The sequence below is a fragment of the Chenopodium quinoa genome, unplaced genomic scaffold, assembly GCF_001683475.1.
Source record: "Chenopodium quinoa cultivar QQ74 unplaced genomic scaffold, ASM168347v1, whole genome shotgun sequence".
In the NCBI taxonomy this organism is placed as follows: domain Eukaryota; kingdom Viridiplantae; phylum Streptophyta; class Magnoliopsida; order Caryophyllales; family Amaranthaceae; genus Chenopodium; species Chenopodium quinoa.
The window spans coordinates 323191-467369 of record NW_018745403.1 but is presented as its reverse complement, the minus strand read 5'-3'; the positions used below and the strand labels follow the sequence as shown (position 1 = coordinate 467369).

The following is a 144179-nucleotide window of genomic DNA, read 5'->3' as shown; positions in this document are numbered from 1 at the left end:
GCGCCTCTTGGTGGAGCGCCCGCGCCACCCTGTTTTGCGGTTTTTCCTGACGGTTAAGTCTTTTATTAAAACACTGATTTTTCGTGAAGAAAAAGGATATGACATTATTCTTCTTCTCCCAAGCAGTATTCTCCACACTTTTCTCTCAAATTTCTTGCAAACTTTTGTGAGGAAACTCTTTCAATTAATCCAATTTTTGTGAATTTGTCATCTGTATTTCGATTCTAGTACTAAGAACGAAATTGTTGTCAATTGTATCTCAAAGAGGATTTCCGGTTAAACCCAAGTACCGCGCGGGGGAAATAAACCTCTTTAGGAAAGTGTTTACACGCCTTTGACAGTGTATCAAGGTTTGAAACTTACGTGGTCACCGTTATTCTCATGTTCATGGTTGGTTTTGTCGTCTTGGAAGAAAGACAAGTTTGATTCTTCACACTAGTGTAGTCTTTGTATATGTTCAATAAATTCATTGACAATTCAAATACTTGATTGTAATACTTTGTTCAGTATTTGTTATTTACAATTTAGAATTGTAATCATATATTTTAGGGTTTGTTCCCACACATTATTTAAGTGTTTTCTTGATTCAAATCCCTGTAAATCCTAACATGTAGTCACCCACAAGGACAAGGAGAAGATGAGATACATGAGGTAGTTTCAATTTTATTAGTTTTGGCATATTGAGTTACGTGGGATCTAAGGTGGCATTATTAATTTACTATTGCAAATTTGTACTCCTACACATGCGGACTCGAGGGAGCTTGATAATCCAACACCTCATGAATTTCCAGATTTACAGGTGATTTTTTTTAGTTCTAGCGTAGTGAATTTCGTTACATTATCAATTGTGTAGGAAAAGACCCCTTGTGATATGTTTGGTTCTTATAAGTGATCTTCGAAATTGGTGTAGGAAGAGACCCGTTGTGCACTTCTACGCCCGGGGCTATCAAACAGTGGAGCTTTGCATTTGGTTGTGTATGCTAGTGCACAACCGACCTGTGGTACGGTCCATTTGCGACCACTTAGGCCACAACATTACTCGGTCGGGATCAATTATGTGATTGCGAGGTTCGAGGACATCCTAGTACCGGCACCCGTAGATGAGGGTGGCCTTTCTACACTTTGGGAAGCATGAGGTAGCTTTGTGCAATGGCCATGTGCTTGGGTAAGGTTGATCAACGAGGTAAGATTTTGGGTTCACTCTTTACTCTATGCCCGGTTGTCTTCCCAAGAGTTGGATGGATTTCTTTTCTAACCAATTGCGTGATTTGTTTTATCAGATTTCAAATAAAAGCCAAACTTCAAAGAGAAGGAGGGTGGAGCAGCCTAAAAGCATTGATCAACCTATAAAGAAGATGAGTGAACAACGGTCGGAGAGTGAAAAAGTGTCGAAGAAGAACTCTTCAAGAGGTTCAGCCATGCAAGCTACTCCACTTGTTGGAGACACGGTCCTTCAATCGCTCTCTAAGGATTTAACTTTTCTACACAATGTTGTTAGTATATATGTTGCCTAGTGACACTCCCATTGAAGTTGCACTACCTAAGGCATTGTTCCACTATGATGAGGATGCAATTGCATGGATTACTAAAGAAGATGTGAAGGAATTTCTAAGTGGTTCAATGCTTAACATTTCCTTCATTCAAACATTCATGAGGTAATTCAATGCCGCTTAAATTATGTTATCCAGATTAGTGGTGATTGTCGTTTATTTTTCCATTAATATTCTATTATCATGCATGTAGAGCACTACAGGAGCACTTAAGTGACATTGATTCTCCTTGTCAAGTTGGGTGGTTATGCCCCGAGCAGACCTCCACTACTAGAATCTTAGGTAACCACCCTGACGTGTTGTATTATGTTGAAAGGAGTATCAAGGAATCAGTGCATGCGGGAGACAAGTTCATATTCGCCCCATGTTATGAGGAGTATGTCTAACCATGTCAAATTTAATTGTTTCCCCTGATTATATGTTGACTCCTAATTATTTATTTGTTTGTCTATTGTGAATTTATGTAGTTTACATTGGACCCTGCTGGTGATTTGTGTTTCCAATAACACAATCTTCTTATTTGATTCAGCTCGATTGCCTCATCCAAAAAAGCTCCCGTGAAATCCATATTGCAAAAGTACATATAGCTACCTAGTGTTGATTATAATTCCTAACTCATTTATTAGTCATAGTAACCAAATTTGAACTTACTTTTCTACAGTGTTATGAAGAAGATAAATTGTCGAGCTCGTGACAGTCCTACATGGAAATCACCAATGGTAATGCCACATGCTATTGTGATTTTTGTAATAAACAATGCGTACGATGTTACTAATTTGCTATTAATGTTTGATTCATGTACTTTGTTCCTATGCTAGTGCGCACAACAAGATAACGGAGTTGATTATGGCCTATACGTGATGAGATTCATGATTGACATAGTGAGTCGTTGTACGGACACACTACAGCTTGATGAGGTATGCCATTGACTTAGTTAATTTTCTCTTTTTATGTGATTTGATAAGAAATGTAGGAAATAGGCATCCTAGTAGTCATATAGGCCTTATTTGGGCCATTTATCCTAAAACCGTTTAAATGCTTATTTCATGTGATTTCAAGCCTTAACCACCTATAACTAAGTAATATTGACATGTAATGAGAAAGAATGAGTAGATTTGATAAGAAATGTAGAAAATAGGCGAAGTAGTAGTCATATATGCCTAAGTTATAAAATTTTTGCCTAAGTGAACTTGTAAATGTATTTTTACATGCATAACCTAAGTAATTAATTCTAACATATTTTTTATTTTTTCCAAGTTTTGCAAGGTACAAAAGGGAGGTCCGTTGACAAGCAAGGAACTTAATGAAGTTCGAGACATGTTGGCATCTTTCATCACCTTTAATTTGTAAATGTCATTTTTATTGGAATTTGTATTTTGTTAACTTTTTAACTACATTATTAATTAGTATTGTTTGTAAATATGACACTTTTTTTTTTGAGGAATTGTAAATATGACCCTTCATTGTATTGCATTCGGGATTATTAATTAATATCTATGTATTGTTGTTATTATTTCAATTTAGAAATTATTATTATTATTATTATTATTATTATTATCATTATTAATTATAATTATAATTATTATTGTTATTATAATATATTATAATAAGGAAAAATCATGGGAATAAGCCCACCTTTGGCCGTTCGTTTTTCATAATCCCACCTTTGGATTATTTTTTAATAATCCCACCTTTACCCCCCGATCTTTTTTAACGGTCCCATTTTACCAGAAATCGTTGTAGATAATTTTTTTAAAAAAGATTAATTTACACGTGTCACAATTTGATTTGTCCAAAATTAAAAAAAAAGAAATTTAAAAAAAAATAAACCCCCCACCCTGAACCCACCCACCGGATCTTCCCCTACCACCCTTGCAGCTCCTCCTCCTCCCATCACCCCACCCCTGTCAATCCTCCCCTCCCCTCTCCCTTGTCACCGCCGCTCCTCCTCCCCTGCCTCACCCTTGTCGCCGCCACTTCTCCTCCCCTCACCCCTCACCTTAGCGGCCTATACCCTTGCAACAACCACCCCCAAACTTGCCTCGAGTTCCCTGAAACCCATTTCAATTCCTAAACATCCGCATAACAATAACAATGTGGTGGGTGTTGGGTTTTGAGATGGGTATTGTTGGGTTTCGAGGTGGGTATTTGGTAGTTTGGGTGGGGATTCAAGGTGTGTGGTGGTTTTCGGGAGGGAATCTGTAGATTAGAGTTTCAAGGTGAGATGGTTCAGGTGGGTTTTAAGACTTTTGCGCGGATTAGGGTTGGTCGTGGTCGGTGTTTAGGGAGGGGAAGAGAGTTCAGTCTCTGGCGCTCAGGGAGGGGAATAAAGGGGTCAATGACGAAGGGAGAGGAAGGTGTTTTGTGCGGTGGCTGTCAGGGGATGGGGTGGTTTTCGGGAGTGAATCTTCCCCTTTTTTTGTTATTTTTTATTTTTTATTTTTCTGGACCAATCACAGGCCGCCACGCGTCATAACAGGTTACATGACCGGTTGGGACCATTAAAAAAGATCGGGGGGTAAAGGTGGGATTATTAAAAAATAATCCAAAGGTGGGATTATTAAAAACGAACGGCCCACAGGTGGGATTATTCCCATGAATTTTCCTTATAATAATGGTAGAATTAATGCAGGATGTACAAGTTTTTTTTTTATTATTATTAGTATTTGATTAGGGGATTTTTCTCCTACCAATCGGAATGCGCCACGTGGGCCAATCAGGTCCTGCCAAGTGTCCCCCAGATGGAACTGTCAGGGCATGCCACGTGGCACACGCTTATTCGTCCACCTTGGACCTGTTATGTCATGACACGTGGCATACTCCATGCCTAATGGAGAAACCGGCCACCCAGGCCCAACTTCCGAGGGAAGCCCAATCAGCCCTAGGTTAACCTAAACCTAGGATGGGCACGTTTCCCAAGGTTATAAATACCTCCCTTAATCCTCATTAAGGGGGATTACAGAAAAAACACATTGATTACACACAGAGATAATAGGCTGATCACGCTAACGAAGCAGATTACGCTAAAAACTCACATTAAACACTCTCACCTAGAGAGACTCAATCACTTTAATTTCCGCATTAATTACTCCTTAATCAAGTACTAACTTGACCGTTGGAGGCGGAGCTCCCACCACCAGGAGTCTCCGTTGTTTTGCAGGTACATGCGCCCGGTTCCAGTCTCGGAATTGTAACTCTCCCGCAGGACATCAGAAAACCCCGAAACATTTGGCGCCGTCTGTGGGGAGAGTACTTCTGAGATGGCATCCACAAAGAAAAAAGAATTCAAACCATACTCCCCAAAGTATGTGTTTAACAAGGATAACCAGTTTATCCTAAAAGAAATCAAGGGACGGATCTCAATTGAGAAGCCGGTCCCCATGAAGGGTTCTGCAAACAACCGGAACCAAGATAAATTCTGTGCTTATCATGAAGATGTTGGTCATCACACCAATGACTGCTTCAGTCTCATGCGGTATCTGGACCGCCTAGCTGAGCAAGGTGATCTTGACACTTATATCAAGAAATCTACGGGGAACACTTCCTCAAAAAAGCACTCGGCAAAAAAGAAACAACAGGCCGACAGCTCCGATACAGATGATGCAGTCGTCTACACCATTGCAGGCGGCTTCTCAGGAGGCGGCCCCACTATTCGGGGCAACAAAGACAGCATCAGACGGTTAGATGTAAATTCCGTTCACCAAGAACGGCCCTCCAAATATTCATTTCCTGAGATTGTCATCACTGAAGAAGATTTAGGAGGGGTAAGAGGGCCGCATGACGACCCTATCGTCATTGAATGTAAAGTGGCCAACCAGAGAGTTGGCCGAATCCTCATAGATACCGGAAGCTCCTCAGATCTCATCAGTAGCAAATGTCTGTCGAAACTAAAATATCAGACTGATTGCATACATCCGGCCTCCCACCCTTTAGTAGGGTTTGGAGGAGGAGTCGTCCACCCACTGGGACGAGTGGATTTACCCATCCGCCTGGGCGAAAAAGGGGAAGGACGACACATGGTAGTCCGGTTCCTGGTAGTAGAAGAACTCTCGGCCTACAACATGATTCTAGGACGACCAACCCTGAATAATTCCAAGGCTGTTATAATCCCATCTCTTATGTTGCTCAAGTTTGAGAGGGATAATGGAACAGTCGGCTCCCTAAGGGGAGATTAGAGGATGGCCCGAGAGTGCTATCTCTCAGATGTCAAGCCCACTGTTATGGCCACTGGGTCAAGTGGTGAAAAAACAGACCTTGACAATGTCAAGAAGAGTGCGCATGTTCAAGAAGCAGGCGTCAAGAAGAGAAAGGCATCCCAGACAGGGGCCGCAAGAAAAGAAAGAAAATAGCAATCATTGGCAGAGGAGCGGTCGGATGAGTTCCGCCCTCAGCCGGCTGGTGAGCATACGGACCTGATCTTAGACGACTCACGTCCTGATCGAACAGTCAAAGTTGGGACGACTGCTCTGAGAGACCTTGGTGACGACTTTCACAAACTATTGAAAGAATACAAGGACATCTTTGCATTCGAAGTCCATGAAATGCCAGGCATTAGTCCTGATCTGGCGGTACATAAACTGGCCGTGGATCCAAAAAAGAAGTCGGTACGGCAGAAGAAACGGAACCATGGCGAAGAAAGAAGTCAGGCGGCAGCCGCCGAAGTGAGAAAATTACTTGATGCAGGGTTCATTCGGCAATGTTACTTCCCAGACTGGGTTGCAAATGTGGTGCTTGTTAAAAAGCCGAATGGCACCTGGCGAATGTGTGTAGACTACACAGACTTAAACAAGGCGTGCCCCAAAGACAGTTACCCTCTGCCTAAAATTGATAATCTGGTCGACTCAACAGCCGGCCATGCTTTGATGAGCTTTATGGACGCCTACTCTGGTTTCCATCAAATTCCTTTATGGAAGAAAGATCAGGAGAAGACGGCCTTCGTCACTGATCAGGGGTTATACTGTTACACGGTCATGCCGTTTGGTCTTAAGAATGCTCCGGCTACCTTCCAGCGAATGATAAACACTGTGTTCTTTGATCAGATTGGGAGAAATGTCGAGGCATACATTGATGATATGATTGTCAAGACTAAACTTCAGAAAGATCATCTGTCGGACCTCCGAGAAACTTTCGCCACACTCAGGCGGCACCATGTCATGCTCAATCCCAAGAAATGTGTATTTGGGGTTGAGTCTGGGAAATTTCTCGGATTCCTTATCAATCAGAGAGGAATAGAGGCGAACCCTGAGAAGGTGCAGGCGGTCATTGACATTCAGTTGCCTCGTACCATCCGAGAGGTTCAGAAGTTAACAGGTTGTCTGGCGGCCTTGGGAAGATTTCTAAGCCGATCAGGCGACAAATGCCTATACTTTTTCCAGGCAATTAAGAAGAAGGCAAGGTTTGAATGGGGGCTGGATGCTGAGGCCGCCTTCCAGAAATTGAAAGTTCACTTGCATTCCTTGCCGAGGCTGGTCAGCCCTTTGCCCAAAGAAGTACTCTACATGTACCTGGTCGTCTCTGATCATGCGTTAAGCGCTGTTCTCCTTGCTGAAAGAGACGGCTGTCAGCTCCCGGTCTACTTTGTCAGTCATGTACTGAAAAATGCCGAGTTGAGGTATCCCCTAGTGGAGAAATTTGGTCTTGCACTCTTCATGGCTGTTAAAAAATTGAAGCCCTACTTTTTGGCACATGCAGTCGTCGTGTATACAGACCAACCTATCAAGCGGCCACTGACCATCATGGAGTCGTCAGGCCGAATGATCAAATGGGCCATAGAAATACAGAGCCTCGAAGTTACTTTCGAGCCTAGAAAAGCAGTGAAGGGGCAAGCCTTTGCTGACTTTATTGTTGAGATGACTCGTCCTCCTGACTCTCAAGTTCCAGACCAGGTCTGGAAGGTTTATGTGGACGGAAGCTCTACTTCAAATGGTTGTGGAGCAGGCGTCATATGTCAGTCTCCAGAGGGCGACAGGTACGAGTATGCTCTACGCTTCAGTTTTCAGGCCTCAAACAATGAGGCAGAGTATGAAGCTTTACTAGCCGGAATCCGCATGTGCAAGGCGGCAGGGGCAAGAAAAATAGACGCCTGTTCTGATTCACAATTGATAGTGAGTCAGTACAATGGCGAATACGAAGCAACCCATCTGGCCATGATCAAGTATTTACAGGCGGTCCGACAAGCAGTCGGCTCCCTTGAGGATTTCCATCTGATCCAAGTGCCGAGAACAGAAAACAGCCAGGCGGATGCACTGTCAAAATTAGCATCATCCGCCTCCTCTGATACTTCTCGGACTGTTTTTTGGGAAGTAATGGAGAAGAGAAGCATCGAGGAAGAACCTATTGCAATCCTAGACAGAAGCTCAACCTGGATGGATCCAATCAGGGCATATCTGACAAACGGTACCCTGTCGGATGATCATCAACAGGCGGCAGCACTGAAAAAACGAGCTACCAGTTTTGAAATAATAAAGGGAGAACTTCACAAAAAGGGGTACCTTCAACCCTTCTTAAAGTGTGTTACTCCAGAAAAGGGACGAGAGATACTAGACGATCTTCACTCTGGTTACTGTGCTTCTCATATAGGCGGTAGGACGCTTGCTCAACGGGCAAGGCGGCAGGGCTACTTTTGGCCTACTTTAGAAGCAGATGCAATGGAGATGGTGAAAAAATGTGACAAGTGCCAAAGGTTTGGCAAGCTAATTCACCGTCCGGCTACTGACCTCACTACCATTCATAGCCCACTACCGTTTGCTAAGTGGGGCATGGACATTCTGGGTCCATATACGCCTGCTACAGGCGGAAGGAGGTACATACTTGTTGCCGTCGACTACTTCACTAAATGGGTAGAGGCGGAGGCTGTAAAGGGAATCAAGACGAAGGATGTAATTTCATTCATTTGGAAAAATGTCATCACTTGGTTCGGGGTTCCCATGTCAATGATTTTTGATAATGGTCCCCAATTTGAGACGCTTGTTCTCAAAAGCTGGTTGGGTGACCAAGGAATTGCACACTACTTTGCATCTGTCGGCCGACCACAAGCAAACGGCCAGGTAGAAGCCTTTAATAAAATCATCTCAGACGACCTCAAGAAAAAGATTGAACGAGCAGGTGGCCTATGGGCGGATGAATTACCACATGTTCTCTGGGCCATTAGGACGACTAAAAAAGGGGCGACTGGAGAAACTCCATTCCTCCTAACTTATGGTGCGGAAGCTGTTCTTCCAATAGCACACTACGAGTCGACTCTTCGAGTAATGCTATATGACGAAGAGGCAAACTGGGAAGCCATGCGCCTGGCATTAGACTCACTTCCTGAAAGGAGGGGCAATGCTGCCTTGCGCCATGAAATCTACCGCCTGAGAATGACTAGATCATACAACAAAAAAGTACACAGGCGTCCACTCAAAGTGGGGGACTTTGTACTTAGAAAAATGGAAGCAGTTGGTAGGGCTAATGAGTCTGGAAAACTAACTCCCAACTGGGAAGGACCCTACCAAATCTGTGAAGAGGTCAGGGACGGTACCTACCGTCTGGAAACACCAGACGGTCGACCGTTGCCTTGAACTTGGAATGTAGACAATCTTAAGAAATATTTCTTTTGAATGATGTAAATAGTCAAGAGCTACTTAATAAAAGTTTGCATACTTACTATTCAATTTTGTACTAAGAGGGGCACGCCTACTAACAAATATTCGGCTACTCTCCATTTTTAATTTTTATTCTTACTTAAGAGGGGCATGCCGTCTGTACCTTTACAGTCGGCTACTCTCCATTGAGTATTTTACTCTATCTTCAGAGGGGCATGTCGTCTGTACCTTTACAGTCGGCTACTCTCCATTGAGTATTTTACTCTATCTTCAGAGGGGCATGTCGTCTGTACCTTTACAGTCGGCTACTCTCCATTGAGTATTTTTACTCTCTTCAGAGGGGCATGCCGTCTGTACCTTTACAGTCGGCTACTCTCCATTGAGTTTTTCACTCTATCTTCAGAGGGGCATGCCGTCTGTACCTTTACAGACGGCTACTCTCCATTTTCTCACCATATGGGCATGCCGTCTGGACATATAGTCGGCTACTCTCCATAGAAGAGGGCCAACTGGTTCCAAACACACAGCCACCCCCCTTATACTTAGCTAAAAAGATTAGGGCCTGGCCGACCCTGTGCCTAACAGGCGGCTACCCTCCTTTTACTTAGCACCTACGTTCACCAAGAACTTACCAAGGCCACAGGCCGAATGATCAGACCAGGCGCCAAGCCAACTGATCCAATCTTCAAAACTAATACGACCTGTCCCAACATCATAGCAGGCGTCCGACGGCATCCCTCCGGATGAAATTCGTCGCAGAGAGCAGCTCCCTTTTGGGTGGAACATTGCTCTATAAACTAATTACACGGAACCTATACGACTGTCCCCAAGGGCAACCACGTAGCCGTTTTTGAGACAAGGATAACTCTATCACTAACCAAACCAGTGGTAGCAGTTGACATCTGAGTCAGATGACCGCCTGTATTACTTGGGATAAATGCAGGGGGTACCTCTTGAGTTAATAGCCAACAAACATTGGCGAATCAAGGGGTCTAGCCGGCCTCCGCCGCCTGGTACCTCTACTACTCAAGCAAGAGTGACGGCGACTGAGTAACACCAACGTTAACTCATAGTCACTCCCTCAAACTTGGTATGGAACTTAAAAGGTTTGAGTAGACTGCCTGTTTTTTGGCAGACAGTGGCACTCAAACCCCTATCCCTACTAGGTAACCTCATAGCCAACAAACATTAGCGAATCAAAAGGTTTGAGTAGACCGCCTGGTACCTTTACTACTCAAGCAGGAGTGACGGCGATTGAGTAACTCCAAAGTTAACTCATAGTCACTCCCTCAAACTTAGTATGGAGCCTAAAAGGTATGAGTCGTCCGCCTGTTTTTTTTTTCAAACAGGGGCTCTCAACCACTACTCCTGCTAGGTTAACAACTTATGAGTTAAAAGCCAACAAACATTGGCGAATAAAGGGGAACAACCGGTACCTACCGCTTGATACCTCTACTAAGTTCCTTGGCAACTAACAATCATGTTCACTTGGTCAGACCACTTTCCTACTTGGTTAAATTTACAAATGACAGGACCGCCTGCCTAAAAAGGATCGTCTTTAAAATAGTTCGAATACCGATTGGATAAATGGCCGACTGATCGTCTATCCTGGAAACAGACAACCAGTCGTCCAGGGGCATAGGCGGTGTGACTAACTATCCGTACCTGTCTGCAACTATCGGCCATGTAAAACAGTCGGTCTAGTGAACAATTGGATATTAGAATATTCAATACTTAGAAAAATTTGAAGCAAAACAAAAATTCATTAAAAAGAAGCCGGTCATTAAAGACCGGCAAAATATTCAAAGCCCCGGCCCCCTGGCCGGGTAAATACAAAACAAACGGCACGTAGGCCGTGGAAATAATACATAAAGCTTAAGAAGGGGGCAAATCTTCAATATTAGCAGCTGCCGCCTGGTCAGCACTCTTCTTGCTGGACTCGGCTTCAGCTGCATCCTTTTTTGATGCATTACCCCCAAGCGGCACAAGCGCCACTACCGGCTCCTCCTCCTCCAACGCTTCCTCCAACGCCTCTTCCTCAGCAGCCGCCAAGATCTCTTGATTATATGTATCAGAACACTGGCGGTACGTTTTTTCCCATGAGGCAAAGTCGGCATTGGGGAAGAGGCGACCCCAAGTCATGCGCTGGATTTGAGCGGAGTCTTCCATCATCTCCCGGACCAGCTCTTTCTTCTCTTGCTCGGCCTTTTTCGAGAGCTCCTGAGTAAGACTCTTCTCCTGGGTCACCAGGCGTTCCTTTACGTTGGCCAAGGATTTCTCCAAGGCTTCGTATGAGTACATCTTTAGGCGAAGAGGTTTCAGCTCGGCCTTGAGATTGGTGATGGTCGCCTCCAGCTCGCCATTCCTCTTCTGGGCCGCCTCTAACTGAGCCCGAACAGCGGCGGTAGCCTGCGCCTGATAATAAAGAATATCAATGGTCAAAACTTCATTTTGGGCAATTTGAAACATTGTCTTATCACAGTCAGAGGCGACCATAGCTTTTGCAGCCTTTACCTCTTTGTTCCTCCGGTCAAGCGGCTTGCGAAGGCCGTTCACTCGGAGCAGGGCCTAAGTACAAAGGAACAGGCGTCAGTTTCCAAACAAAAAGAAAACAGGCGTCCTGGAATTCAAATACTCAAAAATATGCTAAGTATACCTCAGCAAGGACCCCTGCAATCCCGTCTAGGTCAAGGGTGCCGACACCCCTGACCGCCTCCCTTTCAGCTGGAGGAACTGCCCTGATCATAGACTTGGCCACCTCTACCAAGTCAGGCTCCTGAGGGCCGGCTGCATCAAGCATAAACAAACGGATTAGACCTAGTAAAAAGGGAGCAAGTCTAAAATTTACAAGGACAACTTCATACTTCTAGGCGGCCTTGTTGGAGTTTTAGAAGAAGTGGTCGGCTGTTTCTCAGCCGCCACATGTTTCCTGGCAGAACCAGGAGAGCTCGCAACAGTCGTCCTCCGGGCCTTGGGGTCCGGCTGTTGGGAAGATGAAGCTCTTGGAGCACCCGTCTAAAAAAGAAGAAAAAAGTCAGTATATGCATAAACACAACTCCAAAAAGAGGGTGAAAGGTTCGGAGCTCACCAAGGGTGCCCCCTTCTTGGGGGAGTCGGTTGAAGCTTGTTGCATGATGGAGGCCCGCAACATGGCCGCCGCAGTCTTGGAGGCGGTGATTTTGCTCATGGCGTCAGCTGCAAAAACAAACAGCAAAGTTAATAAAAGTCATAAAAAGAAATGTATGGAACAACAGAGTATTCGACAGGCCGACTACCTCTTGAGCACCGACTGCTTTGGCCACAGGCGGCCAAAAAGTACTCGTCGTAGAGCCATTTGAAGCTCGGGACGCAGTGCAGGGGTACTTGCTCTCGTACCCCTGAAGTAGAGTCGACCCTCGACTCTACTTTAAAGAGTCCTTTATCAAGGATCTCTTTCTTAGCCTTGGGGGGAACAGGCGGCATGCTACGGCCGCCTGCAAGAAAGGGCGGATTCCTGTTCCACCTATTGAAGCGCTTGTTCAGCTCAGTGTCTGAACTCTCAATGATGAGGAAGGTGCTCCGCCAGTCCTTCCACTTGTTTGCTTTACCTCTCGTCATGAGGTAGCCCCTGTGGCTTGTCAATTGATACCAGCCGGTACCGCCTGCCTTAGGGGTCCGGCTGAGATAGTTCATATGGGCGAAAGCCTCGAAGCTCGGCTCCACCCCGTGCAGTTCGCACCCGGCCACATAGCCGAGTACGTTGACCCAGGAGTTTGGGGCTAACTGCCATAACCCCAACTCATACCCATCCAAGATCCGCTGAACAGCCGGATTTAATGGGAAGCGCAGCCCAACCTTGATGGCCGCCTCGTAGCAGCCAAAGCAGGCGCTATCATAACTGGTACCAGCCGGCCAGACGACTGTGTCTTCTGGATCCGGCACAAACACTAAAAAGTCGGGGTCCATTGTGTGGTTTGCGATAAAGCTCTCCACTTTCTCTTGCATGACTGTGATCCGGCCCCAAGGTACCGTGCAGTAGTAGGGGGTATTTTGCTCTCGGTAAGAGGCGGATGGCTCCGCCCAATTGTCCCCCTTCTCAACTGCGTGAGAAAGCCTCGCCTCTTGCAGGCAGCTGTTTTTCTCTTCTGTGTCCAGAGAAGCATGGCCAGAAGAGCTAGACTCGGAATCGCCCTCTGACGAGTCCGAAGAGGACGACTCCTCCCCTCTCCCGGAGGGGCCCGCCTCCTCTCTTTGAAAAGGAGCAGAATTGTTAACTGTTAAATGGGAAGGGGTCACTATGACTCCTCCCTCAGAATTGCCGGTTTTCAGGCCGCCTTGTTTCACTTCCACATATGGCGCCTGGTCAGATGTTTCACTAATCGGCACCCTGTGGGAGGAGCCGTTTGAATTTGAGATCCTAGCAGTCTTTTTTGTTCTGGCCATCCTGCTCTGCATAGACACAGATACAGTCGGACTTTGTATAAAGGGCAAAGATGGGTCCGGAAAAGGGCAGGCGGCACTCCTAGTCCTAGATTTAGCCGTCCCCGGTGACCGGCTGATCACTAACCTAGGTCGTGTCGTGTGCTTCCGTGGTGCCATTTCAAAAAATAAAAAGAAAATTAAGAGTAAGAGAACCGACAGTTACCTGAACGAGTGACGATTGATGAAGTGCTGAAAATCCTGTGCAGTCGGCTTGTCAGAACAGGCGGTAGGCAGAAAAGGTCCAAAATGTCAGAGCAAGTTCAGGGGTCCGAATGTTCTCTCACAAAGTTCTCAAGTGAAAATGACTCAAGACAACTCTCCCTTATATAGGCGAAGTGAGAAGGCGAAGGGTCACTTTCAGAATTCAAAATTTGGGCGGGAAAATCTCTCGGCCTTTCGCCGACTGACACCTGTAGCAGGCCGTCGCCTGTTACAGTGCGGCACCTGTCACAGGTAACACGTGACCAGTCACGTGCCACCTGTGAGGGGCAAATGATTAGGGGATTTTTCTCCTACCAATCGGAATGCGCCACGTGGGCCAATCAGGTCCTGCCAAGTGTCCCCCAGATGGAACTGTCAGGGCATGCCACGTGGCACACGCTTATTCGTCCACCTTGGACCTGTTATGTCATGACACGTGGCATACTCCATGCCTAATGGAGAAACCGGCCACCCAGGCCCAACTTCCGAGGGAAGCCCAATCAGCCCTAGGTTAACCTAAACCTAGGATGGGCACGTTTCCCAAGGTTATAAATACCTCCCTTAATCCTCATTAAGGGGGATTACAGAAAAAACACATTGATTACACACAGAGATAATAGGCTGATCACGCTAACGAAGCAGATTACGCTAAAAACTCACATTAAACACTCTCACCTAGAGAGACTCAATCACTTTAATTTCCGCATTAATTACTCCTTAATCAAGTACTAACTTGACCGTTGGAGGCGGAGCTCCCACCACCAGGAGTCTCCGTTGTTTTGCAGGTACAGGCGCCTGGTTCCAGTCTCGGAATTGTAACTCTCCCGCAGGACATCAGAAAACCCCGAAACAGTATTAATATTATTATTTATTGCCGAAAAAAAAACAGTTAAAGGCACCGGTTAAGGCTTGAAACCGGTGCCAATTATATGTAAAAAAAAAAGGCGCGCCAAGTACTTTTAGCACCGGTTAACCGATGCCAAAGAGTGTAACTCGCACCGGTTAACTGGTGCTAAATCTTAGAATTGGCACCGGTTTTGAACCGGTGCGAAATCTTCAGGTTTTTGATCTGGACCGGTTCAAAACCGGTGCTAAATGGGGGGTTTGAACCAGTGCTCATTACCATTTTTCACCTAGTGCAATAATTGACAATATATATATTTATAAATAGCTATATAAGCATGTTTTAAACTTGTAAGGATTTCGCTAGTAAAGAGAAATATGTAAAATCAAATAGAATCGTAAATCGAATCGTGTGAGATGCATAAATCGTAAAATCGTAAGATTTTAAGATTTAAATCGGGATTTTAATAACAATGTATAGGATTCAAGCTTTTAGAGACCAAAATAATCTCGTTTTAAATGATCAAGGTGATTTTTAGAGATTCGTGGGGACTCATGAGTGACTCAATTGACATAACACACAAAACAACATGATAATTAACTCTCATTTGTCTTACTCGGAGGCGGATACAGCATACACCAAGGATATGCACTTGCATACCCTGAGTGTTTGCTTAAAAATTTCTACAGCCATTAAAATTCGTGTAAATTTTTGTAGTGTGTTGGTTATTGTTTCTCATTTGAGTGCTGTAGTCTAGTGTTTAAATCCTCATAGCTTGATTTCTCCTAGTTTTCCTTTTTAAAATTTCATCATTTATTTATTTTTATACTAATCAATCACATTTTGTCACTTACTATATTATAAGTCAATTAATTATTTTGTCTGATACAATTGCTTTAAAAAAACTGATACAATTGCAAAAGTTTTCTTACAATGATTTATCGTTAGTTTTCCTATAAATTTGAATAACATAATAACACCTTAAAACGATGATAGATGAGATATATAGTAAACTATAGTCAAGACAATATTTTAATTTTAATGCAAATTATTGTCTACATGAGTGTGTATACCCCATATGCAAATCCTGGATACGCCATTGGTCTTACTTTCATCCATTCTATAAAAGTAAAGACATTTGTTAGTAAAATTTGCCGGACATAGAAGTTTTAGTGATTTTTTTTTAAAAAAATATTCTTTTTTAATCAAGCCTTATAATTTTGAAGAAATGGAGGAAGTATGTAGCTATAATAAAACTGGCACTTTTCACATTCGATGAGGAAAAAAAACTAAAGCTGTCAGTTTCAGACCTGAACCGTTAATTCCGACTGTTTCGAACTGATCCGTAAAGGAACTGAACTGTTAAAAACCCGTTTTTTGGAAACCGAAAACCGACCCGACCCAATTTTTTCCAACCCGAAACTGAACTGAACCGAATTTGTGCGAACCATTACTAACCCGACCTGTTATCAAGCCAAACCGTTACAACCCGAAACTGAAAACAACCCAAACCGATTACGTCTGAACCCGATAGTAACCCAACCCATTTTAAACCGAAAACCGTTTAAACCAGGCAAAAATCCGATAAACTGCTGAACTATTCCAGCCCATAACCCGTTTTGACCGAACCATTTATAACTCGTAACCCATTGTGACCGAACCGTTTTCAACCCGTAACCCGTTGAGACCGAACCGTTTACGATCCATAACCCGTTATGACCATGTCATTTATAACCCGTAACCCAATATGTTTATGATGTGATCCGTTTTAACCCACTACTCGATAAACCCAACTTTATTTATGACTTGAATTGATTATAACATGACCCGTTCCTACCCATTATCTGACTAACTCAACTCGATAATGATCTGACTCGATTTTAACCCGATATGATTTGAATTGAAACCCGCTTCAAATTAGGTAAACTCGTTTTCAAACCAACCAAGTTCAATCCAAACCGATTATAATCAAAACCGATAATGACCGGACCCGATTTCACCCGATTTGTTTTGAATCGAAACCCATTTTCAAACCACCCAATTTAGCCCAAACTGATTATGACCCGAACCGATTACAATTCGACACGATTAAGATCCGAATTGTTTTGAACCGAAACCCACTTTGAACTGGCTAAACCCGTTTTCAAACCGACCCGTTTCAACCCAAACTGATTATGACCCGAACCGACTACAAACCGACCCGATTAGGACCCAATCTGAATAGAAACTGCAATAAAAAAAAAACCAAACCGAACTGACCTACTAATTTTCAAAATCGACCCAAACTGACCCACTAATTATTTCAACCCATTATAAACCGACCCGTTATAACCCGAAACTAATAAATCCAACCCAAACCTAAACTGTTTACCCAAATTGACAACCCTAGAAAAAACAATTCTTTTGATGTATTGATATTTTGTATGATTAATACGAAGCAGTAATTATTACAAATTTGATATTCATAATACGAATATAAAAATTAACAATATTTATCCCAACTTGTACAAGTTCACTAGTATTCTTACAACAATTCAACTTTTGATCAATTCAAACTAATGCTATAGATGGTTATCTTTTCAAATTAGGAGGTAGTAAAATTTCATATTTTCAAGCTCGAAACCTCATTACCTATAGGGGTTAGTTTGAGTGAAAGACAAAAAGAGCTATTGAGGACTAAGGAGTGGTAGGGGAATAGAGACGTTGATGAGATTATTTCAATTTAATCAAAAGTTGAGATATTTTAATTAAAAATAATTATTACGGAGTAAAAGTTGAATTATTCCTATTACTTTTTTTTTATACCTTATTATATCGGAGGTTATATACTTACATATAGGTCTCGTTTGGTTGACACGTAAAATAAATTCTTATAGGAAGTTGTATTTCATGAGAAGTTATATCCCAAATGAAATTTCTAGGAATTTCTGTAAATTGTTTGGTTGTGACAATGGGAAGTTAAAATTCCCATGAATTTTGATTGACCAAGAGGGGTCTAGGTAATTTACTTCCTATATTCTGTGGGAACTAGAAATTTCCATGAATTCCAACTTCTCCCATTTTTGCTTTTTTGTGTCAATCAAACAAGCCCTTACTTTTTTATGAGACATATGACTTTTTAGTTTTTATACTCAAAAATCAAAATGCAAATCATTTTTTTTTGGCAATAGCGTTTATTCCACATTAAAACAACATAAATCTACACCTATTTTAGTCAATAATTTGTGCGCAAAGATTGAACAGAACATAAAACATAAGCAATAATTACTACTACCACTAAGTTGGAAGCAACCTGTAAATTTTATCTAAAAAAAGGGTAAAAAACTAAAAACACCATCATATTCCAATTAAGGATCATGTGATAATGTGAAAAATACTCAATCAATAAAAATAAGAACTACAGTATATGAATTGAAAATCAAGTTTCCTTAGCCTAAAGATTGTGATTTCAATGCCCTACCTTTATTGCTTTGATTATGGCAATAATCAATCTCATCTCTCTTTCTCTCTCCTTTCTAACCATTGAAAGCTGTGAAAGACACTTTTAATCTAATTTTTAATCACATTTAATCTATCTTGTCTTAGGTGTACACTGCGCACCTTCCATTACATACTCGTTTACTCACATGGGATATTGGGATCCTAATTAAATAATTTTATGTTTAAGTAATTCTTAATATTAGGCTATTGATTCCACACTGATATACTTTGAGTTGCTAATTTAAGCAGTCATTTAGTTAGCATCGTATATTTAAATTGTGTAGGAAACACAACTTTGTAGGACATGAACTTGTGGAGTTGTTTGGTGAAATTGAACATTAGAAGAAGTTAATAAAGGCGAAGTTTAAGTTTTACTTTTGGATATTTTTCCCTACATTTAATATGAGGCGTGGATCATTAATTGTTGTCAATTGAGTCAATTCGATCATATTAAGATCATTTACGGGTGGGATCATATTTAGACAAAGAATCAATTGGTTTAATTTTGAATTGGTTGAGACTAAAATAAATTAACTTACTCCATATTCCTTTAATGTTTGTCCATTCAATTTTCACTTTACAATGACTTATGCTATGGATATATAGTAGGCTCAATTATCAAAACAGGAATAAACCAAATTTTATGAGACTAACTGAACCCCTGTTACTTCACCTTAAAAAAAATAATATTCAGTAAAGCATAATTGCAGTTCAGTAAAAATAAGTTCAGATCAGTAAAAATTAGTAATTTTAAGATGAAATATAATAGAAAATTAGAAAAAATAATTTCAATTCAGCAAAATTAATTTCAGTTTAGTAAAAATAATTTCAGTTCAATAAAAATGATTTCAGTTAAGCAAAAATAAGTTGAAGTTAAGCAAAAATAAGTTAAGCAAAAATAAGTTCAATAACAGGGCCTAAAATGACAAATAAGACAATCTTTAAATGACGAAGAAATGATGATTGAATACTAATACTCTGTACGTACCTCCAATCAATTTGACTAGGTCAATCTCGATTCGAGTTATAATCGAGCTCTATTAAACATACAAATTATTTAATAACTCATTCGAACTTGTTATAGTTATGCTAGGACTAGAACTAAGATCCACCACAATTTAAGTACACATGAATCAATTTTGTAAATTCGAGCAAAAATTGAGTCGCCATTTTAAAATTCTTAACAACTTGTGTATCCTACGACTGAGCAAAATTTTAGAGACAAAAACACAAAAGGCTCAAGTTCAATTTTTAAAAATTTGAATGAAAGCTCAGGTTCTTTATATGTACCATTAAAAAAATAAAAATTCGCCTAAATTTTATTCCGTACTAAAATTTTCTCTCTTCTTTCTCTTTCTCTTTCTCTTTCTAAGCTAAGCTCAAACTTTGTGACGCATATAAAAATTAGTCTCAATTAATCCCAAATTTCAATTTCCATAATTTCTCAACGAAATAAAGTGTCGAGAATCAAATTTTAATTTTAATTTTTCATTTTCAAAAATTATCATTCATGATTCTTATCTCACTGAATCTACTATGTTTGTTACTATAATTATGTCGAAGGGTAGACTTCTATTTCTGAATAAGAGTGTAGATTTCTAGGGTTTGTTTTTTTGGGGGTTTGTTGATTTCTTGTTGGAGGAGAGAGAATTTGGTCGATCGATTTCGAAAATGCCGGCAGCTCAGAAATCGAAGCCGGAAAGAGTAAATTCCGGGAAGAAGCAAGAACAACAACCGCAGCTCCGTCGTGATCCTTATGAAGTTCTCGGCGTTTCTCGAAACTCCACTGATCAAGAAATCAAATCCGCTTATCGCAAATTAGCTCTTAAGTATGTTCTTTACTAATATTTTTTAAATTTTTTGATTAGTTGTAATTTAATATAATGTCTTTTATTTATTTTTGAATTTATGGGTTTTGATTTGATTGGCATCTATGGTCTGTTTTTTTATTTTTATTTATTTATATTGCTGAGCTAAGATTCATTCATGTATTGTGAACTTTTATTTAATTTTGTTTTTTTTTGAAATTTAAATTTTGAAAATTGAATTTGAATTTTTTTTGGTTATTATGATTTGAGGAAATTTTTATAGTTTTAAAAATTAATTAGTGTAAATGTGTTTAAAGTGGTAATTGAATGAATGGTGGGAATGTGATAAAGATTAGGTTTTTGATGGAGAAATGGAGGGTGATTTGTTGTATATGCAAATATCAGAGTGTTTAGGTGAAATGGTAGTTAGTCGAATGGCATCGGGTGTGTGACTGCGTCTTGCATCGAGCCCTCTAGACAGGATTAAAGTAGCTGTAGTTCATATAAGGAGAAGGTATGATTTACTTTGTGAGTGTCCATCAATCACTCCCAGTTGGGGCTTCCAAGAGACCAAGACTATTGATAAATGGCCTGCCATTGGAATCAAAGGCTTGTGCAAGGTTTTTGTATAGACTCATGGAAGATTTGATTGTTTGAGTGCTGAACCTTTTGTGTCATTATTAATGACATTGTGGGTTCAAAAGCGTAATACTTTGTAACTAATAAGGGTTTGTTGTTTCTATTGGATATTTTTTATTGTACGTTTTATATTAACAAAACTCAGCCTAGGATTTTCCATCTTTTGTTTGCTTGTCATGGAATAAAAGCCAATCTTAAGGGATCGCTATACAAGAGATGGTGCTACGGTCATTACGAGTTTCAGCATGGGGAGTGCTTGAGATCTGTGTGAGGATTTGGAATGAGGATTTGTGTTGGCATTATTGTCAGAGTAGAATTATGCTGAAAATCTTGAAGTATTCTTTTACACTGATGAAGATGGCTTGAAAAAGCTTGAGAAGGGCAATGTATATGTATAGCTCTTTAAAGACATGAAAGTACTTAAACTTTCATTGTTGGTTGTAGGAATGGCAAGTTGAGATGGTTTAGGGATAAGACTGCGAGGGCAATTCAAGCTTGCACATTGCTATATCCTGCAACTAGATGCTATGAATGTGTCAATACCATGAGTTTGTGATGGTAGAGACCTTTTGTGTGCATAAATGTTGTGGAAAAGTCACACAGACTTTACAAAGCCCTGTTGGAAGGCTGGCGGAATCTTGATTAGGTCTGCTTGCGGCTGGAGCTTTGTGGTCAGAATTCAATAGTATTTCAGATAATTATTATTTGAGCAGAAAAAGAAGAGAATGTAAGGCTTCTTGTTGGATTTTGTGCTATGCATATTTGATTATGTTACTTGAATCATGCAGTCTTCCTTAGTTTCCACTATACTAGATAGAAGTGGGATACTGGGATGTAGTCTCCTTGTTGGTTGTTTCCTTCTGGAAAGAGGCATCTTCTTTCCCATCATCAGTCATTCAGTCCCCAGCTAAACCTTTTGTTCAGGCATAGACTCCTCCCCGACAAATCTTTTATTGGGACTTTTAGTGGGTTAAGGAAGATGAGGCTTCTTGGTAGGAAAGAGCAGGGGGAGGAAGGAGGAGCGAGCTTGGATGGAGGGTTCACTGGGTATTAGTGGGTCCAACGGCATTTGGTGGGTTCGTGATGTTAGAGGGAAGGAGGGCTATTTTTTCAAAAATGTTTTCTACTTTGAAAATTTAATTGTATTTGTATTTACTTTGAGGCAAACATTGTGTTGTGTACATTAGGTAATGTTGGTCCTTTTATTTCTTAGATAGATTAGATAGCTGAATGGAGCTTGCGATTTCCGATCCCGAATCGCAAGCTGTGTTATAAGCCTGTGATGGGATTGAGGGAGATGAGGCAAATTAAAGTCATATGAATGCTACATTATGAGTTGCTCATATATTCTACTTTTTGCAGCCTTGAAAGCATGCCCAGTAAACGTATGATGGATGACAACCATAACAAATTGTTATTATATATGATTGTAGTGATTACAATTACAATTGAATAAGACTATTGTTGTGACTTTTTTCAGGTATCATCCTGACAAGAATGCAAATGATCCTAAGGCTGCGGATATGTTCCAAGAGGTCATATTCTCATACAACATACTATCGGATCCTGAGAAAAGACGCCAGTATGACACAGCTGGTTTTGAGGTGAGCAACCACCTAGGAACTGCCTAGGCATGTAATGTTATTTGAATGGCCTTTGATTTTCCAATATATGTCTCTTCATATTGGGTGAATTTGTTTTATTTACAAACTAGGCTGTTGAATCTGAAAATCAAGAACTTGAGCTTGATCTTTCAAGTTTGGGAACTGTAAATACAATGTTCGCGGCACTATTTAGCAAACTTGGTGTGCCCATCAAGACCACAGTCTCTGCCACAGTGTTAGAAGAGGCATTAAATGGCCGGGTACCTGTCTCACCTCTTCCACTAGGCCAACCTTTATTTAGAAAGGTACGATTGAAGTGTCAATTGTCTATATTTTGATTTTTTTTTTCTTGGGCTTGTTGAATTCCAACTTGGTTTACATGTAGAAAAACAATCTGTCCATTTTTTTTTCCTTGGGCTTATTTAATTCCAACCTGGTTTACAGGTAGAAAAACAGTCTGCCCATTTTTATTCCGTCTCAATAACTGAAGAAGAGGCGCAAGGTGGACTTGTCTGCCGTGTGCAATCATCTGATAAAAGCAAATTTAAGGTTTGTGTTATGCTCCAGCACTATTTCCTTTCCGCTTCTAGTTCTCAGGTCAAGAGTTGGTTTAGCCTTCTGAGAGGGCTTGTTCTACTGATCTTGGAATCCTATACCCAGCCTAGTGTGTGTTAGGCCTTAAACCACTATGCTTCTGTAATATTTCTTTTGTTAGTGGTGCATATGATATTATGCATGCAAGTATGAATGCTCCAATGCAACTTGGCATTGATGTTATGGAGTCTAGACATAAGTAAATCAAATCAGAAAAAACGGTGGGGTGTTTAACTGCTGCACCAGCAAGACACTGCCTTTGCTAGTTTGCATATAGTAGTGGACTATGTAAATCAATGCAAAAGTCTGCGAAGCATTGAATTTGATACTTTCTTTGCTAGTGGTTTCTATATGGTAGTTGACATGAGTAAAAATAGTTGCATACCCTATGCAACCTGGCATGAATTTTCTAGATTCTAGACAGCAGTCAAATTTAAATAAAGGACTATTGATGCATCAACTGAGTCTGCCTTTAAGCAGAGCCAATAATGTGCATTCTAGTGCTTGATAAGTGATCTGTCTCTGCATCACAATTCTATGTGCAAGCTTGAGATATTTGAAGGCCTCTGTTCTTCCTTAATTTATGTTTTCTTTCTCACTCATTTTTGTTTTACTGCGCTCTTACAGTAAGTAATCACAATACAGGTAGAAAGCAATTTTGGAACTTTTGAAGTTAAGAGTGCTTTGTATTTTTGATGAGTAATGAGAAGTAATTATAAGCTGATATATGACCTCTAAGATATATATTGTTATACTATATTATTTAATGTAAGACAAATCAAGAAAGTAAGCTGGTTTGGTGGTCTCTACTGCACAAGTTTTTATAAGAAGTTTCTTCTAGAAGGAACCTTGGGTCTTGTGAAGTCTTAGGATTTTCACCTTGTTTCTGTTAGCATCTTTAGTTGCTTCACCCTTCTACAACCCATGCTAACCTTCTCATCATATACCTGTGGTTTCATAACTTATCAAAATCCAACACTTTATGGGCTTCACTGAAGAGTGTTTTTTTCTTTCTTTCTGCTACTTTCTCTACTTTGCCAGTCCAGGAAAAGGAACATGGAAACATATAAATGCTCTCTCAACTTTCAACCATGAAAGTAATTGTTGGTTGGAGTTCCAGATTTAATTTCCATTTATTTAATTATTGATGCTGATGTTGTTCTAAAGCATTTGGCTGCTGAATTTCTTTGCTAGTCGTATTCTAGTTGGAACCCACTGGCATTGTACTTCATCTCTGTTGGTTCTAATTTATTTATTTTTTTTTTTATTACCGTGGCAAAATCATTGTTGCGTACTGATGTATATCTTTTGTGCAGCTACTGTATTTTGAACAAGAAGAAAATGGAGGTTTAAGTCTTGCTCTACAGGTATTCCGCATTTCTTTCAACTATGATTGCATGATTCCACTAGAGGTTTAATAGCTATATTTCCTTTTGGTAGGCCTGCATAAATTGGTTTAAATTTAAAGAAAAATTGCAATCTTTTATGATTAAAAATATATATAACTGAGTGTTGACCTTCTTATTGTCTAAATATTTACTTCAACTACATATGTTGTCAATTGAAAGGAATCAAGGATGTGCTAATTTTGCTCATCTTTGTAAAGTGCTAACGTTTTGCTTCTTTCAACGTAGGAAGACAGCACCAAGAGTAGAAAGGTCACATCTGCTGGAATGTATTTTCTTGGTTTCCCTGTTTATCGATTAGATCGTGCTGCTAGTTCGGTGAGCTATCATTTATTGCAATTTCAATTATTTACTTCAAATTAAGGCATGCATTTGTTACACCCAGTATTGTGAATATTGTAGGTGGCAGCTGCAAAAGATCCAGATGCTGCCTTCTTTAAGAAGCTGGATGGATTTCAACCGTGTGAAGTGATTGAATTGAAAGCTGGAACACACGTATTTGCAGTTTATGGTCAGTGGATCTAATTATGGTCAAATATGCACCTGCTTCTTTGTTTTTGCATGAAAGCCTCTGTCTGAATTTCACACTTGTCACTTTGGAATGTTCGTTATATTGTCCCAACATCATCCACACTTTGATATCCCTCTGTTTTTGCATTCTATTTGAAGTACCAATTACCAATTACAAAGTAGCCCTTTACTATTGATTCAAAGTTTTTCTCCCCTCTTTGCTGATAGAAGTTGCTGGTTTTTTTAGCCTAAAATGTTTTAAAATAAACCAACACTATTGCCACTCTGGTTGTCTCTTATTCTTTCTCTCCTCTATTTTCCCAGCATCTGCTATCCTTATCTTCAGATTTATTTTATTATATATTGAGAGCAGCTGAAATTTGACCTGAGGAATTTTGAAGTTATATATGTCAGGTTTTGATGCTGTGAGGGTACTTGTTAAAATGTGGCTTTTCTATTCTCCCCCTTTTTTTTATTGCTTTTGCTAGAATTGATGAAATTTCGTGGAATAATTTATTGTCACTGATCTCTTTTAGCTATGATGATCAAGTGAATTTCTTGTCCATGATTTTTATATACTCCCTGCGTTCCAAAACAAGTGCACTCCCTGCGTTCCAAAATAACTGCATTACGTGGGAGTTGGGATTGCTCTAACTTTGCGGAGAGTTTATCTGCAGTAGTGGAGTATTATAGTGTGCAAGTGGGGCAAATGGTTGATTTTTTTTAATCTGATAACACTATAACAGAACAATGGAAACCATGAAGAGAGACTGAGAAATAATTTTTTTGTTTAAACTATACAAGTGGCCAGTGGGACCGTGAGAGAGAAACGAGAGTGGGATTATGGTGAGAGAGATAAATGATAGAATATGGCTACCAAGAATATAAGTGTTGCATGTACTTTGGAACAGAGTGTATTCGTTTTTTTTTAGCTGTGTTAACATTTGAATCAGAATCGATTTTTGGGTTTCATTGTTGATTTTGGGTTGTTTGGTTAAGTGGAGGGTGTATGATAGGGGAAGGAGAATGGGGTTCTAATGTTCTATTAATAATTCTGCTGAACCTTATGACATCATTTGTTTTTTCTTCCATTCTCAACTTTTTCGTTTCTCTATCAATCCACATTAGTTTGTTTACTCTATTTTACGAGTAAAAAACTATTTCTAGTCTGGTAAACCTAGATGTGAAGTTCATTATGGGCTGATTATTATAATATGTATCCGAAACCCTGACACTTAAATAAATTACTAGGAGAGACCTAAACATTTTTTTGTTGCATGCTTACAGGTGATAACTTTTTCAAAAGCATGAGCTACACAATTGAAGCTCTCTGTGCTTCACCTTTTATAAAAGAGAAGGGTGAGCTTAGAGAAGTGGAAGCTCACTTGTTAACTAAAAGGGCAGAACTCTCAAAGTTTGAGAGTGAATACAGAGAAGTATTTCCTAGCACTCTTCTTTCTTTCTTATTATTTATTAATGAATAATGCAAGGAACTAAACAGTAGAGCTTTCTATCTCAGGGAATAAATTACTGAAAAATCAACATACCCTGAAAAAAAAGAAAGAAAAGGAAAGATAGGGTAGGGTGTGAAGACTTTGAAATGTTTGCTGTTCTTGTCTTACATGTTTCTGCATGTGTACTTGTGTAGGTTCTTACTCAATTTACTGAGATGACAAATAGATACGCAAAAGAAATGCAAACGGTTAGTTTGAAGAGTATTTTAGAGCCTTTTCATTTTAAAGCTCAACCTCATTCATGCGTTTAACATGTTCTGCAGATTGATAACCTTCTAAAACAGCGAAATGAAATACATGCCTCATATACAGTTGCTCCTCCGATGAAGCGTAGTTCAAGTAAAACCAAAAGGAGTTCAGCTAAAGAGTCTAAAGAAGAGGGTTACTCAAGCTCAAGAGAAAGGAAGCCTGTTAGGGAAAGGCTGAAGAAGAAAAAATGGTTTAACATCCACCTAAAGGCCGATAAGAGGAAGTCATGCTGAGCGCTGTAAGATGATGTCATAATATATCTCATTTATCTCAGAGTTCGGGATTCTTATAATACGGATGGGGCGTGATGAGAATCTTTAATCCAGCTGCTTGGATTAAAATGGAGAAACCATGTTGATGACTGCAATTTTGTGCAAAATTTCAAAATATGGGGCAAGCATATCTTGGATTCAGATGCAGCAGACTATTCTCTTTCATGCAGTTGCCGATACGACTACATATTTGTTTGGTAACTCTCCTGTAAAGCATTAGTCATTCAATTTTAGTGTAATATTCATTCATGTAGTTTTCTTTTCCTTTTTTTTATACACTACTTTTTTCATGTATTCCGAGCATCAGCTTCTATAAAATGCATGATTTATTCATTACTTGTTTTGCTGATGTTGATGCAACTTTTTAGTGGTTAACAACAGTAATGTGGGGGTATATTGCTTGGACTTAATTAAAATTTTAGCGCGTTTCTGTTGGATTGTATTGACAATCTCATATTTCAAGTAAATTAATCCAAGTTTTGAAATATTGATTTCTTATTAATAACATTTAAATTAACTTTTATCATCATGCACATACGCAGACCTAGTTACATAATCATAAACAGCCAATACAGGAGACATTTTTTGACAAGTGAAGGAGAGGGTTTTTTTTTTTTTTTTTTTTTATTTTTTTTTATTTTATTATTATTATTATTATTTTTTTTTTAATCATTAAAATTTTAACAGGAAGTTCAGCATACGATAATAATTTCTATATAGTGATAGGACAGTACGACAAATGTATAATGAAATCTCTTTTGGTTACAATGGAAAGTTACGTTACATAAAAGAAATTAAATCAAACCATAAAAACATGTAAAAAAGAAAAGGAAAATGACAATAAAATCAAATTGATGTCACTACAATATGATTACATGAAATTTTTGGTTGTGTGTTTTTATCTTTTCTTTTAGGTCCAACATTCATGTCATTCCTAGGAAAATAAAGGACTTTCTTTCTCATTTCCTCTTAATTAGAATTCCTTTTCATCTCATAGTTAAGTTTCGATTTATTTGTTGAAGGAATCACATCTGTGCCTGACCTCTCCATCCTTGTCAGTTCTAACCTTGTAAATACTCACCTTTAACATTGCCTTAGCAAAGTCATTAAAGAAGGCTGTCTCATTAGCAGCATAGAGGTCCACTGTGGGCTTGGTCCGGGGGTCCTCGGCCATGGCTTGATCTGAGGCGAGGAGGCCTAGGCCTTGTTGGAGATTCTTGTAGTACATGTTGTCAAACTTTCCAGGGGTCATAACGTCGTTGAAGGCCGCCATGGTTGGGTCCTTGGTGTAGTTGGCACATAACTTCTTGAGACCTTCAGCGTATTTAGGGTTCAACTTTGGGTCTACGGGTTGGGTTTTGCTGTAGTGGAAGATACGGTTGCTGAACTCGCTGCAGTGAGAGAACCCAATTGTGTGAGCACCTACAAGAGCCACCATCTCTTGGACTGTGAACCCCTTGATCTTGAACATGTCTATGATATGAGTCATTGTCATGTTTGGAAGGGCTAAATTGCCAAGCACTCTTGAGGCCTAGTATCAAAGAGACAAAATCAATATGTTAGAATGTAATATGTTATCTTTAGAATGTAGCCAAATATTTAGTTGTAACATCTATTATTATTCAAAAAAAAAAAAAGTTGTAACATCTATTACGTAACAAAGTTTACATGATATATGTATGAAATAGGTCGTAATAGCTACATGTATATGTTTTAACCCATAACCAGAATTACCTATGTTGTAAATTCTTAGATTTATTTTTTTTAAAAAAATAATGATCAATGATGTGCATTGTCAGGGGCAAATGTCAAAATGTTGCTTGAATTAAGAAGCGGAATCAGATAGGTGGGGTCGGGATCAAACCTGGGAAACTAGACCATCCTTACGCCCAAGGGGAACCTCATAGAAAGGACCACCAGTCATCGTAATAAGGTTCCTAGCAGAGGTAGCCAAAATGTCCGTACAAGAAACAATGCCAGGGCACTCCAACTCAAGGGCTGTCTTAGCCCGAGTCACGAGATCAAAGGCATCTCCTGGGAGAGAAAGATTAATGTCAGCATCTCTTTCTGCCTTGCCATGGAGATGGTTCGATGCCACGAGGGTCGATCCATCACATCCATCCACCATGCAATCATGAAAGAAAACTCGAAGCACAGCAGCTGCTGTTGTGGGTGTCTCTGCCTGTTTGGTGGTTATAATGCCGTTTAAGACGTCATCGAAACGAGGACATGATTTCTTGTAGTAGTCCTTCGTAAGAGAAGGTGGCCTCTTTGATTGTACTACCAACAATGGGAGAAGGATGGTGACCAAAACAACCGAAAATTTGTTTATTTTCATCATATTATTTGATGATAATAACTCCGCCATTGTAAGAAATGGCGTTTATTTTTGGTACTTTGTTACTTTATATTTATGATAGTATTATTTTTTCACCCTAGTGTTTTTCTAAGGTGTTTGTTTTAGGAGGTAAATTTTTATTTTAGATTGGAAAAGAGAAGGGTTAATTGGTGGAGAAGAGTAATTATAGGAAGGAGGTTGGATATAATTGGAGTTTATTAATTCTTTCAAGAGAAATTAGAGTTGTAATAAAGTTTGGTTAGTTTATGTTTTGCTTGTATTTGAATGGATGATGGGATAAATTAACAAAATACACTAAAATTGGCTTCTCCAATTTCTTAGATTTGAACCATTTTGACATATTCTTCTACAATTCTTATATTTGATACATGGAAATTAAACACCATAGATTTGTTGTCGTTTATATGTTAAAATAGTAATGGGTGCATTTTTTCTAAACCATATTTTTAATCTTATTAAAGTATTGTTGAATCAATTAGCAACATATAGAGGATAGCTGTTAGAATATTAATATAAAAAATATAAGGTAGCTAAAATCGAGCCAACCCCAATTAATCTTTATGATTGACGAATTTCTAATGGCATAATTGTAATATTGGTGAACAGTACTCGATGCCACCTCATGAGTGAAATTAACGACCGATTTAACGGTTGTTTTGCCGTTACTCCACCTACACCACCATTAAAACTCCCTCCACTGAAAAGCTGCTTCTTGCTCCATTAACGCTTCCCGGACCTCAACCACCATTGAAGCATCTCCGACACCAACACCAATGAAGCTTCCCCGACACCAACACTGTTGAAACTTCCTCGATCTCCACCCACCTTCCCCGACCTTAAACGAAAACCCTATAAATAAAGGGTGAAATGAAGGGCATGGTCAACCCAAAGGGTAGGGGCTTTGGGTTGACCATGCCCTCCATTGAAGCTCCAAAGATTGAGCTTAATTTTCGAAATGACGAAAGAAGTGATGACGGTGGCGAAGGAGGAGGAGATAACAAATGACAATAATTGTGATGGTGAAGTGAGGTTGAAAATTATAGAGTTGAAGCGCCATTGTTGAGTTAGAGGTAGAGATGGCAATTGATCGGATTCGGATCGGGTGGAGCTTCACCCGCATCCATCCATTATTCTAATCACTCCATCCACATCCATCCATCACCTGCTTCACCCATCATCCATATTCGTCCGTCCATCATCCGAGGATGAAACGGGTGGAGCGGATGACAAATGGATGAGTATTAAAGTGAAAAAAAAAAACTCACATAAACTCTAATTATTGGTTATTTATACATTTTTTTTATTATTCTTATTAATAAAAACGGAAACAATAACAGCATATTGTTAGAAAAATTAATTTGCAACAAAAAAAACCAAGTAATTTTCTTGCACATTTCATATTTAATTATTAAAATTCTTAGATTAAAAATTTAATATATGTTAAAGGGTGGGTGGATGGATGGTTAGCGGGTGAAAAAAGTATCATCCACATCCGATCTGAGCCATCATCCATTTCATCCGTCACCCGCTTCTCATCCATTTAATTCGGATTTTCGTCCATTTATTTAAAACGGGTGGAGCGAGTTAGCGGATATCCACTTAATATTGCCATCCCTAGTTAGAGGAGTGAGGAGCTTGATGGAGAAAGCAGTAGGAAAGAGGAAGGAGAAAACCTAAAAGTAACGGTACATAATCCTAGTAAATTTACAAAATTATCCCAAATAATTCAAAGAACTGACGACTTTACCCTTGTGATTAACAAATTTTGTCAATCATAAATATTAACTTGTATTTCCGCAGCTAAGATCACATGTTATATTTTTTTTTATAATTTATTATTTTTTTATATATTTTTTTTAGAATATACGAATCTAAATGTCCTTACAACACAAAGTTAGACAAATAGAATATAAAAGTTCTCATGTCTTATGGATAAACTAATTCAAGTAGATTGTAAAAGTTCTCCTGTCTTCTGGATAAATTAATACAAGCAAATTGGAAGAAACAAAGGGAAAATAAAAATAACAAAGATAACTAAACTGAGCTAAACTAAACTAAACTTCAAAGCTTCTCAACACTAGTATATTAAAGTAAATGGGAAGCCTCGAATAGGGAGCGGTTATTGAATTCCGCTTCCAAAAACACCTAAAAAAAACCAAATCAAGCAAATGGGAAGCGGTTATGGATGAACCGCTCCCAAATAGTGTAATTGGTAGCGGTTTGTACAGTGAATCGCTCCTCATTTGCTAAAATACCCCATCTTCTTCTCTCTCCTCCTCTCATTTCTCACGCTCTTCTTCTCTCTCCTCTCATTTCTCACGCCATCTTCTGTCTCACGCCTCACTTCTTTCTCCTCTCTCCCCTCCATTCTCACGTCCTTTCCTCTCTCCCTTCCATTCTCACGTCCTCTCCTCTCTCCATCTCCTTCTCTTTCTGTTCTCTCTTCTCCTTTCTCAAGCTTCCCTTTCTTTTCTCTCTCCTCTTATCACCGGCCACAACAACCACCCACCAGGCAACCACCGAGTAGCCTACAACAACCCACCAAGCAGCCCAAATCGAGCAAATCCGAGCAAAAATCGAGTTAAATTCGACCATGGAATTCTAGTATTTTAGGTAAGAATTTAGATCTAATTTTATGTTTTTTCAAATTACATATTCTATATGAATTTCTGAACGGGATTTATGTTTTTATGTTTTTAAATCTGGTTTTTTTAATTTTTTCTGGGTTCAAATTTTTTATGGGTTTTTTTTTTTTTTAATTTTTTCTGGGTTTAAATTTTTTATGGGTTTTTTCAATTTTTTTCTGGGTTTAAATTTTTTATGGGTTTTTTCAATTTTTTTCTGGGTTCGTAATCTTCGTATTAATTTTTTCTGGGTTTTTTTTTTATTTTTTTTTTGTTGATTATAGATAAAGATGTTCATGTTTTCTGGGGTTGTGTGGCTTGTATCAATTAATGCGAATATGAATTTAGTTGTTAATGAAGTTTTTGATTAAATTTGTTTTCTGGGTATTTCAATTTAATTTTGATGTTTGAATGTTGGATGCGAGGTGGCGTCGGTTGCGGTGGTGGGATCCTGGCGTCGATTGCGGTGGTGGGCTGCTGGCTTCGGTTGCGGGGGTGGGCTGCTAGCTTCGGCTGGTGGCTACGATGGCGGTGGTGGCGGAATAGGGTGGTGGTGATTTTGGTTGTATTTTTCTTGGTGTTGAATTATAATGTAATATTACAATTAATTATTAATGGAAATATAAATTTTTATACTTACGTTTTATATTTGTGTATTAATTTCTGTTAAAAATCATTTTTTTTTTTTTTGAAGTCATAATTGGAAGCGGTTAAGCAATAAACCGCTTCCCATTCCCTTCAAATTGGAAGCGGTTTGAACTGCTTCTCATTTAAAGCGACAATGGGAATCCCCCTATGGCAAGCGGTTCAAAAACCGCTTCCAATTATGGTCTTGAACCGCTTCCCATTTACTATTTTCTACTAGTGCAAGGAACCCAACCAAAAGACGCGATAAAGGTGAACCAAGGCTACCAAGAGGTGAACTGAACAACCAACATGGTCGAACAAAGACGAAGGCAGCAGCGAACAGGGCAATCCAAAAGAAGAAACAAGCCTTGTTGGCCTTGGCTAATCCTATACATAAGCTGAGTACTTAAAAGATGAAAGTAAACTAAGCGCTCTACAAAGAAAACACCTAAAGTCACCGACGTTTTGTTCTTATATGAAGAAACAAGCCTTGTTGGCCTTGGCTAATCCTATACATAAGCTGAGTACTTAAAAGATGAAAGTAAACTAAGCGCTCTACAAAGAAAACACCTAAAGTCACCGACGTTTTGTTCTTATATGAAGTACTTAAGTAGCCTCAAATATATGATGATCTAGTTATATGAAACTAGTACTAAGAAATGCATCAAAGTCAGAGAAAATAGCGTAAGAAGAGGAGTTTAAGGTGATAGCTAGCTGGAGAAATCGTGAAAGATAAAGCAACTTTTACTACCAAACCTTGCTTATCATTTTCTCTTGAACACAAGTCCGTTTATGTAAGACTAAACCATGAATGGCTCCCTTTATGACATACTAGCCCAACACTACAAAACTATTTTGTGACTAGTTCAAAGCATGTACGACCCGCTTGAGCACGGAACACATGTGCACGACACATGGGCCAACACAGCACGACCCGTGCACTCCTATAAGTGAGGATGTCATGCAATTCTAGCAGGTTAGACATTTTTTTTATTGTAACTAGCTTTTGGACCCGTTCTACGCATGGGTTGTGGTTAAGTTCTCAGTTTTATTTAAAACTTTACAAATTACTTGAATGAATTCATTTCATCGTCTTTTGATAGTTTATAACATTTCATGAATTAGTAGTAATTGTAGAAAAAATGGCTTAAAATTATAAAATTAAATCTCTAGTTGCATGATAGTTAATCAACTATTTTTATAAAAAAAAAACTAAATACCAAACACTTTTATAATTTTACATTTTTACATCAAATATTAAGTTATGAAGTTCTTATTTGCAAATATATTTCTCTTATAGTGCGCTTAATATCTTGAAAATAAAGACCCTATGACATGCAAGCAGTGTCATCCTACGGAATTTCGGAATTTCCATAGTATTCTTGCACGAAATTCTTCATATTTCTTGTCAAATTCAAGTCTTCCTTCTTTGCCGCCTCAATATTTTCCTTTTCAATCATCATCTTCATTGTTGGAGAAATTTTACATAGAATTTTGAGAAATATTTCTCTATTTTTTTTTATTTTTATTTTTATTTTTTGGAACTTAAGTGATGTGAAAAAAGCTTTTATTGAAAATTTGTATTTATATTAGAAGAGAGGAAAGATAAGGGGTTAATGAATTGAATGACGAATGTGAATAAATTGAATTGAAAGATGGAGGGAGAAGAGGAGAAGGTTTTGGAAATTTAATTTGTTGAATTAAAATAGTGATTACAAAATATAAAGAGAATAACAAAGGGTGAGACGAAGAGAATTTCTTTGAAAACATAAGAAAAGGGCTTAAGGAAAGAGAATGATTATTAAGAAAGGTGAAAGAGAAGGAGGGCATGCGGCAACTTTGGTTTGTGTTTTTAAATACTAAGTATAGATTTTTTTATTAACAAAAATAATTCATCCTCCGTCCCCTTCGTTGAAACCCATTGTAAACCCACTTAATTATGAGTGTCTCGTATTGGAGAAAGAGGAGAGTTACTTCCAATTTATAAATTTGGTTTTAGTAAGGAAGCTCTTTGGCATTGTTTGTCAACCAAACTTTACTACTCCTCCTCGTTCGTGTTGCCTAGGCCCATTTTGTATTATCACAAAATTTAACATGGTACTATAGCCACGGGTTGCGTGTTTCTTTTAAACTGGGTATTTAATCTAGACTTGGCAAACGGGTCGTTCGGGTCGGGTCAATTTCGGGTTAGCAAACATTCGGGTCGGGTCAATTCAGGGTTCAGGTCAAATTCGGGTCAGCACTTCAGGTTAAGTTCAGGTCGGGTCAAGTTCGGGTTGAGTAACTTGCCATTTCACCCTATTCACTTTAGGAATTGGGTCACTTCGGATTTCAGGTCACTTCGGGTCGGGTTAAGTTCGGTTTCGGGTCAATTTTGGGTTGGGTCATTTGGCCCTCGGGTCACGTTCCGATCAACTCCATTTTGGGTCAGGTTAGTTCGGGTTCGGGTCATTTTCGGGTCAATGGTTTTGGGTCAACTTTCAGGTCATGGGTCGGGTCTTTCGGGTCGGGTCAAAATTGCCTGATCTAATTTAATCGCTACCGGACAAGGATTCACTTTGACAGGATGTCCAACCCCTAAGAGGATTATTACTTAGAATTTCTAAGGACACTCACAAGTGAGGGGAAGTATTGAAACCCATTGTAAACCTATTTATGAGTGTCCCACATTGGAGAAAGAGGAGAGTTAGTTCCACTTTATAAATTAGAGGAGTTACTTCTAGAGGTGTCAATTCGGATAAATGGATGGAGTTTGGGTCGGGTCTATTTAGTTCAGGTCTGTTCGGACCGATATATTCGGTTCAAAATTACCCTTTTAACCTGTTTCGGGTTGGATCGGGTCACTTTAGGGTCGGGTCAAATTCGGGTCAAGATCTGTCGAGTCTAGACTGGGTTTGGATCGGGTCAACTTCATATTGATTCATATTCGGCTCGGATAAAATTGGATTGGATTCAAAACAGCCGGTTTGACCGGGTTAATCTTGGGTCGGATGCTTTGGATCGAGTTGGTTTCAATTTGATTGATTTAGGTTCTGTTAAGTTTGGTTTGATTACTAAAGTTGATTTAGTATTCGGTCAATTTTGATTCAGATACTTTTCGTGTTTGGCTGAGTTTTGGTTGGGTTGATCAAATTTAATATTCAAATAAGTACATTTTAAAAATTAGAGTAATTATTGAGTTTTTTTTTAACCCTCCGTCACATAATACATGAGACGTTGGACTTTTTTTCACTATTCATGCATTAGGTTTGACTTCTTTTTTATTAACATAATAAAAATATATTTTATCATAAAATATGTTGTTAGATAGGTTTTAATATAAAGTTTCATAATATAATTTTTAAAATAATTTTCATTAATATTTAATTGTATTAAAATAAAGTCAAACTAGTGCATTGGCATGTGTGCAATATTTGACTGTATCATATCTTATAGGACAGAGGGAGTATCTTGTTATTGGGTCGATATCATGTTATTCATGTATCATTTTTCCATATCGTGTCATTAATATAGGTTTAATAAGTAAAAAAAAAAGGTAAATAATAGGTTAGGTTTAAAACTATGGTTAGTTTGAAATCATGTCGAGTCAAAATCAGGCTGGGTTAAAATCGAGTCAGGTTAATATCAGTTCGGATAAAAAACAGATCGGATTGAATCGGGTGTTTGTCGGGTCAATTCGGTTCGGATTGATTTCAGGTTGGGTCAAACTGGTTCGAATTGAGTTCAATTCGGGTCAAATCAGTTTCGGGTTGAGTTCAAGTCGGGTCAAATCGGTGCCGGGTTAAGTTCAAATTGGGTCAAATTCGGATTCGGATTGAGTTCAGTTCGGTTACAGATTAGGTTTGGGTGTTGAGTTTCTCGAATCAAATCGGATCGGTTACAATTCGAAACAGATGGTTTTGTTCTGTTTGGTTCGGTTTTGACACCTCTAGTTACTCCTACTATTACCAATTGGTTTTAGTAAAGAACCTCCTTAGCCTTGTTTGTGGTCCAAACTCTCCTCCTCCTCATTCTGATTGCTTAGACCTATTTCATATTATCTCAAAATTTAACACCCCTAATATTGCCTAGACCCTTGTAAAGAGAAGAGAGAATAGATGCAGATAAGGAAATGTTGCAATATTTGTGAAACGGAGTAAGTGTGAAATTTGGTGAAAAAATAAATTAGTTAATGGATTAGCTTACATATTGATACTCACTCCTTTTTAATTTAGAAAAACGTCCTAAATCTTAATTCCACTTTTTACAAGAAGCTAGTGTTAACTTGCAACATGAGTGTACACAATTTTTTGACAAGGGCAGAGATAGATAGAAGAAGCAAGTGGATGGAAAATTCTACCAATTAAGGTATGATCAATGTTTTAGGGACATCCGTTATTATTCTATCGGATAATCTTTTTTGATATTTAATGACAAAAGAATATAATTAGTTGTTATGTTAAGTTCATTCAAGTATAAGATAAGATAAAAGCCTCCTACTTTGACCTTCTACACGGTATGTTCTTGGGCGGTGTTGGCACTAATACCCGGTCTGAAGCAAACGATTGAACATATGATTATCTTTAATTTCATCAAAATTCAAAATTCAAAATTCAAAAAAAAAAAAAAAAAAAAAAAATTCAAAGTAAGGTAGATGTACCTATAAAATAAATTTGATCATTATTTCTTCGATTTAGAATCAAATAACAAATTAAATGTAAGGTAGAATCATACATATTTCTCAAACAAAACCCAAAATCACCTATGTAATAATATATATGCAATCAAGCATGCTTAAGGTATATACATATGCCCAAAAAAAAAATAAAAAAAAAAATTCCAAAAAAATGAACATCTAGTTACTACGTTTGATGTATAGAATATCTTCTATTACCAACTTATAGTAAAGAACATGAATGAAAAAATAAAAGAAATAAGTTTCAATGATGGTTGATAAATAGGGGAGCTTTGAGATGATCCGTGATGAGTTGCTCCTCCTGCTCCAATAACTGCCGGAGATCTTCTGCTAGTCGTCCTTCCACCACCGCCACGGCTTCCGCCGCCACCACCACGACCGCCACCTCCACCACGACCTTCAACCATATTTATAAGAATAATACTTAGAAAAATGCAAATAATAACCATGTATGTTGCTCCTTTTCTCTGAAATGAAGACATTTTTATGAAATAATTTAAGTTTTGTCTGTGTTAAATTGTGTAAGTCTATTATTTAGCTTTTCAGCTATAACGTGTGTATATATATATATATATATATATATATATATATATATATATATATATATATATATATATATATATATATATATATATATATATATATATATATATATATATATATATATATATATATATATATATATAAGGTATTAAATGTATATTGATTGTTTGGGATTACAAAATACTCGTTTTTGATTTGTTCATAGTTTGACCAACTTGTAATCATATTATAGTTAATACTAGTAGATTGATATTGCGTGAGCTGGTTTTTTGTAAGAAAGTTGAATATTCTTATAATATAATAATATAATAGATGAAGTATGAACGTTAGTTATTAGTTGGTCCGCATGTTGAAAGCGGAGATAAGGGATTTGATAGATTGCTAGGTCACTCATATATGCCAGGATATATATGCAATTATTATGATATTTAAATAATTAATACCACACTAGTAGGTTTATTTTTATTTTTATTTTTTTTATTTTTAATGCAATCGAGGGGCAAAGCCTTAGAAAACAGGAGAAAAAAAAATTAAGAGGGAACAAAACGTGGCAAAGCCACACCTATAACATCATTATGTAAAATACAACCTAAGGATAAAAGGGGTATTAAATCAACTCCGTTAGCTTTTTTTGATGGACTCCTTGATTGGCCAACCTATTTGCAGCGTGATTCCCTTCACGAAATGTTAACCTTGTGTGTTGTCCATGCTACTCAAAATGTTAGACGGTAGAGAGTAAGGGATAGCTTAGGTGGTTAGAGCTTCTTTCCCCGGTTCAGGTGATCTGGGATCGATTCTCATCACTCGCCCTAATGCCTCTCTAAACGCTAAAAAAATGTTAGACGACAAAAATATGTAAATTATTTATGTTTTTAAAGGGTTATATAGAGGCTTGACTTCGAATAAATTTAATTAAACTCTCTGACACCTTTAACATAGGCATATAAAAGCTTGTGGTTTAGATAAAAAATATACTTTGAAGAAGAGCTTTGAGGTTAGATTCTTACACACTTAATCTAAGACTTGCCACGGTCTGTTTTAATCTTGATTTAAAAAAAAAAAAAAAATCAAAATCATTGGAGAGAAGAAGCAATGCAAGTGGGTTGCTAAACCGTGGATCATACAAAAGTAATAAGTACGGATTATAAGATTTACTCTATGATGTAAGAAAGATTAAGAGGAAAAGATAGAGAGAATAAATAAAATACTTTGAGGTTCAATTCTCCCTCAATTTTGTAAAATAAATTATATGCACCCGGGTATAAGGTGCATAAAAAATATAAAATGATCAAACAATTACCATTAGATGCATCTATTTCGTGTACCCAAATATATATAAAGGGGGTTGTCAAATTTGTACTTATCAATCTACACAATTGTTCCTACTTTCAGCCATTTGAGTAATTGATCAGTAGTGAGAGTACAAATAATTCAAAGTTTGCTGTTAATAATCTTGTAGAAGTACTCCTTAAAAGCTTTCACATGAGAAGTGAAAAACTTGATCGTCACAAAAAAACTTCCCTCACCGATTGAACTTTTCTTTCTTTTTTTTATTTTTATTTTTATTTTATTTTATTTTTCGACAAAAGAGCTAACAAATAAAAGGAAAAACAAAACCAACAACTGTCAACAAACAGCTAAAATAGTAAATACAATAACTGGCGACGCCTAGCACAACTAGCCAACTAGTGAGCAGGAGTAACCCACAAACGAGGAACCTTTTAAACTTGGCAAACTAAATTTGAACCGAAACTCGCAACTTTTGAATGAGCCACCAAGCAGAAATTTCCATTATTGAACCAGAAAGAGGAAGATAAGCAACAAGGGCTGCACCAATTGAACTTGGTACAATGTAAGATTTCCCCTCTTATTTGGTTCCATTTGTGCCCGTAAATATGGGTCCACTAGATCCAAAGCCAGCTTCATGACAAGGCAATTTAGCCCAAGAATTTATGGACAAATATTAGCTTGTGGCCCATGAAAGATATCTATAAGTTCTAAGCGTGATTCCAAAAAATCAACGCAAATTTTAAGGTGCACCATGGTGCACTTATTTCTAGGTGCTTAACGTCTATAAATTGATCATGCAGTTAAAGTATATGAACAATCGCAAATTTTTAACTAAGTGAAACACCAAGTAAAAATATATTCTCTCTCTTCTCTTCTCCTCTCACACTTTCCTAATTTCTGATTTCTTTCTCCTCTATTTTCTCTCTCATCTATTTTCCTCTCTCTTGAATTTGTTCATCATTTTTTTTTTTATTGAAATCCTTCATCACCATTGTTGATCACCATAGATTAAATTCAACTTTCGTTTTCTTCAACCTTTGATTTGAAGCTTTAATTTGTTAATGGAGTTTCTGCAATTAAGTGAAGCTGAAAATGATTGCTTCGACGAGGAGAAGGTAGTTAAGACGACGGAGATGATTATTTTCCGATGCGATTCCATTATATAAATCACCATGGCTAGGTTTGAGTTTCGGAATTTGTAACTTACATATTCTTGTGAATTTTTTTTGTTAGTGATATTTGTGTATTTTGTTATGAACAGTTCCGTATTTGGTTATATTTTGATATTTTGAACATTTGAAGTTAAAAATATGGACGCATGATACGTTTTCAATAATTATTTATTTTTACCGACATTTTTGGAATTATGAACATCTTAATTATAATTCCGAACATGTGATACATTACTTATGAACTTTTTTTTGTTTGTTTTAGATCTATGTATTTTATATCATTTAAAAAAATTTGGCATTCTATACTTTATAATTTATATATCTGAACATTTGATTTTTTGCATAAGAAAATTTATTTTGTTTTCAATTTATGTATTTTTAAAACCTTATTAAGTTTTGTAATTATGAACATATTATTATTTGAAAATGAACACTGAAATTTATTATTTGAAAATAACACTATTTTATAATGAACATCAATTTTTTGAAAGAAGTTTAACTGGCTCGGAATAATTCAATAGTTTAGTAATATAATTGTACATTTATTGCATATAAAATGAACATTACGTTATAAAACATGAACATATAAAATTGGATGTTCAGGTTCATTTTTTGTGACGTGCTCATATTTTTTTACTAAATATTTATTTTTTGTAAAGTGTTAAGATTTATTTACTAAATGTTCATATTATAGTCGTAGTGTACCTATTTCTAGGTGCACCATGGTGCACATAATAACTATTGAAAAATCAATAGCTGATTTCAAATACTCAATATCATCCAATCTTTTAAATTTTTCATGAATCTCTTTCACAGCATACCACAATGGTTAGCAAGTAATATCTTCTGCCTTTTCCACACAAACTATGCATGAAAAAGGATGTTACCACAATACCCTTGTTGTAATTCCATATGCTTCAATCTTGATTGCCTGTTTACTAATATATATAGTTTGGCATCTTGATCATCTGGTAATCCACGTGCCATGCATAAGCTACGCCAAATGTGCCCAGCTTGAATCTCAAATGTACTTATCTTGTAACTTTTTACTGCTTCTAGAGATGTTAGATGGGCTTAAATGAAGAGTCGGCAATGGAAATGTGGTAAGAGTATGGACTGATTCATGGCTCCCTGACCTTTCCAATAATGCAGTAGCCCCTCCTCATGGTGTCAATTTTGATCCTGAATTGCGGGTTTCTTCACTAATTGATACTTGTTGCAGTGACTGGGACGCTAATACACTGAATACTCTATTTGATGTTGAGGTATGTTGTTGATCAACATTAAGTAGTTTTGATGATGTTGGAAAAGCAAATTTCAACTAATGTGATTTCTCTAAGTGTTGAACTAGTAGGTGAAGTAGACTTAGGGTGTGGAAGAGTAATCTGACTATGAACATCCAAAGAGAATTAAAGGAAATATAAAGAGAATAGAATAAGAGTTCATCATTGGAACTAGAAGTGATCCCTAACAGGAACATAGAAAGAAGCTTCCTAATAGGAGCAGGACATCAAGCTAAGAAGACTAGCTTGGATTGCGTTGAAGACAACAAGTTCTACAAGAACTTGGTCTGCGAGTTTCAGCAAGATGCTGGAGAAAAGATGACAACAGGAACTCAGTCTTGGTCTGCGAAGAACTCAATCCAAATATGTTACAAAGCTTGAGGAGGCAACTCAGTAATAAATTTAAAGTTTTTTATTAAGGGTTTTATTAAGTTTATTTTTGCCAGGATTGCTGTAAATATGTGTTGTAACACCCCAATAATTCTCCCTTTTCCAAACCACTTACTTTAAATAAAAATAGAGGAGAACTATTGACATGTTACCACCACGTGTTAAAACGTTAATGCTTTATTAGAATATCGCAGCGGAAAAACCAAACTTAAGTCTTTAAAATAATATAGTTTAGAAAACCAATAACTCAAAACTTACAAACTAGAAACCATATAAGGCCCTTATTCAAAACCAAACTAATATTCAAAATCCTAAAACATAAACAAAATAATAAACATAAATAAGTTCAACACAAGAATCGAGTACTCTCAATCACACCAATCCCTTGACAATGCGTAAAGCAAATCCCTGAACTTCACATCATCAAGCTAACCTGTGCAATACTGCTCCCCAATAATACAAGTTTAATAATTGGATCATCATAGAGTCATTGAAAGGAAAATGCCATGACCAAAAGAAAACACACACAAAAGCACGCAATCAGTAAAGTTGAGTACATACAAGCTACAACACACCAAACCTAGCATGCTTAACTAATAAAGTGAATAACTATACAACACAAATTCATCAATCAAGACTCCTCACTTAAATGGTTCAATCAACTCAACATACTTACTAACCAATTCCATTCACTTGACTCTTTATGTTTCATTTAATAAATTAAATTTGGAGTAAGCAATAAACGAGGTTGTCCAACCCACCAAATCATTTTGGTCCCAAATGACCATTTAAAATAAAATTAGTGCGATGCAAGAATGGGCGCGGCTCAATTCTCACAAAGTTAGTCTAGGATCCCATCTAACTCTCATTATAAAGTAAAAATGTAAATACCAAAAGAAAAGAGGACATGTTGATCAAACAAACCTCGAAAAGCCACGGGCTACCACTGTGTACCACAACCTGTAATTGTCAATACTCTAGAAGTGCACACATTCCAGAGTTTTATTGCTCATCCATGTTTCACTTTACGTGATTACAAGTTTATTTAATAGCCGACTCATTTAAGTAACCATGCACAACCATACATAAAAAATCACTTTTAATCTTACTTAGGACAATGATGATCACATCACAAATTGACCTTTAATTCCATTAATATTCCAAAATATTCAAAATTGTTGAACATAGTCAATCCACAGAGCCATTTCGGTTTAATCCACCTTTACTTAACATACTAACAAGTCATGCTTGAGAAATAAATAAAATAATAATAACCTCATGGAATAATTAATAAATTCATTCCACTTAAACCATTCAATTCCAATCCTTCAATAATCCAAATGTGGTTAACAAACAATTCCAATAAAAAAATATGCTTGTATCAACATTCCATACAAACAATTAACCCAATTCACCAAAACATGTCTCATAAACATAAGCACATGAATTAATTCAATATTTGACCAAACAATTTCCATCCAAGAGTTCTCTAAATATGAAACTAAATTTTTTTTCCTTTTGGTACCTAAACACGATACTACTTACAACGAAGTAGACATGTATGTACCTCGTGTAAACTATTCTTTGTGCCACTTTTAATCACTTAAAAGTCTCCTAAGGAATAATTAATCAACTAAGCATGATTAGGTGCCACTTTTAATCACCTAAACATGATACTACTTACAACGAAGTAGACATGTACGTACCTCGTGTAAACAATCCTTTGTGCCACTTTTAATCACTTAAAAGTCTCCTAGGGAATAATTATCTCCTAGAAAACAACCAATAATCATAAATTAATACCCAAACTAATTTCCAGCAATATAATTTGATTAAAAACTCTTTAAAACTTCCTTAAAACATGTTTTTATGCTTAATTAATCACTAGAAATACAATAGGAACAAAAACCCCAATTTAATTGCTCATTAGAACCCTAAAATCCCAATTTCAATAAATTAAAACCCTAGATTTTAAAATTAATAAAATTTGAAATTTATAACAACCAGAATAATCTGAAATCAATAGTTTTAAACAATCAAAACATATTTTTAATACTAATTAAATCAATTTCAAACAATTAAATTAAAACCAAAACAATTACATTGAAAATTACACAAAGAAAATAAGACAATGGAGAAAGAAGAAGGAAAAGGGGATGCCGACTGTGGGCAGCGTCGCCGGTGGTCAGGTGGTTGGTGGCCGGCGGTCAGGCGGCGTGGTGGCTGGCAGTGAACAGTAGCAGGGGCAACAGTATTGTGAGTTTTCTCACGTGAAGAGGAAAAAGAAAGAAAGGAAAAAAAAAGAAAAAGGAAAAGGAAAAGAAAAACAAAGGAAAATAAAATAAAACTAACCTTTTTGTGTGGGAAAAATTTGGGGATTAATAGGGTATTTATATGAGAGAGAATTGTAGGGTAAGTAAGGTAAGATTAAATTGGGCCTCATGAATAAAAATAAGGAAATTTTGCAAAATAACACTACAAAAAAGCCACGATTTTGATTATCACACCAAAAAAAAAAAAAAAAAAAAAAACCCTTTTATTTTAACACCACAAAAAAAAACCAAAAATTTGATTTTAACACCACATAACGAATTCTTGGATGGAATCCGTTAGTGGGGCCTAAAAGACACGTGTCAAGTGTCTATTGGTTTAAATGAATAAATTAATTAAAAAAAAACTTACCCTTAACCCAGCCAGCCACACCACCGACGCCACCTGACCCAGCCGCCGTCGTTGGAACCTCATGCCTCCACTAAAACCAGCGAACCAGTCCAACTTCCACCCTATAACCACCGACTCCAGTGCTTCTCCCTTTCCCCTTCCTCGAAAAACACCCCAAGCCCATCAAACCACCGCAAAACCAACCTGACCACCGCGCAAACCCCCCTTTCCTCCACCCTTGAAACGGCCAAATCGGCCATGGAAATCGACCATTATGGGTTTCCATGGTCGATTTCGGCCGTTTGAGGGTGAAGGGTTCCCATGGTCCATATTCTTGGTCGGTTTCCCAGATCGATTTCGGTGGTTTTCGATCGTTGTTTTCGGCTTCTATGGGTTTTAGCGTCGATTTTGCGATGGTGGTTGGGGCTGGGGTGTTTCAGGTTTGGCTCGGGTGTTGGAGATAGGCTAGAGATGCCGGTGGTGGCGATGGGATGTGGATCAGGGTCGCCGGCGGTGGGTGTTAGGATCGTCGGTTGTGGCGGTTGAATTGGGTTAGGGGTTAGGTTTTTTTGTCTTTTTTTTTAAATTTTTTTTTTCTTTTTTTATTATTATTCATTTAAACCAGTAGATAATTGACACTTGTCTTCAAGGGATCCCACTTAAGTGGTGGTGAAATCAATTTTTTTTTCCGGTGTTATTTTGCAAAATTTCCATAAAATAATGGGTCACTTAATTAATAAAATGGGTTGGACCTTGTTTTGATGGTCATGAATTATAGAATGTAGGTTCATAAAATTATTTGTACCAAAATAATTTGTCAACCCAAATTAATAATTTGAAACCTTTCAAAATAAAATTCCGAAAATACAAATAAATAATATAAATAAAATAAAATTTCATTTATAAAATATTTAAAAATACGGGGGATTACATGTGTTGGTTAATTATGCATAAGATCTATTAGAAACGTGATAAATCTTGGCAAGCAAGGTAAAAATGAAAGGTTTGAAAAAGATAAGTTTTAATTTATGGAAAATATCTCTGAGAAATTTTCATAAAAAGATTTGTTTCATATTGGGTTTTAATAAACGACAGTTTTTATGTTCGTCTTTTGTAAAAGCTTACTTAGCATATGAATGCTTCTTATAAATGAGAGGTAATCATATTCTGAAAAGGTGTGAGTTTATGCGTGTAAATCTCGAGAGTGCTTAAGAGTAAGTTTGCCAAGTTCAAAGCTTTATCATATTAGTTTCGGGTTTCATGTGTAGCTTTCCAATCTCATATTAGAGTCAAGTGTTTGTATTGTTTTGGGATTTGGGTGAGTGATTTAATATTGCATATAGTTTGTAGACTTCTATTGTGAAGCTAAGTTATGAGTGCTCTACGAAAACCGAGTGAACTTGAGTCTGGGACTTAAGTTGGGTAGAATAGGGTTCTATCGTGTAGCAAGTTCAGTCTGGAACTTGTGAGTAAAAATCCGTGAGTAATAGGTTGTAACTAGGTGTGTTGCCCTATTATAGTGGATTGGTTTGGTTTGAAATCCCTTGAGAAGATCGAGGTTTTACTTCTAGTTGGGCCCTAGAAGGTTTCCTCGTAAATATCGCTGTGTGCTTTGCAAGTTCCAATTTAGTTTGTTTTAATTTCCGCAAAAGTAGTCACTTAGGAAATCACTACAATTCACCCCCTCTCTTGTAGTAGTTCGTCTCAACTAACATATGTTCTCGAATTCGCAACTTACCTTTAGCTACTACACATACTTCTTATATGCGCTTCTAGTGGCCTACAAAAGATGGGGTTTTTAGCGTTAATTGGGTGATCCTCTGAAATTGAGCCACTTTTTATGGAGAGCTTGTAAGGGTAGCCTCGGTGTGAAAAAGGAGATGCATAGATGTCATATTACTGATGATTGTAAAATGTGCACGGACTGTGGGAATAAAGCGGAGTCAATCACACATGTTCAATTTGGTTGTGTTGCGATCAGGCATGTCTGGGATAATTATGAGCATGTGGCACTTATCTTTGATTCTCCTTCCCATATTTCTTTTGCTGAAAGAATGTTGCGGATAGTAAACAAGATCAGCAAAGAGGAACTCTGTATGCTGTTGGTAATTGCGTGGTTAATATGGTTTAGCAAGAATAAGAGCATCTTTGAAGGAGTTACTCTAAACATGAATGTAAAGGCATCAAGTTATTCGAAGTTGGTCCATGATTGTAAGATGTATGCCGCTAATGTCTTTCCCTCCAAGGCTCCAAGCGCTCCATGATGAATCAGAGTGCTGCTGCTTGGTCTGCTCCCCTACAAATAAAGTGAAAATTTATTTTGATGCCCATGTCAACTCGAATTTTGATGGTGGTATTGGTGTAGTGGCGAGGGAGCAGACAGCGAAGGTCATGTGCTATGAGTTGTAGTAAGACGAATTCCCATGGAATGGGATGTGGAAACAGTAGAGGTGGCTGCTGCTCGCTTTGCCTGTCAGGTTGCGAGCTATGTTGCACGGAAACGGATACGGGGACAAAACGGGTACAGATAAGGGGACGGGATATGGCAAAATCAAAATTTTAAAAAACGAGTATGGCATGGATACGGCAAAAATAAATCCAGAAAATATAAATCCATAAAACGTTTCAAAAAAATAAATATAAAAAATCCCTACAATACAAATTAAAAGAAAAACCACTTAATGTAATGTCTTAATCACATAATCACATGAAAATTATAACTAGCACTGTCAAATTTCAAACCGATACCGTTTAACTGCCCAAAATCGATCGACAGGCCAAATGAGAACGGAACCAATTAAAACCGATTATTTGAAACCTAAACCCAACCTGAACCACATTTTAGTTATCCCGAAACCGAACCGATCTGAATAATGTTAAACCTTACAAGAACCTGTTGAGTTAAATATTGCTCTTTACCAACAAGTTAAATACTCTATCTTATTCTAGAGTATTAGGGGGCTACCCCTCGAGTTACCGGTTTCAAAGATTGATAAGCTTGCTAACGTAAAACAACAAATAAGGAAGCTTTCCGAAAAGAAGTAAAACAAGCTATGGATTACTCAAAGAAACGAGTAGATGAACATATGACAAAAGATATAAATGCACTCAATTAATGAAGGGATAGAGTCAGGTCTACAATTATACAAGTTGAAGGAGAAGTTACCTCCATGGTCATACAATTGGAAAAGACAAACGATCTTCAATACATGCTAGATGATTGTAGGGAATTTTTCAAACTCATCTTTGAGCCCTACTGTGGTTCATGCTTTTAGGCATGGCAGCGTTCCAAGACAAAAAAGCTAGAAATAAAAGAGTCGTCAACAAGTTTTAGGAACTTGTAATAAACCATTCATGGGTGTGAAGGTTACACCCCATTCACGATCACGGAGATCGCTAACTCCAAAGTGGTCTGGAATCATGACTGGATGTTCGGGGATGATGGTACAAATGCAACCTAAAAGGGATTGAACCCGCCTTAAATAGGCCTTGTAGACGTCATTCGAAGCGCGCCAACCTAAGCATGTTGTGAATATGCTTGGCACTCATAGGAAGTTGGGGACAAGGATTAGGGACAAGGATTGGGGACAAGGAAAGTAGGGAGCCGCCAACAAGTTTTTAAGAAACTTGTAAACCGTTCACAGATCATTATAAGGCAACCATGATTAAGGGACAACGAAGGCAACACCGATTTGCCCCTTCATATGGTCCGGAACCACGAAAGGAGGAATGAGGATGATGGTACGAAGTGAGTCATGGAGTCACATTTGCCCATGCTGGCCTCTACTCGATTCTTATTGTGAAATGTATTTTCTGCAATCTCAAAGGCATACAAACAAAGATTCAATTTTCTCCAAACTAATATTAGGCTAAATTAGTTGAATGTTAATGCAACATATAATTCTAAAATATTGTGATCACTTTAATTAATAACAAGCTTAAAAAGGAACCTAAATCGGTCGTCCAAGTTATCTTATTAGGCGTTATATTCAATTACATATTCCCATTAACATGCAATACGGTGATCAACATTAAACATAATAGAATAACAATAACATTATTGGAAGCAATTCAGCCATAATAACGTTAGTCAAATCAAATCATAATAGTAACCCTAATCATGATACTAGCAATAAGAATAATAATAAAAGTAATTAGGTGAATTAATTACTCACGTTCCATGCTTTTTTAAATTGCTACATCATGAATAAAAACGTTAGTAACTTCAAAAAATAATAAAGAAATTGAAATTAAAATAAATAAAAGTAGAGTTGTTTTGGGGCCAAACCCTCAAACAGCTCTACCTTTCACGCCTTGGTTTAAGTATGGAATTTCGTGTGTAGTATGGACTCTGAGGAGTGCTTAAGGGATGTATTGTGAAGGAATAAGGAAGGCAAGTATTTAGGCTAGAGCATAACAGAGAGAGAAAGAGTTATTTGGTGCCCCGAAACTGTGAAATTAGCCTCGTATTTATAGAGGAAATGAGAGGTGTGAGGCATGGAAACCCTAGAAATGAGGCGCCAATGCAATAAACCCTAGAAATTTCCGTGTCACGGTGAAAATTGTCGTGACACAGTACAATTTGCTGTGGCACGACAGAGCCTGCCGTGGCACTACAAATTCATTTTTTAGAATTTCGTCTAAATTCTTATTTATCTTTTTATTTAACTTTAAGTACAGGATAATTAGGCGCCGTTTCAGTGTTCCAGTCTTAATTAGGTTTTAGGGTTTTAATATTTATTAATCGGGCCCAATTAATAAATAAAATTAAATGGATTAAAAGGGTTTGGGCTGAAATGAGGGTTGAACTATGCTTTGACTAAACACATGGACTGATCTGTTGACTGATTTGTAGAATGTGTTTGAATGAATATGGATTTTCAGCACTCTAGAGATTAAATACTCGACCCGACCAATAATGGCGGTGAAAGGTTGTTCATCATCGGGTTTTGTGTTTGGGAGACATTTTTATGTCTACAAAAGCCCCCACTTTAACTGAGTTTGTAGAAAAGTAAGTTTCGAAAATGATAGTCATAGTAGTCGATAGGGACGGAGAATAATTTAAGACGTTCTACGATCCTAAACCACTCTGTATACGCCGATACCTGTTGAAAATGTTAGTTCCACATGAAATAGAGTAAGGGACAGAATGCCTATATGACAATAGTGCATCGATAACAGATATGTTTGGCAGCTTTCTTCGCCTCGAGAAATCTACTGGATGATAGTCTTCCGCGCCTCGGGAATTCTATCGCAAACCACTGCGCCTCGAGTGATCCACTGAATGAAAGGTGACAAATTTCCGCGCCTCTGGAAACATGTCGTAGACTCCTACGCCTTGAGCAGCTTAGTGAATGATGATCTTCTGCGCCTCGAGAAGACTGATATGAGATAGTATCCACCCCTCGAAAATATTATCGTGAGCTCCTACGCCTTGAGTAACTCACAAGTGAAATTCCATACTCCGGGAATAACACTGAGTGTCCGCGCCTCGGGACACAATTGTAGACCTCAACGCGTTGAGAAGTATGCAGCAACTGACCATTTTCCGCACCTCGGGAAAACTTGTCTGATGATGAAAAATTACAAGCTGCTATGCCTCGAGAAACTTGTAACGTGAATCGTCTGCGCCTCAGGATGACCACTGAGTGTTTGATAAATGATAATGGTTCGATTGTCCCCGAACATGGGCTTTAGATGTTGATGGTTTGATCATCCCCGAACAGAGGCTGATAATATGATTGTTCGATTGTCCCCAAACAGATGTTGTAGATATGTTTTCTCAATTGTCCCCGAACAGAGGCTGATGAAATTGTTTGTTCGATTGTCCCCAAACATAGGCTGATGAAATAGTTGTTTGATTGTCCCCGAACATAGGCTGTACCTAAGACCTTCAAAATGTAATGTGCCAAAGGACTCATATAGACATTGATCTACTCAAGGCAGAACAACTGACTCGACTAAGCTTGACTTAACACGACATGACATGTGTATGACTTGCGACTCTGTGTGTATATGTATAGTTTGAGTGTGTGCGCAGACACAAGCAACTGAAAATGCAAAAAATTCCGTCATTTTTTGTCATGAGTGGAGAGTACCGACTTTCTTCCAAAAAAGAAAGACGTGAAAAATGAAGTAAAAGTTATTGAAGTTCCCTTGATAAAATTTTTGAAAAAGTTTTTGAACTTCCCCAAAAGAATTTTTTTAGAAAAGTGTTTGAACTTCCTCAAAAGAAAAAAAAAGGATTAAAAATGGGAAGAAGTTTTGAACTTCCTCGTTTGAGCAAAGCGAGGTGAATCGCATGGATTTTCTTCTTGTCAAATTGAATCACTCGTCTTGAAAAATAATGTATGCATGATGAATGTTCTTAGGCCATGAGGCTAAGGGCAACTACATCATGTGACACGATCAATTAATGCACTTAGGTCAAGAAGTTAAGCACAGTATAATCGTAGTTTATTGTCGATCTATGTTGCTTAGGTTAGGAAGCTAAGCATCATATATGGTGTACAATCTTGGACGTTGCTTAGGTCTGGAAGCTAAGCGCGAATACAATGGTGATTGCTGAGTATTGCTTAGGTTAGGGAGCTAAGCACCATATGTAATGTATGAATTTTATCGTGAAGCATGTGCGGTATGGGAATAAGATTTCATGATAAAGGGTTCCTAAGGAGGAAAAATAAAATGTATGTGAGTGTGAATGATGTGTGAAAGTGATACTAAGGTTATGGCTGTGGAAAATATGTAAGAAGAGTCAAAGATAGTGACTCTTTAGGCTAGGTAGGCTAAGTGATAGGTTCAAGCCCCTAAGTCTAGCTCTAGACGAGTAGGGATCGGATGAGCAATGGAAAATTTTTGACTCGATCATGCATGAATATGAATGTGAATATGGCCGCACCTCAATGTGAGGTTGCCTACATATCCGTTAGGAATAAGCCCGAACGTAGCTCTAGCCGAACTTTGCACAAGTGTATGTACACCTCAAAGAGGTCTTTCAATGGTTGTAACGTGGTTAGGCTGATGATTAAAGAATAAAGGGTAAAAGGCTTAAGACCCGATAGAAGCCCCACAAGATGTGTAATTATGTATTTGAATTTTGAATTTTGCAAGTTTTATTTTTCACATATTTTTTTTAGCTTTATTTTTGCTTTTGTCTTTTATTAATCAATGTGGGCAATCCCGAATCATGCGGTCCATCACTCACTTAGCATTCATGTTTCTCAGGTACGGTACCAAACACTCGATAAAAGACGCAATTCGAGACGTGTTCATATCAGAGATATTGGAACACTTGCCCTTAAACATCATTTTATTTTATTTTTATTTTTCTTCTTTAAACTTGCTTTTGAATATTACACAAATTGCACACCTTCCCATCCCAAGGTTAGGTAAATGTGGGTTGAATAAATGAAGGCTAAACGTTAGATAAGGCTCAAAGTGGTTAATGAAGAAGTAGAATATATGTTTGAATGGTAAAAGGGGGATAATGGGTTGCAAAGGTACCTTAAATCATTGGTATACTTTGTGTTTAGTTCGGCAATTGATGTTTTTTTTTTATTTTTTTATTTTTATAATTTTTTAACTTTAATGCGAAAATGACATGATCGAGATGTAAAAGAAATATGCTCATTTTATTAATCAAAAATGTGAATAAACAGATTACATAAACACACAATAGAGTGTGGGAATGAAAAAACCTATGCTAGACATAAGGAGGGGAAAAGTAAAATGAATGATAAAAAGAAAAAAAATATCATGAAATCTTGCACAAAGTGCTCATCTTGGCCTTATCTTCATCGTCGCTTGTCGCTTGTCACTTCTTTCCGCCCAGAGGGACAGGAAGTTTGTTAGCATCCACTAGGTCTTGAATAACGACCTTCAAATTCCAACTTCACTATTAAATTAATAATTAATCTAATTAGTCTCTCTTAATCAGGTTTCACTTGCCTAATTAATCTTAGGATTCTTATGTCTACTTCACTAGTTAAACACAAAAAACAAATTTGGAAAAAAAAATGAACGTTTCAAATCATTGCCACAAGCTTAGCTTAAAGCCAATTTTAATCATACAGCTTAAATTTTATTTCTTCATTAATGAATGACCATGCATTTCTTCATTAATGAGGACTCTAAAGCAGTAAAACCATGCATGCTTTACTGCTTTAGAGTCCTCATTAAGACATTAGAAGTACTAAAACAATGAACAATCAATAAGATAAATGACAAACACATTTTAAATACAACAAACACAAATTAATAAAAAAGAAATCTATATATGGGCTAATAATGCATAAAAACTTATATACAAGACCCTAATATTTGCCATTTTTTATTACTCCCTCCGTTTTAGAATGATGATCCTGGTTACGTAAATCGATACAAGTTTTTATCCATCTTTGACCTCAAATATCTTTGATCTTACTCTAGAAAAACTTATAAAAGTTAGATATTAATAATGTACTCACCAAGACGAATCAAACTAGATCGCACATGATTATATTTGTGCTTATAGATTGAGAGAAATTTAAAAGATTCTCTCTTATTTTTTAAAAGTCAAAGATTCCAAACAAATACATCATTGTAGAATGGAGGGAGTGACTTGTTTAAACTCCAGTCAAGGAAAATGTACGTAAAAGAAAGTCATGCAAGAACCTTCCAAGAATCGGGCAAGATTCACAATAACAATTAAAACTTGCCACCGTCTGTTTTAATTAATTCATGATTTTTTAAAAAATAAACAAAAAGAAAAGAAAAATAACAAATACATTGGGTGAGAAGAAGCAATGCAAGTGGGTTGCTTAACCGTGTGATTATACAAAATTAATAAGTACGGAGTATAAGAGTTATTCTATGATTTAAGAAATATTAGAAGAAAGAGATGTTAAGAAAAAGTAGAAGTACTTGATTCAATTGTGAGATTACGTACTGTACTACTTTCTCTATTTTTAAATACTTCTTGCATTTTATTATTTCGGCCGTTTTTAAATACTTACTTCATTTTTTTATTTGAAAAGTTTTACAATATTTAATTCATTTCTCTCAATTAATGGATCCAACATAAATCATATTTTATGATTTCATATTCTCTCTCCTCCAATTCTCTCAACTACTACTTTTGCTTTTTACAATTTTTTATTCTTTCATCTACCCTACTACCTTCATATTTTATTACTTTCTACAATTTCTCTTAAAACTCCGCGCATGAAAAAATAAAACCAGTATTTAAAAACGAAAGGAGTACGTACTATGCAATAAATAATTCAAAGTATACAAATACAAACACAAACTATGCAATAAATAAAATATGGGTCCACCCTTTCCAAAATCAGTTCCATGACATGGCAATTTAGACCGAGAATTTATTGAGAAATTTGGACAAATAGTAGCTTGTGGCCAATGAAAGATATTTGTTACCTCCGTTAAATGTTTTGTGCAACTTTTTCAAAAAAAATGGATGCTAAATATTATGTGCAACTTTCCCAAATCTTTCTATATGATTAGCAAACATGTTTAAACAAAATTACAAAAACACCTTTACTTAAAAATTTATAACCTCAATTATATTCTTTAAAATAAAATTAATTAAATACTAATCAAATCCAATTAATCTAATTATTCCTATCAAATTTATTTCATCTCCCCCAATAATTCATTGAAATCAACCAAATTACTTCATCTTTTATGCTAAAAATCATCAAATTTCTCCACATTCATACCCTAATTCTTCACCCCCTTCATCATCTTCACCATTAACTTTCTATCTCCTCCTTCAACCTCATTTTAGATTAATTGAGATTTTGGTACCACGAAGAAGAAGGAGAAGGTTGTTTGTTGGTAGGTTGGATGGGTTTTTCGTTGGGGTCGGGCGGTTTCAATTCGTATAGTAGGTGGTTCTAGGTTTTGGTGGGTAGGTGTTCGCGGGGGTGGAGGGTTTTCGTGGGTCTAGGTTCTAGGTTGTTGGTGTTTGTGGAGGTCGGTGGGTACGGCGTTCGTGAAGGTGGGTGGGTACGGTGTTCGTGGGTTTGCCGGTCTAGGTTCAAGTGGGTGGGTGGTAGGGAGGTGGGTGAGTACGGTGTTCGTGGCGGTGGGGGGTTCCGTCGGTGGGTCTGGGTTGATATTTGTTTTGTTTTGGTTTTTTTTTTTGTTTAAGTAAGGATTTGGATTTAATTAATTATTAATGACATACCCTTACTTTTTGTTAAGCACCATTAAGAGATTTTGCATTCAAGTCCATTCTTCCTCCCAAAGTTGCACAAAACATTTAACGGAGGTAGTATAAGATCTAAGCATGATTGCAATAAATCAACTGCTGATTTCAAATACTCAATATCATCCCATTTGATTATTGCCTCGTTGTAACACACCAGGTCAATATGAGCCCACTAGTAGATATTGTCCTCTTTGAGCCTTAATCCGCAAGGATTTGCTTTGGTGCAGGACATAAGTCATACCCAAAAACTCTACTAGGTTGAGGTATCAACCACTACAAGAAAACAGCTTGATTTCAACGGAAAAAATCCGTCGGAAACAACGGAAATTCCGTCGGAAACTAGCCTTCCGACGGAATTCCGTCGGAATTCCGTCGGAATCAGTCTGTCGTAAATACCTTTGTAGGAAATTCGACCTTTTCCGACGGAAATTCCGTCGGAAGGCTAGTTTCCGACAGATTTATTTCTGTCGGCGCTTTTTTTTTTTACTTTATTTGAAAATCCGTTGCAATGTTCCGACGGAAATTTCCATCGGAGTTGGAGAGGTTTCCGACGGAATTTTCCGTCGGAAGTGGTATATTCCAACGAATTTCCCGTCGAAAAAGGTATATTCCGACGGAAAAGTTAATAAAAAAAAAGCCCCACCTGCCAGAAAAACCCACACCCACCCCACCTGCCCAGAACAACCCCCACTCACACCCACCCAGACCACCCCACCCTACCCAGAACGACCCCCACCCACACCCACCCCACCCACACCTACCCACACCCACCCAGACCACCCCACCCACACCCACCCAGACCACCGTACTTTACCCACCCCACCTGCCCAGAAAAAACCACACCCACCCAGCCCACCTAACCAACCCCCTAACCCAACCACCGAGAAAAAAAGAAAAAAAAAATCGAAAAAACACAAAAAAATCCAGAACACCCAAATCGTACAAACCAAAAATCCGAATAAACCAAACCCAGATCCAAACCAAAAAATCAAAAAAAATAAACAAAACCAATTGAAATCAAACAAAATAAATAAAATATACAATTATCTTATGAAATTAATAAAAAAACAACATTACAATTATATCAAAAATTAATTATAATCAGAATTGTTTAAAAAAAAATAGATCTAAATGTTGTTGTTGTTATCGTTGCTACGTGCTGGTGTCGTTGTCGTTGCGGTGGTGTCGTTACTGCTAGTGTGGTTGTTGTTGTTGTTATCGTTGCTACGTGCTGGTGTCGTTGTCGTTGCGGTGGTGTCGTTACTGCTAGTGTGGTTGTTGTTGTTGTCGTTGCGCGGTGGTGTGGTTGTTGTCCTTGTGTCGCCATTAAAGTGGTCAAAAAAGGGGAAAGAAGAGGAGAGAAGGAGGAGATCGAAGAAGAGACAGAAGGAAAATGAGAAAAACAAAAGGGGAGAGAACGAGGAAAGGGGAAAGAACGGAGAAGAGAGGAGAGGAGAGAGAAAGAGAAGAAGAGAAGAGAGGAGAGAGAAAAGGGCTGGGGACCTTTTTTAGGTTAGTTTTTTTTTTAATTTTATTTTTTAAAAAAAATGCTAAAATTCCGTCGGAAAATGTGTAAAATCCGTCGAAAATTTATTATTTTTCAATGGATTTTTATCCCTCGGTATTTACAGCTTCCGACGGAATATTCCGTCGGAATAAATTTTCCGATGGAATATTCCGTCGGAAGCAGTAAATTCTCGAGGGATTTTCCGTCGCAACAAACCTTTTCCGGCGGAATTTTCTGACAGGCCCAAATTCCGTCGGAAAATTCAAAATTTTTGACGGAAATTTTGTCCGTCGGAACAATTTCGTCGGAATTTAGTCCGTTGGAACAATTCCGTCGAAAAACGGCCTATTTCTTATAGTGAACCCCCATATAAGGATAACAATCAATCAACCAAAGTCTTAATCTCATAAACAGGGTTAGCTACATGAAGCAAAAGTGGTTATTCCGTGTAGTCATTGACAAAAATCTTCATCCTCCATCCCTTACGATCTAATGCCTCATCCTCACTAGCCTCATGGCAGTCCTATAGAATTTTCCCTTCAACTGTAAGGGACAAATGCTTCGGTTACACCCGTAGCTGCTCTCGTCTATTTAAGCCATCCCGACTTAATCCCGCGCTTTGTCTAAATAGGCCCCCTCGGCTTTGATATCATCTGTAATACCCCATGTCAACAAGAGCTCACTATTAGATATTGTCCTCTTTGGGTCCTAGCCCTCAAGGATTTGTTTTGGTGCAGGAAATAAGCCCTACCCAAAAGGCCTCTACTAGGGTGAGGTATCAATCCCCGTATAAAGATAGCTTTGTTCTCCTTAACTCACGATGTGGGAGCGCCATAGGTGCCTAGAAATATGGTATAACCATTTGGGTTTTAAAATTTTTGGGCTTTCCGCCATAGGTATTCAAAATTATTTGGCGTTTTTCTAAAAAATTGAAGAATAACGTAACTCAGATTTAGACGTATGAGTAGTGAATTTTGAGTGAAAACAATGTTACAAATGGATCTCTACCTAGTATGTATTTAGAAATTAAAAGACTTGCCAGAGACCAAATTTTGCCCAAAAATAGGTTTATTCGAGCGGCTTTTTGTTTCTGACAAATTAAATTCGAACCTTAATTAATCATTGATTATTAAGTATTTGATGTGAATTATTTGTGTTAATCTACTCCACTTATTCCTAATTTTTCCATGTAAATTTGGATTAATTTAGAAAGCCCTAAATCTATATAAATCCTAATTTTACTTGAAATTGCAATTGAATAATTGGATTATTAACTGAATCATTAAGTAATAGGTTTAATAGACTATGATTACATATTAACAATCTTCACATATTCACATAATAATTAAAACATTAATTGGATTAGTTGTTTTAATTTGAACCACTATAACCCTAATTATAGAACAAATATTGATTTTTTTATAGTAAAGAAAATTGATTGAAAATTCATGATATTCTTGCAAGATTCAAAATAATAATGCATTAGAAAAGAAGACTTGTAAACCCTGATAATGCTTATTTATTACTTCCTCCGTTCCAAATTAGATGACACATTTTGACTTTTGACATTATTCATTATCTTGCTTTAACTAACATTTGTGATTTTTAATTATTAAAAAACATAGTCATGTGGGATCTTTTTAGATTCATTCAATTTTTACATTATTAAAATTCAATTTTTAGTATTTTTTACAATAATATAATTAAATATATTTTCGATTGAACTTTTACATTGACAAACGTGATAAAAGAAACGTGTCATCTAATTTGAAACGGGAAAAATATAACAAGAAAACCCTAAGTGAAAAGCAAAAACTTAGTAAGTAATATGCCCAAGAAAACAAGACTTGCCACTTTTTATTAGCTTGTTTGAACTTCAAGTGGAATGTAGGTAAAAGAAAGTCATGCAAGAACCTTCCAAAAATCGTGCAAGATTCACATTAATAATTATGTAATCAAAGTTTGCTGCTAATCTTGTAGAAATACTCCTTAAAAGCCTTCATATGAGATGTGAAAAGCTTGATTGTAACTGAAAAACTACCATCCCCAGTTGAGCTTGGTGTTATGCAAGTTTGTCCCTCAAATTTGAGCCCATTAATGCCTGTAAATAGGGGCTCACCTAGACCAAAGTCAGCTTCGTGACAAGGCAATCTAGCCCAAGAATTTATTGAGAAGTTTGGGCTGGTATAAGTTTGTGGCCCATGAATAATATCCGATAGATTTGGATGTGATTCCACAAAATCAATTGCTGATTTTAAATACTCAATATCATCCAATTTTTTAATTGCCTCATGAATTTTACTCGCAACATACCAAAGTGGTTTACATGTGACATCTCCTGCCTTTTCTATACAAGTTGCATGAAAGAGGATATTACCACAATAACCTTGTGGTATTGCCATATCCTTCAATCTTGGCCGTCCGTTTGCAGTGATGTAAAGTTTGACGTCTTGATTGTTTGCTAATCCACGCGCCTTGCACACACTGCGCCACACGTGCCCAGCTTGAATCTCAAATGTACTTAGCTTGTAATTTGTTACTTCTTGAGAAGTTGCTTGTAATTTTAAGCTGTTAACTTGATCTCTAGTGAGCTTGAAGATACACTCGGTTGTTGTAATCATTTCACCTAATCAAAAAGTGAATTTGGTGATAATTTATGAAAAATGTAATATGTTTTAAAAGGTACTTCCTCTGTCCCAAAATAATTGATACATTGAATTTTTTTAATTATTCACATATTAAAATTTGACCATTGCTTTTTAGTAACGTATTAAAAATAAATTGTATCATGAAATATGTTGTTAATAGGTATTAATATAAAGTTTCATACTTTTTAATATTTTAACTACTCGGATTTTTGAGTTTGCTCAATTTTGACCATCTTTTTATTTTTATTTTTTTAATATTATTTAAAACAATATTTTATTAAAACTTGATATTCCAATAATATATATTAAAATAAATCCAACAATAACTCATTTACTAACTTTTGATTTTATTTAATATCAAAGAAAAGATGGTCAAAGTTGAGAAAAAAAAAAGTCAAGCGTGTCAATTATCTTATGACGGAGGGATCAGACAAGTATTTAATCTTGTATATTTAAGATCAAACTAGTGCATTGGCGTGTGTGTCAAATATTCAAACATGGATGGATCGGAAAACACAATCACCTGATAAGCCCTTAGGGGCTAAAGTAGGAATGGATGGCTCATACTCCAAGTGTCGAAACTTAACTTGAGGCGGGTTGCGAGGAGCAAGGTAAGCAACTCTATCATGAACTGGGTAAACATCGAGGTCTAACCCCCTAACTAATCGAGCCCACGAGTTGACAAAGTCATAATGTGAAGATCCATCACATACACGGTGATGTGTAGCAAAGCCAAGGCATATACTACCGCATTTGAACCGAGTTAGTTGCACTAGTAGTATAGGGAACGAATTGACCCCTCCCGAGTAGTCGCACGTAGGAAACACCCCCTTCATGAGCTGAGGGTCGGGACTCAAGTAGTCCCCGAAATCGGCTAGAGCTTTTGTTGATTCCGCCTCGACAAACACGACTCCCTTTGCATTACAATCGATCTCGTACCTTCCGTTGTCATCGTTAAATTTTAGCCTCCCCGCCAACGGGTAGAATGGCACTAAGGCTCTACTAAGGGCCTCCTCGAAAACGTCGGTATCGAAAGCTTTTGTATAGAGGTGGAGTACATTAGTATGCGAGTATGGTTGGCGTATGATCATGTCTAACTTCGATAGCCAAAGACTACCTTTTGGTGTCTCCTCAGCTGGACGTACAATGGTTGATTTCTTCACTTTGATGCTACTACTCATTTTAGTATAATTTTGATGAGTAAAGGAAAAAGAAATTATTGTAAATGAGAGATGGATCAAAGTAATTTCCAATAATAATAATAATAATAATATGAAATTAGAATTGGGGTATATAAACTGGGTTTTTCTTGTGTTAGTATATTTGAAGATGAGTGTATCGTAGTAATTGCGTTGGGATTAAAATGTGGATAAGTGTAGTTCTACTTATAGCTGAAATCGAGGGTAAGAAAATGTGATTACGAGAAGCTTGGACTGGTCGAAAATGGAGGTGCAATATGTGGTGAGGAAGGTTGCATGGTTAATGGATGGTGTATGAATTGATCTGTTACACGTAGAAGAATGTAATTTGCATGCGGTAAAATCCGTAGTTGGAGGGAGTCAGGGAGGTAATTGTAAATGATGGCGTTGTTATTGATGGAGATGGGGATGAAAATGAAGTTTTTTATTTCCTTCGTTCTTTGTGGTTAATTTTCTGATTTGATTTGGGAATGCTAATTTACATGCTTGGACATAATTTGGTCCGTTTCTTCCTAGTATTTTAGAAAATATTAGTTAGTGACGAAGCTATGTTCGGATTTTAATATTAATACTTATTCATGTTCACTTTATCTTAGTTTTGCTGAACTAAAATTATTGAATTGAACTTAATTTATATAAAACTGAAAATTTTTAATGAACTGAACTTAATTTATATTAAACTGAAAATTTTTAACGAACTGAAATTAATTGTACAGAATATAAATTGAAATTAGTCAATATATATTGGTTAGCAATTGTTTAAATTACTTGTACAACATCCAGAGTAGTTTATTTTAAGTTTACGGAGTAGATTAAAATGTTGTCATATATGTTTTTGGAAATATATATAAACTAAATTTGTTACTCCGTATTTTCATAATAAAATGAAAATTTCTAAAAAAAAAAAAAAAGGTTTAGGAGAGAAAATTCCCTCCAAAAAGAACTCTACTTTAGTACAGGAAAAATTAGAAATAATAATCCCAACTTTCAACGATTTTGTTCCAATAATCCCAACTTTGGATTATTCTGGAATAATCCGAACTTTGGGGGTTATTCTTTTTCTTCAAAAAGGACAAAAATGGGAAGATAATCTCTTTTAAGGCTAGGTTGGTGGTACAAAATTTTACTCAGAAGGAAGGGGTGGATAATTTTAATACTTATGCACCCGTTGCTACAATTACATCCATTAGAGTTCTTATGGCTTTAGCTTCTATTTATGGCTTGCTTGTTCTTCAAATGAATGTAAATATAGCTTTTCTAAATGGGGATTTAGATGAGGAAGTGTACATGAGGCAGCCTAAGGGTTTTGTTCTTCCTGGTAATGAAAGTAAAGTTTGCAAGTTGGTTAAGTCCTTGTATGGATTAAAACAGGCTTCAAAACAGTGGCATGAAAAATTTGATTCTGCAATTTTGTCACATGGTTTTACTCATAATTCTGCTGATAGATGCATTTATTCTAAGTTTACAAAATATTATGGAGTCATTGTATGTTTATATGTTGATGATATGTTAATATTTGGTACGAATATAAAAGGCATTAATGAGACTAAGGAATATTTATCTTCTCCAAATGAATGATTTGGGTGAAGTGGATACAATATTAGGAATTCAAGCTATAAAACACAGTGGGGGTTATGCTTTGAGTCAGTCTCATTATGTTGATAAAATGCTTGATAAATTTAAGCATTTGAATATCAAAGAAGTCAATTTCCCTTATAATTCGTCATGTAAACTTGAAAAGAATAATGGTAGAAGAGTTGCTCAACTTGAGTATGCAAGTGCAATAGGTAGTTAAATGTATGCATCACTTTGTACTAGGCCCGATATTGCATTTGCAGTTTGCAAACTTTCTAGATTTACTAGCAATCCTAGTGTTGAACATTGGAAAGCTATTGGTAGAGTTTTTGGTTTCTTAAAGAGAACCAAAAATCTTGGTTTGCATTATAATAGATTTTCATATGTTCTTGAGGGTTATTCAGATGCTAGTTGGATTACTAGTACTGGTGATAATAAATCCACTATTAGATGGGTTTTTATACTTGGTGGAGGTGTTGTTTCTTAGGCTTCAAAGAAACATACTTGTATTACTCATTGCACCATGGAGGCTGAATTTCTAGCCTTGGCAGCAGCAGAGAAAGAAGCAGAATGGCTGAGGAACACGTTATTAAATATAGAGTTATGGTCACAACCGATGTCAGTCGTTTCTTTAAACTATGATAGTGAAGCTACTTTTTCTAGAGTGTATAATAAGATTTATAATGGAAAATCTAGACATATTAGTTTAGGACATGCATATATATGTACGTTAGTTAAAATCAAATGGGATAATAACTATTGTATATATACGGTCTTGCAATACTTTGCCGAATCCATTTACAAAAGGATTACCAAGGGACATAGTGCAAACACCGTCCAAGGAAATTTGTTTGAAACCAATTATTTGATCAGGAACAACGGAAACCCAACCTTTCCTATAGTACTACCCCCATTATAAAGGGTCAATGTGGTAAAAACAAATTGTTTGTTGATGATATATTGATCATTGTTGAGTATAATTGATATATATGTGTAAGGGTGAGTTTTAGACTCTTAATAAAGTTTCAAAGGTTATTTTTGTACTTCACCTATATGAACATAAAGGAATGGTGTCGTTCCTAACAAAATTATTTTGTACTTTTGTAGATATTCATGAATACAAGGATGAGCATGTGGCCATAATAAAGCTACCACAATTCTAAGAACATTTGGTTCAACAATATTGTGTGTGTAGAATTTCCGGTAATGATATTTAAGATTATGGTTCAAAGCTACATCCTACCATTAATTTTGTTGTTAGTTTGAAAGTTTACACTAGGTGGAGGTTCAAATCGATAAGATACCTTCATTGATGCATAATTTTGTTGGTTAAGAAGATACACCAATTTTGTAGACTAAGTGCGGGATTGTTAGAGTAGTCATCATAATAGGTGTTGTGAATGATGGGAAATTAGTCCCACATTGGTAGAACAGAAATTGGTTATATAGGTTAGTTTATATAGTTTAATGTTGGGATGGAAGTCCCACATTGGTAGAATAGAAGAAATTAGCTTGTTCAATTCTATTTAGCTAGTTGTTGGGAAGAAAGTCCCACATTAGTTGAATAGAGGAAATTAGCTTACTCTATTCTATTTAACTTGATGTTGGGAAGAAACACCCACATTGGTTAAATAGAAAAAAATTAGCTTGGAGCCGGTGTATAAGTTTAATATTTTGAGCATAACAAATTTTAATATGAGTAGTGCCTGATCGGGCGGGGTTTGCCCATTCGGGGGCGAACATATACTTAGAAAATTAATGTTTGCTCGCCCGATAGGGCTATGTTAGCCCGGTTGGGCGCAAAAGAAAACTTATTTTCTAATAATTAATCAATATTCGATTTGAGATATATGACTAAGCTAGTAGTAGTGAGTTCGTTTACCTTGCTAGCAGCGGAATCGAAAGCGACAACCCACATACGAGCAGTGAAGTGTTTACCACTAGCGTAGCTAAACCCCCACTTGACTCCTTAAGGAAGTGTGCCTTCCTGCTTAAAATAGTAAGTTGTGTAACTATTAGAATAAGGGAAGCGGTTGATCGAATAGCCAGACCAAAAATGGTATTCAAGATTTGTAAGAACGTTGTCGGTAGCGTTTGTGGTAGGGCTAGTGAATTGCAATTTTTACGACCGTGGAACCGCCTCGGCCCGACCCTTAGCCTCCAACTCCTTTTTCAGCTTCGTATAGTCAGCTTTTGGATTCTTCAAAAGCACCAATTTTGGCTCACTTGTCTCCGCCATGTTCCTGGCCTTAAAAAAACATTTAAGAAATGTTTTTTTTTTTTTTTTTTTTTTTGACAAGAGGAACTACAAAAACAAAAGCAACAATAAAAAGAAAACTAGAAAGACCTAAACATAAATCTACGACGACGAGCTTTTGCAGCCAACCAATGAGTAAGAGAGACCGAATTCCAAGGAACGTTCGTGATATGACAAGCTGAAAAAGGTAAAAGAGCAGTACGAATATCCCGCAAAAGCCAAGCGCACGAGATATCACCCGAGCAGGTGCGGTAGAGAAGGGAAACAAGAGTAGTGCGGTTTGTGTAAATAAGAAGACGGAGGTACCCCCGACGACTTGCAGCCTAAATAGCCCATAAACACGCCTGAAGTTTCGCTTGAAGAGCAGACGAAGACCGACAAGCTCTTGAACCACCCCCTAAAACCTTTGAGGACTGAATACCCCGGAAAATGCAGCCTGTCCCTACAGCGTTATCTTAAGAATCCCAAGCACCGTCGAAAATTAAGCAGAAATCCAGATAAACAGTAGTAGAACCACGCAAGCACCCAGAACCAGGAACCAAGGAAGAAAGGCAAGGTTGACGCGGAACAAAATGTCGATCAACAAATACCCCACATTTCTTGCAACGCATCACCCAATCCTCCGAAATGTGGAAAATCTAAGCTGGAGAGTGAAGAGTCTGAGTGAAAATGATTTGATTTCGAGCCTGCCAAATAGCCCAAAGAATGCAAACCAAAGAAGTTAAACCTTTCCAATCCTTAGACCTTCTAAAACCCAAAATCAACTCCATAAACTAAACCTCAAACGGCGGAAAACCCAAAGTACTACCAATCGAGCCTGAGGGTCGAGAAACCAAGAAGGTACTAGCGAAAGCACAGTCCCGAAAGAGATGAGACGACGTTTCTGGTTCCCTATGACAGAACACACACGTTGGATTGATAGGTAAACCACGCCGATAGAGACAATCCAAAAGCGGCAAAGCATTGCGAATCATCTTCCAACAAAAAACCTTCAGCTTCGGAAGAAGTGGTAAACCCCAGAAAATCTTCCACCATGAATTAGAAGCCTGCCCATTGATACTCGAAGCCGCTACTTGACGGGCTAACATAGCGTAGGCAGACTTGGTTGAAAATTGGCCATCCCGAGTAAACTTCCAATACAAAAAGTCATCCATCGGCTTTAAAAGGCGTTTTGCTGAAAGAATCCGGAATGCCATCATGTTAACAAAGAACCGGTGAACCAGTGAAGGATCCCACGCGTAAGAACGCAGATTAATAATAGAGGAAACATAAGTCGGAACATCTGACCCATCGTAAGAATGTTTGAATTGTACTGGTCCCCTTGGAGCCCAATCATCTTCAACTATGCGAACCTGAGAGCCAGAGCCAACTTTCCAAGCAATACCCTTGGCAATAGTGTCCATGCCAATCTACAATCCACGACAACCCCAAGAGGATCTAGGAATCCTACTTGAAGGTAAAGAGAAAAGATATGGATACTTGGCCGATAAAACCTTCAAAACTAAGAGTTGGGGATGATGATGAATGCGCCAACACTGCCTAGCTAACATGGCCGAATTGAAACACTCCAAACTGCAAATACCTAGACCTCCTAGTCCCTTAGGGAGATAAAGAAGAGAAGCAGACCGTAGAGCTAAACCCTTGGTTGTAGTCAAGGAACGCCACCAGAAGCGAGCTAGCATGTTAACAACATGATGACAAATAGACGACAGAACCTTGAAAACTGACAAAATGTGAATGAAGGAGGCAACTAAAACCGAATTGATGATGACTAATTTTGCGGCTGCCGAAAGGTGGAGAGCATTAAAAACCGAGAGCCGCCGAGACACCTTGTCCACCAGAAATTGAAAATCAGAAACCTTTTTACGTCCCAAATCTACTAGAAAACCGAGATAGGATCCTTGATTTTCAGTGCTTCGAAGACGTAAGCAGCTAGCTAGATGATCTCGGTAGTCAGAGGGAGTATTTGGACTAAACTTGACAAAAGACATCTGCAAATTAATCATTTGACTAGACATAGCATAAAACTCCTGCAACAAATCTAGAACCCGACCATAAGCCGAAGGAGAAACCTGAAAAAACAACAACGAATCATCTGCAAAGAACAAGTGTGAGATGGAAGGAGCTCCTCGGGAGATACGAATCCCCTGAAAAAGTGCTTGCTCCTCCTCCTTATGCAACATAATAGGAAGAACATCCATACAAAGAACAAACAAATATGAAGAAAGAGGATCGCCTTGTCGAAGACCACATTGAGGCTTGAAGCTCGGCGAAGGATTCCCATTGACCAAAACCTGATACGACATTGTGGAAACACATTGTTGAATAATGTGAATCCAATATGAAGGAAAACCAAACAACCGCAAAACCCGGAATAAGAAATCCCAACGAACACGGTCATAAGCCTTGTTCATGTTCAACTTAAAAGCTGCATAAAAGTGTTTTCTAGCTGTCGAAGCATTCATAAAAGCAAGAAGCTCGTGAGCTATTAAGCCATTGTCGGATAAAAGCCTCTCCGGAACAAAAGCATTCTGGAAATTCTGAAACCAATGAGGGAAGCACCAAACGAAGACGGCTGGTAAGACACTTAGCTATGCACTTATATAGGACATTGCAAAGGCCAATGGGGCAAAATTTAGACACTGCCTCGGGACATTCAACTTTAGGAAGCAATACCAGAAAAGTACAATTCCACTCTTTCAGAATATAACCATGAGCAAAGAAAAACTGCACCGCAGTAACCACCGAAGAGCCCACCACTTGCCAGTGAGACTTAAAGAAAGTTGAAGAGAAACAATCAGGGCCATGCGATTTGTTATCATCTATGTTGAACATAGCTTCCTGAATCTCTTGAGGAGATAACGGAACCGGTAACTGATTTTGTTACTCTGTAGACAGTGAAGGTAGCTACAACTAATCCCACCAAGGGGAATTTGAGCCAGAAGAGGAATCTGAAACTGAATACAAATCCTTGTAAAAGGAAAGAGTCAGGGACCTAATTCCTGCTGAATTAGTAATCCAACTTCCGTCAAAGCGTCGAAAAAACGCAGTGATCCACGTCAAAGCGTGACCACCCCAACAATCAGGAACAAGATTAAAGTTTTGTGGTGGATTTGATGTGGGATTTTGTAGGGGATTCTTGCTCCATTGTTAGATCTGAGTAAAAGTTGTAGAAGATTGAAGATTTGAGGAAGGAAGAAGTGAAAATGGAGAAAGAAATATGCAATGTTTCGGGTGGGTTTTGTTATTTGGGTGGGCGGTGATGGTGGCTAGGTTAGTTGATTGGTAGTGGTGTCGGCGGCTATGAGGTGGTTCTAGTGGCGGCTAGGATGAGAGAGAAAGAGGGTATTCTGAGCACGTGACCCTCACGTAACGATTCAACACCGGTAAACCAAGTCAATGGCCTGAAACCGGGGTAAGTTGTGTTCTCGCAAAGAAAAAAATCTGGTTTTAGGTGTGCTTTAACAAAAAAAAAACAAAATTATAAGATGGTTTTTCACAACAAAAGGGTTATAAAAAGTGTTATCTGACAAAATTTCCTAAATAAATGGGTTGGGCTTGTATTGGGGACGTCAGAATAGATGAAAATTCGTCCAAACGTTTCAGGTGCTCTTCCTAGCCGTCCCCAAATTTGGGCCACCTTTTGAGGGTACGCCATGGGACATATTTGGGCCATACCCGTACCGTACCCATCCATGATACGTCCCCGGTGCGGGAAACGACTACCCTTCAGTGTACCGTGTATCACTGGTTGCGAGAAGGTTGGGGTAATTGCGGGTGTGGTTTGAGGGTGATGCCTTGATAGTGATCAACACCTGAAACGGTTCTTTGCAAGGATGGTCCCCCTATTTGGCTTATTTATGATGATGTGCGCTTGTTAGTTAAGTCTTTTAATGTTTGTAGTTTCTCTCATGTAAAAAGCATGCAATGTAGTATCTCACAACGTAGCAAGGTGGGATACTAATGGTTTTACTGAAAGAATATGTATGGGTTCGTTTATCCTCAAGGTCTTCTTACCGTAATCAATATATCGCTCTTTTTACCTCAACAACAACAACAACAACAACAAAAAAAAAAAAAAAAAAAAAAAAAAAAAAAAAAAAAAACTAATACAAGTAATAGGCTTCAACTATTAAGGTTATTTTTTTTTTATTTTTTTATTTTTTTACTTTTTATTGAGTTGATCCTATATTATGGTGAAATTTTTATGGTAGAGGCTATGTACCAAGCATGGTACATCCAGCCTTTGTAAAGAACATAAAACTGTTTTGTAAAACATAAAGCTGTTTTATAAAAAAACATTCAGCTTTATGTTATTTTTGTATATCTAAAGAACATCCGTACTATTAATAAAGAACATGATAATATTATGTAATCAACATTATTTATATTTACCCACCATAATCTAAAAACAAAATTCAAAAAACATTTCACAATAAGCAATGCACATTATGTCACAAATAAATGTACATTACACTGACAATCAAAGAATATGGACACTTACAACAGTTTATCAATATATTTAATTAAGATTATTATCTGATATAATAATGAACATATGAAAAGAACAGAGTATTAATAACTAAATGTATATTATAAACAAATATAAAGTACATCATGTTTTCTAATAAAGAACATTATTTAACAGTATATTCTTTTCATTCTAGGTATATGTTCATTACATTTTAATAGTATGTTTTTTTTACTATAACTATATGTTTATTACATTTCTATAATATACTCTTTTCTGCATTTTTTTAATGAAACGTATATATCATGCACGTCTCTACGAACCAAGGATTGATAATATGGTATCAGTTATAGTGTGAAAAAATATTCACTTGTTATAATCTCACCCATCCCTATCTACAAAGGTTATGCATGTCACTCAGCGTAATTTTTATTTTATAGAAAGATGCCATGGTGTACTACTTAAATTACACTATTGTGACAAAGGTTTGCTTAAGCATATACCTAGCTGGAGTAATTTTATTTTATTTTTGGTTGTTTGAAAGGATAATTTAGATTAAGCAGGTTGTGCATGCATGCCTCAAAAGTTGCACTTATTAGTTATTTAGTTCTACACAATTGTTCCTACTTTCAGCCAGTTTAGTATTGTGAGTACATAATACATTAATACATATCTTTGCTATTTCCATAATTCCAGCATTTACAAAGCATAATTTGGTTCTTACACTACTAGATAAATGAAGTTTCTTGTATTACAATATTCGTAGGTTTGAACAAGCTTTACTTGTTTGTTAAGACTAAGGGTTCTAAATCTTGATGAATTTTAAAGCTCCACTGTACTTACCTGGCCTTAATTTCACAATTTAGGGGTTAACATAGTAGTTTTGTGTAGAAAAATGGCAGGAGATGTCAAATGCATCAGCATAACTAAGACATATTCCAAGCAAAAATCTATCTCAATTGAGTTTGCAAAGCAAAAACAAGGGAAAAAAATATAAAATAACATACTGCTTATGGGAGAAAATTTATTTTTCAAATAAAAGGCAAAAATACTTGTAAGCATATATAATCCAAACAATTAACTTGAAATGGAATCCCAACTTTGATTCATGTCCATTAAACAAGATTTACCACCGTTTAGCTTGTTTAAACTTTAAGTAAAACACAATTTTTAATATGTGGTTGGCCACACATACTGTGTGGCAAGAGTTACTTATTAAAGGGTTACTTATTTTGGGGTTACTTATTCAGGGGTTACTCGGTCGGTTAGGGGTTATTCTCACACAAAAAATGCGCTAACAAACTGAGTAACCCCATAATAAGTAACCCTTGACCGACTGAGTAACCCCTAAATAAGTAATCCCGGCAAAAACGCACCAACCGACTGAGTAACCCCACAACAATTAACCCTTTGACGAGTAACCCCTAAATGAGTAATCCTGAATAGTAACTCCGGTGAAAACGCACTAACCGATTGAGTAACCTCGTAATAAATAACCCTTGACCCCGGATAAGTAACCCCGACCACACAGTATGACCAGCCACACAAAAAAAGCACCGCAAGTAAAATGTGCATAAGAGAATTCATACAAGAGCCCACCAAGAATAAAAATTTATATACATCGGTTGTAAAGTGCAACCCACAATTTTTTTTTTTGGAACAATACCCATAGATATAGTTTGCTCATTTAATATTATTTGTTCATTTTAAAATCTAAAAATGAGTGCACACACACACACAAAAAAAGGAAAAAAAAAATAAAAAAAATAAAAATAAAAACCAAACCCTTAGGTGCACCTACTTCCATAAAAGGTGTTATTCCAAGAATCGTGCATCAATACATATTCATAGTTTGCTACTAATGTTGTAGAAGTACTCCTTAAAAGCCTCCATATGAGTGGAGAAAAGCTTGAGGGTCACCGAAAAACTACCATCCCTATCTGAGCTTGGTGTAATGAAAGATTTGCCTTCATACTTGATTGCATTAATGCTCGTATATATGGGTCCACCCCATCCAAAGTCACCTTCATATAAAGGCAAACTAGCCCAAGAATTTATTGCGAAATTAGGACATGTAGAAGTTTGTGACCCTCGAACAATATCCATTACATTAGGACGTGATTCCAAAAAATCAATGGCTGATATTATGTATTCAATATCATCAAATTTTTTAATTGCCTCGTGAATTTTACTCGCAGCGTACCTTAATGGTTTGCACTTGATATCTCCTTCCTTTTCTAAACAAGTTGCATATAAATGGATATTACCAAAATAACCTTTTGGTAGCCTCATATCTTTCAATCTTGATCGTCCGTTTACTACGATGTAAAGTTTGACATCTTGATCATTTGCTAATCCACGCGCCATGCATACATTGCGCCACACATGCCCAGCTTGAACCTCAAATGTACTTAATTTATAATTAGTCACTTCTTGAGATGTTACTTGTAATTTTAAGGTGTTAACTTGGTCTTTAGTCAACTTCAAAGTACACTCGGTTGTCATTATCATCTCACCTGATCAAATAATGAGTGTTATGAAAACAAATTAAGAACGTAGTCAACGGCGGATCTTGAAAGTTTAGGGCCAATAATTTCTAATATAATTTTACGTTTAAAACAACAATATAATAACATAAGCATACAAAAGTTATTCATAAATTTAATAATATATACCAAGGTTATTCACAAATTTAATACTATCATTAATGTAATATAGAATAATATCATTAATGTAACAGTTAAAAAAAAATTAAAACGAATAATTACTGATGTTTGTTTTTAGCCTTTTAATTGTGCTCCCTTGGAATAAGTGCATATATAATTTAAGTTCATTAAATTGGTGGTTTGATGGCAGAATGAATTACAAGAGAGATAGGGCGGGCTTTGTGGGTAGTGGGTTTGTTAGTGTTTTGTTGGGAATTGGGGTAGTACTCCTATTTATTTGACTTGCTTTCTTAGATAAATAGTGTGTATTTTATGCGCCTTTAAGCCTTTTCATATTCAATTTTTCTTCCTAAACCTATCAAGGGCTTGAGCCTCTTCAATGATCCGCCCCTGAACACAGTACATAATATATATACTGAACTGCTATTCGTCGTTCGCAAATTACTGGGTGACGTTCACATTTTTAATTGAAATGACATTTTTGCCCTTGTGGGTATTTTATCTATTTAAGGGTCCACCATGGGTAAATTTAGTTACCGAAAACATTAAAAACATTACCGACCCACCACTTGTGTTAAAAAAATCCCAAGCATTAAAAAATCCCGGTTCCACCATTGTACGGTAATCCCGAGGAATTTAAAAATCCCGGGCCAGAAAAGGAAAGTGTACGGAGTGATGTTTTACGATGGACGACGACAACGTTCACACGCCGGAGGGTTCGACGGAAGAATCTGTAAGTATTTCGGAATTTTTTTTTTTTGTATATAGGACATCCGCTTGATTTTTCCAGAAATCTGGGGGAGATCCGCCCAAAATTTTCGGATGCCCCCAATAACATCCAGAAATTTCAGGCGGATGTGTACATCCGGATGAAATTTCCGGATGTAATTAGGGACATCCGGAAATTTTAGGCGGATCTCCCCCAAATTTCCGGAAAAAAGAAGCGAATGTCCTTTTTTTTGTTTTTTTTTACGTTATTGTTATTGTTATTATTATTATTATTATTAATATTATTATTATTATTATTATTATTATTATTATTATGGTTATTAATATTAGTTTTGTTAATTTTGTAAATTTCTGTTATGATTATGATTATTATTAATATTATTACTACTATTATTATTACTATTGTTGTTATTATTATTATTATATTAGTTATTATTTGTTAATGTTACGTAGTTATTGTTGTTATTATTATTAGTATTATTATTGTTATTGTTATTATCATTAGTATTATTATTGTTATTATTATTATCATTAGTATTATTATTGTTATTATTATTATAATTATTATTATTATTATTATTATTATTATTAATACTATTAATATTATTATTGTTATTATTGTTATTTTTATTATTTTTATTATTATTATTATGATTATTTGTATTATTATTGTTATTATTATTATTGTTAAATTTAAAATAGTAATCCTTGCGTGTTTTATTTGTTTGTATTGTTATTTTGATAGGATTCGGAGGTTGAAGACGACGGTGACGTTGTGAATTACAGTGCACATTTTGTGACAGACACGGTTTTTCTAACGTTTGACGATGCAGTTACATGGGCGGATGCTGTTGCAATAAATCTGGGATTTATTTTGGTGAAATCGTCTTTCAACAAACAAAGGATGGTCGACCAGTTCGATATTTAAGATGTGACCGGGGACGCAGGAGTAAGCCGAGAGATCTTGAGAACGCAATTCGGAAGGACACCAAAACCAAGGGCATTGGTTGTCCTTTCTACATCAAGATATGTTACGAGTTCGTCACCAATACTTGGTTTATCCGGGCGAAAGATGATGTAACTGGGACCCACAACCATCCAATGATTGCGTATCCAGAGGGTCATCGTAAAATTAGTGGGTTGAGCCCGAATGCGAAGCAGGTTGTGCGTGACATGACGAAGTCTAAGGTTGCACCGCGTAACATCATGGCGACTATTGCGGAGCAATTTCCTGATGATCATCCAAACATTAGACACATCTACAACTGCCGGAATGACTTCAGAGTGGAGATGTCTGATGGGAGAGGAGTTGTTTAGCAATTTCTACATTTGGCGAGACAGAGTCAGTATGTTTACTGGGTCATGTCCGATGATGAAGGCGTTTTACAGCACGCCTTAATGGCGCATCCAGTCATGGTAGACATCCTACGGACGTACCCCTATGTGATCGGTTATTATTCTTGGTGTAAGCCAAACACCAACTTGCTACTACCCATGCCTCACGATATTGCCGTTGCGGGCAAGAAGGGGGGTCACAGCACCGGAGCGAGAGTTTGTCATCGCTACAGTTGGGGCCTCACATTTTATTTGTATTGAACTTGCGCCTGATTCGCCACTTCCCCCGGTTGCAGGTTGGTGGACCGAGCACCACGACCCAAGTGTTGACGGTTGGGATCAGCGTTACGAAGCTAGAAGGAACATGTGGGATGCCTTAATTAGATAGTGAACATGTTGTTGTACTTTCATTTATGTTAAACAGTTGTCGTTATGTAATTTGCAACGAATTGAACTTAATTAAACAAAATATTTTCAAAACCACCAAAACAGTTGTTCAATACTTAAAGTACGTGACGAATAAATAGTACATAAACGAAATGCGTACAAGGGAAATAAAAAAAAACAGGAAGTTCACAACCCCATCATCGCCCTCCAATCAGCTCGTAGCGCCTCAGCCATTGCTCTTGTATCACGCGATAGGCTCGGATACTCCTCTAGGGTCCTTTTGATGACCTCCATAGACCGACCCATCCACTTCAATTAAAAAAAAACATATTAAATAAATCACAAGTTTTTTTTTAAAAAAAAACAACATATTAAAAAAATCGGATTTTAAAAACAACATATTATAAACAACATATTAAAATAACAAATTATTAAATTATACCAAAAAATACAACTACTTACGTAATCCGTGTTAGTTCTCTCTGGCAGTGTGCGACTCTCATGTGATGACGCAACTGGAGAAACACATGGATGAGAAAATCGGTACAGCCACTGCATGTAACCAGGACCGACTGTAGGAGCACCACCACCAAGTCTGCTGAGGGCACCTACCACGATACTAAAAGACATACCAGGGACAAACCGAGTCCACATCACAGATGTCATCTCTGGCGGAAAGTCAACCCGATACATCTTCAAGTTCGTCGGTCTCTTAGCCTTCTCAGGCCTGATAATGGCTGGTGGAATGCCCTGGACGTATCCAAGTTGTCGAACCACTCGATCAGGCATGTATGGCTCAATGATGCTACGATACTGGATGCAGCCAATGAAAAGAGTAGCAGGCACGCGTCGTGCTGGATCAACTCCGTACGGTAGCCAGTTAACTTCATTGTCAGTCAAATGATCCTACCTAGCCCGAAAAGCGAGAAGGCGCTCCATGCTCTTGTTAGGGCACCCCGATCCAACATCCCAGGCGGACGCACGAGGAATAGCAAGTTCTCTGGTCAAGGTCCCCTGCTGAGGCCGGAATTACGGAAAGTACTCGTAGATCCACGCCTGCAGAAGCGTAAGGCAGCCAGTGATAGAATCGGCATCTCTTCGTGATGCTGTACCCAATTGCCGGTACATGTATGCTAGCACAGCAGAACCCCAGGAGTACTCACTAATCTGAACATCCTCAACAAACAACTCGTTGAGGAAGGAAGGATGAGTACGGTTTCCACTCTTGTCCAAAAACAAACAACCGCCAAGTACTAACCACAGGTACGCTCTGTAATGGAAACTGAAGGGCCTCTGCGCCTCCAAGGTCGACTCCACTATCCTCTCAGTCAGGACCCCACTACCCTGCCATACGGTTTTGGTACCGCACTTCTCATTCAGCTCTTCCTCAGTCATATCCAAGGTAACCGAGCACGCGTCCCGTAAAACGTCCATGCTAGGAGTAGTGGAAACCATGGAACCGTCAACACGAAGCCCTAGAATATGATACACATCATGCAGCATGATCGTGATCTCCCCAAAAGGCATGTGAAACGTGTTCGTGTCTGGCTGCCATCTCTCAACAAAAGCAGAAATTAAGGGCCAGTCAAATCGCCGGAACATGATCCCGGGTAAATGAGATATACCAGTGCCATCAATCGGTTCCAGGTGCTCCGGCGGCAGACGAGCGCGCCAGTTAGCCAATTCAGAACACAACTGTGTCCTGCTCAAACACCGCAACACGTTTCGCTCCTGCCCACCCCATATGTAGGCAGACACGTGACCCCCAAAACTCGGAATAACGGTACCATCCTCAGGCCCACCTGGCATCGGCTCCTGCACCACCCATGACTCTGACGAGCTGGTAGAAGCTTGACCTGGTTCACTACTGCTAACATATCTCCTATGGTCACCCCTATACACAGTACGGTAATCCTGAGGGTCATACTGTGCATCTGCAGCAGATTGACTTCCTCGATCTTCATCCTCATCCTCATCTGATGAAGGCACTCCAGTAGACGAATACATGGGGGCGCTCCCCTGTGACTGGTGCTCCCCCGACCAAGCACCAGCAGTCCCATACTGCTGCTCATGCTGAAACAGTGCATGTGAAGGTCCTACACCACCTAACTCCATCCTAACAGACGCATTCAAACGTCTTGATCTTGCATGACGAGGACCAGAACCCTCAATCTGCATTAAAAAAATAAGTACAGAATCATATTTCAATAATAATTCATAGTCAAAAAAATCAAATCAAAACTATAATAAATCAAATCAAATAAACAATAATAACAGCATTACAAATAATAACAATAATATTATTCTTACAATACTAATACACTACTAACAATAACAACACACTAACACACTACAAATAATTTCAACACAATAACAGACCAAATCAAAACTATAATTAACCACAAAACTGCCAAAATTTAAACGCAACAAAGACAACCCAATAAAAAAAACAATTACAATAACAATAACAACAATTTAAGTAAACAACCATAATACATAACAACAACAACAGCAAAAACCAATACAAACCAAACCAAATTTACATAACAATAACAATACATAGCAACAACAAACTTACTTTAATGCTAAACTATAATTATTGTAAAACTAAATAAACAAAAATTACATATCAATAACTATTGCAAAACTAAATCAAGAAAAAAATTATTTTAATGCCACAAATGAAGGACACAAATTACTTCAAAAAAAAAAGAAAAAAAAATGAAGGACACAAATATTTTCAAATTAAAACATGCACCAAATCAACAAAATCGAGGACAAAAAAAAATAAGAAAAACAAAAATTAAAAAACAAAGGAAAAACAAAAAACAAAAAAAGGTGGAAAAACAGAAAAACACACAAAAAAAAGGGAAAAACAGGAAAAAAAAAGGGGAATAACAGAAAAATAAAAAAAAAATAAAAAAAACCTGGAAACTGGACTTCCGCCCAGAAAATCCGGAAGTCCAGGGGAACTTCCGGAAATTTCAGGCGGAAACCCCACTTCTGCCTGAAATTTTCGGAAGTTCGCCTGGACTTCCGGAATTTCTGGGCGGAAGTCCCCTTGTCCAGAATTTTTTTTTTTCAAAATTCAAAAATTTAAAACAAAAAAAAAAACTCACCGGCTCGCCGCCGCTAACGCCGCCACCACGACCACCAAACGTTAGCCTAATTCTCCGTCGGTCTGCCATTGTCGGATTCAACGTTTGATTGCAAGATTTGCTTGTGTTTGAGTAGCCTTCAACTATTTTGGTTTTTTTTTAAAAAAAAAAATTTCTGATTTTTTTTTTGTCAAAATTTCAGATTTGTTGGAAGGTTTTAGAGAGAGAAAGTGTCAAAGAGTGATTTTGTGAGATGGGAAATGTCTCGTAAAGCCCTAACTTACTTTATCGAGTATTTATATACGGAGGGCAATTTAGGAAATTCATGTAAAAAATGTGAACGTCACCTAGTAAAATGCGAACGACGTTTAACAACACCCTATATATATACTACCTTAATAGCCTTTAATCTTTCACCCTTGTACCTTATACTTATTACCTATAATTAGAATGTGAAATTTGAATATGAGACCACCTTTTTTTTTTTTAGAAAGGAATTTGAGACTTAATACATTCACAAGCACTGTTTTTGAACAAAGGGAATGTTGTGTTCCTTTAATATTACAATATAAAGAGAAATAAATTATGCATTATACATCACACCTTTAATTTTATAATGGTTTAAAAAAAATTGATATTGTGAAAGACATATCAAGATGAATATTTTCATAAAAAATGTAATATTATGTATGCATGTAGATAAATATGAAGTATAAAGAAAATTCTCAATGGCAGTCATATACAAGTAGAGGTGTCAATTCGGGTAAACAGGTTGGATTTGAGTCGGGTTAGTCTGGGTCGGGTCATTTCGGGTTAATATCGTAACCTATGCAAGTCGGGTTCGGGTTGGGTCATGTTTAAGTCGGGTCATGTCGGTTCATATATCTTATCGGGTTTAAGTCAGGTCAATAACAAGTCAGGTTACATTCGGGTCGGGTGAACAATAGGTCGGGTTTAATTCGGGTTTTAACGGGTTGAAACGAGTTAGGGTCATTCTCGGGTTCGAGTCGGGTTCGGTTCAAGTCAATAATTTGCGAGTTATAATCAGGTCGGGTCATTTCCAAGTCGGGTCATGTTCGGGTTTGTGTTTCAAATATTGGGTTAATTTGGGTCTCGGGTTGATTTTAGGTCGGGTCATATCGGGTTCAGGTGTATTTTTCGTGTCGGTTTATTAAAAGTTCATGTATTGACGTTTATGTTTAATCAATATCAATTTCTTCATTTATTACATTTTTTCGCTTATTTTAGGATAAATAATTTCATATAAGTTCAAATTCGAACTAAATGTGATCATGTAAATTTAAGATAAATTATAAAAAGTTCATATTAATTTCGATAAAATATATATGTTCAGGCCCTATTCTAATCTATTTTTCATTGGTTCCACTCATTTTAGGAAACGATTTCAGACTAGTTTTTATTTAAGTTAATAAGTTCAAACAAGTTTAGATAAGATATATGTATATAATAAGTTCATATTAATCGAGTAAGATAGTTTAGTTTAGATTTTTAGAACATAAGTTTGGTAAATACGTCATATAATGTTCGAATTCGGGTCTCAAATACTCGGGTTAACTCGGGTTTAACTAGGGTTAGTTTCAGGTTGGGTCGTATCGGAACCGGGTTCGGGTAAATTTTTCAGTTCGGGTCAGCTTTTAACAGTTCCAGTAATAGGTCGGGTTACATTTGGGTCGGGTTTGTAATAGGTCGGGTTAAATTCGGGTCGGGTTAGTAATAGCTCGGGTTAAATTCGGGTTTTGACGGGCTAAAAAGGGTTTAGGTCAATCTCGGTTCAGGTCAATAATTTACGGGTTATATTTATTGATTATTTAAAGTGTTGGTGGTGCGCGCTCGTGCCCATGAAGAGCGCCCGCGCAAGGTAGGCGCGGCCGCGCAGAGCGCGCGCCCAAACCGCGCACCTCTCTGGAAATCAGCAGATTAGAAGGGTGTGGTTGGTGCGCCCGCGCTTCTAGCCGCGCTTAAACCGCGCCCCTCACTGCCTTCTTATGGAATCTCGCAGATTTTGGGAGGCGTGCCCGCGCCTCCCTGTTTTGCGGTTTTATGCTGACGGTTATTTCTTTTATTAAAAAGAGATTCTCGTGAAATGGAAAAAAGGACAGAACTTTGGTTCATCTTCTCTCCCAAAGGTATTCTCCACATTTTTCTCTCAAACTTCTTGCAAACTTTTGTGAGAAAAACTCTTGAAATTTAGCCAACTTTGTGAATTGTTCATTGTATTCCGATTCTAGTGCTAAAAACGAAATTTGCTGTCAATTGTATCTCAAAGAGGATTTCCGATTTAACCTAAGCACCATGTGGGGGAAATAAACCTCTTTAGGAAACTGTATACACGCCTTTGACAATGTATCAAGATTTGAGTCTTACGGGACACAAGATTTGAAAGTGTATACATGCTTGGTGTTGTCGGCTTGGAGGAAAGGCAAGTTTGATCATTTTCACACTAGAGTAGTCTTTGTAAATTTTCAGTAATTTCTTTGACATTTCTAATACTTGATTGTAATACATTGGTTTGTATTTGTTATTTACAATTTAATAATGTAATCACATTATTTAGGATTTGTACCCACACATATATTTTCTGTTAAGTGATTTTCTTGATTGAAATCGCTGTAAATCCTAACAATATTCAGGACAGGTCATCTCCAGGTCGGTTCATGTTCGAGTTCGGGTCTCAAATACTCGGATTAACTCGGGTCTAGGGTTGGTTTCAGGTCGGGTTATATTGGGTTCAGGTCACCTTTTTTCAGGTTCAAACAGGTCGGTTAATAATCGGGTTCGGGTAAATTTTTCGGGTTAGGTCAGTTTTTGACAGCTCTATTTACAACTGCGGTTTCTCAATGGTAGCCAAATTTTTTCAATAATCTCCTAAATAACATTAGTATTCTAATTAGTTTTTAATATAGCTATACTTGATTAAGCTCGTGTGATGCACAGTTTGTTTCTAGTTTTAAAACAAATATATTTATGTATGTATGTGATAAAATTTATTATTTTATTAGTTGTACGTAGAATATCATTTAATTTTGTTATTTTAAAATAAATTGTGAATTTTCTATATATTTAGATAAAATTCTTAATGACAAAAAATAATATTTTATATTTAATTAATTTAAACTCTAAAATCTTATTCGCCAATTATGCTTATGTGGCACTTGAATTATTTAATTCTAAAAGAAATCACAAATCTTTTATTTAATTGGCTATAACTAAAATTTATTGTGCAAAATATGCTCTTTAGAATGTAAATCAAAATGAAATAGGATGTAATCTTAATTTCAACAGTGGCTTATATGATATGTCCCGTCCTTCAATTTTCAACTTATGAATTGAGTGTATGTGTTCCTTAATTGCAGGTTCTATCAATGGAGGTTTATAATTTCACTTTAAATAATAAGTGTATGGAGCTCTGTAAACTTCGTAATCATTCATTGCTTATCGAGTTAAGGTAAGAATTAGGGACTAAACGTTTTTACTTTTCACCTTTTGAGACCTGAACTTTTTACTTTCACCTTTTGGGTCCTAGAAAAGAATTTCAGTTGGATGAATTAACTATGGTTAAGCAATGAGGCCCACCAATTATTTTAGTTCTAAATTTATTTGCAAAAGAGAAATTTTGTTAGTTTTTCCCAAAAAAAAATATTGCTCATTTATTACGGCTTTTATTGAGGTAAAAATGATGAGAATTGCAAAATGTTTGAGGGGAAAGTATTTGAAAGCAAAATTAGTGGGATTATAGAAATTAAAAAACCAATGACATATGCTATAATATCAAACAACTCCTACTATATCAAGGACATGACCACTATGAGGAAAATTTATTTAACGATGGTTAATGATTTTAGGTTAATTTGGTCATATTAACTTATTTTTTTTTTGAAACATGGTCATATTAACTTAAATATAGCTATATTAGAGAATAATTAGAATACTAATGCTATTTAGGATATTATTGAAAAATTTTGGCTACCATTGAGAATCTGCAATTGTATATGGCTATCATTTAGAATTTCCCTAATATATAAATATATGAATATTGCCTAATTATAATGCAGACGTTGCAATATTTAAGAAACATATGGGAATTATATAATTACCTGATAAGCCCTTTGGGATTAAAGGGGGTAAGGATGGCTCATACTCTAGGTGCCGAAACTTGACTTGAGGCGGGTTGCGAGGAGCAAGGTAAGTAGCCCTATCATGAACAGGATAGACACTAAGGTCTAAACCCCTAGGCAGTATAGCCCATGAGTTGAAGAAGTGAAAATGGGAAGTCCCATCAGCTACATGGTGATGTGGTTGAATACTAAGGCATAAACTACCACATTTGAAGTTGGTGATTTGCACTAGTAGTAGAGGGAATGACGAGAGCCCTCCCGAGTAGTCGCATTTAGGGAAAACTAACTTCTTGAGTTGTGAATTCGGGTTTAAGTAATCCCCATAATCGGCAAGAGCTTTTGTTGATTCTGCCTCGATAAATAAGGCTCCCTTAGCATTGCAATCGATCTCGTACCTTCCATTTTCATCGTTGAATATTAACCTCCCTACCATGGGGTAGAACGGCACTAGGGCTTTACTAAGAGCCTCCTTGAAAATGTTGGGATCAAAAGGTTTATTAGTATTATTGTTGGGAGGATAAAAGAAGAGAGCATTAGTATGTGAGTAAGGTGTGCGTATTATCATGTCGATCTTTGAGAGCCAAAGACTGCCTTTTGGAGTCTCCTTAGCAGGGCGCACCATGGTTGATTTCTTCACTTTGATGCTACTGCCCATTTTGTTCTAATAAGATTTTGATCGATAATAGGTAATTCTTAGGCTCAATTCAAAGATTTTGTTCTAATGTGAGTTTTTGGCTATTTGCTACTCCGTAGTAGTTAGAGTCGTAGAAACAGGATTACCTTTACCACCTTGTCATTTAGCTATTAGGAATCTATTGTGGGCCTCAATATCAAAACATAATCTTACCTGCCAATAAGCTAGTGTCGGTTAGATTTTTGAGCCAATCCATGCAATATAAAACTTAAAATTTGATAATCCCTCAGTACTTTTTTTTTAAACGTTATACTTTGACTGTGACATTGTTTTAGATAATTAAATCGTATTAAATATAATAAGAAATAAATGGGAGTATTTAAAAGTTAAAAATTTGTAAAAAAAAAAAATAAATAAATAAAATTTGTATTTGTATTTGTATTTGCATGAAAGATTATCACTAAAATGATTTATATGGCCATTTGCTATTAGATTTAGAGAGGATTACCACATATTCGTTTAGCTAATCACGAAGTTTTATATGTGGTTGGTCACATTGTGTGGCCGAAGTTACTCGGTTAGGGGTTACTTAGTCAAGGGTTAATCGATCAATCAGAGATTACTCGGTTAGTTAGGAGTTACTAGGTCGTTCAGGGGTAACTCGATCAGTCTAGGGTTACTCGATCAGTTTAGAGTTACTCGATTAGTGTGTTTTGGTATGTATCAGCCGGCCACACAGTGTGACCAGCCACACAGAAAAAAAAACTATAATATAATAATCCAGGTGCTAATTTTTTTTTTTTTTAGAAAAAAGGATAATTTAGATTAAGTAGGCATTGCATAAGTCAAAGTTGCACTTTTTAGTTCTATACAATTGTTCTTACTTTCAGCAAGTTTAGTACAATCTCCGTTTTATATAATTTGCAACAAAAGAATATTTTATATCTTATAAATAGTACCTGGCCTTACTTTCACAATTCAAGGGGTTTTTTTTAAGATAGTTTGAATTGACTTCGCTATTAAATTATTAATTAATCTACTTAGTCTCTCTTAATCAGGTTTCACTTGCCTAATTAATCTTAGGATTTTTATGTCTATTTCACTAATTAATCACAAAAAACAAATTTGGAAAAAAAAAAATGAACGTTTCAAATCATTGCCACAAGCTTAGCTTAAAGCCAATTTTAATCATACAGTTTAAATTTATTTCTTTATTAATGAATGATCATGCATTTTAATAAACCATGCATGCTTTACTACTTTAGAGTCCTCATTAAACATTAGAAGTCCTAAAACAATTAACAATCAGTAAGATAAATGACAAACACTTTTTAAATACAACCAACACAAATTCCAAGTAGAATTCTATCTCTACAAGGATTCTTGATATAAAAAGTTTGCAACTAGAGAAATAAAATTTGCAATATAAAACTCTTACGAATAAAAAAGAAATCTATATATGGGCTAATAATGCTTAAAACAAAAAAAATCAGAAGCCTGCCCATTGATACTCGAAGCCGCTACTTGACGGGCTAACATAACGTAGGCGGACTTGGTTGAAAACTGGTCATCCCGAGTAAACTTCCAGTACATAAAGTCATCCATCAACTTTAGAGGGCGTTTTGCTAAAAGAATCCGGAATGTCGTCTTGTTAAGAAAGAATCGGTGAACCAGTGAAGGATCCCACGCGTAAGAACGCAGATTAATAATAGAGCAAAACATGAGTCGGAACATCCGACCCACCGTAAGAATGTTTGAATTGTCCTGGTCCCCTTGGAGCCCAATCATCTTCAACTATGCGAACCTGAGAGCCAGAGCCAACTTTCCAAGCAATACCCTTGGCAATAGTGTCCATGCCAATCTGCAATCCACGACAACCCCAAGAGGATCTCGGAATCCTACTTGAAGGTAAAGAGAAAAGAGATGGATACTTGAATTGGCCAATAAAACCTTCAAAACTAATAGTTGGGGATGATGATGAATGTGCCAACACTGCCTAGCTAACATGGCCGAATTGAAACACTCCAAACTGCAAATACCTAGACCTTCTAGTCCCTTAGGGAGATGAAGCAGAGAAACAGACCGTAGAGCTAAACCCTTGGTTGTAGTCAAGGAACGCCACCAGAAGTGAGCTAGCATGTTAACAACATGATGACAAATCGACGACGGAACCTTGAAAACTGACAAAATGTGAATGAAGGAGGCAACTAAAACCGAATTGATGATGACTAATTTTGCGGCAGCCAAAAGGGGAGAACATTAAAAACCGAGAGCCGCTGAGACACCTTGTCCACTAGAAATTGAAACTCATAAACCTTTTTACGTCCCAAATCTACTAGAAAACGAGATAGGATCCCAAATTGTCAGTGCTCCGAAGACGTAAGCAGCTAGCTAGATGATCTCGGTAGTTAGAGGGAGTATTTGGACTAAACTTGACAAAAAACATCTACAAATTAATCATTTGACCAGACATAGCAATAAACTCCTGCAACAAATCTAGAACCTGATCATAAGCCGAAGGAGAAACCTGAAAAAACAACAACGAATCATCTGCAAGGAACAAGTGTGAGATGGAAGGAGCTCCTCGAGAGATACGAATCCCATGAAAAAGTGCTTGCTCCTCCGCCTTATGCAACATAATAGAAAGAACATCCATGCAAAGAACAAACAGATATGAAGAAAGAGGATCGCCTTGTCGAAGACCACATTGAGGCTTGAAGCTCGGCGAAGGATTCCCATTGAACAAAACCTGATACGACACTGTGGAAACACATTGTTGAATAATGTGAATCCAATATGAAGGAAAACCAAACAACCGCAAAACCCGGAATACGAAATCCCAACGGACATGGTCATAAGCCTTGTTCATGTCCAACTTTAAAGCTGCATAAAAGCGTTTTCTAGCTTTTGAAGCATTCATAAAAGCAAGAAGCTCGTGAGCTATTAAGCCATTGTTTGATATAAGCCTCTCCGAAACAAAGGCATTTTGGAAATTCTAAAACCAATGAGGGAAGCACCAAACGAAGACGGCTGGTAAGACACTTAGCTATGCACTTATACAGGACATTGCAAAGGCCAATGGGGCGAAATTGAGACACTGCCTCGGGACATTTAACTTTAGGAAGCAATACCAGAAAAGTACGATTCCACTCTTTCAGAATATAATCATGAGCAAAGAAAAACTGCACCGTAGTAACCACCGAAGAGCCCACCACCTGCCAGTGAGACTTAAAGAAAGCTGAAGAGAAACCATCAGGGCCAGAAGATTTGTTATCATCTATGTCGAACATAGCTTCCTGAATCTCTTGAGGAGAAAACAGAACCAGTAACTGATTTTGTTGCTCTGTAGACAGTGAAGGTAGCTGCAACTAATCCCACCAAGGGGAATTTGAGCCTAAAGAGGAATCTGAAACTGAATACAAATCCTTATAAAAGGAAAGAGTCAGGGACCTAATTCCTGCTGAATCAGTAATCCAACTTCCGCCCGTGTCTTTTAAACAATGAATCACATTATGTCGACAACGAGCTTGAACAAAAAGAAAAGAGTAGATGAGAGTGATTCTCTCCTTGTGCATCCCACCTGATCTTAGCCATTGATGTCATTAAAGAAAAGTTGCATGTGCCTCTGCAATCTTTTCCTCCCTAGTATTGTGAAAGAGACATCGATCAACCCTATTACCTAGATTACTCGCTGACCGAGTAACCTCAGAAACCAAGGTTTTCTAATTAATACCCCAAACCCCTCGATTAGAAACACACCAGTCCAACAACTTCTTTCGAATAATAGACAATTTTCGAGACAAAGAATACATTGGAGAACCAATAAAATTCTGGGACATAATGGAACAAACACTAGAGCAAACCTACCTAGCTGTTAAGCACCAATTCTCTATCCTAGACGGACGAGAGTTGAGACCTCTGACTCGTATCGAGTCAGATAAAACAATGGCAGCATGATCTGAAAATAAAATTGGTTGATGTTGTACCATTGTTTCTGGATAATCATTAAACCAAGAGGGAGAGGTGTATGCCCTATCCAGTCTTTCAAAGATCGGGTCTGAATTGGTCCTATTATTGGTCCAAGTAAAATGTGGTCCCGAAAAAGGACCATCCACCAAATCTAAGTTCAAGCGCCAATTAATAAAGTCCAGTCTACCCAGAATTGAACCGTTACCCCCAACCTTATCCGAAAGGTATTCGCCCAGATTAAAATCCCCTATCAAAACCACGTTTGGGGTAGAAGCTAAAATATCAGAAACGGTTCGCCAAACATCCAACCTATGAGTTACGTGCGGAGCACCATACACAAACAAGAGATGTTTAATTGCATCACCCACTACAAATTTACATAGAATTACATTTGGAGAGGTATATACAGGAACCAGCACCATGGGTGCAAACCAAAAAACAAACAACCCAGACATCTACACCGCAAGAACCCAAAAAAAAAGATAAAGACGCTAGCTTTTGTTCTACTGAATTTACAGAGAACATAGTTTCCATAAGAAAACCATCATCCAAATCAAAGTGCAGACTAGTGAAATAATATAAGGAATTTTAGGGGGGTCCGCTTGTCCTAGGCCCCTACAATTCCAAGCTGCTACTTTCATCGGCCACCGAGCCCGCCGAAGACACATTGGAGGAGTTCGAAAATGAGACACCCTTACGCTTTTTATAAGAGACAAGGCAGGTCGAAGTAGTAGAAACTAGATCGTGAAATCCTTGTTCAACATTTAAATCTGAAAGAAGGAAACAAAGGGTGACCCAATTCTCTGTAAAGAAACTCTAGAAAAGAACCTTTTGAAAGGAGGTTTCGGCTGTTTGAGATGATAGGCCTTGGCTTGGTACTGTCGATAATTATTATGCTCTAGGAGGGGATTTGATCCTTTAGCCAAGTGAGGATTGATTGCTGGAAACCTATTTGGGAAAGGTAAGAGTTTTCGGTAGTGTGAGCAAAGTGGCCTATCAACAAAGTCACGGCGGGAATGGTACTTATTTCTATTAGGTGTTGGTTTTTTGTGGGTTGGAAGTAATGATGGTTTCGGTTTGATGCTTGCAGAAGTTGATATTGATTCAGGGGTTGTTTTCCTCTTCTTAGAGGAAATGAGGGGAAGAGAATCAAGCTCAATGGTTCTTTTTTTGTTGACATTTGACAAGTAACAGGATGCGGTGGTAAGGCCAAATTCCTAGAAACAGAATAGAGATTCACTCTACTAGTTCTTATTTGAGAGGCAATGCCCAAGAGGCTTAATGGATAAACCATCAATAAGACCAGTGTTGAGCCTTTTGGTTTTGATGGACAAATTGACAAACTCGACTAATGAATGTTTTGAGTCTTTGGTGAATAAAGGATTCAAGCAAAGTTCGTTCCGGAGTAGGAACTTGGATGCGGAGTAGCATTCTCTAAAAAGCCTCGTGCAAATCTCACGTTCTAGTTTTAATTGTGAGCACTCAATATTATAAAGTCGGAAAGGAACTCAATGACTTATGTTAAAAAGACTACTGGAATAAAAGTTAGTTTTAAAAGATAATTTCTTAAAGAAAAGATAATTTGTAAAAGTTTTAATAAAGATAATTATCGAAGATAATTATCTAGTTGTTTTAATAAATAATAAATTTATCTTTTCAAATAAAATCTTTTTAAACAAACTTTTGATAATCTTTTTAAACAAATATTTGATAAGGATAGCAAGCGGTTTTTCTGTGTGAAAATCTTTATACGGCTAATGATTATCAAGTTGTTTAAGATAGTGGACTAATTAGATAAGGCTAGGAAACCTCTTCATGATTACCATCTGTCAAGATAACTCCACAAGTTGTTAGTGGGTTGTTGGCATGTGGACGTGATTATAGTGGAGGTTAATGACTAAGCCTTCTCTATAAATACTCATGCAAACTATCTCAGAAAGATATAACTCTTGAGCATAAAAATTCCAGTAGCCTTCTAATAACATAAAGAGAGTTATTATCCTTCTTATATTCTTGAGTGCAATAGGTATTTGTAATCACAGATTGTATACAAGTACTTTGGGGTTGGGATTGTGAGTTTGTAAGGTGAGGTTAAGGAAGCTTCGTTGCTGAAGTCTTCTGTGAGGGTTGGGAACAAGTTCCTAATTTGGGGAACTTGTTAACGGGTTTGAATCTTCACTTGTACAGAGTTTGATTACATAGTGGAAATTTAGAAAAGCCTATATCTTCTCTCGTCATTATTTCATTTAGTTAAATTCCGCAAAAAGTTTTTAGATTTCACCGCAAATACAATTCACCCCCCCTCTTGTATTAGCCAGTTAGACTTTCAGTTGGTATCAGAGCGGGAACTCAGAACACGCAGGCAACCCTGTTGAGTAAGTTCCTGGAAAATGGCTTACACAGAGGAAAAGGAATTCGGGAGTACATCCATTCAAAGGCCTCCATACTTCAATGGCAAATTTTATCCTTATTGGAAGGATAAGATGGAAATCTTTATCCAAGCAGAGAATTATCAGGTATGGCGGATTTTACAAGTAGGAGATTACGAAATTACGAAAACAAATGCTAATAATGAGGTAATCCCTAAACCTATGGATGAGTATGAAAAAACTGATTTTGAAAAACTTGAAATGAATGCTACTGCCAAAAAATTTTTAATTTGGGGACTTGGACCCGATGAACATACTCGTGTCAAAGGGTGCAAGTCCGCAAAGGAAATTTGGGATCTTCTGGAAGTTACACATGAAGGAACGTCAGATGTTAAACGTTCCAAAATAGACATTCTTTTGTCTCAGTATGAGCGCTTTGAAATGGGAAACAAAGAATCCATTAAAGACATGTTTACTCGATTTAAAAGTATTACTAACGAACTAACGTGTCTTGGCAAGATAATTCCTATAGATGAGCAGGTCAGAAAAGTCTTAAGAAGTCTTCCAGACAATGACAGATGGAGAGCAAAGGTTGCAGCGGTGCAGGAATCAAAAGACTTCACCAAGTTCAATCTGGAACAACTTGCGGGTTCCCTCATTACTCACGAGATCCAGTCGAACAATCGGACTCAGGAGACTGTCAAAAGTCAAGGGCTAGCATTAAGAGCTAATGAAGAATCCGAAGAGAAGTCTGACATCGATGAAGAAGAAGCTGCAATGTTGGTGAGAAGGCTGAAAAAATTCTACCGTAACAACAAGTTTTTAGACAAGAAGAAAGGATACAGTAAAAGAAATCAGGAACCCAAAGCCAAGTCTTCTTGTCACAAATGTGGAAGCACCAACCACTTCATCAAAGAGTGTCCATTATGGGAATCTGAGAAAGGCAAGGGAAAAGAAGCTGATCAAAGCAGAAATTCCAAGCCTAACTTTTCTAAAACAAATTTCAGGAAAGCAATGATTTCCACGTGGGGAGAATCAAGTTCCGAAGAAGAGGAACAGGAACACACAGACGATGAAGTAGCCAATCTCTGTCTAATGGCAAAGCATGATGATGAGGTAGTCATTCAACCTAGTTATTTGAAATCTCTCTCAAAGGATAAATTAATCTCTTTATTGTTAGAAACCTTAGATGAATATAAAGAATTATGTGCAAAACTAAGGCAAGCCGAAAAGGCAACTGGAATTTGTAGAGATCATGTTAAGTATCTGAATAGCTTAAGAAATGATGTTCAAGGCAGATTCTTTGAATTGTTAGATAAAAATATTATGCTAAAAGAATCCCTTGAAAGAGTCAAGAGTGAGAATATCATGCTGAATATTGAATTGACTCAATATAAAATGTTGTGTACTAACATTGATTCTTGCAGGTCTACTGAAGTTCCTTTAATCATGTTTAATAATGAACTAGAGCATGTTAAGAAAGAGATAAAGGAAACCAATGATAAAAATGAGAAACTAGAAAAGGACCTAGAAATTGCAAGAAAAAGTAAAAATACAGCAAGCACGGGTGTTCCCAAGTGGGTAAAGGAAGCTCAGACAAAAAGAACAGAAGGTCTAGGCTATGTTCATAAGAAGAAGTCCACTGGAAAGAAAAAGAAATATGTGAACTTACCTAGTGAGACCGTTTGTTCTTTTTGTGGTAAAAAGGAACATCGCAGTGAAGAATGTACTAAGAAAGCAAATCTGTACAATAAGAATGTGAACTATGTTTGGCAGAAGAAATCTGATTTAAATGTGTCAACACAGGAACCCATGAATGAAAGGGTTCCTGCTACTAACCCTTAATTTCTTTTGCAGGTCGCAGTGAGGGGGAACAACCAGTGGTACCTTGATAGCGGTTGTTCTAAGCACATGACAGGAGATGAATCCAGATTTCTCTCACTGACGGCCTATACAGGGGGAACAGTGACCTTTGGAGACAATAAGAAAGGCAACATTGTTGCTGTTGGCAAAGTAGGAAGGTCAAGTTCCCATGCAATTGACAATGTATTTTTTCGAGGGTTTGAAGCATAATCTACTCAGTATATCTCAGCTTTGTGATAAAGGAAACTCTGTAAGCTTTTCTTCTGAAAAATGCAAAATCATCAACAATAACACTGGAAAAATCGTTTTGGAAGGAACTCGTAAAGGGAACACGTATACCGTGGATCTTAACAAAGTTCCAAAATACAATCTATCCTGTTTAAGTGTTATTGAGGATGATCCACTTCTATGGCATAGACGTTTTGGACATGTTAGTCTTTCATTGCTTGACAAATTAAGGTCAAAGGACTTGGTAATCGGATTACCTTCTATCAAATTCCTAAATGACAAAATTTGTGAAGCTTGCATCAAAGGAAAGCATGTTCGATCATCATTTAAATCAAAGAAAATGGTAAGCACCACAAAACCATTGGAACTCATTCATATGGATTTGTGTGGCCCCGTTAGAATTCAAAGTAGAAGTGGAAAAATATATGTCTTAGTTCTTGTGGATGATTATTCTAGATTTACATGGGTCATATTCTTACATAGTAAAGATGAAACTTTTGATATGTTTATGACTTTCTTGAAAAAGGGCTTAATTAGGCTAGATTTTATTTCTACTGAATGTCAAATTGCTGATATATTAACTAAGCCTTTAAGCAGAGACAAGTTTGAAAAGATGCGTGTGGAATTGGGGATGCTACGGCTAAAGTGATTTTTGTTTGGAACCCCTAAGGTAAAATCGGATGTAACTAACAATGCTATGCTCAATCTTGTGTGCATAACACAGCTGAAATTACCCAGGGAAAAGATTTGTGAAGTATTGAAAAGTCACTTATACATACTTTTAATATGTTAAAAATATTGAGCCATGTTGTTTCAAGTTCCCTTTTCATCATTCTTTATTCTCTGTATTATGATCACGTAAATTATCATCATAATTTACAATCCATTTGCACTTACCATTTTTTTATATTGTTAATTTGTTTTCCTTCCTATTATTATCTTTTTTGCCTTCCTTATTTTTTTTATCTTTTATTCTTATCTTTTATTCATATTTTTATCTTTTTTTTCCTCCTTATTTTCCTTTGTTCAGTTCTGCTTTTATTTGTTACGTAAGATAAGAAGCATGTATATCAACTCCTTAACTTACGATTTTATTTTATCAACATTGAATTAGATGAGTGCAATTATTTCACCAAATTAAATCCTACTACCTCTAAAACTACTCCACTACCTCACCTTTTAAACCGTCATTTTTCTTTCTCACTCCTCCCAATTAAACTCTTCTTCTTCTTTTCACTCCACCTTCACCTATCAAATCAATTAAACTCCCCATAAACTCCCATAACCAGCCTCACTCTCTCTCCTTCCTATTCACACTATTCATCTTCTCCTTCCCTTCATTTTACCTTCAACACCATGAAAACCAACCGAAACACCACCCCAAAAACCCGATCACCACCATCCAAACCCTCCTCAAACACGGGGTCTCCACAACCGGTGCCAATTGCGATGGTGCATCCATCTGCTCAGCCAAAGAGGAAGGCTAAGGTTGTGAAGGGCGGCGACAGGAAACGGCGCGCAACCACCAAATTCCCATCATGGAATTACACTCTCGGATATCACATCAACTATGATTGGTGTGTGGCGAGTAAGTTCACTGAATTTACTTCTTTAATTGATTATCAAAAATGGACTCACTTGTTCCAGAATTGTTCTCATTACCCTGTTTATCCTAAACTTATTTATGAGTTCAAAAATACCTTTCAATGTGATAATGGTGTGTGCTCGGCCGTAGTTAATGATATTCCAATTTCGATTGATGCCAATTATCTTGGAAATCTATTTCAAGTTCCTGTTAAAGGCCATTGTTCTTATTTAAAGCACAAACAATCTGTAAATATTGGCCATAATGATGAATGCAAAATCCTTCAATTTATTGGAGGAAATCCGAAAGTGAAAACTACTCACCATCATGCCCTAACACCCCTTCATAAGCTACTGTTTACCTTCACCTGGAAGGGTATAGTACCCCGTTTACAAAAACGGAGTACCGTATCACTCTTGGATGCCTCCCTCATATTCTGTCTTGCATGCAAAATACAGATTAATTTCCCTGCTCTAATGATTGAACACTTGAATTTTTATGCTCAAAAGACCACAATTCCATATGGCTCTTTCCTTACTGTGTTGGTCAAATCTTTTGGTATTGATGTTGAATGTGAATCCCCAACATATCTCAAACCCGATAATATCCTCTCTGAACAATCATTACTTAGACTGAGTCTTAGGCTTACAAATGGCAAAGTATGTTTTGTGCCTCGGAAAGGAGGGGAGAAAAAGAAAGGGAAAGGGAAAGAAGCTGAGGAAGAATGTGACGCAAGTGATGAGGAGGGCAGTGACCAGGGTAGTGAGGTTGCTAGTGAGGGTGCTACCACCTCCAGTGATTCTGAGGGAGATAAGGAAGAAGAAAAAAGTTCTAACGGAGAGAAAAACAAAGAAAAAATACTTGAGGGAGATGTGCAAGGAGAAAAACAGGAAGATTCTGAGGGGGAACATAAGGAAGTTTCTGAGGGGGAAGCTCGAAAATCTGACTCACATGAGGGGCAGGGAACTGATCAAAGTGAGGGGGAACATACCACAGACTCTGAGAGCACAGCTGGACCACCTGTCATTCCTGTGTTTACAGGGGGCCTTAGAAGAAGTAAGAGGAATGTGGTCAAGCCTGCCCTTTCTACTACACACCCTGTGACTGTAGAAACCATCAGCTCCTCAGACAAATCTGATCCCACCTTCAAACCTACCCAAGTCCCCTTTGCCATTGAACCCTCTTCTATTCCTGTCTCATCTACTAGGCAGCCTCCTCATTCACCTTCTCCTCCTCCATTTCAGCCTACTGGCTTTGCTGCTTTCTCTGGAACTCGTGTGTTTGTTTATGATTTTCAACAGGTTAAAGCAGATATGGAGAAGTTGACTACTCTGGTGAGCAAGAAACTGGAGGAAATGGCCTCGGAATTGCTTTCTCTTAAAGGCCAGGTGCAGGCTCTGGCAGAATCTCAAGCAACCGGATTTGCAGGCGTGGAGGCAAAGCTTGCACAGGCTGAAGGCAAGTTTAGTGAAGGCAACAAGGAGATCTTGGAAACTATCAACAAAGTAGCCTTTGAGGAAGTCGAGGAAGACTCTATTGATCCCACAAATCCAACCCTTGATCCTACCAATGCAGCCTCTTAAATCCTTGATTGCACTTATTCTAATTTCATATGTTGAACAATTTTATTTTGGTTTTGTTTAATCTCTCTGAACTTTGGTTTGTACGCCTTTATCCTTTGCTACATTCTCTATGTTCCTCTTCTATTTCCTAAATCGGAACTTGGCTCGTATTTTTCATATGATTGTGTGTGTTTGCTGATAATTTGGTACCTAACTTATTTTTGCCTTGCATTATTTGAGCTCACTATTCCCTACGTAGTCTAGTGGGAGTATAGCAAAATGTTTTTTTTTCAATCTTTTGATAATGCCAAAAGGGGGAAAAGACAAACTTCATGGCGGCTAAAGTGTTTACCAAGGAACTCACACATCGAAGGTACAAACTTTTGCTAAGTTCAGTTTTTAAAGTCTTTGTTAATTTTTCTTTTGCTCAGTTTTTTTTAAAAAAAAAAAAAAAAAAAAAAAAAAAAACTTTTTAATATTTTTCTAAGTTCTTTAATTGTTTTTTTTTGTTTTCATGCCTTACTTTAAATTTTTGTTGCATGCCTGGATGATTTTATTTACCTAAGTTTGTCAATGTTTGTCATCATCAAAAAGGGGGAATTTGTTGAGCCTTTTGGTTTTGATGGACAAATTGACAAACTCGACTAATGAATGTTTTGAGTCTTTGGTGAATAAAGGATTCAAGCAAAGTTCGTTCCGGAGTAGGAACTTGGATGCGGAGTAGCATTCTCTAAAAAGCCTCGTGCAAATCTCACGTTCTAGTTTTAATTGTGAGCACTCAATATTATAAAGTCGGAAAGGAACTCAATGACTTATGTTAAAAAGACTACTGGAATAAAAGTTAGTTTTAAAAGATAATTTCTTAAAGAAAAGATAATTTGTAAAAGTTTTAATAAAGATAATTATCGAAGATAATTATCTAGTTGTTTTAATAAATAATAAATTTATCTTTTCAAATAAAATCTTTTTAAACAAACTTTTGATAATCTTTTTAAACAAATATTTGATAAGGATAGCAAGCGGTTTTTCTGTGTGAAAATCTTTATACGGCTAATGATTATCAAGTTGTTTAAGATAGTGGACTAATTAGATAAGGCTAGGAAACCTCTTCATGATTACCATCTGTCAAGATAACTCCACAAGTTGTTAGTGGGTTGTTGGCATGTGGACGTGATTATAGTGGAGGTTAATGACTAAGCCTTCTCTATAAATACTCATGCAAACTATCTCAGAAAGATATAACTCTTGAGCATAAAAATTCCAGTAGCCTTCTAATAACATAAAGAGAGTTATTATCCTTCTTATATTCTTGAGTGCAATAGGTATTTGTAATCACAGATTGTATACAAGTACTTTGGGGTTGGGATTGTGAGTTTGTAAGGTGAGGTTAAGGAAGCTTCGTTGCTGAAGTCTTCTGTGAGAGTTGGGAACAAGTTCCTAATTTGGGGAACTTGTTAACGGGTTTGAATCTTCACTTGTACAGAGTTTGATTACATAGTGGAAATTTAGAAAAGCCTATATCTTCTCTCGTCATTATTTCATTTAGTTAAATTCCGCAAAAAGTTTTTAGATTTCACCGCAAATACAATTCACCCCCCCTCTTGTATTAGCCAGTTAGACTTTCAACCAGATACACAAGGATTCAATCTACAAACATTTTTCTTATGTCCAACTTTTTTACACTTTGAGCAGAAAATAAACATATTCACATAACGAATATTGATCCATTTAGGCTTTGAGTTTCCACAGTCTAGATAGAAGCCTGGCAACAACGGCTTAAAGACAGGAATTTGCAGTTTTGCTCTAACTGAACATCTTAGTGATCCAGGAAGGAAATCATCAGTACTAAGCAATTTACCAACAAGGTTAAGCATTGGTTTAACGACACTTATCTCACAATAATCCAGAGGAGGGGTGTTGATCGGAATTGGGGTTTTGTGTGTAAGGAAGGAGAAAGTCAGGCTAATTGAGGAACAAGTAATTGAGCTTTATAATAAACCTTTGATTTCTTTGAAAAAAGGAAAAGAAAATGGTGATTGCTACTGGTATACGGTGGACAAAGGATGAAGATGACTAGATTTCTAGAGAGGGAAGCTCTCTTTTACAGAGGGAGAACTTTTTAAGTAAGTTAAGATTATTATGTATTTAAGATATGTTACCACATGCATGTATACTATTATTACTAAAAGCTCTTTAAGAAACTAGCTCAATTTATACTTGGGTATAAATCATATAATAACAGTATTTATAGTATATTTAAAATTAACATGATTTTCATATGTATATGTTCATATAGGTTCAAATTCATTGTATATAATAATTAACAAAAAATAAAGATAAATATATCGTTAAATTATGTTCATATTTTATATACTAATGTTCTTTTTAAGTGTACTAAATGTTCATTTTTAAAGTATTGTATGTTAATTTTTTTTTTTAGAGAACACAAATTCGATTGTAAATATTTTAACTCTAAAAATTTAAATATCCACCTTAAATCTAATCTTGGTTCAGTACAGAGACAATAATTATCGATCTATAACATAAAAGATTAGGAATCGCAAATGCAAAATTGATAAAAATCAACAATTTTACAACATTCACATATTTAAAAAAAAAAAAAAAAAAAAAAAAAAACTAAAAATTGCCTCAAGTTTCACGATTGTGACGATGATGATGATGATGGAGAATGCTACAACGGTGATGAATTGGAGAATATCCAAATTAGAAGGGCAAAGACTATAAAGATTGAAGGAAAGTGAGGTAAGAAAGAAAATTAACTTATAAAAAAAAGGAAAAAAAAAAAAAAAAAAAAAAAAAAAGAGGAGAGAGAAAATTACAGATTGAGAAGAAAACATAGGAGATAGAAAATATATATAGAAGTATAAAAGAAGAAGAGAGAGAGAGTTAAGATATAAAGAAGGGGAAAAAACGTGTCCAAATGAGGTTCCATACAAAAACCAATTAATTTTGTAGTTGTGTAAATTATGTTGATTATGAATTTATCCTCATCTATTGTTAGGTTTTCAAGGTTTATATCTATTATGTGATCATTTAGTTTAGTGCATGATAGGAAAAAAAAAAAAAAAAAAGTTTTATGTAATAATCTTGCTGAATTTCAATATATTGCAAAGTATTACAGAGTAGTTAGTAAAATTTTGAGTGTGTGTTCATCATAAAATTTAAGTCAAAATATAACTACACTAATTGACTTAATTTATTTGAGCCTCGATTTGGAGAGAACCATCAACCAATAGACAATTATTTCATTGATTCATCAAACCAGATGCAAGAGGATGTTATATTATTGTAACTATATTATATAACAAATTAAATGAGATTTGATGAATGTTGACATGTTTGTGTTTTCTCCCACCCATATTTGTAACACCCTTATAATTTTATGCTTTTATAAATCATTTTCTCGAATATGAAAAACCAATAAAGAGAATTACAAAAGTATTACTACCCGTTGATAAACATTTGATCGGCTCTTCAGTTTTTTGCAGTGGAAAAACTAACAACTAATATTATAAAACATTATTCAAAATACTTAGGAGCCGTTTGGTTCGCTGTAATGAGGAAAGGGAATGAGAATGATTACCTTTGTTGGTGTTTGTTTTCCCTTTTTTGTCATTCCCATTCCCTCTTTTTATTTTTGGGTTTAACCAAAATCCTCCTAATCTCATTCCCCACCCCCTACCTTTCCCATTCCCTTTCCCCAACCACCACCATACCCCATCAGCTAGATGCACCTCGCCGGAACTTGTTGTACCTCGCCGAAACTCGCTTCACCTCGCCGGATGCTCGCCGGCCTTCCTCCGGCCCTTCGCTGCCCCTCCTCCCACCCGAAAACCCTTCTCCCGACCCTCGTGTAACCCTTAAAAACCCTCCCCTCCACCGGAACAACGGGTTGCACCTCACCAAGTCGGAGGAGGGGCGGCGAACAACCGTCGAAATTACGGCCCAACCCTTAATGTTGCTGGGGAAGTTTGATAGCTGCATTTTGGTCGGGATTCGGTGGGGATTGCTGAGATCTAGGTCGAGGGCGAGAAGGGTTCCGTTGTGGATTGTTGTTCGACGGACCTCACCAAGTTGGGGGAGGGGCGGCGAAGGTCGGAGGAGGAACGGCCGGTTCCAGTATGGTGTTGGTTGGGCGTCGTGGTGGCTGGAGAAGGTGGAAACTAATGAAGGAAGGGGTGCAATGGTTATGATGTGGTGGTTCTATGGTGGTTTCATTCCATTCTCCTCCATTCTCACCAAACAACACCCTAAATTCTTAGGGTTTCATTCCAATCTCCTCCATTCCCATTCTGCATTCCATTTCGATTCCCTTGTGCGAACCAAACGGCCCCTCAAAGTTTTTTAAAAGTCCTTAAAGTCCCACAAACATAAAATAAATTAAGTTCATCGACATAGTCCTTAAAACAAACATAATAAAAATCTAAACCAAATATAATCCAGATCAAACTGAAATAATCCAACAATAAACCAATAGATATTCAAACCAAATGAAATAGATGGAACCCTCCACTCAAATCCCCCTTGTGAATATGACATCATTAATCACTTGCAAATGACAAAACCTTGACCTAAATGACGATTGCCCACCAACAACACAAGTGTGGAATTGGGTCGTCACAAGGCCAATTAAGGAATTGGTCATGACCAACAACAAAGTACACACAATTAGCAAAGTTGAATACATATATGTTAAGAAGGCAACCTAAACCTAACATGCAACATTCCAAAGTAAATAGTTGGTCACATGCAAGAATAATCAAGAATATAGTCCATGCTTTAAAATTACTAAATCAAGACACTTTACTTTACTAGAACTATAATTAGAAATTTTGCACTTTCCTTTAATAAAACTACTATTATTATAAATGGTATAAGCAATGAAATAGTTTAATGCTTTGTTCATTGGGGATTAACAAAGAACGATTCATAAATCTGAATCCAATGCTATTAGTAAGGTGTAACTATTATGGAAGTGACTGAAATTCCAAGTGCTTTTAATGAGAATGTAAGCTGTATCATCATGCAACCTGTAGGAGTCTTGGGTTACCACCAAGTAATACTCCCCCCTTATGTTAATGCTTAATCTTTTTTCACTTTAAGCAATTACTAACTTGAAATAGACATAAAAGCCATAGTTAAACAACAAGACAAAACATGCTCATCACAAAGGATTTTATTTTTATCTTGATTAACAATTAGTGAACATAGAACGTATTCATGACTCTAAACTTTCCTTATTTACTAGCGAGTTGAAAAAGATTACTAACATGCTTAACTATTAATAAATGTCATAAAAGACATATCCTTTCCTTCCTTGTAGTTAAATTCAAGATTAATAACATGAATGAACATAAACTTGATACTACTTGACATAAATTACTATTATGGAAATAATTCATGCAACATTCTTAAAAACATATATTAAACTTTCTTCATGTTTTCATATTAAATCCATACAAACATATTATGAACATGTCAGATATGTATTAACCTTCCTTCTATTATTCTTGCATATTCAAATCATACAAACATATTTTCTATCATGTATTCCATACATGCAAATATCCTATAGCATGTATGTACCTTGAGTAGGTAATATAATGCTCCACTTTTGCACTTAGAAATCACTTAGGGAATACTCTCCTTCTAAATAACAAGAGGAACAGAATTAATCACCTATTATTTGAATTTAGAGCAACTAATTAAATTTTTAAAACCTCTTACACATGTTGGAAAATTAACACTCTATGATTAGAAATCATATTTTAATTCTAGAGACAAAACCTAATTTAAAATTTTAAAATTCCATACTTTAGGGTATTAAAATCCACTTTAAAATTCATAATACCAATCTGAAATTTATTTAACATAACCAGAAAATACTACCATTAAATTTCAGTTTTTTAATACTTGCAAAAGTTTTTATTTATATTAACATGTTGATATTAATTTAACAATTTAAAAACAAAGGGAGAAGGGGCAGCCACGGCTAGGCTAGTGGCGCACGATGGCAGTCGACTTGCAGGCACCGGTGGCTAGTGGTCCGGCCTGATGGCCCGATTTTGGTTCGGTTAGGGTTTAAATTTTGCACCAAGAATAAATATATAAATTACCTTGAAAAATAAAAGTTATGGTTTAATAATACATACCTTTGGTGGGGATTAAAGTTATGGTTTAGTAAAGGGGCATATACACTAGGCTAATTTAGAGAAGTCCTAAAAAGTTTAGAAAAGCTTATAATTGATTATCATTTTTTTAAAAGTGGAAATAGATGGAGCTTTTTTCAAACTAGGAAACTATTTGCCTAAAACTATTTTAGATACTTTTCCTCTTCTATAAGTAAATACATTTAATAAATTACTAAATATATTTCTTATTAATTAAAATACTTTTATATTCTAAAATTTCTCATAAATACGTTATAAATATTAAAAATAATATTTATAATTACAGAAAAATACGAAGTATTATAATATTGCTATATATATACATCTTCTTTCTGAATTTTCATTGTTGAGGTTAAACCACTTGTTGGTTGACTAGAAGGCAGTTTCCTATCTGAGATGTAGACCTTAATTTCTTATGTAAGGTATAAGATTGGTAGTGGAGGGAAATAAAATTTATTAATCAAACAATGTGTGATAATCTTTCCCGTATTTGTCCGTTTCTCTTTCACTTTGATGTTACCATTACAACCCATGTCCTATGTATCAACTAACTACCATGGTAATCGAATAAAGACAAAGGCTTTGAGAGCAGTATGATGGGTAATCCATGTGTTAGGTCGATATATATATTTCTTCCGTTTTTTTAGTTCTAACGGTGTGACTAGTATTATTTACACACTTTACTTTGACATTCTTAGATAAATTTTACTTAAGAGTAAACATAGTACACTTTACTTTGACATTCTTTGGTTACTTAAGAATATCCATAGTCATATAAGATCTTACTTTCTTCGTTCATTAATGTTCTTCCTACTTACTATTCATGTAGTCAAACTTTTAAAAAATTTTACCACCTATTGTGATTTGTATATAATGAAAAACATTATCATTTGGATCTTCTTAGAATTGTTTTAACTTGAATATTCACAATATCAATTTTTTATAATTTTTACTTAAATGGAACTAAAAATATTTACGATCAAAGATGTTTGTCGGAGATTGCACAAAATGAATGTAAGAAGAACATTAACGAATGAAGGGAGTATCAGATTCGTCTTAACGTATATTTTCATAATATCAACATTTTATAATTTTTACTTAATTATAGTTAAAGAAATTAATGTTTAAAAATGTGCATAGTGTAGCAACTAAAAAAGAAGGAAATATATTTTTGTAGCATAATGTGATTATATCAGTGAGGCGCCTTTATTGCATTCAGGATTGCCTAGGACATTACTTCCCATTTGGTGGGTACAGGAGATAGGTTCACAAGTTCAATTTACAACTACAATAATTAGTTATTAAAAAGTCATAAATTCAATAAGTTTTGAGAAGTTAATTTCACGTGAAAGTAGCTCAAACAAAATGTAGAAGTCTGCCAAATGTAGATACAACCCAAAATTAAGCTTAAAATGCCCCCTCCCCCCACACACCCCCCCCCCCCCCCCCCAAAAAAAAAAAAAAAAAAACAAAAAAATCCTTCGAGGCTTTAACATTCCTAAAACAACAATTTTTCAATCAAATGCAATTGCTAGGGTCAAATTTAATAAATATATAAAAGAGGAATTTTTCGAGAGAATAAGAAGAGCCTCGTAGGAAATTGATTAATTATTAATTTTTATTTATTGTAATTATTAAAAATAAAGAAACTAAACTAACACTTCATATTTGTCTTAAATTACCTAAAATATCATATTTCATATACTTCCTCTATTCCTTTTTTATAATCTTATTGTGAAACTAAGCTAAAAATATAAAAGGTGGAATCAAATGAAATCTTTGTTGAGTGGATAATTTATGAGAAGATAGTGGGAGATTATTCTATTAAGGAAAGATTTTGTGATTGCATTTAATACCATTATCCTAACTCATCTAATATATGTAATTTGATTGGCTAATAACTATTCAAAAGGATTCTGTTTTTAACTTTACCAAATAAAATTTGTTATGGTAAGGGTATTTTTTAGTCCAAAAAATATTTTTAAAAGTAGTAAAGATTTTAAATGGAACTAACTTTTGGAATTGCTTGTTTCAAATTTTAGCCATTGCTTTGTAAAATTTTCGAAAAATTTCTAAAATTGAAATAAAGGTATATAATGCATTTTAGGGAGGTCATATGAGGAGGTTTAGAACCATTAAGTACCTTATATTCGGTCTCCAAATAACTTAAAAATAAGTTTTGTTGGAGTTTTAGAAATTGTTTAAAGTAAGTGTTTAGATTCAAAGTAGATGGTTTCAATCATTCATAGGGCCTAGTATCCCTATTAGATCCATGGTAAGCATATCGAGATGTTCTCTCACGGGATCCAAATTTGTTCAAAATGATAGAAACTTAAAGGTTATATTACACTGTTTTTGAGAAAATTTTGAAACTTAAATAAAGGTATTTGATGCTTCATAAAAGCATATGAAGAGGTTTTGAACCAATTAATACCTTATATTTAGGCACAAAAGGCCCTACAAGAAAGCTTAAGACCAAATTGTAAAAGTTTTGGAATAGGTGTTTAGAGACAAAGTAGGCAGTCTCAATCACTCTTAGGGCCTAATATGAACTTATTAGACCCATGATAAACATATCGAGGTGTTATCTCATTAGGTTCGAAATTGTTTCAAATGACCAAATTTAAAGGTTATTATGCACTGTTTATGAGATATTTTTGAAAAAATCTCGAAATTGAAATAAAGGTACTGAATGCTTAATAGGGTCATATTAGGATGTTTAGAACCATTTAATACCTTATATTTGGTCTCAAAAGGCCATAAAAATGAACATAGGATCAAATTATAGGAGTTTTGGAAATAGGTTGAAATGGTTTTTTAGAGTCAAAGTAGAAGGTTCCAATCACTTCTTGGGTCGAATATGACCCTACAAGAACCATGGTAAGCATATCAAGGTGTTATCTCACCAGATTCGAAATTGTTCAAAATGATAGAAATGTAAAGGTTATATTACACTGTTTTTAAAATACTTTCAAAAAATTTCAAAATTAAAATAAAGGTATTGAATGCTTCAAAAAATCATATGAAGAGGTTTAGAACCATTGAATACCTTGTATACCTTATATTCAGTCACAAAAGGCCATAAAAACGAGCTTAGGACCAAATTGTAGGAATCTTGAAATTAGGTTAAAATGGGTGTTTAGAGTTAAAGTATACGGTTCTAATCACTCCTAGGGCCTAATATGACCATATTGGACCTATGGTAAAAAAATCCACAAGGTTTGAAATTGTTCAAAATGACCAAATTTTGAAGGTTAATAACACATTGCTTTTTAGATATTTTCGAAAATTTCCTAATTAAATAAAGGTATTTGATGTTTCATAGGGTTATATGAGGAGGTTTTGAACCATTCAATACATATACTTGGTCTCAAAAGGTCCAAAGAAAAGAACTTAGACCTAAATTGTATTAGTTTTGAAAATAGGTTGACAGGAGCATTTAGTGTCAAAGTAGATGGTTTCAGTTACTGTTAAGGCCTACTTTGACCCTACCAGACCCATGGTAAACATATTGAAATGTTCTCTCATCGAGTTCGAAATTATTCAAAATGATCGAATGTTGAAAGTTATTATCATACATTGTTTTTGGAGATACTTTCGTAAAATTTCTGAAATTAAAATAAAGACAGTGAATGCTTCCTAGGGTCATATGAGGTTGTTTGAAACCATTCAATACCACATATTTAGTCTCCAAAGGCCCTTAAAATGAGACAATGATCCAATTGTAGGAGTTTTTGAAAATTGGTTGAAATGTGTGTTTAGAGTCAAAGTAGATGACTAGATGGTTCCATCACTTTTAGGGCTTGCTATGACCCCACAAGACTCATGGGAAGCATATATCAAGGTGCATCTCATCGTGTTTGTAATTCTGAATGTTGAAGATTATAATATAATATTTTTGAATAAATGTATGGAGTTATCCTAATGATATTATGTTTTCTCATAGTGTCATATGAGGAAGTTCAAAACCATTCAATATCTAATAATTGGTTTCTAAAGTCCGTAAAACATGTTTGGGCCCTAGGCATCTTGGAGTTATATGGTTAAAATATAGTTAGAGGTAAAGGTGGGCACGGGCTTGGCTGGCATGTGGGCGGCCCAAAACGGCACGACTTTCGGCGAGGCACGGCACGGCACGGCCCGGGGTGGTGGCACGGCACGGCACGGTGGCCGGCCGACGGGCCGTGGGCTGTGCCATGGACAGGATTTGCAATTTCTGACACGACATGGCACGAGCCCACCCCTTAGCCCGCGTGCCAGTCCGCCAGGCACGCCTTTATATATATATATTTATATATTTATATATAATTATAAAAATTATTACTTATAAAGTATAAACATTAAAAAAAAAAAAAGGCAAAGCACGGCGGCCCATGATAGGCCAGCATGCATGCCAGCCTAGCACGAGCCCACTTGGCACGTGGGCTGGCCTACGATTTTGACCGGCATGGCACGGAACGCTGACTTTGGCACGGTGGCCCGCCAGGCACGGCTCGGCACGGTGCCCACCTTTAGTTAGAGGTGATTGAGAGGGATCCTAAGTTCTCAAAGTTCGAAAAATCAAGTAGTGTTAACAAAGCCAAAAAAAAGAAGGATTCCATAACTGCGATCGTAGTATGATAACAATATAAATATTTTCAAAAAAACAAAAAATATTGATTAAAAATACTTTATCTAATAAGTAATAAATAAACTTAATTATATAATGAATTTTTTTCTTCATAATTTTAGTTCGATAGTTTCAAAATCATAATTAATGTCCATGCAATAATCCGAGGCATCACCCAGCCGTAAAACAATTTAATTTACAAATATCATAGAACTAAAAAATAAAGCACTTGATCCTGATGTATTTTTATTTCAGTAAAGAACTCACATGCTGAACATATTAGAAAATTATAAAGTTTCTATATGTAGTGAGAATATATCAAATAACTCGTGCAACGCACGAGCTTCAAATACTAGTTAAAAATAATTAGCAAAATTTAAGCCCGATAGCATTAGTATAAAATTATTCACCTAGAACAAAGTTTTCCCCAACCCACTCCAACTTATAAGCAAGAGTTTTGTGGTAATCAAGTTCAAAGTTCATGATCTATTGAATTTTCTTTTTGTGATAAACAAGTTCATTGGGTGACTTGAAATCCAAGAACTAGGAGTAATTTGATTTGCATTGCTTGAAATATGTAGTGGGCCTACGTTCAATGGACATATTCATGCCGGTGGAAGCACTACTTTTATCTCTTTATGGCCGTTAAGGCCCACCATAGATCACTCTACTATCATTCACATGCATGATGATTCATGATACAATCAACTGTATTTTTGTAAGTACTCTTAATTCTTCATAAACAATATCACATGCAAGAGTCAAATCATGTGTTTTTTCTTTGGTTTCATTTACAAAATAATAAAAGCCAATAAAATCTCCGCAAATTTGGGTTCTTAGTTTTGTATTGTTTTTAGGAAGGGTGAGTGAGAATGTCATTAGTTGAAAGCATGATAAAATGTTTCAACAAACGAATTAAAAGCGCGAGCTATACGCATGTATAAATGTACTAAGTTTTAGAATTAAATCACCTAATGCATCACTTTATTACTTTATTTTTACGATCTTCCTTTTTGCAGTATAAAAGGGCGAAGTAACATATCAGCCAGCTCTTCAGGCCAAGTAAAATAAAACTACAAACTACAAATGAGGCGGAACTGTTCTCACGATGAATTTGCATTACTCAACTATGTAACCTTAACTGAAGCTACAAAACGGCTTGGCACAAAATCGAGCAACTGCATAACAGTCATTTAAAAGTATACTACTTATTTAATACAATATCAACATACATGGAATAACTAGAGCATCTAACATGCATTAGGGTGCATCTAGAGCTAGGTTTAGGTGTGCCCATGAATATATTATACTCATTTGCTAAACTTTTGCTCATTGGAAATTCAATGAGCACTGAAATACCCTTGGGTGTAGGTACACCCGAGTGCATGTAAAAATTCCATCCATTGAACGCCATGATAATTTCTTTCCTAAATTACATTAAGTTACCATCATCTTAGCTTGAGGATCTTACCCCCTTCATAGTTCATACTAAAGCACTGATATCCATGTGATCATGAATCCAAAAAAAACAATGTAACCAAATCAAGATCTCACAAGGTGCAATAATCTTTCAAGATCTGCCTAGCAAGATCAACCGCTCCGCTTCTTTTGTACATCAAGTGCAAGTTGTATGCCGCTTCTCTCCGGAGGTCACAATAGCCGGATTTAGGATGTTCTGTGGGATCTTTATCTACTTTGATTAGCTCTGGTAAGGAGCAGTCCTCTTGGGAAACTGCAAGGACCTTCTCATAGTAAGTAGCTGCTAAGGTCACAAGTCCTACATGGTGGTACGCACGAGCTATATTATACAAGGCTTCCTGAAAAATTACCAGATTTTTGTGATTATGAACACATATTAAGAGGTTAAAATTTATTGCATTGGTATTACAAATTACAAGAAATATTCACTGGTAACTCAAAACAGATATAATTGTTGTCGGATAATATGGGATAAAAAGGGTACTACTGAACAGATCAACTCTTAACTTAGGGAGAATTACAGCCAGTACTTCGCAAAGGTCATATTCATGGCTAAATCTGTATTGATTTAGTCATACTATCAGAAGAATGAATATGGGCATGGCTAAGGAAAATGATCAGACAAAAGTAATCTTTTTCAACTCAATGTTATTTCTTTGCACTCCTGAGCTTGTTTTCAAACTGAAAAATATAAAAAAAAAATGGTAACCTGACTATTTTCACAAAGTCTCTGATTGTTGTAAAGGAACGCTAAGCCTTGTGCAACACACTGATGTTTGTTTTGAAGTCTATGTCCAAGGGCTAAATTAACCAACGCAGTCCCTGCAGAGGAAGAAGGATCATTATATGGAGAGTAAACACCAGCATATCACATCAATCGGGTAAGCATATCATTACATACATACCGACACAGAGATTGGCCAGTGGGGAATCAGGCATCAGTTTTTGTGCTTCCAAGTATTCCCATGCAGCTACTTGGTGTTGACTGATCATGGTAAACTGATTTCCAGAAATAATCATGGGTGGCACTAAATCTTTCTGTTCAACACGCATATGATGGAGGAATTTATTATGCTTCGACAGCCGATTCTCTAGTCTATAGCCAGATGAAGAACAGTAATAAGACATAGAATTTCAAATTAAACACGAATTTTATGCACAATCATTGACCACTTTCAACAAAAAAAAAATTGACAGATATGGAACAACACAGTCAACCTGGGAGTTGGGGTTGGGAGCAGTGTCTCCTAACCCTTCTTGCATTTTCCCCTAGACAGGGACATGCCATTTTCCTCCTCTGGATTCATAGGGGTTTCCATTCCCTTAACCACCCTATCTATGTATGTTGTACCTAATCTTTTCACTCTTTCCCCCCCCCCCAACACACACACACACAATAAAAACGGCTAATCTAGAACCCTACCTTTTAGCGTAGTTAAACAAAATAAAACTACATCGAATCAGAAAGGCTTTTAAAATGATAACCAAGTTCATAAATAATCAGATAAGTTCATCAGTAATAGGGTAAATGATCCATAAGAACAACCAGAACACCATATTAGCAGAGCTTGCCAGATTTGAACAGTGAAAGGTAGATTTCAGTTCAACGTGATTTTGGTCATTTCTGCAACTTAACAATTTTTTTCGTGCCACATTTCTGTGAAAAATCAGATGACTTTGCCAACTATCTTTTCTTCCTCCTAGTTGCCTGTTTTACCCTTTCAGGATATAGCAAGATCTGAACGGCAATAATACATAAGGGGATACCTGGTTTTGCTTTAATAGATTTTGAAGTTTGAACCACATAATCAAATTCAGAAAAGGCATAGACAGACCATGAAGACACTAAGGTGTGATTTTGCAGTAGTATCTAGATATCTACTATAGGCCTATAGCATCCTGCAAAATGAATTGCAATGATTCCAGACTAAACCAGATTTGACAGAAGCTTATTGTGGCTTATAATAATGTCGATGAATTTAAAGATAAATTGATTTCACAGGTGCTAAAGAAAAGAAAGGGAGACATAAAAAAAAGTGAGAGGAGGGTTACGAGGAAAAGATGTGAATGTGATGAACCTCCCTCAGGGCCCTGTTGTCCAGACATATGGCAGACGTCACACCAAGGGGTAAAAGGGGTAACTTAATAAAATGGTTCGATGTATGAGAGAATGTGTAGGAAGTGATGTTTAGCATGAGGCAACAAATAAAGAAAGGGGGAAGCCAGTAGGCATAGGGAACTGTGAAATCATTTTGTTTTGCTCTAGTTTTAGGAGTACTGAGTTTCTTGAAAGCTCAGCAGTTATTTTTCTCTTTTCTTCTTCTACTATTTATCAAAATCCTTCCCTTCTCAATCTTCAGTTATTTGTTCTGCTTTTCTCTATTGATCTTCCCTAATTACAGCTGGTGTAAATTGAGTTCATCACAATGAAACAGAGAGAGCTCAAATCCAGGGGCAATAATCTCACTAAGGGTGTGTTATTCAACTGAATTTGACTTATCTGAACTTATTATGGACGTAAATTGAACGTATTTGAACAAACTTGTCGGAACTGATATGAACTTATCCGGATTTATTATTCCTGAACTCACCTAAAATAAGTAGAAATAAGTTGGACAGAACACAGCTTAAATAATCTCAATTTACTTTCATTCAGGATGTCCCGGATATGAGAGCTGATGTGAACTTTATGAGAATCCCTTATTGACATCCCTTCCAGTAATTTTTTTTTTTTGTTTTTTGAGGCCAGTAAATGTGCCACATAATATGTCCTCAAAATATCAGCATCTGGGAACTAAGCAAGAGGAAAATATTGACGAGGCCAAAAAAATTAAGTGGAAACCTAACAATGTGTATTGTGACGGTCTCCCAAATGATATATGCAATGGAAATGAAGGTGTTTGCAATAAAGCCCAAGGCCACATATTAGATGTACGTCCACATCACTGTTAATGGGGGGAATGCCCTTGCCATGGTAGTCACAACTATCGAAACGAAATAGGTTGGGTTGAAGCTATCTCAAACAGATGACATAGTAAAGACAATTAACTCACCAGTAAACCAGATTTCACCTTGGCCCCAACGGATTACAGTACAATTAGATATCCCAAACTTAAGCAATATGCATACTAGATGATGATATTGCAATAATGAGTATACATCTGATCCCCACTACTTGTACTTGGCCCTTCTTAACCAATTACCAATCCTCTAATTCCAGTTATTTTACCCCAAGTCAGGGATTTTTTGGGATACATAGATTCACAAGTTCACACTTCACACCAAAACCTGAATCGATCCTCTTTTCAAGAGGGAAGTACCTTTACAATTGTATAATAGATTAAAGGGAACTAACTTCTTTTATAGTCCTACTTGAACTAGGCTAGGAAAGAGCTTCATTCATCAAAAACCTAGAACTGGTTTGCTAGAGCAACTTTTCATGATATCAAATTTAAGGACCAAACTCCTTATTTATGGCTGGGAAATACATAAACAGGAGTTTTAAGAGAGATATAAGGATTTTATGTACCTCAAGACTAATCGGTAATAGCAATTCCGGGCAGCAATACTCTGTGGACGCTGCTGAACAATGTAGCGTACATAGTCAAACCCATCAGATGGATCAGTAATGTTCAAGGCTATTTCTGCAGCACAGGAAGCAGCGTATTGGCAACATAAAAGAAGTCTCATTAAAACTTCTATTTGAAATGGAACTTGAGAATGTGAAGTGTTAAAACTAAAGAAAGTGGGGAATCATCCATCCCCCATAAAGGCAACTAGAGAAAAATTATGAAGAATTCCGTGTTAAACACATACGGGCACCAAGGGACTGAAATTTCTCCTTTTTCTCAGCAGGCAGCGTCTTGCAAGTTATTTTCAAGGTGAGCTTTATAAGTTCTAAAGCCTCACTATACCTTCTCAAAGATTTCAATGCTATACATAACTAACAAAAGAACACACAGATGATTAGTTCAGGCCAAAAAGTGGAGGAATAAAACATAAACATACAATAAACTTCACAATATAGGAAAAAAGTTATTGAGTAATGAACTCATAACATGAACAGCTATCTACAGATCAAACTTGGAATGCAAACGCAGAGATCCTAATCCTCTAAACTCAGATTTTTGAATAAACCTAACTTCAACAGCAACCTCAAGCTTGCCAAAAGAAAGAAAGAAAGTTGACCATTTTCAGGATATAACTCCTTCACTTTCACCTACAAGAAAAGCTATAAAAACTAACCTTTCATTGATACCACACAAGATGCTTTTTAATAGTTCAAAGCTTGAGAACAACAGTGCAAGCCCCAAGACTAGCTAGTAAATTGAAGTCAACAAGGTGTTGCCAACAAGAATTCCATCACCATAAAATACTCCCAGAGCACGCCAATTAAGCATCCCAGGTCACAAGTAAAAGTTCAAATAAATTTAAGTATAAGCCTCATGAAACTTTTTAAAGTACACATTTAGTGTTTAAGATGAGCAAAATAGAGTTCAATTTACAACAAAATGCCAGGATAATTATAATACGTAAATTAAGCTTTATACCATTGATTTAAAAACTTTTGCTACATGATTTAAAATCTATAAGCTTTATACCATTGAAAACAGCTCACAATATGCTTCAAAATAAGACCCATATTCCATATATTCACACAAAATAGAAAAATGGAAATCACTTAGCATACTGTCTAAGCATACCACGTCAAATTATACAAATTATAAATAATTTTTTTCCTATTTACCTTTTCATGATCGCCAATGCACATTGTAGACCATTGATATCTTTATTTGTATAATATTAAGAATTATAAAATTTGTATTTTGAAAATACACATTAAAATGAATCCAACAACATCCAACACGAATATGTTTTCCTTATATACAAATGGGATAGAGGTAGTAAATTAGTAATTAGAGTTTGGACAGAAGCCTGCAACATAAATTCTACCCTACAAAACAAGCTGGTGTGTGTCAATTAAAACCAAAGTCAATGATCTATATGTCAGTAACTCTCAATAAATACACTTAGAAAAATTTCACTATTTCCTAATAAGTGTAATCAGATATTGCGAGATAAGTAAAATCAAAGAAGTTGAACGAGAAATTCAAGTGAAGCATACAACATCCTAGAAAGTAAGTAAGAATTAAAGTTTGGCCAGTAGAAGGATAGTAGCACTGGTATCAAAATAAAATGAATCAATGCAGTTTTATTATTCAAGCAAGCAACATTAGCAAAATAGTCGAAAAATAAAGACTGACATCTGAAATGAGGTTATAATGCTCCTCGTCCTTGAAGAGATCGGGCAATGGAGGCTCCTTCAGTGGTTGTTGCTGAACCCATCCCAAATAAAAGTGTAATGAATAATCAAATACAAAAAAAAGCAAAATTTTTCACCAGGAGAAATTGATGTTTTAAGGTGAACAATTATTACTGGAACTTCATCTTCTGATTCATCACTTTCCCAATCAAGTCCAGCAGCCATTGCAGCAGATATCTTCTCTTCTTTTGACATTGCCCTCTTTTTAAGCAGCTTTATAGCCCTATTAGCTTTCAACCTATGATGTCAGCAAAGAAGAAAGAGTGGTTAATCTTTCCTTATAATCAATTTATCATGATCCACATCAATTATTCTTTGTTCACAAATTTCAACCTGGGTTTTATTGCAGGAAACTATTAAATAAGCAGTATAAACTATAAAGAACACAAATATCAAATAAGTATCTACACGGCACTGCCACATACGCAAGGGGGTAAAAAAATCAATTAAGATTCATATTTGCAAAATTATAGGGTGTTCTATAGCCCCAAACACACACACAATATACAAGGTAGATAGTTGCAGAAACGAATATGACGATAAGAATTTAATGAAGACATCATTGCATACATTCAGCAGAAGGTAAAACGTTTAAAGAAAATATTTCAATAGTTCTATGGAAGAGCAAATCATCATATTACAAATGAAGAAAAAAAAATCCAGCATAACTCAAAGCAAAGGATGCACATACTTACAACTCATTTCTGGAAGCTGGTCTTCTAAAACTACCAAAGACAGATTCTGTCTGATGATCACCAAGAACTTTGGCTGCTCTGTCAGATAGTTCACTCATTGAAAGTCTTTTCCTCTGTTTTGCCTGGAACGCATTAAATATATAAGCTAACACAATTTACAAAGATACTATGAATGCAATACGCAATTATGCATCAAGACTCTATGCATCTCGATAGGCAATGTGACAGCAATAATCATAGCACCCAGAACAAACAAAGATAGATACAAGATACTTTGGTGAAAGTACAAAGGAAATGGCAAACAATGTTGGTTAAGATTGCTTTTTTGCTGGTACGAGCAATGAAAAATTGTCCAGGATTCCATTATAAGACTCACATGATCATGAGCAAACAAGCATGTGCACAAAACACAGCCACAAAGGTTAATATACAAGGACAAGCTCCATTTCGAATGATTTCAACTTTATACAATTCAGTCATCACAATTCAGATCCCCGATTTCCCTAATCTATCAGACAAGATCTCTTACACTTCCCTGCTCTCCTTTCCAAATCCCTCTCCTAAAGTTCACCAACACCAATAATTTCCAGTCACTCAATCAAGAGGATCACACAAAAAACACCATCCCTATATTTAACCTCCCTTCTCTCTTTTGCTCCTTTCTTATATCCCGAAAACAAACAACATCAAGTTTCATGATTGCAAACAAAGATTGGCAGTTTCATAGAAGAACCATCAAGGATAAGGCAAGGAATATAGCATTCACAAACAACAGGAGCAGCAAGGTATCATTTAACGGGAGCACAGCTACATTTTATTCAATGGCAGCACGTCGCATGGAAAGGATTAATATCGAACAACCTTTATTTTGTAATTAAACACAAACACCAAGAAAAAAAACGTCATTACATTTCCACATTCGACTTCATCATCTGTTCATACCAAAGTAACCTAACATCAAATTATATAATGGGGAAAACAGGCTCTCATTTCTAGTAAACCATCACCATTTACGTCTCAAAAAGCATCATGCTTTTTTCATAAATGTACAGCGTCAATAGGTAACCGGCCACATCCATATTCCATAAATGCACATATCCTATAATTCAAAATCATATCATGAAAACTGACTCAGAGAGCGTGTTTCAGAAACAATAGTAGTGCCAAAACCAGTTCAAGTGATGTTGCACAGGTCACTACGACTCTACCTCCCTACGATTATGTATGCCATGATCTACACTAAAGGGTGGTTGCTGTTGTATTAACATGTCAAGTGCCAAAATAAAAGACAATTTTTACAGTACATAAAAAGGGAAAACACAAAAAAGCTCACCAAAGAATAACTGATTCCTACTTGATTCTAAAATCTCATCAGAGAATATGCTCAATGTCCAAATAGATGCATGTGCCATGCAAGTGTGTTCAATACTGATATAGAAGCATGACTGAGCATGGATGTGGATACAAGCAAGTGCAGACTTGTGTCTTGTTGCGTGGATGCATGAACAAGATTCAATGACACTTCTAAAGCTACACTTTTAGAAAAGTACCTTCTGCTGCATTGAATCAATCTTTAGTGATTCATGGATAATAGGGTATATCACTTCAACAAAGGCCTCAAGCATCCCTTTAGTTTTAAAGATATGAGATAACTTCAACTTCACTTTGACATTAAGCCACCAAGGTTCTGATCTATCTGCATGCATATCCTTTGATAAAACTGGCAAAAATGAATATTAGACATGAGAGGATGTTATTTGACACTGATCCCCAAAGAGTTCAATAGGAAAAGCAGTGTAAGATTCATGGAACATCACTACCTGGGTTAGATGGAGGTGAAAGCAATTCAATTTCTCCTTCTGCTCTGTTTTCCTCAAGAAGAATGGAAGCTAGAGTCAAACGAGCATCAATATCATCTTCACTAGCTTGTAATCCTGAAATGAGAGACTAGTAACTAACTAGAAATAAGGTCAAACAAGATCAATTGTTTTTTAGCTAGCATGGAACATGCCTCACTAGCTTGTAATCCTGAAATGAGAGACTAGTAACTAACTAGAAATAAGGTCAAACAAGATCAATTGTTTTTTAGCTAGCATGGAACATGCCACAAGCAAAGTCCATAGAGATGGAACATTCTCAGCTAACAGATTTCTACATTAGACACAGCAGTCTCAATGAAGCAGGTGAATGTGAACCCATACCTTAGATAAAAGATAATCTAGCTTATAGCAAGACATTTACAGATTCTACCCTACAATTCAAAGTTACGTTTCTTCCATGTCACAAGGTAATATGTTAACATAGAAAATTTCAAAGTATAATTACTTAATTTCGAAAGTGGCCTATGGTGTTAGGATGGCTAAAAATACAAAACTTCCTTGCATGAGGAAATTTTTGAAATGGTATCAGCTCAACACACAGAACCAAACCCAACCCATTTTACCCAACATCCTGAACAAGAATCAGAGAACCAAATCTGAATTGTACCGAGCCCATGGCTAACCAAAAACTCAATAAAACTCGATCTATACCTCATTGTTCCACACAGGAAATACTCAAACCTGATTCAGCACAACCTGTTATTAACCGGAGCCGATAAATTAAACTCAATTCAAACCAGACACCAATAGAAACTCAGAACTCAGTTCAACTCCAAGTCATTATTTACTTGACGATAGGAAAAAATAAAAATAAAACTCAATTCAACCCAACATAATTTAATTGAATGAGAGAGTGGGACCATAAATTTTGGTAGTGGGAAGAGAGAAGTAACAAAATCTTAGTGGGTCCATATCATAAAAGGATGTGCGTCATTTAATCTGGGACAACCATATATGGGAAGCGTGTCATTGAATCTGGGACGGAGGGAGTGGTAGCGTGAGTGCATGCGTACTGAGACAAAAGATGTTGAAGGGTCTGTGCGGTGAAATAGATTGGCCCACTACCTCAAAAGTGGGCATTATATTGATTAAAATCATGCCTATAACGTTATCAGCTTAAAGGAGATTCAGGAAAAGAGCTTCAGAAAAGTTTGAAGAACTGGATAGCTAAAGTAGCTTTTTTCAAAATCGAGTAGCAGTGCGCAATTTTCAAACTTACGATTTCCTACAAAATTGAAACATGACAATGTTGGATAAAATCAATTGCAGAAGGAAGTTTGCCAAGCAAATAACAAACCAACATCTCACAGAGCTCTAGATGCTTGATAAGGTGCAACTCCAATTGTATATAGGCATTCTAAAGATTAACAGATGAGACGGACCACTTTCTCATCAAACAGCCCTTTGTAGTCAAGCTAGAATGCCTATTTAGTTTTTACTGAGTCAGTCTATAGAACTCTGAGTCTTTGACCCATTGCACTCTCGTTGCACCCCTCAAACATCTTTATCCACTAGACTACAAGCATAAGCCCCCCATAATTTGTTCCATATCTGTGTGCACAATACAATGAATTCATTTTCTATGTTTATGATGTGACATCAAGTATAAAGCCCATTTACCCTCAAAAACTCCTGAGTCCGTACGATTTACTATTAGCCAACATCATAATTCTATAACCAGGGTCTCACTGAAGTTGGGGCAGAAAAATCAGATGTATGTAGCTCAAAGCCTAAGTTACTCAGATCTTTATTTTACCTCAATACCCATGTTGGACCCTCGACTTTCTATTGTGGGTATGGGCTCTTGTTGACACTTCATTTTGAACCTAAAACATGGAAAGTTTTCATAAAATAGCTAAGATTAATACTTGGCAAATACATAAGAATCACATAACATAAAAACGAAGAAAATTTTAGACTACACATCCTAAGAGAACCATGAAGCTAAACTCCTGGCACAGTAGCAAGTGACCTTACGCTGTTTGAGACACAGCCATCTAACATCAGATAATACTTCAACGCTAACTCATGTTGGTGCAGATTTCCAAATGAGTTGGCCACTGCCATTAATAAGTCTATCTGCTGCTCTGCATTTTTCCTTTGCAAATGACTGAAACAAATCTGTACACCATTGAAAGAAGTTATTGGAGAATAAACCAAAATGTGTAAAGGTATCCAATATCACATCAACCATAACAACATAAAATTCACCTAATCTGGCAATCATCAACCAACATACACAAGCCCTTACAGATTGCTAGCAGGATGGTTTTTATAGAAAATGGTAACCCTCGACAATATGCAATCTCTGGAACAAAAGAGATGCCGACACATGGGCCACATAAGAAAATTATGGTGGAAAAGATGAGGGAATCTGATAACAAGGGTCCCCCTTCCTCAATATCTTTTCAAATATATCCTTGTTCAATGCCAGCATTGTATTTCTTAGAAAAGAAATATGAATGTCAAAGGTTCAGCACGAGGAGCATTTTGCCATAAAAAGCGTTTCTACCCTAAACATTCCACAAAGATCATACACACCCTTTAAATGAATGTTCATTATGGGTGAGTTTTCTTAAAACGCCAATCAAAAGCAGAAAAGGAAAAATACAATCCAACAATTCAAAAGAACCAGCAAAATCAGCCATCAGGTATCGGGTCACTAGAGAGGAAGTAAGAAACAAACACACCTGAAAAAAACTTAAAAACAATTTTTATATAAAATAAAAATAAATTAAAAATAAACACCATTAAAAAGAGATGAAGGAAAAAAGTAGTCAGAATTTACAACTCCTAGCCACAAAGCATATTCAATCAAAATAAAATACCAGGATGGTGGTGATTGGACAAAAATTTTGTGGCTGGATACTTTGTAGAAAAAAGAACAATAATTCTAAAATGACACCTGAGGCATGTTGGATCCATCACTTTCTTAAAGACAAGTAGGCTATTTGTGCTCAAGTATATAATTCAGAACAAAACTTCTCAAAAAAAGAAAGAAACCATAATTTCTCTTCACCCACAAACACCTAAAAATAACCCAAAGTATAAAGCCACGAGACCGTCAACTTGTCCATCTCCGAAACGCAATGCTTCCCTCAAAGATATTCTACAAGTAGCAGCAACCAAGAGTCCAAGAGAAATACTAACCCAAACAAGAGTTCTCAAGAATTGTTCGGAGAAAGTGCAATTAAGAATTAAAGACACACTATGACTGTACGGCATCCATATCAGAGAAGAAAGCAACTTGTAGATGTAGCTAAGCATTCAAGCAACCAGAAAACCAATAAACCACTTCTATAAGCTAATGCTTTCAGTAACATCTATCAAACATACCTCTGCTTTCTCCATATTCCCTAGATGAGCATGACAAATCCCTTCTCTTACTCTCAGACACAAGGGAAACTCCTTCACTATATTACAGGCCTTCTTTGCATGCTCAATGTGCTGAAGTGCTTTTGTATAGAAATTGCTTTCAATAAAGAATATAGCCAGCATATCAACCACGGTAAGATCAGCTTCAGAATGATGCTTGTTAAGATAGTTCTCCAAGATAATAATAGAACGTTCAAACTGGCCAGATCGCTTGTACAACTGCAAAAGAAAGCAAGTCAAGAAGATACCATCTTTAACAGATAAAACATAATACCCTCTCTTAGACAATGCTTGTTCTCCTTTCCATTTTGAAAGTCCTACTTATCATTTTCCTCCAAATTCAATTAATACAGAGTACACTGCTCCACTAAACATCTTTCCATAGGTTCTCCACTTTTTCTTAACCTTGGTAAAAAGTCCATTAGGATAAACATAGTGAAACGGAAGTAGGTAACAAAGAAATGCATGAAACATTACGTTGAAAATTAACAACTATACAGAGAGTAATGCATCCTCTTTAATCTTTAAATGAGAAGTAAATGAATAACAGCAAGGCTGTAAACAGAAAATTTAAAATGACCATGTATTTTTTTTTCAGTACAGTCACAAAACAATTGCAAAATAGCTCTGTATAAGTCACTATGTCACACAAACCCCTATGATCATATTTTTTTTTTATTACTCATCAAAATAGATATTAAAATTTTATTCAAAAAAAAAAATAGCTATTTTTCTCCTCTAAGGTCATTAAGTAGATAGCTCCCAAAATTTTAGGTCCCTCTCCTCAGAAAGCAAGCCTCGGATATCTCAATTGGAAAATTTTCCTACTAAACATGTGTTACTTCACTCTCACATTACCAAACATTACATATTCCAATATTCAGTAGTCATAAAGAAGGATGTAGCAAGACAGATAAAATATTGTAAGAGTTACAGCAAGTCATCGGACAATGTTTACGGACAAGAACTTTAAAACACAAGGATCAAGATGAAACCGTTGCCGCAGTCTTGAGTGCTTCAACATTATCAGGGCAGAGTTGAACAATCTGATCATATGATTCAGCAGCTTTTGAATAATCCCCTATCTCCATGTAAAGTGAAGCACGATGGTATCTGAGTGTAACATCCTTCGGATCGGCAGTAATTGCCTTAGAAAGACAATACCAAGCTTGACCGATGTTACCCTGCTCTCTACATTAATAAAAGTATGAGACCATTAAATCAGGAAAAATAATCACTAACAAACTATAAGGAACTATGAGGTTTCTAATAAAAGAAAAAAATTAAAAATAAATCTCTACCATTGATACTGATGAGAAAACTATCAATAGTACATTACAAACTATAGGTGTAACACCTCAAGATTATCCAACATCAGACAGAAATAAGATAAATGATGGGTTTACATGAAATTTGCCATTCCAGGCTCCCATTTTAATGCTTAATGGACTCTTCCAGAATCTATTTGGAGATAACCAACCAATTACAAAAGGGTTGGGCTAAGTTAGTTCAATTGGTTTCAGAGTCACTCCTTAACTCAGTACTGTTACAAAATGATATTGCGACCTAAAATTGACTTCCATATCCTCCTCACAGTCCTCAGTCTAGCAAGGTGACAAGTGGTGTGGGAGACCATAGCCACTGATGTATTGCAAACCAATGCAAAACCATAAATGAGCCACAGATTTAACTTTACGTTTCAGCGGCACCGACAACCATAGCAGCAGTGTCACAAATGGAAAACCGAAAAAGAGTAAGTCAAATGACCTATACATTATACAGTATACACGGGTCAGTTATAAAAAATTTCCCCATAAATAAAATTCAAAAGATGCTCATTGGCCAGTTTGGTATTTAAGCTCATAATTTGAGGTAAGATAAACAAAAAAAATTCTGTAACATGAAATGTTTTCTCCCAAGTATGTGCTTGATTCTCATTCTCACTCAATACCCTTAAGTATGTGCGCAGTGGAGGTTGATAAATAGAGGATAACAGGAATTAACAAAGAAAAACACATACTTAGAGTTAGAGGGTGGTAATCCAATACCCTGGAAATTCACATCCAACATTCCATACAGAATCACACAATATCATTACAATCACCTCACTTTGTCACCTTTTACCAAATGGCCATTCAAGCTTCTAAAAAGTTTAAGGGAAACTTCAATAGTTTAATGACCCCTGACTTTCAGCCAATAATACTAAGTGCTCTTAGTGAAACGTCACCACACAATACAATTATAAGGGGAAAAGGGGAATATCTAACTTTGATGTCTTCCACACATATAATCTACATTGCAATTTGCAAGTGGATCTTTTCCCAAACACTTAAAAGTTAATTTTCTCTCAGTTCCTGTGTCCCTAGAAACCCACATTATGTAAAAACGATCTACTGGTATGATATTAAAACATCGCATTCTAGATAGGCAAATTCAAACCATTTTAAATATTTCTTTGATCATCCCATATGAGCAAAGGATCATTTAAAAAAAATAAACAAAACAAAACTTTGAATACTTGCATGGACCAAGTCACAAGCAGTTTCCAAAGAGGTGAATCTTTTGGACCCACAAATGCAGCAATCATGTAGTAATCCATAGACTTCTTTTTGTTACCCATAGAGTTATATACAAGCCCAAGTGTGTGATATGGATCCGGTAGATTTGGGGCCAATCGAACCACTTCAATCAACAACCTGATAGCCTACAACAGAATGACCAGAAAGTTAACAGACACCATATACACTAAGTGGACACAGAAGCAATATTGAACTGAAATGCTCCTAAACTACAAGGTATATTAAGCATACAGACATTAATTTAGGAAAGTAAACAAAAACTGAGAAATATTATGAGCAACTATAAAGAACTACACAAAACAACCACTAATATCAGTGAAACAGAAGCTGGGTCTGAAGATGTAGACATGGTAAAGATATCTTGGTGGTAAAAACCAGAGTGAGACAAGGACCACATGGTAAAGTGTTAGATTGAGGAAGCATGATTAATAAGATATACTATTATATCAGAAAATGTATGATAAATTAGAACAATTAATCCCCATGCTTAGCCAACATAACATCCATCACCAATCCTACCTCCACTAGGATTGCATTACCACTAATAACTCAAAGGATATATAGCCATGTAACTATGATAATTTTTTAAAGCCATATGCATCTATTGATAAACCAAGAATAAACTTGTTTAGAACATTAAAGATAAAGCATTAATAAGCCCAGGAGAGGATATTCGTGATACATAATGAACTCAAATCCCCAATAGCCTAATAGGTAAGTCCATAAGTATAACATACCCAATTTACGATAAGAGCATACTGCAAATTGGGTAACATGTTATTGACAACACCAAGGGTAGACTTCTAGGCACTATACATCGTCTTCCTGCCTCAAAGTCATTGACTGTAAGCTTTGGCTAGAGCGACTGACAGAGCCTTGGATTCCACTTCTCGAAGGGCCACTAGACCCTAGTGAAGTCAAATCCTTCAAAAACACTTGCACTTAACTTTAGAGCACATTTAATGCTAGTCTAAACTAATAAGAAGTACAGTTGCATACAGTCACTCCCTCACCCAAACACCTAGATAGTCAGTGTTAATATATAGAAAATGTGCTAGACAAGATGAGGCCAAAGGCCAAGGCCCTACTCAAATCATGGCGAAAAATCAAAAAATGATTCGAAAATGGCATGAAAAAAGTAGACCATAAACAATAACGATTCAATGCAATGAAATAAAAAAAAAAAAAAAAAAAAAAAAAAAAAAGATATACATCATTTTTACAAGAAAAAGATCAATTCATTGCAAAATTGACCTTGCAACTCAATTGAATTAGAAGAAGAGCAAAGATTTAACAGGGTTCACATACATCATCATAATGGCCATGCGCATAACAAAGATTAGCATCACCAATCTTCTTTGTGATTTCAGGGCTAAGCTTATTCCTTGATCCTTTACGCCTCCCTCTCTTCTTAGGCTGAAGCATAAAGACAAGAAAATAGTGTGAGATGAAAATATGAAATGAAACAGTTATAAGAAGCAGAAGAGATCTGCATCCACCTTCAGATTTTACATCACATGCCACCATATGAAGAAGGTGCAAGGATAGACTACAAATACTGTGAAAATAATTTATTATATGGCCAAGCTGCTACATTCAAAGCCTCGCATTTTCAGAGTGAACTAAAGGATAAACAAAGTGAAACTACAAAATGTCCTGCAATGATAAAAACAGCTAAGTGTCTCTGAAATAAGCACACTAATTGGAACACTACGATTAAGAAATGGGAAGAGCGAGGTTATACTCAGAATTGTAAGAAGTGAAGAAGCAACATCATGTAAGTGTAATAACATCACATCCATATAATCCTCCAAAATAGATAAACAGATAATTCCAACCACAAATAATTATTGAGGAATTTAATTGGAAATACTAATAGTGAACAATTTGAACATGATAAAAGAAGCTTTCTGCCAAGTGCTACAAGAAGCATCATTTTGGATTACAGATATAAGCATGGAAATAATAGGGATAGAAGAAAACTAATCACCACGATATGAAATCAACATATTCCTCCCCATCCTAATGTGCAACAAACACATTAAACCCTTGTGAAGTTAAGTATCAGCAACCCATAACATATTCTCCATTGCAGAATTAAGTTCAAAAGCAATTCCTTAAGCATCATATAATATATTGCATCTTCTGACACTCTAGTTACCTATTTTTCCCTTTCTTTAGTCAAAAATGTTCCCACGGGTGAGATTTTCTTCCTTAAGCAACCATGTTCCCAAAAAAAAAATTCACTATAGAAAGACTTTTCTAAAGAAACACAATGAAGAAAAGTACCTTTTTAGATCTTCTACGAGCACCATAATTCAAGGCCTCTTCTATTTCTGCAAAGGTTGCTCCAGCAGTAATCTCTGGCCTCCGTTTCTTAACTGAACCTTCTCTGCAAATGTAACCAATTTTTAAAACTCCAATATAAGCCCATATATAAAAAAATTCCCAAATATAGTCTAGTATAACCCAGGGATCTCTACAACAACAATTCAGCTAATGCATACGAAATGTCATAATGATCTGAAATGAAACGACCAATGCATGAACACACAGAAAAAGGAGAACTATACAAAAGTCTCCTTTAAGAGCTTTACCACATTAAGTGACAGCAAGAAAAATATTCACTGATCTCAATTTGTGCTCCTAGTCATTAACGAATTCAACACATCCCCCAATGGGGAAAACTTTCATTATGATGCTGAAAAGCATAATAAATTTGCTATATTGGTGACCCTCGAGGTCTCGAATTACAGAACTTTGTATCTGCATAGTAAACAGTGAAAGAGGGAAAATATGTGGACAGCAAGAAATAAAAATGACCCATCGCAAGTACCAACTTGTGGGGACATAGCCAACGATGAACGACAACACCAGTTTGCAAACTCTAAACAAAAATTACCCCAAACAAATGTTATGGTATAATTTTTCATATATATCAGGTCACTCTTAAATGCAATTTTTTTGTAATTCTCTCAAATACAACCAGAAGGATGCTTACATATATGATATCTTTATTATACATAAAATAAAATCAAATTCAATTGGTTCGGATAAGTTCCAATTAGGGCTACCCAAGTTCAACTAACATCTAAGTCATATTCAGGTATACACACTTTATTTCCCACATACACAAATGTCACACCCCTAAAAAAATTTAGGGTTATTCATGCTAGATTGTTCTTGTTGCTTTATACAATTGTGCAGAAAACTGATTATAAGGCTAGACAAAAATAAAGGGGTAAATAAAAAATGAATGAAAAGTAAAAAGGCAATATACCCTTGAATAGCAGCAGCAATAGCCTTGCGCTTCTTCTCAGCCAAAGCTTTATACTCAAGCTGTTCAAACTGTTGATAAAGTTGAACCTCAGAAATACCATCCTCAACAAAATCCAAAGGATTTATATCCCCTTCAAATCTCACTAAACATTCCTCATACCCTTCCTCCAATTCATCTTCACCTTCACCCTCCTCCCCTCCATCACCATCTTCTTCTCGTTCTTCTTCCTCTTCCTCTCCTTCATTTGCTTCTTCGCTCTCCTCTTTCATCACATCTTCACTCTCCATTGACACAAATAAATTCAGGCTGCCCTGCAACAAGATAGGGGAGAAACTTTGTGCCCAAATGATCAACGAAACAAAACAATCATAAAAGGGAACTAAATTGAACAAAACGGTTCGAACCCTTAATAAAAGTGGTCACAATTGAGAATAGTGTAATTCAGAAAGCACCTTTCATAAAATAAAAATTGTTGGGAAACACCTCATAAGACTAAAAATATTTATAGTAGCGCCTAGGATCTAGTTTCTGGTCAAAAAGTCGATTTTTCAGCAGAGTGGCCATTTTTCGGGTCATTTCAATTCTTTCCTCATCATCTAGGTTATGATAATCTAATACACAAACCTTTGGTTATCTCAAAGGAATAAGAAAGACCAGATAGACAATTGAGCAAAGGATAAAGTGATAAACTAGGTTTACACCAATTGATTATTTGTCCTAAACCTGCTTCAAATTTACATTTCCTACTCAATAAATAATGTAACAATGCGGTCAATTTTCGTCTAACCACGCTACTAAAACCGACAGCTACTGTGATTTTTGCTTCCAATACTTAAAAATTTGCACAATCAAATGGTAGCAGAATATGAGAAAACTAAATCTGATATGATGTTGTCTCACATTTTCAATTGAGACGTAGAACAAGTATAGGAGATCATATTTATAGGGAAATCAAATTGAAAGTGCTAAACAATTGAAGATTAAAAATTCAGAAAAATAGAGACCAAAGGTCAAAGCTTTATACAATATGGTAGTAAAAATTGAAACTCTAAGACACAAAAGTCAAAAAATCGAAATAAAGATGAAATTTTTGAAGAAATTAAAAGGGGTTAAAGTAAAAGTGAATTAGAACAAACCCTTTTAATTTCCCAATAAAATTCTTGATATATAATGTGAAATTGGACTGTGAAGTTGCAAAAATATGAATAATTATTTGGAATTCTAATCAATAAAAATTGAAGAATTGAGAGACTTACACAGAAATTTTGCAGCTACAAGAAGATGTTGGAATGCTGCTTATTCCAAGGATGAATATTGGCGATGATTGACTAGACTTGGCAGTTGTCAGAGAAGATGTTCGAATGCTGCTTGCAATGCTTTTGCTCTTTTTATGTTTTGTACTCTGTAATTATGTAAGGTGCGTTGTATAAATAGGTCTTCTTGCTATTTTGTTGGGGTTTAGCCACTTTTGAGGTCCTGGGTTTTGAAAATCACTTCACACCCGATAATATGTACTCTGTAATACGGAGTATTTAATAAAAATAGCTATTAAAATAAAACTAAAAATAACCTTAAAATGTACATATATTTCGTACTTCATAGAAGTGTTCTCTAGTCAGTGTTTTTCTTCCAGAAAATCAAAAAAAAAAAAAAAAAACACACCGAAAGATAGAAACTTGCTCATCGGATACTCTTAATCATTTCCTTTATCATCTTGTGGTAGGCGCAATTTCAGGTACATTTTATCGACTTTCATTGATTGCAAATAAGAATTATCAATGTGAAGATTTACATGTACTAACATAATATTGATCACCAACATCCTGATTTTGAAGTCTTTGGAGTATCTCGGAACATACAATTGGGAGTAAATATATATGTGTGATTTCTATTCAAATTTGATATTTTGATGTAACGGTTGGTTTTCTTCTACCTATCTCACTCTGATTTAATCTTAATTGCTGATTTGCTGCGTTATAGTGCACATAATCTCGGGTTTTGTTTGCCGTTGCCCTGTCGTCCAACTAGTAGTTTTATTATAACGAGTACATGATTATTGTTTCTTTGTATCCATGTTATGGAATACGTACATTCCATTTTTGTCAAGATTATTTTCTTACTTTAAGAGTTTGGGGGTGTTAGGCATAATGTATTGATCTGTTAGCCCAATTTTCTTACCCAACTAAAAAAAAACTGTCTAATTTTGTAGATGACACGTGTTATTTTTATTTTTTGTTAAACATGTATCATGCGTAAACCAATAATAACTTTGGTTACCCTTACACCATTTCGAGAATTTATACTTTGTATATTTTTACAAGTATGTTATTGATTTTAGCTCAAATCTGCTTTTAGATGAAACCTACTCCGTAATTCACAACATACTTTCGTTAATGAAACGAGATTTTGAGAAATTACATACACTTCCCTATGATTACTAATATTTTTGATGATTCTGATTCATCTATGTACAGTTCCAGATCTATTAGAGTTAGTGAGGTGATTGACGAAGGAAGCAATTAAGCATACGTTAGTTATTTTGTTAAAGAGGCTAAAGATTCATCCGAACAACTGTTCTGCTCTAATGATCCATCAAATTAGCAAGATACAATTTTAGCAGTTTGTCTCTAAAGTGAACTCTAGTTTTTCTCCTTATCAATTTGACTTTGTCGGATCATTTCAATGGCTCCAGGTATATCACTCTTTGTTTATTCATATAGTAAACATGCTTTTGTTGTATTATTTCAAAGCGTACGTAGTATGTTCATAGTATCTCTCAACAATGGTCATCAATTGGTTATGCATATCTTTGGAGTTTGTTAATCATTAATATTTTTGACAAATAATGTATCTTGTATGTGTAAGAATAGTGAGACAAATCTCTTGATAATCCCATTAGGTCTTCTAGTTATTGTTTGTTAACGTTGAACAGTTTCTACTCCATCCATCCTGAATTAATTGTCGCATCAAATAAACTAGTACCGTGATGACTAAATCTAAACGGATGAACAAGTACTAATCGTTAACTAATGTTAATATATATTTTATACAGGTATTACAATCCGTATGTGTTCAATGGCTTGTTTCTGTGTTGTTGTGTAGGATCCTTGAAAAGTGAGAAACATGATGTCCCTAATCTTCAAAGTGTCTCATGGTATGAAGGTCGGCATATGTGGTACTGTTGGTTCAGGGAACTCGAGCTTACTTTCTTGCGTTCTAGGTGAAATGCCTAGGATCTCAGGGGCAGTCAAGTTGTGTGGAACAAAGGCTTATGTTGCTCAGTCTCCTTGGATACAGAGTGGTACAGTTCAAGAGAACATATTGTTTGGTAAGGATATGGACCTACAAAGATATGATCAAGTACTCGAAGCTTGTTGTCTTAAGAAGGACTTAGAGATCCTTTCATTTGGTGATCAAACTGTTATCGGTGAGAGAGGTATCAACTTAAGTGGCGGACAGAAGCAAAGAATACAGATTGCTCGCGCTCTTTACCATGATGTGGATATATATTTATTTGATGATCCTTTTAGTGCTGTTGATGCTCATACTGGCTCTCATATATTTAAGGTGACGTATTTATACTACTCCGTGTTGCCTTGTAATGTGTGCTAATAAAAGAATAGAAAGAGCATGAAATATCTGATTTGAAAATGCTGCTCTTTTTTCTGGATTATAGGAAGTTTTGCTTGGTCTTCTGAACAGGAAAACTGTTATTTACGTTACTCATCAAGTTGAATTCTTACATGCCGCTGATCTAATTGTGGTGAGTATAGTAATATAGTATGCTTTTCTTCCTTTGATTTCATTTTGTAATCAACTAATCTAACATTTTTGGTAATCTAATGACTACTTTGAATTTGTTGTAAGGTCATGAAAAATGGAAGGATTGTACAAGCTGGAAAGTATGATGAAATTCTTGTTTCAGGGTCTGATTTTGTACAACTTGTTGGTGCAAAAGATGCAGCTCTGTCGTCTACCCTTGATTCCAACAGGGAGGCACCTAATTCTGCAGACAATAAGAGTATCATCAGTAACGAAAATGTGAATGGTAAAGTAGATGATGAGGGTGCAGCTGCAAGAAGTTTAGCACCTTTTGCACAGCTCGTAAAAGAAGAAGAAAGGGAGAAGGGCAGAGTCGGATTTTTGGTTTATTGGAAATACATCACAACTGCATATGGAGGAGCTCTGGTGATTCTCGTCATTATGGCCTCAATTTTCTTACAAATCCTTCAAATTGGGGGCAATTATTGGTTGGCATGGGCAACTCCTTCGTCTAAGGGTGTCAAGCCTGTTGTTAGTGGATCTACACTAATGATTACCTATGCATCCTTGGCTCTTGGCATATGTTTCTGCACCTTTGCTGCGGATACACTTGTTGAAGTCACAGAATATAAAACTGCAACTATACTTTTCAAAAAAATGCTTGAGACCATTTTCCATGCTCCTATGTCCTTTTTTGATGCTACACCTAGTGGAAGAATTCTCAACCGAGTAAGTGATCATTCATCTACTTTTATTGTTTGTTCACAGATGACTTAAAATGAATTGTAATCTATGTTACTAGGACTGTAGCACTCAAGTATTTGTGTCAGACAGGTATGTGGCTAGGAGTCATACTATTTGGTGATAATTCTTCCATACCTAGTCATGTCGGAGTGTAGAGTACTTGTCACGATTACTTGAATTGACATAAAGTGTGGACGTGTGTAACATATATAGTTCGTAACTTATTTAATTACATCATAGTAGCATACTTGGTCCAATCTCTTTTAGTGACTAATTCGATCATATTCCTCCTATTAGTCCTCAACTGATCAAAATGCTGTGGAGATTCGAATTCCGATCCTACTTGAGAGGCTAGTTTCTCTCACCATTCAACTTCTGGGAATCATCGTTGTGATGTCTATAGTTGCATGGGAAGTTTTGGTCATATTCATCCCCTTGATTTTCGCCTCCATCTGGTATCAGGTAATTCGTTAACATTTAATTAAGGATGTGATTATTAAACGGTAACCCACAAATTTGTCTATTGTTCCTTCAATTCATCAAGTTAATATGATAATATACAATGATCAGTATATAGATAATAAGACCAGCTTTTAAATCGCCCCTACGTTTGCTATTTTGTAAGACAACTACCTTAAAGTTGCCCTATAGGCTTACTTGTTAATTTGTAACAAGGCAAACATTGACTTGCACTTTGTGATTAGATTATGTTACCCTCTTTACTCTAGGTCACATTCTAAAACACTATCTATAATACTCTGTATGCAGCAATATTATATATCTGCATCAAGAGAACTATCACGATTGAGTCGGGTATGTGAGGCTCCAGTTATTCAATATTTTGCTGAAACTATTTTGGGAATAACAACTATTAGGAGCTTTGATCAAGAGTCAAGATTCCAGCCAACATACATGAAAATAGTAGAAGCATATTCTCGGCCTGAATTCCAAGTTGTTGCAGCAATGAAATGGCTATTGTTGCAGTTGGATGCACTCTCTTGTATTACATTTGCCTTCCTTTTGGCTCTCTCGTTGTACTTTATAGAAAGCATAGATCCTGGCACGTTCTAGCTTTCGTCTGATATGCTATCTTTTTCTTTAGTTTGTTTCCCTCTACAGTAGTGAATTTGATATTACAACTTCTGTTATCATGAACAGAAATCGCAGGATTAGCTGTGACGTATGGATTCACCTTAAACGGCAAGCTTTGTGGAGTAATACGATGTTTATGTAGTTGGGAAACCAAAATGATATCAGTGGAGAGAATTCTTCAGTACATGATTTCCTAGTGAGGCTCCTCTTATCATACAAGAAAACAGGCCAGATTGTTCATGGCCATCAGGTGGGGAAATCGATATTCATAATTTACAGGTCAAGTATGCTCCCCATTTGCCTCTTGTGCTACATGGTGTGACATGCACTTTTTCGGGAGGGAAGAAAACTGGTATTGTTGGAAGAACAGGAAGTGGTAAGTCAACTCTGATACAAGCACTATTCCGGATTGTTGAGCCTACAAGTGGTTGTATTGTGATTGATGGCATTGACATCTCTTCCATTGGACTCCAAGATCTGAGGTCAAAACTAAGCATTATCCCCAGGATCCAACCATGTTTCAAGGAACTATACAAAGCAATTTAGACCCACTAGAGCAGTACACAGATGCACAAATAAGGGATGTGAGTGTCAAATTTTTCGGTCTATGAAAAACAAACCATACATGCTAACTCAAATGTTTCGTACTTTTCTTGTAGACTTTGGATAAGTGCCAGCTTGGAGATGAAGTCAGGAAGATGGAAAGAAAGTTGGATTCTAATGGTATGTCTTAATGCGTTTCCAATTACTCTTGTGACGTAACCTGTATCGTATATAGCAGAATTTTAAACCATACTAATGTAAATGTCTGTTTATTGCAACAATACATATAGTGCATGAGAGCGGGGAGAACTGCAGCATGGGTCAGAGACAACTAGTTTGTCTTGGGCGAGTACTACTCAAGAAGAACAAGGTGTTGGTACTTGATGAAGCAATCGCCTCAGTTGATACAACCACTGATAATCTTGTACAACAAACTCTTAAGTTCCACTTCTCTAATTGTACACTCATTACCATTGCACATCGGATCACCAAGGTTCTTGACAGCGACATGGTCTTGCTTCTAAGTCATGGTAACTTTAGACCTTCAGTTACTTGTCTCTAGACCTTTTCAAATGGGAGGGGCCCCATTAAGGTCCCTTGGCTGACCCTTTTATAAAAAGGTCAGATCAGTTATGGGCTTAAATGGGTCGGGTTCTTAAAGGGACAACTTTTAACAGGCCGGATTGAGTCAGGTCGGGTCATTAACAAGTCAAACTAAAACAACTATTTTATCCTATTTTAACTATTTTTTAATATTCATATTCATGGGACGGGTCAGATCGCTTTGACTCGACTCGGCCCGTATTACCTATGACCTGACCCGGCTCGGAGACACATTAACCTTTTGACCCCACCCGACCCAATGCACAGGTCTACTCGTCTCCATATAATTTAGGCATTTTTTGTCTTTGATTGTTATACCATCTATACATTTTAATTAAGTTGATCATGCTTAATACATATAATCTCTTTTGCAGGACTCGTAGAAGAATATGATTCTCCTACAAGGTTGTTACAAAGCAAGTCATCTTCATTCTCTAAACTTGTAGCAGAGTACACATCAAGGTAATTTTTATGAAAAATATTCGGAATAAGAAAGAGTTTTCAGGTACCGCTTGGGGCAGTGGGTTTTTGGATAACATGACAGAAGGGTGGACGACTCAGTCTTAACTGTTGACATTTGATGAAGGGCTCAACATAGACGCAGTAGCAAGAGACTGGAAACAAGTCATTAATTAAACTGTCCTTGAAGTGGCAATTTTTCCAATTGCATGTTGGCCAAGGATGAAATCATGGATGCTAAGTTGCTAACTGTAATCCGATACAACGTACACAGCAGGGCTCTTTCTTTGTCCGTTAAGGAAATGAAGATGGAGTAGGCACCACGAGTCCACGAGCGACAAATAGGACGATACAACTTTGATTCTGCTTATTGCATTTTATGAATTATTATACCCAACCTGGAATTATCACTGATGTACTATTTGATCACTAGTTGCTCATTTAAACAAATTTACAAAATATTTACAATTAATACTGTTTTTGAAAGTATACAATTAGTCAACTGTTCATTATTATGAAACGTGCTCCCCAAATTTACTACGAGAGAAAAGGCTGAGTGGTAGGTTGTATGCCTGTAGCCCTGTAGAGTGGTTACCTCGTAGGAGACTCCCAATTCAGAGCATCTGCCAGACTGCCAGTTATATGTCAATAACAATCCTATTTATTTGAAACCAAAAAGGAATCAATTAGAAGGCATATGGAATCAAAACTTGTTGAGGAGACCTACTTCAATAGAACTCTTTTTGGGTTAATAAATAACGTGAACTTATTGTCCATGTTTATGAGTATGCATAATTGTGACTATTTCCCAAAACCTTTCATTGGACAGTTAAGCATCCTTTCCTTGAATATGGTTCAGAAGTGTTTTCTATAACCTTTTACAATCATATTCATGCTACGATTAGTTATATTACCTTTCATTGGACAGTTAGGCATCCTATCCTTGAATATGATTCAGAAGTGTTTTCTCTATCATATTCATGCAACGATTAGTTATATTACCTGAAATGATATCAATCAAACATAATCTCCCCTCTATAATTATATTTCTATCTGTTATATTGCTTTAAAAAAATATCAAAAAAGGAGTATAAATACCCATGCTTGTCAAACAAACTTTCATCTCATAATAAAAAACATATAGAAAAATGGCCTTGTTGTCGTTTACTTGCTCTTTCCTATGTTTATAGGGCTCACCCCTGTTTCTTCCGTTAACAATGAACTCCTCGAAAGCTTCTATAACATCATCATAACGTACCAAAATGTGGCAAATGTCATGAACTCACCTTATTCAGAAACATCAACAGGTTTGAGCCAATTCTACAAGCATATAAACGAAAATGGAGTTGGGCCGGAGGTTATTACCCAACTGTACCCCATCCTAGACGAAAAACTAAAGTATGAAAGTCCAGCTTCCTCTATCCTCGAGGGAATTGATCTCAGTCGTATCAACCTCACCATCTTCCATAGATATGACAGGGGCAGACCCACATGTAGTCATAGTGTGTCACAGGACAACCTATTATTTTATAAAAAAAATTAAACACTAAATGTCAAGAAGTTCAGCTTGCAGCCTAGTGGTTTTTTTACCACCCATCACACGCAAGATGTGGGTTCAAACCCCATTACTGACATTTTTTTTCTTTTTTTTGCTTTATAACCTCACACCCAATTTTCAACATTTAGAAATTAAAACTTGGGATTCAGAACATTTCCCCCAAATTGTAAAACCCTAAGTCTCTAACTCCCCTAGATCGAAATCCCCAGACCCCACCCGCAGGCCCGTAGCCCCGCCGCCGTTCACCGGCCAGTTTAAGCTCCGTACTCCGTCACTCCATGTTCTCACCGTCGCCAATATAAGGTTCGTCCGTCAATGTCAATCCATGGCTCATACTTTGTGGAAAATCAATACTTTGATGTATGTTGCTCAATTACAATCCATTGTCGCTTCTGCTGCTCACAAATCTCCCGATCTTCTTCTCTGTTTTGATCTTCTCTCCGATCTCATTTCCGCCATTAATGACGAATCTAAGGTTCCATTTCTTAATTTTTTTTCTCCTTTTTATCTTTTTTCTACTTGATTAGATCTATGTTGCAGCTAATTGTTCAAAATCATGGAATTTCAGCATGTTTAAGTTTATATTGCAATCAATTTAATTATTTTTAGGTTGTTTAAGTTGAATTTTGAGAATTCTAGTTGCAAATTATACTGCCATTTGAATTGTTTTAGAGAATTATTAAGTTTTGATTGGGAATTCTTGCTTAAATTATGAATGGGCTTGATATGGATTGAATTAGGAACCTATTATGTATTTATGTTATGGACTTATGGCAAAGAAAATGTGAAGATGCATTGTTTTCGCTGCTGGTTTTGGGTGGGAGGAGGCCGGTGCGGCACTTGACATAATTAGCTATGGTTAAAGTTATCCGGAAAGGAGATCCTAGTTCGATATACTCAAGGGCTAGTGCTCTTCAAGGGTTTCTTGCTGACCATTCACATGCAGGAGGGTGGTTTTGGTGGTGGTGTAGGAGGAGGGGGTGGTTGTTGGGGCTGGGCTGGAAAGTGGCTGTTGGGTTGGGTGGGGAATTGTTTAATTAATTTTTTCTACCATTCACATGCGGACACGTGTCAAGTAACCTGCTTTTTTATGTATTTTTTTTGCTAATCATACAAGCTTTGACTATTTTTTAACATTATATACGGTTGATAGATGATGATGGGACAACCTATTACTCAAATCTTGGATCCGCCACTTTGAATGTTAAGATGGGGAACAAGTTGCCTTTGCTTTTCACAAATCAAGTCCCTCCATCTGCTATACTGTTGAAGAAGCCGCAACAGAACATGGTGAATTCATTAGCTAACAGTTCAGCATCATGCGGCTCTACCGTTCCGGAGGAGCAACACGCTTGGGTGACCTCACTCGAGGCTATGATGGACTTTGCCATCAGAATGCTGGGTACAAACTTGAGGCCAATATCAACCCCTGCTGGTAAATGGCAATTGTATACCGTGACTGGTGCAGCAAGGACTATAACGGATAAGGTATGTGGATGTCACAAGAAAGATTCCCTCCCTTTTGCAATTTATGGTTGCCTTTATAAAATGAATACCAAAGTGCGAGTTGTTCCTCTTGTTGGTGACGATGGCACCATATTGGAAGCTATTAACGTGTGTCACATGAACACGGCTTCATGGGACAGCAATTACCTCCTCTTCCGCCTTATGAAGGCTAAGCCTGGTACTCCAGTATGTCATTTCTTGGCAACTGATGACATAGTTTGGATAACTAAGTGACAAAAGAGTTTTAAAGTACGTATCTTCAACTAATGGTGTTCCTTTCTGATTCTGTTTATTTCAGCCAATCGGTACAGCCACTGCATGTAACCAGGACCGACCGTAGGAGCACCACCACCAAGTCTGCTAAGGGCACCTATCACGACACTGAAAGACACACCAGGGACAAACCGAGTCCACATCACAGATGTCATCTCTGGCGGAAAGTCAACCCGATACATCTTCAAGTTCGTCGGCCTCTTAGCTTTCTCAGGCCTGATAATGGCTTGTGGAATGCCCTAAACGTATCCAAGTTGTCGAACCACTCGATCAGGCATGTATGGCTCAATGATGCTACGATACTGGATGCAGCCAATGAAAAGAGTAGCAGGCACGCGTCGTGCTGGATCAACTCCGTACGGTAGCCAGTTAACTTCATTGTCAGTCAAATGATCCAACCTAGCCCGAAAAGCGAGAAGGCGCTCCATGCTCTTATTAGGGCACCCCGATCCGACATCTCAGGCGGACGCACGAGGAACAACAAGCTCTCTGGTCAAGGTCCCCTGCTGAGGCCGAAAACACGGAAAGTACTCGTAGATCCACGCCTGCAGAAGCGTAAGACAGCCAGCGATAGAATTAGCATCTCTTCGTGATGTTGTACCCAACTGCCAGTACATGTATGCTAGCACAGCAGAACCCCAGGAGTACTCACTAATCTGAACATCCTCAACAAACAGCTCGTTGAGGAAGGAAGGATGAGTACGGTTTCCACTCTTGTCCAAAAACAAACAACCGCCGAGTACTAACCACAGGTATGCCCTGTAGTGGAAACTGAAGGGCCTCTGTGCCTCCAAGGTCGACTCCACTATCCTCTCAGTCAGGACCCCACTACCCTGCCATACGATTTTGGTACCGCACTTCTCATTCAGCTCTTCCTCAGTCATATCCAAGGTAACCGAGCACGCGTCCCGTAAAATGTCCGTGCTAGGAGTAGTGGAAACCATGGAACCGTCGACACGAAGCCCTAGAATATGATACACATCATGCAGCATGATCGTGATCTCCCCAAAAGGCATGTGAAACGTGTTCGTGTCTGGCTGCCATCTCTCAACAAAAGCAGAAATCAAGGGCCAGTCAAATCGCCTGAACATGATCCCGGGTAAGTGAGATAGACCACTGCCATCAATCGGTTCCAGGTGCTCCTGCGGAAGACGATCACGCCAGTTACCCAATTCAGTACACAACTGTGTCCTGCTCAAACACCGCAGAACGTTTCGCTCCTGCCCACCCCATATGTAGCCACGTGACCCCCAAAACTTGGAATAACAGTACCATCCTCAGGCCCACCTGGCATCGGCTCCTGCACCACCCATGACTCTGACGAGCTGGTAGAAGCTTGAGCTGGTTCACTACTACTAACATATCTCCCATGGTCACCCCTATACACAGTACGGTAATCCTGAGGGTCATACTGTGCATCTCCAACAGATTGACTTCCTCGATCTTCATCCTCATCGTCAGATGAAGGCACTCCAGTAGACGAATACATGGGGGCGCTGCCCTGTGACTGATGCTCCCCCGACCACGCACCAGCAGTCCCATACTGCTGCTCATGGTGAAACGGTGCCTGTGAATTTCCTACACCACCTAACTCCCTCCTAACAGACGCATTCAAACGTCTTGATCTTGCATGACGAGGACCAGACCCCTCAATCTGCATTAAATAAATAAGTACAAAAGCATATTTCAATAATAATTCATATTCGAAAAAATCAAATCAAAACTATAATAAATCAAATCAAATAAACAATAATAACAACATTACTAATAATAACAATAATATTATTCTTACAATACTAATACACTACTAACAATAACAACACACTAATAACACACTACAAATAATTTCAACACATAACAGACCAAATCAAAACTATAATTAACCACAAAATTGCCAAAATTAAAACGCAACAACGACAACCCAAAAAAAAAAACAATTACAATAACAATAACAACAATTTAAGTCAACAACCATAATACATAACAACAGCAGCAAAAACCAATACAAACCAAATTAAATTTACATAACCATAACAATACATAGCAACAACAAACTTATTAAAATAAAATCAAGATTTATTGCTAAACTATAATTATTGCAAAACTAAATCAACAAAAAATACATAACAATAAAAAATTATTTTCATGCCACAAATGAAGAAAAACATAAATTAAAAAACAAAGGAAAAACAAAAAAACACAAAAAAAAAAAGGCAAAAACAGAAAAACAGAAAAAAAATAAAAAAAATCTGGAAACACCACTTCCGCCCAGAACTTCCGAAAATTTCAGGCGGAAACCCTACTTTCGCCTGATATTTCCGGAAGTTCCTCTTGACTTCCGGAATTTCTGGGCGGAAGTCCCCTTCTCCAGTTTTTTTTTTTAAATTCAAAAATTTAAAAACAAAAAAAAAAACTCACCGGCTCGCCGCCGCCACCACGACCACCAAACGTCAACCTAAATCTTCGTCGGCCTGCCATTGTCGGATTCAACGTTTGATTGCTAGATTTGCTTGAGTTTGAGTAACCTTCAACTATTTTGGTTTTTTAAAAAAAAAAAATCTGATTTTTTTTTTTACAAAATTTCTGATTTTTTGGAAGGTTTTAGAGAGAGAAAGTGTCAAAGAAAGATTTTGTGAGATGGGAAATGTCTCATAAACCCCTAACTTAGTTTATCGAGTATTTATATACGGAGGGCAATTTAGGAAATTCAAATATAAAATGTGAACGTCACCTAATAAATTGCGAACGACGTTTAACATCACCCTATTTTTGGCTGTTAATTTGTAATTTACGAGTAGCATATATAAGTTACTCTATGATAGTGTATGTAAAATAATCTTGGATTAAAACGGTCCTTTAATAACATTGACCTGTCTTTAAATACTAAAATAGACAAGCTTCTACAAATACAATAACAAACATTATTTCCTCAAATCCTCAATCATTGCAGGCTATACTCATTATTAAGGGTATTATCTTCTATATATCTTTTCCTCTTCATAATAAGCTATAATGATACCATAATTCAAGAAAGTTTATATGCTGTATAATATAATTTTATTTATTTTTATTTTTTTAAGTTTTCTACTTATTGATATTGATGTTAAAAGTTATACATGTAAAATATTAAGCATGAAATTCAAAAAGTTTATGCACCTGAAAATAAACAGATAAAGTATCAATTATAAATGTTCATAATTTTTTTAAAAGTGTTCGTTTGTTTACGTGTTTATTTTTTTTACTAAAAGTTCATTTTATATAATGTATTCATATATTTTTATGAAATGTTCATTTTATTAGATATGGTCCAGCTATTCTATGATTGTATGATAAATGTTCATTTGTAATATACTAAATATTCATTTATTTTTTCTTGACATGTTCTTTTTTTATTACTAAATGTTCTTTTTTTTTCCATGTTTATTTTTTTTATTACTAAATGATCATTTTATTTTTACGTGTTCATAATTTTTTGACTAAATGTTCATTTTCAAGGTTATAGTCCATCAATTTTATGATTATATGATAATCATGTTCAATTTTAATATACTAAATAATCATTTTTTTTAAACATGTTCACTTTTTAGTACTAAATTTTATTTTATTTTTACACGTGTTTATTTTTTTATTATTGAATATTTATTGTTTTTTACGTGTTCATATTCTATTAAACTAAATGTTCATATTATAGGGCGTGGTACAGCTAAGACTTATCGGCAACTTAGCCCAAGAATTTATTGAGAGGTTTGGGCTGGTAGTTGTCTGTGGCCCATGAATAATAAGATCTTTTAAATCTGAATGTGATTCCACAAAATCAATAGCTGATTTCAAATACTCAATATCATCTTTTTAATTGCCTCGTGAATTTTACTTACAGCGTACCACAATGGTTTCAAGTGATATCTCCGGCCTTTTCTACACAAGTTGCATGAATGAGGATATTACCACAATACCCTTGTAGTAGATCCATATGCTTCTGTAATCTTGACCGTCCGTTTACGAATATGTAAAGTTTGACGTGTTGATCGTACGCTAATCCATGTGCCATGCATAGAATGCGCCGCATGAAGCGCATGTTGAACCTCAAATGTACTTAGATTTTTTTTTTTTTTTTTTTTTTTGACAAAAGAGCTATCAAATAAAAGAAGAAAAAAAAACCCAAAAACAACAATTGTCAACAAAAAACTAAAATAGAAAGTACAACAACTAACGACGTCGGGCACAACCAGCCAACCACTGAGTCGGAGTAATCCACAAACGAGGAATCTTTTGAACCTGGCAAACCAAAAGAGACTGAACCGAAGCCCGCAACTCCTGAATGAGCCACCAAGTAGAAATTTCCATTGAACCAGAAGGAGGAAGGAGAGCATGGAGGGCAGCACAATCTGTATAAACCCGGATTTTCAAGAAGCTTTTACGAATAGCAAATTCCAAACCCCAGACACAAGCCTGAAGCTCGGATTGCAACGCTGAACTTGCCATAAAAGCCCGACAACCCCTCCCAGAACCTCAGAAGAATGAAGATCACGGACCATCCAGTTGGCTCCCACCCTGTAAGTAGAACAATCCCAGGCCCCATCCACAATCAAACAAGCCGTTGGAGAAATATAAGGTAACCCTCGTAGACAAAGCCACCTGACATCCTGCCTAGCCTCCAATCAAACTAATCAAAATGAGAAGACCTTGCAAACCTCTTCCAATCTAGAGCCTTCATATTACAAAGAACCCAATCTAACGCCAGACCAACAATTGACCTAGGCAACCAAACAACTTTCCTAAACCTCGATTGATTACGAGAAATCCAAATAGCCCAAAGGAGAGCAAATAACAAAGCAATGCCCTTCCAATTTCTCAACGACGAAAAAAGAGAAATTGTACTCAAGAACCAAATACTAAACGGAGGAAACTGCATAAGATCCCATTGGATGCCCAACGCTCCAGATAACCAAAGACTACAGATAGCAGGACAATCTCTGAATGTATGAGACACAGATTCCACATCCACATGACAAAAGGCACAAACTAGATCAACTGGTAGGCCTCAAGAATTGAGAATAGTCGCTAAAGGAAGAGCGTCATGCAACAATTTCCAACTAGATATTTTCCACTGAGGAAGAATTGGTAAGGCCCAAAACTTCCTCCACCATGCTGGAGAGATTTAAGATGGACTACCAGACATGACCTTAGGCTCACAAAGTAGAGCATAAGCAGATTTTGTTGAAAAAAACACCATCCTTAGTGAATTTCCAGTAAACAAAATCATCCATTAAACGTACAGGCCGATCTAATGAAAGAATTCTAGCAGAGCTAGAATCAAACAACCTGTGAATAATAGTAGCAACCCATGCGTAAGAACGCGGATCAAGTAAAGAAGACACAAGAGTCGGTCGAACCGACTCAGACAGTTATCCCAAAAATGAACAGGCCCCCCCGGAACCCTAGAATCCTCCAAAATACGAACTCGAGAACCTGAACCAAACTTCCAACATAGACCCTTCGACAACAAGGACATCCTCGAAATAAGACCCCTACAACCCCAGAAGGGACGAGAAGCTGAGCACGAGTCAATAAAACGAAGAGTCAGATACTTCGCAAACAGAAGCCGGGAAACCAACAGCTGAGGGCACTGAATAAGTCGCCAACTCTACTTCGCCAACAAGGAAAAGTTAAAAGGGGAAATACTGCGAATTCCCAATCCTCCTAAACCCTTCGGAAGATGGAGTAACAATGAAGACCGAAAAGCCAACCCTCAATTAGAAGAAGAAGATTTCCACCAGAATCTGGCTAACAAATTTTCCATTCTGGAACATTTAGAATCATGATTCTTGAAAATAGACAGGATGTGATTAAAGGAGGCAATAAGCACTGAGTTGATAATAACAAGCTTAGCTGCCGGCGAAAGCCAAAGAGCTGTAAAGGCCTGTAGACGTTTGGCCACCTTATCCAAAAGGAAACCAAACTCAGAGCATTTACTATGACCTAAATCAACAGGAAGCCCCAAAAAAGAACCCAATCTAGATTCAGATTGCATTTTCATACAACCAGACAGATAAGCTTGGTAATCCTCAAGAGTATTAGGACTAAACTTGACAAACGACTTTTGCAAATTAAGAATTTGACCTGAAATATCACAAAAAGCATAAAGCACATCCAATACCCGTTCACATGCCGGAGAAGAGACCTGGAAAAATAGCAAGGAGTCATCTGCAAAGAACAAGTGTGAAATGGCAGGAGCCCCCCTAGCAATTTTAATACCCTGAAAAAGGCCTTCTGATTTTGCCTTACGCAGCATAGCCGAAAGAACCTCCATGCACAGAACAAACAGGTATGGAGAAAGAGGATCTCCCTGATGTAGACCACGTTGAAGACGAAAACCCTCTGTAGGCGACCCATTAACCAGCACCTGGTATGAGACCGTAGATACACACTGCATAATCAGATGAATCTAGTAGGGAGGAAACCCAAAAACCTAAAGAACTTGACACATAAAGTCCCACTCAACTCTGTCATAAGATTTATTCATGTCTAGCTTCAAGGCCGCGTAAAAACGTTTCCTAGCTTTGGAAGCATTCATAAACGAAAGAATCTCATGCACCATCAGGCAATTATCAGACATCAACCTACCAGGGACAAAGACATTCTGAAAATCCGAAACTATTTCTGGTAGAATCCAATGCAAACGGCGAGCAAGACAGTTAGCTATGCATTTATAAATGACACTATGTCTGGTAGAATCCAATGCAAACAGCGAGCAAGACAGTTAGCTATGCATTTATAAATGACATTATAGAGTCCTATCGGTCTAAATTGAGAAACAAGTTTAGGGTGATCTACTTTATGAAGAAAAACTAAGAATGTCCTATTCCAGTCCTTAAGCAAATAGCCATGAGCAAAAAAGAACTGAACAACATTCACAACATGATCACCTACCTCACTCCAATAGATCTTAAAAAAGGCTGAAGTAAAACCATCAGATCCTAGAGACTTATCATCAGTAATACTAAACATCGCCTGCCTAATATCTTTAGCCGAAAAGGGAACTAGCAGGGACTGACGATGTCTGTCAGACAAAGAAGGGAGGTGAGGGGAATCTCAAGGGAATTGAGAAATAGGAGATCGATCCAAATGCCTACTGTATAGGGACCTGTAAAAATCCAGAACCAAAGAACGAATGTCCCCATCATCCGAAACCCTAGAACCTTCATTGTCTTTAAGACCCAGAATCACTACTAGAAAACAGCTTGATTCCGACGGAAATAATCCGTCGAAATTCCGTCGGAAATCGGTCTTCCGACGGAATTCCGTTGGAATATTCTGTCGCAAAACCCTTCGTCGAAAATTCCGTCGGAAGGCTAGTTTCCGACAGATTTATTTCTATCGGCGCTTTTTTTAACTTTAATTGAAATTCCGTGGCAATTTTCCGACGGAAATTTCCGTCGGAGTTGGAGAGGTTTTCGACGGAAATTTCCGTTGGAAGAGGTATATTCTGACGGAAATTTTCGTCGGAAAATGCTGAAAGAAAAAATAAAAATAAAAACCCACCTCACCCTAACCCACAACCTTAACCCACCACCGTAACCCACCACCCTAATCCACAACCCTAACCCACCAGACATACCACCGTAACCCACCAAATCTAACCCACCGGACCCACCACCTAACCCTTAACCCACCTAACTCTAACCCACAAGAAACCACCAACCATAACCCTAACCGAAAATTAAACCAAATCCACCAACCACCACCGACACCACCCACACCCACACTAGCCCCTATCCCACCCTCACACACCACCACCGACACCACCACACCAAAATTTTACCCCAAAAAAATCGAAAATTAACCCCAAAAAACCATAAATTAGGCCAAAAATACGAAAATTAACACAACAAAATCGAAAAATACCACACATTCATATCAAAATTAGTAGATCTACATATTTAATTAGAATTTCATATAAAATTAAAAAAAAAACGATAATTAAACAACAAAAATTAAAGGAAATACAATTATCTAATCAAATTTATAATTAACATTACAATTACATAAAAAATTAACTAGATCTACAATCTAACCTAAATTAAAACTAGATCTACAAAACAAAAACCTTGAGAGTAGGTGACGGTGGTTGTTATTCCGTTATTGTTGGTGTTGATGTTGGTTGTCGGTCGTTGTGGTTATCAACGATGGTTGTGGTTGTTGTTGTTGACGGTAGCCGTTGTTGTTGTTGACGGAAAGAGAAATGAAGGACGGGGAAACAGATGAGGCGAGAGAGAGAACAGGAAAGAGATAGAAGAAAACAAAAGAGGAGAAGAAAACAAAAGAGGAAAGAGGAGAGGAGAGAGAAAGGAAAGAGGAAAGAGGAGAGGAGACAGAAAGAGAAACGAGAGAAAGAGAGGGGAAAGAGAGGCGGAGAAAGAGTAGAGGAGAGGAGAGAGAGATGAGAAATAAAAGGGGGGAGGGGGGGTAGTTCCGTATTTTTAGGGTTTGAATTATTTTTTTTAAAAAATATCAAAATTCCGTCGAAAATGGTTCAAAATCCATCGGAAATCTCCTACGGATTTAAAATCCGTCGGAAACTAATTATTTTCCGACGGAAAATCTGCCGGATACTAAATATTTTCCGACGAATTTAAATTCCGTCGGAAATTTCCGATGGATTTCTGACGGAAACCCAAAATCCATCGGAAATTTCCGCCGGAATTTAAATCCATCGGAAATTTTGTTTTTTCCGACGGAGTTTTATGTCCGTCGGAAATGGACCTTTTTCTAGTAGTGAATAGTGTTCTTCCGACGTTGAGCCTGTAATGCAGAAAAATGCAACCTAGAATGCTCATCACCAAACGCATCCCACTTCACTTTTGCTCGTTGTTTCCATAAAAGAAATGTCGCCTGAGCCTCCGTAATCTTTTCCATTCTAAAAGTGCTAAACAAACAACGACTACTCCGTGAATCAAGATTAAAAGAAGCATTAGTGACATCCGCAACCGAAGCTTTCCAATCAATGCCCTACGTCTTTTTATGAGAAACACACCAAGCTAGTAGACAACGACGAAGAACACATAGTTTTTTTGATAAGGAAAACATAACAGACCCAAGGATATGTTCAGCAAAAACAGTTCGAACCATAACAGCAACATCCACAGAGTGTAGGCACCAGTTTCAATTCTGTAAAGTCGTTTGTATCTACCAGAAGGCAAAGAGTCACATAAAATAATAGTCACATGATCAGAAAACAAAATAGGTTGGTGATGAACTGAGGTAGCTGATCAATCCTGAAGCCAATGGGAAGTAGCATATGCCTTATCTAGTCTCTCAAAAGTGGGGTCCATAACTATTCTCCCATTAGTCCAAGTGAAAGACGGTCCAGAAAACGGAATAGCAAGTAACCCATTATCCAATTTCCATTGTATAAAATCATGACGGCCAGGAATATCCGAATTACCTCCGACCTTATCCGATAAATATTCAACCCGGTTAAATCACCAACTAACACAACATTCGGATAAGAAACTAAAATATTAGAAATTTCCGACCACACAGTCATACGGTAAGACACTTGAGGCGCTCCATACAGAAATAGGACATGTTTTACAACTAAATTCTCCACAGCCCGACACAATATTTCATGCGAAGAAATCAAGAGAGGATCAATCACAACGGGGGCAAACCACAACACAAAGCCCACCGCTATAAGTCTATAACCCACCGAATCCACGCCTACCAGACCTGAACATGACAACAAAGATAACTAATGCATTACAGAATTCACAGACACCATAGTTTCAGCCAAAAAAACAATATCGACACCACAAGAGCGAACTAAGGACGGGATGTAAGGAACTTTAGGGGAGTCTGCCTGACCCAACCCCTGCAGTTCCATGCCATAATCTTCATCTATCACCTGGTGGCCTTGAACGGGCGGCCACCGAGTCCTCAGAAAAAGAACCAGAATGAGACACCTGAGCTGGAAAAGAAGTACCAATTCCTTTACGTTTCTTAAACGGGAGCCAGGAGAAACAACTAGTAGCAACAATCTCCAATCCTTTTTTTCTTAAAACAGAACATTAAATTCACAGCGGAACTCAAAGCCGATCTCTTCTTAGAACACACTGAAATCACCTTCTCTAACGGCGAAGAGCTTCGTGGTGCCTTCTTCATTAAAGCCGGCGAAGAACTAGTTATAATTGGCCGTTTAAGTGGGTAGAATCTCTTTTTAAACCTCGAGGGTCGAGGAGAGTGAGCAGATTGGGTAGTAGTATTGGTGGGAGACAGGTTCAAATTTAAATTATGTGAAATGGGATTGAAGATGAAAGTTAAGTTGTTTACTATTGGTGTGTTGGGCAGGGTTGATGTTGTGGCCTGGGTGTTTTGTCTTTTTCCTATACGCTGGTAGGCCATTGGAAAATCTAGCTTTCGTTTCTTTTGGAGTACTATTGCATGGGAATTAAGTTCTGAAAAGCCGGTATCATCTTTCTTTTTGTGGTTTTGGCTTGAAATGTTCGAAAATACTCTGGGCAGAATAAGAGTAGAAGACCTAAATTTCTCTGTTCTTTTAAGGCCGATGTTCTTGTTGAAGAGAATAGGATTGTGTATGGTAATATCAAAATAAGAACTATTACGGCTGAGCGAGGCTTTAATCATTCCTGGGGATGCTCTACAGGGTTGTTCCTTGTGGCTAATTCTCCCGCAAGAGGAACAAAATATAAACACATTCTCAAATTTAAAGGTAATCCATTTAGGTTCACAACCCAAAACCAGGGGGTAGGGACTTCAAAATAGGAATGATTATTTTAGCTCTGACTGAACAAATTGTGCCAGTAAAAGGGAAGCTCACTTGAAAGCATACAATTTGTCCTAATTTCTGAAGAACAAACTTGATAGGACTCACCTCGTGGAGGTTTAAAGGCAAATCCTCCAATCGAACCCACAAGTTTGCTTGACCGAACTTGATGTCCTTAATCGAATTGTCTAAGCTCCACAACTTGAAGACGATGATAAGCAGCTGTCCCCTGGGAAACTAAGGCGAGCTTAACTCGCTCATCACTACAATTAAAGAGAAAACACTCATCCACTTTCATAACAGAAATAGTTCCAAACTTTGACCATCAATCCGAAACCCATCGTTGGATTCTCGGTGCAGAAAACTTGCGATCGTCAACAAATTTCCCAACTACTAAATGATTATGGAAATTAGATGAAGGTTGGGATTTTTGTTAAGTACACTCTTGGTTTGTAATCGATAATTAGGTATTGTACTTAGACTGTGCGTTTTATTTTGGACTATATATTTGTTAGGTTTGAAGCACTAAATGTTTGAACCTTTACTCTTGTTTGTTTGAATATATGAGGGTTTGAAAAACTTAGGTGGTTTGAAACTTATTTAGGTTGTTCACTTTTTCAGGCTAGTTTAAGGTTAATATCAGGTTAATTTCAGGTTAAAAAAAACCTTATTTAAACC

The 144179-nt window shown here is 36.8% G+C and overlaps 9 protein-coding genes, 1 long non-coding RNA gene and 2 pseudogenes across 10 annotated transcripts; 5 read left to right on the top strand and 7 right to left on the bottom strand.

Moving 5' to 3' along the window:
* Nucleotides 1-19349: 19349 nt before the first annotated feature.
* LOC110713022 (chaperone protein dnaJ 16-like) lies at nt 19350-27051 on the top strand. Its single transcript, XM_021891490.1, has 10 exons — nt 19350-19948; nt 22047-22170; nt 22281-22475; nt 22615-22719; nt 24081-24131; nt 24399-24488; nt 24573-24681; nt 25968-26116; nt 26329-26382; nt 26458-27051. Exons 1-10 carry the CDS (start codon nt 19791-19793, stop codon nt 26674-26676), a joined length of 1254 nt encoding a protein of 417 aa, XP_021747182.1. The 5' UTR covers nt 19350-19790; the 3' UTR covers nt 26677-27051.
* Nucleotides 27052-27531: 480 nt separating this feature from the next.
* On the bottom strand, nt 27532-29468 carry LOC110713023 (peroxidase 41-like). Its single transcript, XM_021891491.1, has 2 exons — nt 28580-29468; nt 27532-28246 (listed from the first exon to the last, which is right to left on the bottom strand). Exons 1-2 carry the CDS (start codon nt 29081-29083, stop codon nt 27725-27727), a joined length of 1026 nt encoding a protein of 341 aa, XP_021747183.1. The 5' UTR covers nt 29084-29468; the 3' UTR covers nt 27532-27724.
* A 1183-nt stretch (nt 29469-30651) lies between these two features.
* Nucleotides 30652-32354, top strand: LOC110713030. The gene is made up of 2 exons (XR_002509744.1): nt 30652-31687; nt 32124-32354. It is a non-coding gene; the product is annotated as an uncharacterized LOC110713030 (long non-coding RNA).
* A 25657-nt stretch (nt 32355-58011) lies between these two features.
* On the bottom strand, nt 58012-59885 carry LOC110713076 (anthranilate N-benzoyltransferase protein 2-like). The gene is made up of 2 exons (XM_021891539.1): nt 59228-59885; nt 58012-58682 (listed from the first exon to the last, which is right to left on the bottom strand). The coding sequence occupies exons 1-2, from the start codon at nt 59883-59885 to the stop codon at nt 58012-58014; spliced, it is 1329 nt and encodes a 442-aa protein (XP_021747231.1).
* A 4623-nt stretch (nt 59886-64508) lies between these two features.
* LOC110713075 lies at nt 64509-66570 on the bottom strand. Its single transcript, XM_021891538.1, has 3 exons — nt 66412-66570; nt 65565-66275; nt 64509-65144 (listed from the first exon to the last, which is right to left on the bottom strand). The coding sequence occupies exons 1-3, from the start codon at nt 66568-66570 to the stop codon at nt 64509-64511; spliced, it is 1506 nt and encodes a 501-aa protein (XP_021747230.1).
* Nucleotides 66571-69444: 2874 nt separating this feature from the next.
* On the bottom strand, nt 69445-81326 carry LOC110713064 (anthranilate N-benzoyltransferase protein 2-like). The gene is made up of 2 exons (XM_021891527.1): nt 80537-81326; nt 69445-70722 (listed from the first exon to the last, which is right to left on the bottom strand). Exons 1-2 carry the CDS (start codon nt 81210-81212, stop codon nt 70052-70054), a joined length of 1347 nt encoding a protein of 448 aa, XP_021747219.1. The 5' UTR covers nt 81213-81326; the 3' UTR covers nt 69445-70051.
* LOC110713065 (protein MAIN-LIKE 1-like) lies at nt 73079-79459 on the bottom strand. Its single transcript, XM_021891528.1, has 3 exons — nt 76443-79459; nt 73786-75495; nt 73079-73632 (listed from the first exon to the last, which is right to left on the bottom strand). The coding sequence occupies exons 1-2, from the start codon at nt 76509-76511 to the stop codon at nt 74353-74355; spliced, it is 1212 nt and encodes a 403-aa protein (XP_021747220.1). The 5' UTR covers nt 76512-79459; the 3' UTR covers nt 73079-73632; nt 73786-74352.
* Nucleotides 81327-83637: 2311 nt separating the features above from the next.
* On the bottom strand, nt 83638-85180 carry LOC110713074. The gene is made up of 4 exons (XM_021891537.1): nt 85108-85180; nt 84951-85021; nt 84323-84559; nt 83638-84186 (listed from the first exon to the last, which is right to left on the bottom strand). The coding sequence occupies exons 1-4, from the start codon at nt 85178-85180 to the stop codon at nt 83638-83640; spliced, it is 930 nt and encodes a 309-aa protein (XP_021747229.1).
* Nucleotides 85181-90070: 4890 nt separating this feature from the next.
* LOC110713055 lies at nt 90071-93199 on the top strand. Its single transcript, XM_021891519.1, has 2 exons — nt 90071-90223; nt 91580-93199. The coding sequence occupies exon 2, from the start codon at nt 91682-91684 to the stop codon at nt 92786-92788; it is 1107 nt and encodes a 368-aa protein (XP_021747211.1). The 5' UTR covers nt 90071-90223; nt 91580-91681; the 3' UTR covers nt 92789-93199.
* An 11527-nt stretch (nt 93200-104726) lies between these two features.
* Nucleotides 104727-123663, bottom strand: LOC110713050 (annotated as a pseudogene).
* Nucleotides 123664-125325: 1662 nt separating this feature from the next.
* Nucleotides 125326-129396, top strand: LOC110713061 (annotated as a pseudogene).
* A 2752-nt stretch (nt 129397-132148) lies between these two features.
* LOC110713073 (BURP domain protein RD22-like) lies at nt 132149-132679 on the top strand. The gene has a single exon (XM_021891536.1). It carries the CDS (start codon nt 132149-132151, stop codon nt 132677-132679), a length of 531 nt encoding a protein of 176 aa, XP_021747228.1.
* The last annotated feature ends 11500 nt before the right edge of the window (nt 132680-144179 follow it).

Bases quoted from the DNA above. Each gene is read 5' to 3' on its own strand.
- LOC110713074 (XM_021891537.1), bottom strand. From the start codon at position 85,180: ATGGTACAACATCAACCAATTTTATTTTCAGATCATGCTGCCATTGTT. The intron at 85,022-85,107 runs GTCTCAACTCTC...ATTATGTCCCAG, and splicing joins TGACTCGATACGAGTCAGAG to AATTTTATTGGTTCTCCAAT. The intron at 84,187-84,322 runs GTATTGCTTCCT...CATTGGTTTTAG, and splicing joins AGTGGAATCGTACTTTTCTG to AATTTCCAAAATGCCTTTGT.
- LOC110713075 (XM_021891538.1), bottom strand. From the start codon at position 66,570: ATGTTCAACATAGATGATAACAAATCGCATGGCCCTGATTGTTTCTCT. The intron at 66,276-66,411 runs GTATTGCTTCCT...CATTGGTTTCAG, and splicing joins AGTGGAATTGTACTTTTCTG to AATTTCCAGAATGCTTTTGT. The intron at 65,145-65,564 runs GTGTCTCGGCGG...CGTGGATTGTAG, and splicing joins TTCAATTTCTGGTGGACAAG to ATTGGCATGGACACTATTGC.
- LOC110713076 (XM_021891539.1), bottom strand. From the start codon at position 59,885: ATGAGTAGTAGCATCAAAGTGAAGAAATCAACCATTGTACGTCCAGCT. The intron at 58,683-59,227 runs GTGATTGTGTTT...CTTTTTGATTAG, and splicing joins AGCCCCTAAGGGCTTATCAG to GTGAAATGATTACAACAACC.
- LOC110713065 (XM_021891528.1), bottom strand. From the start codon at position 76,511: ATGGCAGACCGACGGAGAATTAGGCTAACGTTTGGTGGTCGTGGTGGC. The intron at 75,496-76,442 runs GTGAGTTTTTTT...TTTTTAATGCAG, and splicing joins GCGTTAGCGGCGGCGAGCCG to ATTGAGGGTTCTGGTCCTCG.
- LOC110713023 (XM_021891491.1), bottom strand. From the start codon at position 29,083: ATGGCGGAGTTATTATCATCAAATAATATGATGAAAATAAACAAATTT. The intron at 28,247-28,579 runs GTTTGATCCCGA...CTTTGATACTAG, and splicing joins AGGATGGTCTAGTTTCCCAG to GCCTCAAGAGTGCTTGGCAA.
- LOC110713073 (XM_021891536.1), top strand. From the start codon at position 132,149: ATGGGGAACAAGTTGCCTTTGCTTTTCACAAATCAAGTCCCTCCATCT.
- LOC110713064 (XM_021891527.1), bottom strand. From the start codon at position 81,212: ATGGGCAGTAGCATCAAAGTGAAGAAATCAACCATGGTGCGCCCTGCT. The intron at 70,723-80,536 runs GTAATTATATAA...TTATTTGATCAG, and splicing joins AATCCCAAAGGGCTTATCAG to GTGAGATGATAATGACAACC.
- LOC110713055 (XM_021891519.1), top strand. From the start codon at position 91,682: ATGATTGAACACTTGAATTTTTATGCTCAAAAGACCACAATTCCATAT.
- LOC110713022 (XM_021891490.1), top strand. From the start codon at position 19,791: ATGCCGGCAGCTCAGAAATCGAAGCCGGAAAGAGTAAATTCCGGGAAG. The intron at 22,720-24,080 runs GTTTGTGTTATG...TCTTTTGTGCAG, and splicing joins CTGATAAAAGCAAATTTAAG to CTACTGTATTTTGAACAAGA. The intron at 26,117-26,328 runs GTATTTCCTAGC...GTACTTGTGTAG, and splicing joins TTGAGAGTGAATACAGAGAA to GTTCTTACTCAATTTACTGA.